The sequence below is a fragment of the Urocitellus parryii genome, chromosome 4 (genome assembly GCF_045843805.1).
Source record: "Urocitellus parryii isolate mUroPar1 chromosome 4, mUroPar1.hap1, whole genome shotgun sequence".
In the NCBI taxonomy this organism is placed as follows: Eukaryota; Metazoa; Chordata; class Mammalia; order Rodentia; family Sciuridae; genus Urocitellus; species Urocitellus parryii.
The window spans coordinates 11702465-11824014 of NC_135534.1; the positions used below are offsets into that span (position 1 = coordinate 11702465).

At 58.3% G+C, this 121550-nt stretch overlaps 2 protein-coding genes and 1 long non-coding RNA gene across 10 annotated transcripts; 1 reads left to right on the plus strand and 2 right to left on the minus strand.

Annotated features, from left to right (window-relative positions):
• Positions 1-2137: 2137 nt before the first annotated feature.
• Myrf (myelin regulatory factor) lies at positions 2138-27845 on the minus strand. 2 transcript variants are annotated; one of them, XM_026407615.2, is made up of 26 exons: positions 27827-27845; positions 20053-20140; positions 19599-19862; positions 17201-17262; positions 16001-16280; positions 14586-14836; positions 14385-14508; positions 12587-12782; positions 11386-11462; positions 11096-11206; positions 10490-10580; positions 9919-10119; positions 9596-9707; positions 8778-8887; positions 8004-8164; positions 7854-7926; positions 7509-7597; positions 7137-7205; positions 6408-6496; positions 6106-6303; positions 5616-5867; positions 4438-4525; positions 4153-4227; positions 3736-3841; positions 2407-2481; positions 2138-2218 (listed from the first exon to the last, which is right to left on the minus strand). In XM_026407615.2, exons 1-26 carry the CDS (start codon positions 27843-27845, stop codon positions 2138-2140), a joined length of 3342 nt encoding a protein of 1113 aa, XP_026263400.2. The 2 variants fall into 2 exon arrangements, with proteins under 2 accessions (XP_026263400.2, XP_077653682.1); XM_077797556.1 differs by lacking the exons at positions 17201-17262; positions 19599-19862; positions 20053-20140; positions 27827-27845 and adding an exon at positions 16933-16951 and having other exon boundaries at positions 4438-4543.
• A 6633-nt stretch (positions 27846-34478) lies between these two features.
• On the minus strand, positions 34479-93950 carry Dagla (diacylglycerol lipase alpha). 7 transcript variants are annotated; one of them, XM_026407515.2, is made up of 20 exons: positions 93811-93950; positions 58521-58658; positions 57886-58097; positions 56511-56612; positions 55971-56109; positions 53109-53196; positions 50929-51063; positions 50336-50413; positions 48366-48490; positions 44838-44991; positions 44210-44293; positions 44041-44118; positions 43598-43678; positions 42732-42874; positions 42354-42422; positions 41938-42010; positions 40499-40695; positions 39708-39837; positions 39008-39144; positions 34479-37782 (listed from the first exon to the last, which is right to left on the minus strand). In XM_026407515.2, the coding sequence occupies exons 2-20, from the start codon at positions 58613-58615 to the stop codon at positions 36825-36827; spliced, it is 3078 nt and encodes a 1025-aa protein (XP_026263300.2). In that variant the 5' UTR covers positions 58616-58658; positions 93811-93950; the 3' UTR covers positions 34479-36824. The 7 variants fall into 7 exon arrangements, with proteins under 7 accessions (XP_026263300.2, XP_026263294.2, XP_026263299.2 ...); XM_026407509.2 differs by having other exon boundaries at positions 39008-39195; XM_026407514.2 differs by lacking the exon at positions 93811-93950 and adding an exon at positions 91873-91960 and having other exon boundaries at positions 39008-39195.
• LOC113195846 (uncharacterized) lies at positions 93393-100585 on the plus strand. The gene is made up of 4 exons (XR_003302475.2): positions 93393-93556; positions 97856-98018; positions 98888-98970; positions 99100-100585. It is a non-coding gene; the product is annotated as an uncharacterized LOC113195846 (long non-coding RNA).
• The last annotated feature ends 20965 nt before the right edge of the window (positions 100586-121550 follow it).

The window sequence follows — 121550 nt, forward strand, 5'->3', positions numbered from 1 at the left end:
CAATGGTGTGGGCAGGGGTTCTGCGCTGGGAGGCCATATGTACAGCTTGAAGCTAGAGGGGAATAGCCCAGTGGCTACAGGAACAAATACCAGAGAGGAGAGAGGAAGGGAGAGATGGCCTGCTGGAGCCTGGGGAGGGCCAGCCAGCCTCTGGCAGGTGGCCCACTCACCTTCCTTGGAGCCCTTTTATACCTTGGGCTTAAGGTAGCTTTGGTCCAAGGTTGACCCCCTCAAGCAGCTTGGAGCCCAAGCCCCCACCCTGGCACTGAGGACTCCTTCCAGGCATGGAAACCGGGCCAGCTGCCAGTAGGACTGGGGGCTATGCTATGTCCGATGGACTCCAGGGGGCAGTGGAGGGTCACTTTCCAGTTAAGGACTGGTGCTGCAGTACAAGAACGACCCCCCCCCCCCCCAAGAAGCCCCAAGGAGTGGGCTTGGCAGTTTTAAGGCACTGTAAGGAGGTATCCCCTGTGGGAAGAGGAACCCAGTAGAACTAAGCAGGGCTCAACCCCTGGCATGGCATGGGGAGTTATATAGCTCCTATGTTGGAATCAGGGAGTAGAGCCAAACTGGGGAGGGAGTTGGAGGCAAGGTATCCTGCAATCCCTGAGTCCCCTAGTGCTTCCCTACCCTGTGGATAAGTGCTTTAGATCCATGGCAAAAGGGGGTCTGCAGTTCATTGGCTTCTAGAACTCGGTTCCCCAACAGAAAGGCTTCCTGTTCAGAGCTGAGAGGTAGGATAGGGGTAAGGCCTGGTTTCCAAAGAAGTGATGGAATTGCACAGGGCAAGGGCGGCAGTTCCCTTTCCTGTTTCTGGACAATGGTAGACATGGCCAAATGACTGCCACATTCCTTTCATGAGCCTGCATGTGGCCCCAGAATGCTGCAGACACCATGAAGAGAAGTTGACATCTTCCTTAACTCAAACCCACTATATCACTCCTGGGAGAGGAAGCTAGAGATGGGGTTTGCTGAGCATGGATACCTCCATCTTGACCAAGCACAACAAGGGCGCCTTTAATATGGGGAGAGAAAGCTACCCACAAACTGGGGGAGAAGCCAAAATTTGGTGGTTGGAAGTGGGGTGGGTGTCTCTGAGCCTCCTGGGAAGGATCAGAATCAGGACCCCTCTTTCTTTGCAAGTGTCACTCCAGGGCTCTGGCCCACTCTGAACTTTCTAGCTCCGTCCTTCCACTCCTTCCTGGCCTGGCTTAAGTGCATTTAGTAATTATTTCATTAATAACAGCCAAAGTTATTTGCATCTGCCCACCAGCCCAATGCTTGCAGGGATTCCTGCTCCTCTGCTGGGGTGTGTGTGTGGGGGGGGAGGATGGAGTCACTGACACCACGGTGTAAGTTCCCGGGATCACAGGGTGTGGGGGTTCACAGGGAACCTCCCCTTCCAGATACTCCAGGTTTATCTGGCCTGCTGGCCCCCAGTGGTTTAGACTGTGGAGGGCTGAGGGTGGCTTCCTCAGGCACTCAGTAGATTTAAGGCACAAAATCAAGTCTCTCCAGCCCATCCAGGGCTGGCCTCAGCTGCCCAGGAAGTTCTCGGCAGCCAAGCTCTCCCAGGAAGAAATACCTCCTGGGCTACACTTAAAGCTTAGAAGTCCAAGTCCAGTGTAACAGTCATACCCCAAAAAGTCCACTACAAAGCTATCCCCCAGGGAGCAGCATCAAGGGGGAGATCCGTCTGTCCTATTGACTCCTGGGGTCCAGTCAGATCTTGAAGGGCTGGATCCAAGCCCCTGGCAGCTGTCTCCAAGAGCAGCAACTCCCTGTCTCAAAAGGGAGGGGCAGGGGAGAGTGGGCTCTGGGCAAGGCAGGGCCCCTGAAACCAGCCTCTGTATCTGAACCACATCTGGACAAATGTGGATCCTGCCACCAGGAGGTGGTAGGCAGGAACGCCCAGGAAGTCTTGTCCCCGGCTCCCTCCATGCCACGTGAGGGTGACCAGTAGGAACAGCAGCTCCAGTGCGAAGACTTCCAGTTTCCCCAGGCTCAGGGAGGCCAGTGAATTGGCAGAGAGCTGGGAGGCAGCAGGCTCCAATGGTGGAACACCATTCGTTGCACCCAGTGTGGAAGGGGTCTAAGGACCCCAAATCCCTGGTGTGGCACTGCCCCAGGAGGCAGCTCAGTCACACAGGCGGTAGAAGTGGAAGTAGTAGTCTGTGGCTGGCTGGATGAGGGCCTCCGAGCTGCAGTTGGCCTGACCCTGGGCAGAAAGGCAATGGGAACAGGTGAGATGACCCTGGGGTGCAGGGCAGGCAGCACTCCCTGCCAACATGCTTGACACTGTGCCCAAGTCCTACCACATGCTCTGCAAAGCTCCCATTCCTCCCTAAGCCCCGCGCTTCATAGAGGTGTCTGGACCTCAAGGGGCAGGCGAGTGCCCATGCTCACCAGCAGTGCCACCCGGAAATGGTAGGTGAATTCACGGAAGGACAGTATGGTTACGGGCCACTGGTGAGAGGTGCCCTGGAGAGAAAGGAGAGGGATCAGGGGATGCCATCCCAACTGGCATCTCTGCACTGTAGCCATGGCAGCCCCAGGATCTGGGCCAAGTTCTATGAAGGAGAAAAGTGGAGAGCTTCAAAGAGGTATGGGAGGGAACAGTCCTGCCTTGGGGAACAGTCGCAGCTACCCTCCACAGACTGCGCCAGGTGTCTCCCTGACCCCTGCTTCCCTACTGTGCTCACTGCGTCCTCCTGGCCAAAATGCAGGGCTGCTGCTATCTCAGCTCACAGATGAGGAAACTGGGTCACTTGCCTACAAGTGGCACAGTGTTGCAGAGCTGGGGTTCAAGTCCAGGTCTGTCTGGCTGACTCTCCCAAGGTGGCATGTGATCAGCCACACGCAGCTTGCCCATCTCCCACCTGAGGCTTTGGCCTGGTCTCTGTGGTGTAGGTTGGGGCCTAAGCCCATGTCTAAAGAATGTCTACCTGGGTGTTCTCTTTTGGGTGTTCTTGCCTCTCCGGGACCTTCATCCACCCCTTCCTCTACCCAGGGTCCTTTCTGCATGTCCTTTCTCTCACTAGATTACATTCTTGGAAGGGGAAGCCCGTCTCCTCCCCTCACTCTCACAGTTGGGGGCACAGGGCTTGAGACATAGGAGGCCCAAACAAGTATTTGCTGAGTAAACACATGAGTAGGCAAGAACTCTCCTAAATCTCTTCCCATGGCCTTGGGTCAAGGATAAACTAGAGTTCCACCAGCTACAGGTTATGCAGAGCTGAGCAGGTTGTACCCGGGTCCTCAGAGCTGGATGGTGACAGGGCCCAGCCATTCAGTTCCCAGACCAGGAAGTAGCCCTGCACCTGGAGCAGAGGGCTCTTCTAACACTGCAGGTCTGCCTGCCACTGCCCCACACTGCTCCTTCCCGCCTCTGCAGGCTCTACTCTGCCTCCCCAGAGACCCTCAGCCCTCCCTGCCATGGGCTCCCGGGACATTAAGGCTCCTGTCTCCATCATTGCATTCATCCCAGGTTAGTCCTTGTAGAACTGTTTTTGTCCCCAGGACTATTGCCACCACAGGAATGGAGCTGCTCAGCAGGGAGTGGATTGAATAAAGACCTGCATGCATGTCCCCCTTCCTGAGGCAGAGGCCCAGGCCCTGAGGTGTCCCTATGTAGACACCTGTACTTTGGCTCCAGCTTCTTCTCCTCAAGTGTTTGGGGACCACTATCCAGAAAACAGGGTACAGCTGGCCCACAGCTTCCCAGCTGCCACCTACCTGGGTGTCCTGATGGGTAGGGAGAATCTGCGGGAGTGACCCCTCCTCACATGGCTTTTCCTTTGTCATCAGGCTGCACAGCACCACCGACACAGGGGAAGAGGAGCTGGGGAAAGGCCCAGTTAGCAGGGAATGGGGTTCCTGAGTCCTCAACTCCAGCGCCCTCCCAACCAGCCCTCCAGCCCAGATCAAGCACTGAACCTCGTGGCCTGGAAACAATACCACCTTAGTGCTGGTACAGACCTTTCCCACCCACCAGCCGCTGAACCACAAAGCCTCCCTCCCCCATGTTTCCTAGGACCACCACCTGGAAAATGTTATGGATGCTGGAGCTGGCCTTGGCTTTGGCCACTCTGAGGTTCTGCTGGTTTCCTCTGGCTCCCCTCCCATCCCTCTGCTCCCTTCTCCAGTACTCACTTCATCTGCAGGGTCAGGCTGAGGTGGAGTGGGGTACTGCTACTGACAGGAATGTGGTAGGTGAAGTTTCCAGGCCTGAAGGGGCAAAGATGGCACCTCAGCCCACGACCATCCTGCCAAAGCCTCTGCCCTCAAACCCCAGACTACCCCAGAACCCTTCAGAAGCCTGGAAAGGGGCTTCCCTGTCTTGTAGGGAGGTTCCTCCCTGAGGGCACAAGAGCTGAGCATCTGTACAGCCTGGGGTCACCTAAGGGCCCCCTGGAGTGAAGGGAGGAGACCACCCACCTGCAGGCACCCTGTGGAGCGCAGTACTGGGAGGTGATGGACATCGAGTTCTCCAGCACCTGGATGGAGGTCAGGGAGGGCACTGGGTCTGCAAGGAGAGGGGCTGCTGGGGCAGGGAGGAAGGTGAGGCGGGATACAAAGCAATCAGGTCTTTCCTTCCCAAACAGTCACCACACCTCAGTCCTTTCCAGACCCCACAATGGCCAGGATTATACCACAGCTCTTTCCCAGCAGCCCTGGGACCAGTTAGTTCCCAGAGTTCTGAAGTCTGCCTCCTCCCAAGAACCAGAACACCCAGAATCAGGGATGGGTCTTGTTCCTGGCATGTTCCTGGCAGGCTGTGTGCAGAAGCCTGTTCACACATCGCTTCCCAATTCTGTTCAGTGGCGACCACTGGTAGCCTGACATCAACCACGGAGGGCGCACTACAGGCGAATCAGGGCTTCCCCTACTCCTGCCCCTGTCCCCTGCCCCAGAGAAATCTACCAGCATGCCACCACTTGTGGCCCTCCACAGCAAACCCACAGACTGGCTAGCCACGAGAGGGTTGGAACTAAAGTGTGACAGAAAAGTGGGCAGCCAAGGCCCTCTTATTCATCTTGTTCACGAACACCTGGGCTCGTTGCTGCCTGACCCTTCCATCCAACAAGGGGGAAGATGAGGCCACTGGCCTCTGGACATTTGCTGGACCCCGTTCATTTTCAGTTCTTTGAGGCACAACCCAAGGATCCAGAATGCCGTGTGGAGCCAAAGAAACTGTTTGAAAACCTCTGCAATAAAAGGTTCTCTGGCTTTGTTAAAAATTAAGGCTTGAGTTTGGAGGAAAGTTAGGTAGATTCCACACAGCACCTTTCTCATCTTTGCATGGTGACAAAGTAGCCAGACTTGAGTTTGGCCAACCAGGAAGCGAATTCTAGGTGGAGCCACTGATCACTGTATGACCCTGGGCAAGTCCTTTTCCTAAGTCTCCATTTCCTCACCTAGACTGTGGGGACAGTTTCTCTCTTGCAGGAGTGTTGTGAGTACTTAAGGCTCCTGACCTGATCCCTGACACTTAGCACATGCTCAGCAAATGCTGTTGATGATAATTCTGCACCCGTGCATCATGTGACAGGGCTGAAATGGGCCCTGGCCAGTAAGCCTTGCCAGGCCGGGCTGGGAAGTTTCAGGGGTGAGACGAGTACCTGGCTGGCTGTGAGTGGGCTGAGCAGGGCCCAGGCTGGTCTGGGGGGCTCCTCTGCGGGCCCGGCCATGGAGTCCAAGACTGGGGCTGTTCTTGGCCTTACTCTGCCCCCCAGGGAAGGGAACTGCAGGGCTGGCCACAGGTTCCATGCCCTTGGAATGTTTGGAGTGGCCAATGCCATTGGCTGAAATACTCCAAGACTTGGCTCTGATGTTGGTGACTGGCAGCTGGGCCATCTGGCTGGGGCCTGTGGATAGAACCAAGGATAGGCTGAGAGGAGGGGAGCTGGCTATCTCCTGTCCAGCTGTCTCTAGGGCCTCGAGGGAACCCCATGTGTCTCTTGGTATCCTTAGGGGAACTCCCCAGTCTTTTCTCCAACCCTCATTCTGGGTGACCTGAGACCCTCCCACCTATTAGTCTTTGGGGCCTTTCTCTGGATTCAGGGAAGCTGGACACCCCCACCACCACCCCTGGGTTAGCTGTACCTGAGTGGTTAGTGCTGGGACTGGGGCTAGGTCTGGGGGTGGGACTATGGCCAGGGTTAAAACTGGAGTCAAGACTAGGGTCCGAGGCAGGGCTGGAGGCGGGTGAAGAGCAGCAGACGACAGGGCAGGGGTGGCTGGAGCACAGGTCCAACGTGCGGATAGCTGGACCTGGGGCCGAGCTGATCAGGCTGGTCGTAACTGAGGAAGACGGCGACAGTGTGAGCTGGAGGAGGGCAGCAGAGCCCCACCCAGAACACAGCCACCTGCCCCTTCCCACCCCTCCACACCTGCCTGATACGCACCCAGCAGCAAAGAGGGCTGTGTGCCTGGCAACCCAGTGGTCACAGGGGACTGTCGGAGCTGAGTGGTTCCAAAACTCTGGCTGGACCTGCTGGGGAAGGGGGGGCTGAGCTCAGAGCGGCTGGAGGAGCCTGGGAGTCCCCAAGAAGCTGGAAGGCTGGGAGGAGGCGGAGAGGGAAGTTGGAAAGGAGGCAGGAAAGGGGCAACAGGAGCCAGAGGAGGGAGGGCACTTGGTCAGACACGTACCATGGGCACATGGCCTCACTCCCCCCAGGGTGCTGGGGCCGGAGCAAGGCCAGGAGACAGGAAGTAGACACGGCAAAAGAGCTAGGGGGCAACACAGAGATCAAGAGGGAGATAGGTGCAGGGGAGGAGAGAAAGAAAAGACATAGTCAGAGGTAGACCCGGGGCTGAGGGTGACAGAGGGCAGACAGAGTCCAATGTCCTGCCCTGACCCTCCGCATCCCCTGTTCCAACCAGGGCCCCTCAGCTGGCTGACCTGGAAGAGCACTAAATTGGCCAGAGAGAAACCTTGGTGTCAGCAGGGACAGGGATCTGTTGCCCACCATCCAGGGAGACCCTCCCTTCCACCCCAGCTACCCCTAGCAGGCTCAGAGCCTAAGGTTGAACCCCTTTAGAGACAGCTTCCATGGATCCTCTGACCCTGGGCTTTCTGCCAAAGCCCCACCTGGCATGGGGACTTAACAGCAGCCTGACCTCCAGGGACATACCCATCAGTATCCACCAGGTCTTCCTCGGTGCGCAGGCTCAGCACATACAGTGTGGACATGGACACCACGCTGGGAGCCACGGAAAAGGGTTACCGTTAGAGCTGGAGGCACGTTAGCACCCTCTCTTTATGGTATTACCTATGATTCTTGGCCCCAGGGACCGGGTTCCCAAGTGATGCCCAAATGGATCTCCCCAACCCTGGAAAGAGGAGACAGAGGAAGCAGCCCACCTGCCCCCAAAGCCTCAGCCACTAGATCTTCCAAGCCACATCTCCCTCTCCTCTCCTCGGGCCTGGGCTAGTGGACAGCTGACCCCACTGAGCAGCTCTGTTCTCTCAGTCAGCCACCCCCACAGCCTGGGCAACAAGTCACCTGAAGGCCATGACCACCACCAGGGCAATGATAGTTCCCTGCAGGAAGCGCTGGCTGATGCAGGCCTGGTCTGGCACCACTGATGACGACTGAGAACCAGGAGGAAAAGGGGAAGCAGCAGAAGAGGGCAGACTTAGGAAGCCTGCAGCCTTACCCTATCCAGGGGTCACCCTTTCCCCCAGGGGCAGAGGGAGTGGAAGAAGAAACGGCTTGGGAGGCTAAGGACTGGGGGGGGGGGGGGGAGAACCAGGAGTCAGTGAGGCTGCAGAGGGGAAGCTGGAAAGGGAGGCCACAGGATGGAAAAGTCCCTGCCCAACCTCTCTGCCACCCAGCACCCACCCTCACCTTGCTGGCCACCTTGGGGGGCCTCTTCTTGTGAGGAACGCTGCCTGCCCGGCTAAACTGGCTCCCTGCGTGGCTGCAGTAAGAGGGCCACAGTCAAAGGTGCCTCTTGGAAGGGGGCCTTGCCCTCCCTGCCCCATGCCGTGCCCCCACCTGAAGGCCCCCGAGCTGCCAGTGGACTTGAGGCTGTCGAGGCGCCGCAGTTTGGCCAGCTTGTGGCTCCAGCGCTCCAGCTCATCGATGCGTGTCTCCAGGTTGTCCGTCAGCTTGCAGAGCTCCTTCACGGCCCCCACGTTCTCCATGAAGATGCGCTCCTGCCAGGGCCAAGGACCAACCTTGAAGGCACAGTCAGCCCCGGGGCCCAGGCTGCAGACCACTGAGGAGCAGAGCAGAGCCCCACTCTGCACTGCCACCTGGAAGCCCCTGAAGCCTCCTACCTGGTGTGGGCCTCCCCTCCCCTGTGCTGGCTCCACACTGCATCCCTGCTGCACCTTGCCTGAACGGCCCTCCTTGCTGTCGGAATCAGAGCTCTAGCCTTCAGAGGCACCCCACAGCCTGGGTCTGCCCTGATGACCAGGTATCTCAGACTTGGGCACTTTCCTACTCAGAAGAGCCTCCTCAGTGCCCAGCCTCATGTCACATTAAGTTAGAAATGTCACATAATAAAGAACACATTCAGGCCTTGATAGCCGTGACAGTGTCTCACTACCCATGTTTAACAAGGGAGGAGATGGCTCTCTGCAAGGTTCTCCTGTCCCAGACCTCATGGCCTCTCCTAGCCAAATCCACCCTCCACCTGGAGAGCTGGCACCCTTCCCTGTGAGGTAGGACGGGGCTCTGGAGGCAACATGAGACTGGGCTGGGCCTGCCTTCTGCCCCCAGTTGGCCTGCCCCTCTCCAGAGCCCTTCAGGTCCCACCTTACTGACCTTGTTCACCACCAGGAAGTTCTCTATGGTTTTCCCGTTGGCAAAGACCACATCCCCCGTGTCCTTCACAGCCTCGGGCAGGATCTCCTTCACCTCCTGAGCGATGACACCTGGGGGGAGACAAGCCAAGAGGATGGGCTGACTGCCTGCAACTCTTCAACTTAGAGGGGGGCGGAGTGATTTTGCTTTTGTTTGGATACTGAGGATTGAACCAGGGGTGCTACACCCCCAGTCCTTTTTACTTTTTGAGACGGGGATCTAATTAAGTTGATGAGGTTGGCCTGGAACTTGCGATCCTACTGCCTCATCTCCTGAGCCGCAGGGATTACAGGCATGGGTCACAACGCCTGGCAAAAGGTGGATTTTGGAAAGAGGGACCAGAGATTTGGGTTCCAAGGAGCCCTGGGCAGTGTCTGCCTCCCACAAAGGTTCACAGGGTCGCAGCTCCAGGGCTCAAGACGTGGAGTTCCAGAGGTGGGGTGGGTTCCTGGAAGTAAGGACCTCAGGGGAAGGAGGATTCCAAGAGGATGAAGGCAGGAATTTACTGGGGGGGGGGGGGGGCCTGGGCCGAGATTTTCCGACTTTGTCAAGGGGTGAAGTTCCAGAACGCCAGGTGGCGCGATTTTCCAGGGATTACAGGGCGGGGCTTCTAAGGACAAGCTTCCTGGGGCGGAGTTCCAGGGGTCAAGGAAGGATTTCTGAAAGCAGAATTTCCAGGGAAGAGGGACAGAAAGAGCCAAGCCGAAGGCAGGGGTGGGGCTGCTGAAGGCTGAGGGGTGTTCCCCAAACCCAGTCTGTGCGGGGGGCGGGGTCCCTACCCGTCTCTGGCGTGGTGGCCTCGATGCCCGCGCTGGCCGCGAACTCGGGCTTGTATCTGTAGTGCACCAGCCGCATGCGCGAGATCCTCTTCAGCTGCTCGGTGGTGTCCACCTGCCAGGGGACCCCGGGCTAAGACTGAACCCTCGGCCCCTGCGACTGGCCAGAGCAGGCCCGGGAGCTCAGAAGGACTGCAGCCCTGAGCATGCAGTGTGGAGAAGCGACCCCGCTACCCGGCTCACAGATGGAGACCCAGGGACAGCCCCGCCCTTCCACCTGGTCCGGCTTCCTCCCTGGGAGCCCCGCCCCAAGGCCCCGCCCCCACCTCCTGCACTTGCTCCTTGGCCCGCAAGTCCGAGGGGTGCATGAGGGAGCCCATGACCTTGACGTTGCCATGCACAACCAGAGCCTCGTCAGGCCTGTCGGTGTTGATGCCCACACGACCATGGTGGAAGACAGTGTCGGGCACCTGCGCCCGCTGCCACAGCACATCACTGTCGCTCTCAAACTGACCTGGGTTGGAGGCCTAGGGCAAGATGGGCTGAATCAGTCCTGGAGGATGGGGGACCTGCCTGACCATGGGAAAGGGGAAACACCACAGCAACCCCTCCTAGTCCAGCCAGGGCTCTCATCCCACCATGCCCAACTGTCCTGCTCATTGTGACAACTTTTAGTCCTATGTGGTATGCCAGAGGCTACCAGGCTACCAGGCTCCATGCTTTACTAGGAAGGAAATAACTTGCTGGGAAAGGGTGAGCATCGTGCCCCGGGAACACAGCCAATACCCAGCAAAATCCACACAGTTCCTAACTCCTCAGTGCCGGGCATCTCTTCTGGGTGCCCTTTCTTCCAGCTCTGGGGAGGACTCTTTTCCCCTGAAGGGAGGTGGCCCTTACCCTCACGATGATGCGCTCTGAGATCTGGGCAGCCAGCGTGTAGTTCTGGTTCTGTGCATGAGCCTGAAGGGCCACCACCAGCATGAAGTACCTGGGACACAAAGGAGGCTCAGAGGTGCTTAGGTTCCTGCCCATCTGTCCCTGGCCACCCCTTCTGGGCCTTGTGTGCAGTGTACATAGCTCCCGGGTCTCAACCCACCCTCAAAAAGTGGCATTAAAGGGGCTGGGGCTGAGCCGTAGAGCACTCGCTTAGCACCTGTGAGGCCCTGGGTTCAATCCTCAGCACCACATATAAATAAATAAAGTAAACATATTGTATCCAACTACAACTAAAAAAGTAAATTTAAAAAAAAAATGGCATTAACAGTACATCGCAAAGGAACCTGAGCCTCCACTAGGGGGCAGAAGTCCCCAGGACCCACAGAGGACTGCGTCTGAATCCAGAAGCCAGGCTTCTGCCCCTCTGATGATCTTAACTCAGTGAAGGGCTCTGAACCTCAAGCCCCTAATCCATGAGATGGCCGGTCTATGACCTCGGCCACTGGCAGGCCCCATGGGTGGTGTCTTCCTGACCCTGCTGCTCAGAGCGGAGCAGCTCCTGCTCACCTCTGGTCAGGGTTGGGCTTGCCCTTCTTGCGCATGTTGTTGGCAGTGGTCTCACTGAAGTGCAGCCGTCCCACAGTCACCTTTGTGACCTGCTCAGGAGGCAGATTGACCCTGCAGAAGAGAAGCAGGGTGCTCAGGGGGGAGGAAGGGAGGCTGTCAAGAACCAGGCCACAGAGGGGTACACAGGCCAGGAGCCTTCGGGAGGTGGACACTCTACCTGGCCCCCTCAGTTCCCAAGCCAGCTCCAGGGGAGGCCCTTCCAGCACCCGCCACCCTTACCAGACACTCACGTGACAGGGTTGAAGGGCCGCTTGCTTCGGTCTGACTGAGACTGTTCAATGTTGATAGACTGGTTCAGGGCTTCCAACTGGGTAGGACAGAGAGCAGCAGAGGCTCAGAGTGGGTCTCCCCACCTGCTCCTGCCCTCCTTCACTCTCTCAGCCTGGGCCTGGCCCAGCAAGAACCGGGGGTGAGGGAATGGAGCAGAGCTCGACCCTCAGCCTCCCTACCCCACAAACTCAGGGGCCGTCTATACAGCAGCACCTGCCACAGCACACCACCCCACAGAAAGTGGGCATGTAGCCACCACGCTCCACCATGCCCCACTGCTGCATGATGGAGCACACATGGTCAGCGTGCATCCTCCCCCTACCCTCACAGCCCCTCCTACACACCCACACCTACATGCTCCCCACCTCCACCCCTCCATGAACACTGGCTGAGCCACTCATGACACTGAGGCAGACAGAGCTGGGGGACCTCCCAGGGCCTCTCAGGCTCCAGATCAACCACAGTCTGGCTGTCCCATAGGGCCCCTAAGGGCAGGCTTCCTGAGCACGCACCAGTGTGGAGTCTGCCAGGAGGAGGAGGATGGGTTGGGAGCCGCCTAGGGGAAGGCAGGGGCTGGGAACGGGCACCAGAGGGCGGGGAGGGAGGGAGGGAAGGGCTGGCTCCGAGGAGATGGTGGGCTCACTGGGAAGCTGAGGCTGTGCTGGGAGGACACTGGGGTTTTGGAAGAGTGGGGCCATTACCACCTGTGTCACAAGTCAGGGCCACTCGGACAAGGAGCAGGGATGATGGGGACAGGGGAGAGGCCAACGGAAGGAGGGGAGGAAGGGGGCCTAGGCGAAAGGGTGCTCCAGGGGAACAGTAGGGCCAGGTGCAAGATGAGGTCAGTGCGACAGGGCCCCCACGTCTATGGCTTGGGTGACCAGGACCCTGGACTCCATTCCCTGAAGGGGAACTCTGGGTGGAAGCAAGGTCGCAGGGACGCAGAGCTGAGGTGGCTCCAGAAGGGCCAGGAGGTGGGTCTTGGTTGGGGACGCAGACTTGAGGTCACAGAGTGGAGAAGGACGAAAGAGCATGAGATGGTCATGGGCAGCCCCCGGGAGAAGAGGCGGAAGCCCCGGCTGCGGGGTGGGCTGGGCCACGGAGTCCCTCCACAACACTCTGGCCCTCCTGCCCGCCCTCCTGGCTGAACCCCAAACCTGCCTTCACTCCATGCAGCTTCAGGTAGAAGCAGTCGAGGGGCTTGAGGCCCTCGGGCGTCTTGACGTACTTGGGCTCCCCCAGCATGCCGATGTACACCGTCACCTGGAAGTGGTTCTTCTTCTGGCACACGAAGGCGTCGTCCCCCACCGAAAAGTTGAAGCCCTTGTCAGCGTCCACACGGTAGGTGAGCATAGGCCTGGGGGACAGGTGAAAGCCAGGCCTGGAATGGCACTGCCTCCCACACACCCTGATCCAAAGCAATTTCCTGTTCTCTACCTCAAGATCCTCAAACCACCAAGGGTGCTGTCCCCACTCCCCAGAAAAGAAAACTGAGTCCCCAGGAGGATTCACATGCCGATGTCAACTCCTCGGCCGATGATCTTTCCTCAACATGCCTGGTGATGAGGGTGCAGGGCAAGTCTCTGAGGCCCACCAAACAGGAAGGGACTCCTGAGGAGGGGGCTGATGGCCCTCACCACATGTGGCTGGTTCCCAGAAGGCTGCCTGAAGCCCCCTCCCTCACGGGAATGGGGTGAGAGGGGCTGCATCTGCAGAGCCTCAAGGCAAGTGACAGCTGGTTGCCATGGAAACCGTGGAACCAGGCGCCAGCTCTGCGGCAGGCAGGTCCAGCCCCTGCCCACCCATGTGTTCAAGTCCCCACACACCCTCCTTCTGATTCCTGGGTCTGCCAGAGCAGGGAGGGGCACTTCTGGACGCCCCCTCAGACTCAGCGGGAGTTTGCCCTTCTTTTGCTGGAGATAGTAGCAATCGGGTCCCTTTGGGGACCTCCAGGTGGCAGTAAAGAAGGCAAGTGTTATCCTATGGCTTTGCCACCATCACCCAGGTCACAGGAGTGCCTGGTGCCTGCCTGGAGGAAGGTGGGTGGGGACAATGCTTCCAGACTCCTGGGAAGAGGCCTCTGGGCCTGGCCTAGGCCTACAGGAAGGCCTGGGCTCCGGGCCTCTCCTCCTGGGGCTCCACCCACCTGCTCAACCCAGCACAGTGTGGAGATAGTGCCTGGGCTACAGGGCACCTCTACTACCAGCTTCCTAACCTAGGGTCCTGGGATGACAGGTTGGCCCAACGTGGATCAAGTGCACCTTGTAAGAGTTGAGGGTTTCCTCCCCGGGCCAGACTGCGCTCCCATAGACACCCCCTCTCACACCAGCTGACTTCATGGGACCCTTGAGCTGCCATAGCAGCTGGACCACTCCCTAGCCCCGGGGTCTGCTGGCTAAGAATCCCACACAGCCTGCGGCGCCCAACCCCAAGAGACTGGTCAGCGCCCCAGCCACCCCGCCAGGCCTGGAAGTGTCCAAAGAGGGTTGAGGGGAGTTGCCCTCTCACCTACACACCAGCCTTTGCGGGGGGGGGGGGGGGGGCAAGGGGAGTGCTCCCCACAGCGCTCCTGGCCTAGAGCCCAGGAAGCTGAATCCACATGACCAGACAGACCCTGACCCGGTCCTGCCCAACCCCCTCCACAGGGAGGGGGCTCTGGAAGGGCCCTGCTTACACTCAGCTTCCGGCTACCTTCCTGGAATGCAGGCGGAGGAGGAGTAGGTGGAGGGGGAGGCGGAGTCTGAAAACACCCACCGCCCACTTCCTCCAGACTGGCCGCCCTGGCACACACCACCTCCTGGGGAGGCCTGGGGCTGGACTGGCTCTTTCTCGAGCCTGTTTACTCTTCTGTAAAATGGGATCATCCTGTACCCTGGGTGCTCCCGGGCCCTGATCCAGGACCTCCATGAGATCCAGAGCTGTCCTAAGATGGGGTGGCCAGGCGACACTGATCACTCACAGCTCCTTGTAGTTGGCATCGTACAGTGTGGCCCACTTGTTCTGCTGATGGGGCTGCCACTTGATGGACTGGTAGTTGGGGTCCAGGTAGGAGCCACTGAGACTATCATTGTCCTGCAGGAGACCTGAAGGAAGGGGACACCCACGTGGGCCCTGGTCTCCAGGCCCCACTCCCAACTCCAAGGGAGGGCCAGCCACGTACCTGGTGAGGGTGCACCTGGAGGGTGCCACGGTGGTGTCTGGACCCGGGCAATGCTGAGCGGCAAGGAGCCGGGGCCCGGTGAGAGTGGGCCCTGGGGAGGCCAGGGTGGGGAAGGGGCTCGCGCAGGGTGTGGGGGCAGCGCTGTCACGGTCCCAGGCTCCTGTTTGATCATCCCATTCAGCATCTGGGCATTGAGGGTGTTGGGGGGCGAATCTGAGTGCTTCCTCTTCTTGGAGGGGTGTGTGGGGAGCCTGGGGAGGCAGAGGTGTGTGCCGTGGGGGCTGGCTCTCTCTGAGCCTCCTGCCTTTGTGCAGTGCCCACTCCTCTCCCCTCTCCCTGCTGTCTTAACAGGCTAGGCACAGCCCAGAGGACACTCCCTCTGGGAAGCCCTGGGACATGGCCTCCTCAGCACTCCCACCACTGGTCAGCACTGTCATTCTCTCTCTGTCCCTCCTCCCCACGGGCTAGACCGTGGCATCCAGGAGGACAGGAGCTACACCTGCCTGGTCTGCGTGTCTCCAGCAGGCTCAGTAAAGGCCCGGCACACATCAGGTGACAGCTTTCTTACAGCATCACTCCTTCCAGTGGGGGCTCTGCAAGCAGCCTCCAGAGTCAGACCACACAGGGCCTGGACCACAGGGCCAGGTGGGGAGTGTCCCGAGGCAGGGGACAGGCGCAGGTTTGGGTGACCTGCACAGCACTCCTTTCCCCATCTGGTTAGAATTTTTTTTTTCTTGGTAGGAATTGAACCCAGGGGTGCTTAACCACTGAGCCACACATCCCCAGCCCTTATTTTACTTAATTTGGAGACAAGGTCTCACTAAAGGGCTTAGGGCCTTGCTAAATTGCTGAGGCTGGCCCTTGAACTTGCAATCTCCTGCCTTAGCCTTCCAAGCCACTGGGATCACAGGTGCCACCACGCCCAGCTACAAAATGTTTTGAAGAAGACTCTTTCCTTGAACTTTATAAATCTTTGATGAAATTTCAATGCGCAACACAGATATAAAGTCATGGAAGATAAAAACAGATAAAAATGACGAGGGCCCAGGTTGGAGTCAGAGCAGGGTGCCTAGGTCCAGGCCAGGAACCTCCTTAGGTTGAGGAGGACTCCATGATCGGCTGGAAACCACCTGTGCCTGGGTAAGGCTCAATTCCTGGCTCTGCCCTCTCCTGGTGGCATGATCTGGAGGAGCCACTTTCCCTTCTCAGAGCCTCCGAGTACCTCAGTGGAAAAGGTAGTCCTGAGCAAGTGGCTGTAGATCCCCAGGGCATTACTGGGCACCTAGGTATAAATAGGGTGCCCCCCCATCTTCCCTGCAGAGCCCCTGCCCCCCACAGTGTGTCCCCACCCCCTCCCCCTCTGGCGGCCTGCACCTGCTCTGCCCCTGGCTCTCCACGGGGGCTCCCAGCCTTACTCAGCTCCGTGCTGCTGCAGCAGGTGCTGCAGCATCTGGGACTGCTGGGTGTGGTGGAGATCCGCAGGCACCAGACCCGGCCCCATGGCAGCATACGGCGGGACTGGGGGCTCGGCCTTCATGTACAGGTCCCGCTGCAGGACAGGGTAGTGAGGTGGGGGCGGCGGGGGCGGCGGGGGGCCTGGCAGGTGGGCTGGAGGTGGGGGCGGGTGCTCCAGGCGGGAAGGCACCCCCACGTGGCACAGCGTCTCAGGGGTTATTGTGCGTAGGAGATGGGGGTCTGTGGGAGAGATGGGGGTTGGGCATCAGAGACCACCCTCACTCTGGTTCCAGACACCCGATCTCCCTAGGCAGGGTCTCCAGCTTCCACCCCCTCCTGAGCCAAGTCCCCAAGCCCAGGGGCCGGGGAGTTAGCTGGTCACTAGAGCCTGGGCAGGGAAGCAAGACCCTGTGCAAGAGGCCAGTGGCCTTTGCCCTGTCCTTGCCGGTTCTTTTAAGATGGGGCAGGCCCAGCTCCCCAAGAAGATCCCCAATCTCAAGGTTCCTCCAGGTCCCCAGCTCCTCTCAGGCCTGACCCTCCTTTGGCCTCAGGAAGGAGAGTCTGGAGACCCCCAGCCCTCCTCCGCCGCAGACGGGCCCTCCTCCTCCCTGCAGCAGCCCCTCTCCTGGGCTCCAGGGGCCAGCCCCCCACTGGCCGGAGGGGGAGGCCAGCTCCCATTGTTCCCTGGGAGGCATTCCAGGGATGTTTTGGGTAAGATAAACAGAACTCTTGACCCCTCTTCAGGCTGTGGGGAGCCAGCTGCCCGTGGTCATTCTGTTCTTGACCACCTGGGGGCCACTGCACCCCTGAGAACCCCCGGAAGGGGAGGTGGGCCCAGCGGTGGTAGGCCTCTGCTCAGACTGCACCTGGGCCTTCCCAGCCGTCCACTTACCGCCGAAGGGCGCGTCCATGATGGCGCAGGCGGCCAGGCGGTGGCATCTCCGGCAGGGACACTTGCTCGGAGGCAGGGCCGGGCTCCCCACCCGCCCATGGGGAACAATAGCCAGCGCCGGGCAGTATTTGACCAGCGATAATCTCGGCCCGTTGGGCAGCCGCTGGCCCCCTCCCTCCCTGGCTCCCTCCCTCTCCTCCGATAAGGCTGCCCCAACCAGCCCCAACCACTGGTGCACACCAGCGGGGAGGCGGTGCCCGCGACTCACCGTTCACCTGCTGCGGGGAGTAGGCCTCGGAGCCCGAGTCTGGGGGCGAGTCCGGCAGGGTGCTGCAAGGACCGGAGGAGGGGGCTGTTGGGCCAGCGGCCAGGTCCCCAGCCCTCAGGCCGGGCAGCCCCTCTGTGAGTTGGGGTCCACAGACACCCCCCCCAGAGGCTGGAGTCATGAGGTCTCCTCACCCTACGCTCTCTCTGCGCCACCTACCTTGGGGTGCCTGGCAGGGTCAGGTGATGAACTGTCTGTGGGGGCCTTGGGGTCTTGCCTAGGATCTAGGATCCCCTGAGACCTAATGGCCCCTGTGGACTGGTAACCAGGTCCCTGATGACGACACAGGGACTCAAGGACCCCCCTCCCTAGGGGGCTAGGCCTGCTCCCCTCTCCCTGTACCCACCAGAGCCGTTCAGCTTCCCGGAGGCACTGGGCCCGGGTACCGGGCCTCAGTAGGTTCAGCGGGTCACTGGGGGCTGCCCTGCCAGGCAGGTGTGGGCTGGGCACGGGGCCAGTTCTGTTGGGCCTGGCTTTTTGTTTCCTTGCAAGTTTTATTTTATCAGTGGTTCAGCAAAAAGAACAAACTCAAGCCCCAGAGGTCAACACGTCCTGTGTGAGCCCTGTGCTTGCCCAGCAAGAGGAGGGCTGTGGCCTCCGAGCAAGGAGGCTATTTGGCCATCCCTGGTCCCCTTATCCAGAGACTCCCCTCCATGGTACCCAGGGAACTGCCAGAAGGGACTCGGAGCCATCATGGACACAGCCTGCGCTCACCCTGGAGTCCCAGGTCATCCCTGGACCAGCCACCTGTCCCTTCGGTCCTTATTTACAGATCTATGAAAACCACCCAAGAATGCAGACCCTAAAACAAGGCTGTGTGAGGTGACACCAAAAAGCAGGTGGGGACTGGCACCACACTCTCCCCACAGCCTCAGGGCCCGTGGGCGGATCCTGGTTTGTCCAGCTCCAAGTCCACCTGCCACCTCTCTCTGCACTTCCTGACAAGGGCCTTGAGTTAGGGTCTTTCCCACCATCCAGTCCCTGCCACCAAACATCCTGGGCCCACTGCACTTTTCATTCTTTCTTCTTAAATTTATAAATTTATCTCGCTTCTCCTTATGCCTGTATTTGGTGGTTGGTTGATTGATTGATTGATTTCTTTCCATCACTGGTCACTGAACCAGGTGACGGAACCCAGGGCCTGCCCGTGCAGGGAGAGTGCCCTACCCCTGAGCCACACCTTCAGCTCTGTGAGGTATTAGTACCTCTCTCCCCATCTCAGCAGCAAACCCACCGAGGCCTGGGTCCCTGTGGCTCTGGTCAAGTCCTCTTCCCTCTCAGAGCCATCAGAATCCTCTAGGAAGAGCTCCTCAGGCCCGCCTCAGGGTCCCCCCAGAGCAGGGTCCCCACATAGACACTGGGGGGCAGTCAGCGGGCACTAGCTGAATCTTGGTTTTCAGGCGTCTGTGGCTCAGGAACAGTGGCATGGCCTCAAACCGTCAGCCTGCCATCTGCTGCAAAGGTTCAGCCCTGGCACCCCAGCCTGGCCACTATCAGCCCGAGACTTGGGAAATCCTGCCGACAGCGTCCCAGGGCCACCGTCCCCCCTGCACACCCCTCTGCTTACTCCCACCTGGCCCTCAGGAGGAAGCCTCTGGGCTCCAGGCTGTAGATCACCAGGGCAGGAGGCCGGCACAGGAGCCACAGCCAGGCGACCTGGCACAGTGTGGTTCCTGCCCTGCACTCCAGCCCTCTCCCACCCAGACACAGGGTCCCTGCCCCTGCCCAGGCTGGGGAATCAGAACTTCTCCCAGCTCGTCTGCAGAGCACAGCACACCCCTGTTCTCTGCCTCTCCCCACGAGCACGTGGGGTCAGGGGTCGCCCTGGAGTCTGGCTAGGCTGGTGGCCACCTGGATCCTTGGTTGAAGCCAGGCCAAGGCTCAGCCAGGGTCAGCCCACTGGTGTGGACTCCTCAGAGAGATGCGGGGAGCGGGGTTGGGCCCTGGAGAGTGAGGCTGTGTTGGGATGAGATGTGGCTCCAGGGACCACATATGAGCCCCAGGCAATTCCCAGGTCCACAGAAAATGTCCACTGCACGCACCTGGGCCTGGACGGGGCTGTGGAGGTGTTTGGGTACCTGGGTTTGTGCCTGTGTGTGCTGGGGTTCCCAGGGATGGAAACAGAGGTGGCCTCCAGCCCCGCCCGCTCCTGTCCACAGTGCTCAGAGATGTTTCTAGCACCTCATCAGCCCTCCTCACAGCCTCGCTCAGACCCCGCCGGCTGCCCACTGGTCCACTGTGGGGCGACCCGTGGCCTGGGCCCTGCCTGCTGCCAGCACCTTCAGGCCTGAGGCCACCAGGCGCAGGTTTCCCCCTCCATCCACTCCCTGCCCTCACTCACCCTGGGGCATAGGGAGCCTTGGGCTCTGCCTTGATGGGGGGCCCCGAGCCCCCCAGGAAAGGCTTCGGGGCGGCGCCCATGCCGTTGTTGTTGTTGCAGTTGAGTGGGGCACTGTAGCTCGGGGGCGGGAGGGGACCATGGCGCACGGGGGAGGGTCCACCCCCAGGGGAGCTCAGGTGGTGGACCCCACTGGAGCCAGGGACTGCAGGCTGCCCGTGGGGGAAGGAGGCCGCGCTGGCTGGAGCGGAGATGTCGGGGAAGCAGCTGCGGAGAAGGGACGAGATCAGCCCAGCCGTGGGCCAGGCCTGGGAAGCGGCCGCCCCTCCCGAGGGAACTGTGCGGGTGGCAGAGGGCGCCATGTTGGGAGAGGGGGAGGAGCAGCTTTCCGAGGTGGGACTGCGGGGTCCTGCACAGGGGGTGAGCCAGCGGCTGGCCCAGGGGCGGGGGGACTCACAGGTCCGAGGCGTCCTCCTTGCCGATGTACTCCTCCAGGATGCTGGTGTCGATGTTGGAGGGCTCCAGGGCGCCATTGATGTCGTGGCCTGCGGGGAGTGGGGAGCTGGGCTAGAGGCCACATCCCTGGCGACCCTAAGCCTCTGAGCACCGTCCTCCCCCAGGCCCAGCCTTGCAGACCTAGGCCCCAAGCTCTTCCCCTCTGTGTGTCCAGGCGGGGGTCCTTCACTGGCCACCCTGACCCCCTTCAGGAGGGACTGATGATTCCTCCCCCCGGCCCACAAGGCCACCTCCAACCTCCCAGGAGGTGAGAGGCCCAGAGTGTAGATCTGGGCACGAGGGGGCCACCCTTGCACCCCCGCACTCCTTTCTGGTTTGGTGACATGAGCCACAAATGTCCCTCTCCTCTGTAGCATGGGGTGCCTGTCCCTATGTCTGTGGGTCTGTGAGAGCAAACAGGTGCTTTAGGGAGCTGAGGCCCACCACCCTCCATGGCTCAGATGCGGCACGGGTCGTCCAACCCTGTCCTCCAGGATCCAGACAGCCCAGCTGTGGGCACGTGAGCAGGACCCCACCTCCTGGGGAGCCCGGGAGTGGGGAGCCACCTGCAGCTGGTTCCACTGCAGTCAGAGGGCTCCTCGGCCCCCACGGTCAGAGGAGGCCGAGGCCCACAGGGAGGAGGGCTTGCCCTGTCCCACAGCAGCATTCCCCGGAGCTCAGGGTTCTGCTCTCCACTGTGGCCCTTTCTGGGCCCTCCCTGCTGGCCCCAGCCCCATGAAGGGGAGGGACGCAGAGAAAAGGCAGTCCAGGCTCCTGGGCATCATGAGGGGAGGAGAGGGGGTTGGCGCTGGCCTTTCCTCTCCCAGGGTCACCTTGCGGGGGGAGCCAGAGGGCGGGGTGATAAGGGGGCTGACGTAGGAGATGCGTCAACCCCGATAATGGAGGGCTGCTCCACCCACCCTGCTGACCTGGGCTGGCCAGTCCCACTGAGGCAGGAAGGCTCCTTCCACAGGCCCCTGGAGCCCCAAGTCTGGGGTCTGCACTTCAGGCCCCCCTCTCTGATGAGCCCTGGGAACAGAACTCAGACAGCACAGGAACAGAACCCAGCTAAGCCACTCCATGCTGTTGACCTTGGGTAGGCCATGCCTTCTCTGAGCCTCAGTCTCCTCATTAGTAAAATGGGACAAGAATAGGGGACAAGAATAGGGAACGCTTCTTAGGATAGCTGTGAGTCTGTGGAGACAGGTCTTCGAGGTGCCCGGCGCTCGGTGAGGGCTCAGCAAACACCACCTTCCCTTCCCAGCCCCCGATCCCTGGGGTCCCTGAGCCCCCAGCCCAGGCCCCTCCCTGGCCCCAGCAGGCATTTCAAGAATGCTGAGCCCCGCTTAGGTGATTAATGAGCGGCTAAGCCCTCCTAGGAGTCACGCGCTGCCTGCACAGGCCAGGGCCCTCCTGCTGACCCCCACCCTGCTCACCCAGCTGGCAACGGAGACACCCACCACGCGCGGCCAATGGCCGTCCACAGAGAAACTGGTTGAGCTAGGAAGGACCATCTGCATGCTGCATTCCCGCCCCTCCTGTCCTTCCCTGGTAACCATACTTGCCAATTTTAAGCACCTACTGTGTGCCAGGCATAGGAATTCACCATGTGCAAGCGTTCTGCCTGTGCTGCGCGTCACTCAATCCCACCATAGTGGTGACAATGAAGATGGCAGCTCCTACTGAGTGCCTACCAGTACTTTGGGATTCATGATCGTGACGAGACAACGATGGTGACAGTAGCGGAAGGCGCTCAGGCTGGCTGAGGCCCTGCACAGTTCTAAGTGCTTCATGCATTTTCCCTCCCAGTCACCCCTGGATCTTGGTGGTGTCACTGCAGGACGGGCTGGAAGGTTCCGGAGGGCGGGTCAAGCCCAGGGAATGGGGAAGAAGGAAGGTTCTGGAGCGTGGCCCCGGTCCTGGCAGCTGAAGAGCAGGTTTGGGAGGCTGAACTTGGAATCCACGTGAACGATGGGCTGCCTCGGTCATGGTGCTGCTATTTATAACAAGCCCAGCCCCTCCTCTGCCTCCTCCCGCCAGGAGCACTCCTAATCGCCCCTAATCCTCCTGCCCACCTCCCCAGGGTGGGGGGCCTCGGGCAGAGGCATCCTGGGAGACCCTAACAAGAACCAGATGTGGCTGGGGGGAGGAGGGACCCTCCCGTGCCAGGGGCCGGGCGGACGGAGGGGGAGGAGGGAGCGACAGGCAGGTTGGGGGTGGGCCCGGGGCGGGGGGAGTTGGCCGGCTGGGGAGCTGGAGGGCCTCCCGAGGAAGGCCGACCCCCGCCCTCTCCCTGGAGGCCCTCGAGGACGGCCTGGTCTTCTCCCCACACTGTCCAGACACAGAGACCAGCCACCAGACAGAGGCCCCAGCATGTCCCATGAGCCACACCGGAGATCAGTACCAACAGGGGCACTTGCTGGACCCCGGAACCCAGAGGCTGGAGCAGAACCCCAGGCGCAGGTAGAGGGTGCCCCTCCCCTGCTGCCTAAAGAGCCCCAGACCGTCACTGGACCCCAACATGAGTACCTGGGTCCTCAAGGCCTCCCTGGAAGGAGGCTCCCCGGACGGGAGCTGCCAGAGGATGCACAAGGCCCCACAACCGAAAAGTGCCACCATGAGGTCACAAACCCGCATCCCTGTCTTGCTCCCCTTGGGATATTGGGATAAGTAGGCCCCCGGCCCTCCAGGTGTCCAAGGCTGGGCACTTTGGCCCCTCACCTGCCCGCCCTAGCCTCCTCCTGCCCCAGAGCGCCCTCCCCCCGTAATGCCCTCTTCCTTTCCATCCGGACACACCCCCATCCCACCCCCACATCAGGCCCTCTGCCAGAGACAGTGGCTCCTCTTCACTCTTCAGGCTTCCGCTGAAATCATCCCCAGACTGTCCCACCGGCCCACTCGACCGTCCCCTCAGCGGGGACTCTCCTGCCCAGCTCAGACCCCGGGGGGAGCCCCGCACCACACCCTTCACTAGGCGCCCACTCAGTTCTCTGACACCCCCTAAGGGCAGGTGCTTTCCATTTTCTCTGTTTTACGGATGAGGAAACTGAGGCTGAGGGTTTCCAGGGATACCCTTCTGGGATACCAGTATCCCAGCACACAGTAGGCAAGCAGTAAAAGTCCAAGGGAGGAATCGGGGAGTGGCAAGCCAGAGTCTGGGACCAGGCCTGCTGGTGTGGGGACCTAGGCCATCCTGTGCTTCTGGTCCAGAGCACAGGCTCCCCGGGGGCTGCCCCGTCCTGTGGGCCGAGTGCCCAGCTGCTTCCTCCTGAGGCCCTTCGTTACCTGCTTTGAACAGGAGCCAGACCCTGGCCTTTCCTGGGTGGACCAGGCGGTGGGAAGGTGGCCCTCTCCCCTCCTCTCTCCACCTCACTTCAAGACCACCCAGCTGGGCAGGAGAGGAACTGAGGGGACCCAGCCAGGTGCAGGACGGAGCAGGCAGGGACCCAGGTGGTCTCTCCACCCTGGGCCCCTCCCTCACACCCCTCCTCGTGCTCATGCCCCCCCCCACCAGCTGTGGCTGCTGGCTGAGTCTCGGCCATTGTCCCCTGGGACGGGGGAGGGTGGGGACCCGGCACAGTGGGAGGCTTGTGCCCTGCCCACCCCCTCCCTTGCCCGTCAATGGGGCACTTGTCAATTCATGCCCCAAACATGGCGGAAATCCCGTCGGCCACGTGGCTGTGGGCAGGATGGGCCAGGGTCTGAGGATGCTGGTCAGACCTGGTTGCTCTGAACTTGGGGTGGACAAGGCACCAGGACCCAAGCCTGTCCCCTGAGTGTCCACCCCAGGTATCTGAATCTGAGGGGTGTCCTACCTCTAGGAAATAGAGAAACTACCCACCTGAGCACCCTCAGGATGCCCTCAGAGGGCCTGTGGCTCCAGAGGCCCAGCTTCCCATGTGAACCCTCACTTCCTTGCAAGTACCTTGACCTCTCTGAGTCCTGGCTTGCTTCTCTATCAAGGAGAGCAGGAACCCCTGCATCCCAGGGTGGTGGGAGCCTTAAGCCAGGTGAGCCCCAGGAGGCCATTCCACTATCTGTTCCCATCTCTGTCTCTGCCGCCCCCCTTCCCGCCCTCACACCTCTCCACTCCACCCCTTCCCCTCCACCTTCCCACCCATCTGCTCCAGGGACCTCTAGAGACTCCAGGGGGCCCCACACCTCATCCTAAGTCCTCTGAGGCATGAACAGTAAGGTGCTGCTCTCCTCGTACGTGGGTGGCACAGTCCAGCCTCTCGGCCTTGGCCGCAGCCCTAAGATGCCCCCAAGTCAGGTCGAGAGTCCTGGGCCAGCCTCTGTGAACAGTCTCAGAGAGCCCACACTGGGTCCTGGGACCCTGTTTCTCTCTGGGGCCCGCAGACTTCACTCCACAGGGAAAAGCTAGTCCCCGCCCAGTGCCTCTGACCCTGTCCTACAGGAACGAGGGCAGGCAGGCCACACAGGCTGTGCAGTTCCCGCGCCCGTCTGGATGAACACGGCAGCGTTCCCCACACACGGCACACTCCAACATGCATGCGCGTACATATGGGCACACCCCAGGGTCAGGTGTCCACCGATGTGCATGCTCCTGCCCCGGCCTGCCCCTGCCCAGCACACACTGACACACACTTGGCTCATTCAGGTAAGCGCTCACCATGTGTCAGGCACAGTGCTAGGCTCCGGGAACACAGTAGCGAACAAGAGGCAAGACCCCTGCCAGGAGCTGACACTGCAAGGGACAGAGTCAGGTGACAGGGTAGGTCAGTGAAGTCCACTGCATTTTAGAATCCAGGCCGTGGGCACAGAGGCCCTGAGGCCAGAGCATGCCTGTGCACACCCACGGCATGTGCACCAGGACACAGGCACAGGACCGAGGCCATCGCCCCTCTCAGGGCACAGCTTCATACACTTGGGTCCCCACCCACCTTCCCTGCCCTCTCCTTCCCTCAATCCCCCTCCCCACCGGAGCCAGACCCGACTGAGTCAGCCCAGGAAGGGCAGCACCCCCCACCCCCGCTTCCAAGCTACCAGGAAAGCTAGCCACAGACCCAACCTGCAGGCAGAGGAAGGACAAACAGCCCAGGACAAGGACAGGATGTCTATCATGGAGGCTACAGAGAGCTCTGGACCAAACTGTCCCCTCCTCGCTCTCTTTGCTCTTCCTCCCCCTCCCACTCCAGGCCTTGGCACTTCTGGGGTCTGCTCACATGGACAACCTTGACCAGAAGAGGGAGGGCGCTGAGGTCTACGGGGCTAAGGGCTGGACGGGACATCACGGAGCCCGGCCTTCAGCAGTGGGTCAGGACCCCCCGTGTGCCCTGAGGGGAGGCCCTTTCCCGTCTGGCCCAGGCTAGCACCCAACTGTGACCAGGATCCCGTCCCACCTCTGCCGTGGCCACCCCGAGGAGCTGGACACAGCACCTTCCTCTCCCCGTCGTCTCCCCGGCTACCTTCCAGGCAGGACTCCAGGAAGACCACAGTGCAGAGCACCCAGCCGTGGCGCTCCAGGCCTTCCCAGACTGGGTCCCTCCCTGTCCCGTGGGAACAAGTCCTGCATCTCCCAGGGGGAGGATGGAACAGGCCGAAACGATGTTGCTGGGGACCAGGACCCAGCATCAGGACCAGGCCAGGCCAGACCTGTCGTGCTGAGGCCTCTGCACACAAGCCACACTCCAGGGCTCACAGTTCCCCTCACCCCTGAAATAAGGACCCAGAGAGGGTGAGGGCCTTTCCCAAAGCATACAGCATCAGCTGCAGGGCCCCTGCCTGAGCTTGGGAGCATCAACCCACCCTGTGGGCCAGTAATCCTCCAGGTGGGGCCCGTCACACTGCCCGGGGCCTGCAGGTGAGGCTGTGCAAGCCCGTGGGACACGCAGTGGACAGACGCTGACATTTAGGGCACAGGACCCAGGCCAGGCCCTAACCCAGCCCTTCCCTGTGCTGTCCTACCAGTCCTCACAGAGGCCCTGGGAACCCGCACTACAACTGCACTACAACTCCACTCCCCTTTACAGATGAGAAGTGAGAGCAAGGAGGGGCAGGGACACACCCATGGGGACTCTGCAGGCAGCTGCCCACCCAGCTCCCACACAGCCCACTACCTCATCCCTCCCCTGCCCCCAGCCACGGGCCACTGCCCCGATGTCAGAGGAGGCCCACCATACCCCATCCCCCAGCTCCCCGGGTCGGAGGGAAACCGAGGCCAGAGAAGGAAAAAGGCGGAAATCAGGGGGCAGGCTGCCCGCGCAGGGCGGGGCCACCCCCAGTTAATGATTCGGTTAATGATTTCTGCTCTGGTCCTTATCGGGGAGGGCAAAGTCCATGGGCAGCAGCCAATCCGCAGCCCTACTGGGCTGTTACCCAGCAGCCTCTGCTGCCAGGGTCCCTCAGTGCAGTCACCTCTTGGCAGCTGGGAAGGGGGTCAGGTTCCCAGGGAGGAGGCCATTCTGCCCAGTGACCTATCTGTCCCCAAACATCTAAGACCCTCAGAAACACTCTGTCTAGTCCCCCAGATTTGGGAGAGACCCCAAGTGCAGGGATGGCTGTGGCTTGCTCCTCACCCCTGGGCTGACCCCAAGCCCTCCCAGAGTCCTGCCCAGGAGGCACCCCCACCCCCACCCCCAAGGCTTCTGTTCACCTATCAGTCGCAGCCTCCGTTGACCAGGAACACTCCCTGTCACCAGCTCTGCCATGTGGCTCTGTACTGGAGGTGGGGACGTGGGGATGAGTCAGACCCCCTGGATCCCTTCCCCTCTGCCTGGCCCCAGGACCTGAGGGGTGGGTCTGGCAATCCACTTGTGGACAGGAGTCCTGGGGGATGGGCCTAGGAGACACCTCATTTCCTTCCCCAGGTGTCAGGGGTCAGGACATTTGGCTACCTCCCCCATCCACTAGTCCCTGGGTGCTCTGCAGGCAGACAGCCCACCGGTCACACTTCCCAGCTCAATCCAGATCCCAGGCAGAGCTCCTCTCCCTGACAGGTAGCCCACCACTCAAGGCCCTGGGGGTGGAGGAGAGAACTGGGGGTGGCTGTCAGCCCTGGCTAACTCTGGCTACCTCCCTCCCCTTGGAGCCTCAGTCTCGGCCCAGGGAAAGGGGGCCCATTCCATCCCCCTCTGCTTTTCCTCCGTGGGAAGGGTGTCCCTCAAACCAGAGTCCTGGGAGAGCCCAGTCCCCCTGGGTCCACTTCGCATGTCTATCTGGAGGCCATGAGTTTGTCTTTGATGGCTAAAAATAATCACGTTTGAAGAACCTGCTAGGGTCCAACTGGCCTACCCACTCTCGCAAGGGACATGGGGCCAGAGAAGAAGTAAACCTGTCCATGCTACATGGGGTTCAAAAGGGAGATCCAGTTCCCCTGCCGGCCTCGGTGGGTCTCTGGAGGCTGGGTGGGGGCCTGGCCTGCACCTGCGGGTCCCAGTTTCCTCATCTCCAGGATCCTCCACACCGACCTGCTTCCTAGCCTTATATCTCCTAGAATAGGAAGCCAGCACCCACCCGCTCTGCGCTCAGCCATTCATACTCCACAGCATCCTCCCTCCCGGGACTTCAGGGCCTCAGGGCGGAAGGCACCATGGAAACCTTCTCCACCACCCGCCCCTGTCTTGCAGGTGAGAAAAAGGGTCCCAGGAAGAGCAAGGCCCTGACAGGATCAGACACCTCTGAGTGGCCCAACCTGTACCAGAAGCTCTAAGGTCCTGGCCAGATCCTCCAGTGCTGCCTGTCCTGGCCCCAACCCGCCACCTCCACCCAGTTACCTGCTGGGAGCCAGTGCATCCTGCCCGCCAGGTCCCCTCTCTACAGGCCCTGTGCCCGCTGATCTGAGCTGCTGTTACCTCTCTCCAGGGGATTAGCCAGGCGGTCACACGGGGGCCCGGCTGTACCAGCCTCGAGGGGGCCGCCCTGTCCCGGCTTCCCACCTGAGGCCCAAAGCGCCTTAGCCCCCAGCCCCACCACGCGCACAGGCAGGACCCGGGACACCCGCCTGTGTGCTAAGGGAGCGCCATGACCCACTCATGTCCCAGGCACCAGGGGCACACATGACTCCCACGAGCTCAGGGGAGACCCGTCCACACGCACCAGCTCTTCCCCCTCCATCACCTGGACTCATACACCCGAGAGCACACCGGGCTCCCAGGCTCCCAGGCTCCCTCAGCCCCCACAGCATCCCCCGTCGTCCCCCCCATTCCCCAGGCCTTCCCCTCCCAAGTAGCCCCAGAGGCCGACCCTCGCAGCCCACCCCCGCCCCATCCCAGCTCTGGAGACTTCCACAGCCCAGCCCTCCCGGGAGGGCGGCCCCACACCCGCCCTGCTCCCCACAGACATTCTTGAGTCTCCTCTTATCTCTCTGGAGGGAGCAGCTTGGCCTCCCTGCCAGGCAGCCGCATGGCTGAGCTGTGGCGTCAGCCCCCCCTCCCCGCCCCCACCCGTGGCCAGGAGAAAAGGTTTGGCCAAGGAGCCCGGAGCCCACGCCAGCAGGTCCACCCCTCTGCCAGGCCCAGGTCCTGGGGAGGAGGCACAGGGCTCTCTCTGGGAATGGAGTGGGCAGGGTTCGTGGGTCATCTGAGTACTTAGGAGGCACAGGGCCACCTGAGCAGTGCCCCCAGGCAAAGACCAGGGTCTCCTTCCCTCTGTCCTGGGAACCTCAAGTCCCGAGAGACCTCTGGAGAGCTCCCGAAGGAGGAACAGTGTCCTGGGAGAAGGGGAGGCCCTGGGGGTGATGAGGGCTGCCTAGAACCCTCAAATGGCCCAGCGGTCCCGGGTCAACCACATAACCTAGTCAAGCTGGCCACTGGGGACTTGGGCCTGCCAGGGTGTCCGGCATCCTAGAGTGGGGCAGCCAGAGGCCTGCGGACGCCCTGGTCTGCGCTACTCAGCTAGCAGGAGTTGAAAAAAGTCCCCACCCCCAGGTCACACAGAGAGAAACTGAGGCAAAAAAGGCCTTCCTCCCTGGCCCAGGGGATTCCCCAGGGAACTGGGACATGGCCTGGAAACCTGGGCCTCGATTCCCATGCTGTGGCCCCACAGTCCCCGTCACAGCATGGCCAGAGGCAGTCTCAGCTTAACGGAAGGTTCTGGATGTACTGACGAGCAGGATGTAGGTTTGGGGGCTCCGGGTGAGCAGGCTAGGCTCCCCAAGATGGTGGAGAGGGACACAAAAGGGGCCATCTGGCTACATGTTCCAAGATGGGTGTGAGAGGCAGGATCGGCTGGGGGATGTCAGCCCGCACCTCCCCCTCCCCTCCCCCTCCCACACGGGCCCTTCCCTCCTGAACTCATCCAGGAGGGGCAGCCCTGGAGGAGGGGCAGGAGTTGTTCAGGGAGGAGGTTAAACATAGAGGCGGACTTCTAAAACCAACGTGGGGGTGGGGGGAAGAAAATACGGTGGGGTCTATACAGATCCCACCCTGAGGAGGGTACTTTCAGGGTCAAGGTGAGGAGGTGAGCTCACTCCTGTGGGAGGAGGAAGCACAGTTCCATGGACAGGCATGGGTGTCCGGTCCCAGGGAGGCTCATGGGGCTGGTGGGATGCCCTCTGTGGGACTGGAAGGGTCCCCAGGAGCGGAGATGGCTGGTGGCAGGGATGCCAGTTTTGAGAAGGTTCCAGCCCTAGGAGAGCATGCTAGAGTGGGGTCCCAGCCCCAGGTGGTGGAAAGGTAGCTGCTTCAAAGGTGATTTCAGCTTTGGAGGAGAAAGCAACACTACCCAAGGCAGGTGACAGTCTCCAAGGAGGTCAGTCCCCAAGGGGGTTCTATTCCCAGGGGAACACAGCCAGGAGGTCCCAGCTTCTGCGAGTCAGACTGAGGGGAGGGGCCAACCTGAAAGGCACACAAGGGGGTCTTGGTCTCTGGGAAACAGGCTGGGCACTAGATTGCCAGCCTTAATAGGTACAGAAGGTCCTAGAAAGTGTGCTGGGTCTGGTCTGGATGGGGTTCCAGGGAAGCACAGCAGAGGGTCCCCGGACTCGGGAAGTGTGCTGGGGAGGGAGTGCCACCAGTTAGGGGGACTGCAAGCCCTGAAGGCTCGAGTCTGAAAGAGGGCACAGCTCTGTCCTGTTGCCGGGCTGGCAGGGGAGCCCAGTCCAGTGGAGGTGGGTAGTAACCTCCGGGAGACTCAGTCCTGGGGCCATGCGCACGGCAGGCGGGTGCCAACCAGGAGGAGGATCCCTGCACTGAGGAGGTGTTCTGGGGGTCCCGGCGTGGCGGGAGCCTAGGGCGGTCCCCGTCCCCCGGGAGAGGGGCTGGGGGATCCCAGCGCAGGAGAGTCGCCGCCCCACAAGCCCACGGTCTCTCACCTTCGAAGAAGCGCTGCAGCGCCTCGGTCTCGTCCACCACCTCCATGTCCGGCCTGCCCGGCGCGCGCTCCGGCCGCGGCCCCGCTACAGCCCGGCCCCGGGGCGCGGCATCGCCGGCGGGGCCCGCGCGACAGTCCCGGCTGGGCTCCGGCTGCGGTCCCGCCCGGCCAGCCGCGCACTCGCCCCCCGCGCGGCCCCGGCCCGGCCCCCGCCCGCCCGCCCCCTGCACCCCGCGCCCCGCCCGCCGCGCACAGCGCCCCCTGCCGGCCAGGCCCGGTCCGGCCCGCGCCGCAGGACGCGGCATCTCCTGCAGGCGGCGCAGGGTGCGGGGTCCTGCCCCAGGTCTGGGGCTCGGGAGGTCTGACCCTATGCGGGACGTGAAAAAGCATACGGGTTGGGCCAGGGTAGCCGTGGTCAGTGACATCTCACCTTTTCTTTGGTCAGGAAAAGTTTCCAGAATTTAGCATCTGGGATTTTCAGAACCAAATTTCCCAACATTTAATGAAAATTTGTTCTGTGCCACTTCTGCATTAAGCGCTCAACAGGTGCTACCTCAGCCCTCGCAGGCACCCTACCAAGGAAGTACTATGACTCCTTGCATTTTGCAGATAAGGAAACTGAGGCTGAATGAGGTGAAGTTCTGTCGGAAGGACCACTGTCCTGCAGAACTTTCTGGATTGGTGGAAAGTTCTCTGTGCTGTCCAACATGGTAGTCACACACTGGTCCTGAAACTGAAGAACTGACTTTCACTTTTATTTGATTTTATTTGGCTTAAAAACAGTCACCTGTGGCAAAGGTATTGGCCAAGGCAAGTCTAAGAGTTTCAAGCCCCATAGGTTCAGAGCCGAATCCTGGCTGATGCAGGAAGCCCTGCTCTCATTCACAGGTTCCCTGTCTAGTCAGGCAATACCTGAAGGCTTTGTCTACAGGTGTATCAGGATGGAGCCATCCCCCTTGCCTTTGACCTGTGCCTCCTGCTCTCTGTCCAGCCTGCCTGACTGTACGATCTCTCTCCTACAGATCCCCTTCTTCAGTCTTCATAAAGCACAATTCAAGTCCCTTCATCCCTTTGCTAAGACCAGTAGTTTCCTCTTGCACTTGAACATCTAAACCTCACGCCCTGGCTTCTGCAGCCTTGGCGGCTGCTCGATCCCTGCCTGAACCACCGACTTCAGCTCCCACTTTTCTGTCACTCACCAAACCATTGCCACTGAGCTCTCCTTCCTATTACCCAAACACGTCAGGCCCACATCTGCCCCAGGGACTTGGCATCCATCAACAATGCTTGTCCCTACATTCTTTCTCAACAGTCAGGTCTCAGCTTACATGTCACCACCCTATCCTACCTGAATCAGATGTCCCAGGCCTAGGCCTTTCTTCTCACCCAGGCCTTTCTCATCACCTAGAATTCTGATATTCCGCTTCTCCTCACTCTAGAATGGAAAGCCTATGAGGGAAAGAGATTTTTCTGTCTCGGGCACTGCTATAACCCAACACCTGGCACAAAGTAGGTGTCTAATAAGCAATTCTTATGCCAGTTGCGGTGGTGCATGCCTGTAATCCCTGTAATTCCAGCAACTAGGGAGGCTGAAGCAGGAGGATTGCAAGTTTGAGGACAGCCTCGCAACTTAGTGAGACCTTGTCTCAAAATAAAAAATAAAAGGGGCTAGGGATGTAGCTCAGTGGTAAAGTGTCCCTGGGTTCAATCCCCAGACTGCAAAAAATAAGTCAGTGTGAATGAATGGACAATGATGTCTTCCAACTACAGACTCCTAGATCTCAAACCTTGGAAGCAGAGACTTCTGGAATCCCAAGACCAACGATCATCCCACTACAGAGTGGCTCAACTCACAGCCACTCAGTACCCTTAGGTACAGCAGGTCGGAGCTGGAAAGACACCTCACCCCACCACTGTTTGACAAAACTGAGGTCTGGACAAAACAGAGGTGGGGGGACTTGTGTGAGGTCCAGATGACCACCTAGCCAGCCTGGAACTCTGAACCCTGCCCGGCAGAGGCGCCCAGAGGAGGGTGGGACCCAAGCCAGGCTGTGTGATAGGGACGGGGTGAAATGCCCATGAGTAGCTCCCACCCCCTCTTTGCCTTCCTCCTCCTTGGTGGCCCGCCATGGGGGAGGGGTGGCCGATGCCTGAGCCCCAGATGTGGCCCAGTCAGCAGGCCTGTAGTGGCCCCACCGAGGAGGGTCAATGCCACGACAGTTCTGGGCTTGGGGGAGGGGGTGCCCAGGCTGGCGGGTGTCTCACAATGAGGTTTTGTCTCTCCGGGGGCCGCTCCCAGAGCTGTTGCTCTTAGGTATATAGAATGGGATTTTGCCGGAGGCCCAGCTGTGTGTGCTGACCCACACTCCCCCTCCGCTTGCAGGCACTGGACTGAGGGGGGAGAGGGGCCGCACTGAGCCACCCATTCTTTTCCAGCTGATGCGCCCAGAGGTTTGTCCTCTCTGCAGACTCCCCAAGACAATTGTTATTCTCCACCCTGGCCCCTCCTCCACCCAGGGCCCGGCCTGCCTGTGGACAGAGTAGACATCCGCCCAGACCATGCGTCTTTTAAAAATAAATTTATCTTCTGAGTTGCCTGGGGTCAGCTAGAAAACCAGCTTCCCTAGAGACTCCACCCACCTCCGGGTCTTTCCTTCACACCCCGTGTGTGCCTAAATGCCCGCCATCTGAGGGCCAGTCAATGGCTTAAACACGGCCTTTGTCCTGGTCATCTGGGATGACACATATTTGTCTTTAACACCCCCTCATCATTAAGGTGATAGGAGCTGGCCTGGCTAGGGGGACTCAGGCCCTGTCATCTCCCTTGATTCCACTTAGGTCACTGAAAAAAGGATCAACGGTCCCCATGGGTCTTCCTGTCTGGGCTGGGGAGAGGGGAAGGGCTCTAGAGGGCTCAGCCACTATGATGAAGCTGGGGTCCAAGCATAACTGGGCCAGGGGCTGGGCAGGGTGGTGGCTGGGGCTAGTGAAGGAGCCCCAAGGAGGGACAGGGTAATTTGCAGACTCATGAGACCACAGAGAGGAGAGAAGCTCTGAAAACCATTAGGTGAGTGTGGGGGCCAAAGTCCCAGGCTGGGAGGACTGGATTCTGCTCGCAGGTTTGTTCCAACCTACAGTGTGACCTGGAGCAGACTGTGAGGACAGGCTCCAAGGCCAAGAGCACTCCTAGCAGCCTTTCCAGCCCCTCACCAAGTGGGGTCACTCTGGATTCCAGGAACCACATAAGTGGGGAAGAAGAAAGTGGGATTCAAACTCGTCTGGGCCACTGTGGACTGGTTGGAGGAACAGCGCCCCCTGCCGTGTGGAAGAGGAAGGCCCTGGGCCTGGGGCTAGCAGGAATTCCAGCTGCCTGTCCACCCTGGGCTCTCCAGCCCCTTCCCAGGTCTCACTGCCTCGAGCCAGGGAGGGTTAGGGCCCCTGGGGTACTCTGGCTTGGCCAGGTGTCCCTAGGGAAACCCTCAGCAAAATCTAGTGGCCCCTGCACTTCATGCTGTGCCACGGGGATCTCCCACTCCTGCTCTAGCTCTCAGCACTCAGGGACGAGGGCGGGCACCATGAGACAGCTCACCTCCTCTGAGCCCCAGGTCCTTCAGCAAGGAAGAAAGGGCTGACCAGGTATGTAAGACCTCCATGTTGTGATGGACACAAACCCCTGGTACGTCTCACACAGGCAGCAGAGGCTCCCTCCTGCAGCGGGGCTCGAGGGGCTTCTGCCCCCTTGCAGGAACACAGTGGGGTCCGGGGCCTAGCACTGGCGGATCTCGAGGCCCATGAGAAATGCAGGCTGTCAGCCCCTCCCTGACCTGCCAAACCCGCACCCGTGTTTTAGTAAGACCCAGGGGAACTGTGCCAGCTCTGGGCCAGCACTCAGCCACAGGCTGAGCTGCACCTAAACCACCCAAACTCCCAGTTATCTTTGGGGTCAGAACAGGTTAGGTTCCCAGGAACCTGACTGTCTCCCTTAGGCTTTGGGTTTGTAAGGGAACAGGTGCAGGGGTCTTTGTCCCCCAACTCTATTGCGCGCTGAGAAGCAAGTCCCCACCCAGTGGCAAGAGAGATCACGCCAGGCGCCCAGTGTGCTTCTACATCCAGTTTATACACAGCTCTATACAATATACAGAAACCTTTATATACAGATATATTTATAGAATAAGCTATATTAATTTGTCTCTCCTTTTTACAGCAATATTAGTGTGGATCTTTCATACATTAAGTACAAAAAAGGTCAGGGGAGAATGGCACGTAGAGTGCGCGAGGGTGTGGGGCCCGGCGGCTCACTGCCCATTGCATACAGAGGTCACCCAGGCCCCTGGGAGGACAGGCCAGCGGGTGGCTGGGGGAGCTTGTGCTGTGGGTCTGGGGGATGGTGTGGGGTCAGTCTGAGCCAAGCTGGGCTGAGGGGGGTGGCTCAGATCCCCCAGATGTGACGTGGGGTTGAGGGAGACGTGCAGCAGACCCATCTTCCAGGGGCGAGGCAGGGAAGGAGCAGGTGAGGGGTGGGCTGACCCTGGGTGTCCAGGGCTGAGTCCAAGTCTGCCCCATCCCCAAGCCTGTACAGGTGTGGCTGCAGCCTTGGGGGTGGGGGAGTCTGTCCCTGATGGCTCAGTCCTGGGCACGGCAGGGGGGACACACCCACCCTAGAGGTCCCCAGACCCACCCAGAAGAGGAGGAATTAAAAAGGCCAGACCCAAGTCTCTCCCTGCTACTGGCCCAGGTACTTGTTGGAACCTTTGTCTAATTTAAGAATTTGTCTAGTTTTTTAAACTCTCGGAGTCAGATTCTGTCCTGCTTCTGGGCTGGGCTGAGGCCGTGCCTCAGTGGGGACAAGGTGCCTGGAATCTGGTAAGGGCAGGGCTGCAGAGCAGGAGGGGAGGCCCAGCTCCCAGTCTCTGTCCCCATCTGTCAGGGTGGGCAAGGGCTCCTAGGGCAGCCATCCAGGCCAGCCCAGCTCGGGGGTGTTGAGGTTCAGGACCAGGTACCAGTGCTCATGAGACAGGGGACTTATGGGAGCTCCAGTGGCCCAAGGAGGCTGGGGTGGGACCAGGGTGGGGGCACCATGCCTCCGAGGAGACGAAGGCACAAGTGGGCCGTCAGTGCGCCTGCCCAGCCAGCCCGGGAGCTTGTCCAGCGACGCCGCCTCACACTGGCTGTTTCCTGGGCAGGGTGGGAGAGGCAGCAGGCAGGCAGGGCAGGCAGGGCGGGCAGCCTCCAGAGCCCTTCCTCAGGAACGGTGCACACTCATGCACATGCACACACTCGTCTGACACTAGCATGCACAATCTCCCCAACACCTGCTTCACAGGGAAGGCTGGGTTCTGCCTCCCCACTGCTTCCCGAACCCAATAGGAAGGAACCCCAATGAGGGCCTTCGGCTAAACTGGGAAAGCCTTGAGCCCCTGGCCCTCCTGGTCCCTCCCCTGGGTGGTGGGTGGAGGGTCTCCAGCCAGGTCCCACAATACCCCACTCTTGGCCCCACTTCCCACCAATAGGACACTGAGGGTGGAGGGCGGTGGGAAGAAAGGCCAGCTCCCAGGAAGGAGCCCAGGCCATCGAGGACGGGGTGAGTGGGGCAGAGGTTTGTTTGGTTTCAGATCCGGCGGCCCGGAGAGGCCTAGGTGTGGTGGGGTCCACATAAAGGAGTTAGGTAGGACCCTCAGAGCAAGGGACTGCCTTCGTTCCTCCCAGGACGCTGACTCTGCAGCCAGGGGTGGTCGCGGCAGTACCCACCACCCTTCGAGTGGCCAGGGTCCCGGGGGTAGAAGGTGGAAGCCAGGAAGTAGCAGGTAGGTGGAGCAGGCCGGGGGCCCAGGAGCCTCGGGCAGGTGGCCAACTGGAGGAGTTCTGGGCAGAGAAAGGGAGGTCCCAACCCCCTCCTCCAGTGCCCTCCGCTCTCGTGGGCCCTCTAGAGGGGCTACTGGACACATTACTGGGTGTGGGGCCTTGCAAGCCCAGCAGCTTCTGTAAACATTTACAACACTGTGGGCCACCTGATGGAGGTCACCCCAGGGGACTGGCCAGCAGGCACCAGATCTGGGGGCGGCCAGGGCACACACTGGCCTGGTGAGAACACGTGCTGAGGGGCTGCTCTCCACCCCCAGAGCCCGTTTACCCACGGCCAACCCTGGAACCGGGGGTGTCAGGATGCCCGTGGGGGCTGAGCTGTGAGGGCTGAGTGTGGCCTGCCCGCCCAGCAGGCTGCGCCTGGCTCCTCCTCCCTGTGCCCTGCCCTCCCCCATCATTCCCCATGGCAGGGCCAGACCCCAGCCGCCTTGGCTCTAGGGAGTCCTAAGCTGAGGTAGGGATGCAGACCCCCAGCTCAGCAGCAATGCCCATGCCTGAGGCTAACTGACCACTGGGGGCCGCTCCTCAAAGCCGCCTGGCCTGGGGGCAGCCACCAGGTGCCCACGGGGCCTCCTGCTCCTGGCAGCAGCTGCTGGGGCACTAACGTGCTGAGATGACCAGGTCATCCTGCTTGGCAGGGCTGGCCCCGCAGCCAGTGGGGGGAGAAGTCCGGATCTTGTCGGTGGCCAGGCACTCCTGGCTGCTGAGGCCTGTGGGAGTCAGGTCCATGAGCTCCCCGGAGGAGCTGAGCGGGAAGGAGGGAGAGAGCGAGATGCCTGAGGAGGGGTCGGCCGAACCAGCAAAGAGCCGTGGGGGTTTGGGCACCAGGTTGGGCTCGAACTGGGCGCGGAGCAGAATTTCTTGCTGGCTGGGGGACTTGGGGCCCTCGGCATAGTCGCTGGTGGGGCTCTCGGGCACCACCATGCAGTAGAGGTCCTGCAAGGAGCTGCTCTTGCTGTCCAGGTTGAAGAGGCTGTCGATGAACTCTGCGAACTCCAGCACCTGGGGGCTGGGCGAGTCCCCCAGGCGCCCGTTGTGCAGCGCCAGCTCCCCGCGGGGCGGCCCCCCGCCGCCCTCTCCTCCGGCCTCTTCCTCCTCCTCGTTGGCCGCACTGGGGGGCCGCTCAGGAGTCACCCCGCCACTGCCCAGGGCTGCCTCCAGGGGCTGTGTGTCCTGTGAGTGCTTGGACAGGCTATCAGCTGCCAGCAGCTCTGTGCGTGAGCTCAGGGAGGGGTTCTCCTCGGGGATGGCCGGGTCGATGTAGAAGAGGTGGCCCTCGTCCCGCTCCAGCACCGCGTGGAGGCTGGGGGAGCCTCGGATGCTGCGGAAGCCCGAGGAGCGGCGCGAGTCGAAGCTGTACAGGGATTCTGTGTCCGAGAGACTCTCCATGGTGGCCAGTGGCGCCCGCCGGGCCTGCAGCTCCGCGGCCAGTCGCTCCTGGGTGGACAGCAGCAGCAGCTCCACGGGGTCCTGGCGGGCTGCTGATGCGGCAGCCACGGGGGACAGCAGCCGCCCCTCCGAAAAGCCCTCCAGACTCATCTCAGACTGGGACTTGCTCCTGCAGAGGAGGCAGGGCGGGGAGAGGGGGCTCAGGAGAGGGAGGAGACAGCCTGGCTGGCAGCGGGGGCAGTTCACTCAGCTGCCCTTGAATGGTGGGGGCAGGGAAGCCTTGTTTTTTAAAAATGAACTTGCAAGAACCCAAGATGGAGACAGGGCTGATGTGGGCTTGGACCCAGCGGGCCCAGGGAACGAAGAACCCGCCTGGAGCATTAGAGCTCGGAGTGCCGCCCGCGGACCCTGCACCATGGCAGTCACTATATTTATGGGAGACACAGTCCTTGAGAGATTGACTGCCCCAGGTCACTCATGAGGTGACAGTGGAATGGGAATACAGGGAGGGACAGGGCGAGAAGGAAGCGGAGAAAGGGGCCTGCCCCCACCTAGGACTGCAGTCACTTCCTCCTCACACTGTGGTGGGTGCCAGCCTCTGCTGGACAGGGAGCCCTGGCACCCCATGCTCTGCACGTGAGCCTGCAGGAGTGGGTGGCTGAGCCGTCATCGCGGCTGAGAGCAGACACGGGCTCCCTCCTCTGGTCATGCTGCTTCCATAGGAAACGCATAAAAAGCTGGGACAGGTGTCCAGGGCTTCCTACAAGGCACTGATCACCCGTCTCAGCAGACTCTCCTGGCCAGATCTGTGACTAAGGGCATAGGGCCAGGGTTCCAGAAAGGCAGGGCCACCCCCCCTTGGAAGCATCACTGCCTAGGAAGTGTGCACGCTGTGTCTATGTGCGTCTGCGCCTGTGTCTGGCTTAGGTACACGTGTGCACTCACACCAGTCTGCCTGTCCAGGTATGGCCCCATGTACATTCTCTGCCTGTCTGTGTGTGTCCTACACATGAGCACGTGTCTGTATGGGGTTCGTGCACATGTGTACCTGTGACTCATGTACACACGTGACCGTGCCTGCACAAGCTCAATGCAACATGGCTTATGCACGTACAGATAAGTGCGTGTCTAGATGCTTGGGTGTCAATGAACGTGTGGCCCGGCACCTGTGGGCTTGTGTGCAGAGACCCTCCCTGTCCCACACAGGAGTCTCTGAGACACAACTCAGTGCTGGCAGGCTGAGGGGCAGGCGGAGCAGAGCGGAAGGGGGCTAGTCTGACCCTCCCATGCACATGTGAGAGTTTTGTGAACATATGTTGGTCCAGGACACACCATGGACTCACACTCCAAAACCACACACGGTCTCTGCACGCATCCCTGGGTACGTGACTCACCTGACGCTGCTGTTGCGGTGGTCTGCAGCTGGCAGCTCCAGGGCCAGGCCAGTAGGCAGGGGTGGCCCTGTAGGCAGCGGCTGCTGCTGGAAGATGAGCTCAGGAGTCAGGTCCACCTCTGTGGGGCTCACCATGACCTTAGCAGCAGAGAGCAGAGCTGTCTTTCCCTTGTTGTAGTTCTCCAGCACCTGGGGACAGCACAGGGAGGCTGGCGGTGGAGGGGCAGCCTGCCCAGCCTGCTTCTCAGACAAAAGCCTCTTAGGTCACTGGGAGCCCATGCTCCTTCTTGCAAGGGCCCTGCTCCTCAAGGAAGGTGTCACTACAGGTGACACCTCGCCAGAGACCCACAGGTTGGAGAGCCTCTTCTCTGTGCTCAGCCCTTCAGTGGCTGGTGTGGCTGGTGGTGGCTGAAGCTGTCCCTGCTTGGCTGTGCATCTGCGAAGTGCCAGGCAGCCCTCAGGGTCTCTCAGCCTGCTCAGGGACAGGTCCTACTGTGGGGTGATGTGGGACTGGCAAGAGCCAAGGGTGTGAGCTGGCCTTTCTGGTCCCCCTAGGGCCACCTAGGGGCCCTGGCTGGCTGCCTAACCTCTCTAAGCCCCCTTACCCCTTGGTAGAAGGGGTACAGTGACCCTGCCTGTAAGGCCCCTGTGTGCTCTGATGAGGTGACTGCATCCTGCTCTCTGTGGGGCCCACAGCTCACCTTGTTGAGCCCCTCCATGACCACATAGGGCAGGTGCTCATGCAGCATGGCCGGCGAGATGATCACCTCGTTGAAGGCCTTATTGTCACCCCAGATAGCGAAGTATGTGGGCTCTTCTTGTTCACAGCAGCTGAGGGGGACAGGGGGACATGGGGCCAGTGAGGGGTTGAGGAGGCTCTGTGCTGTGCCCCTGCTTGGCAAGGCTGGGATGGATTTGGGGGCCTCCTGCCCAGCTGGTCAGCAGGACTGTCCCTAGACCTGGCTCCTGGCTCCTGTTTCACTCTCAGCCTGGGAGAGGCTGACCTAGGGCCCAGCTGCAATGTCTACAGCCTCCTGCCCATTTTTGGTCTGAGCCACACCTGCTCCAGCCTGGGCAGGGCCCAGGTCATCCGCTTACTTGGGTATAAGAGCCCAGGCCCAGGCCTCTGGGGGAAGCAGCGTGAGGCCTGTCTGCTGGCCCACTCATGTCGTGCTCTCACCCTGCCGCCGTACTTGCCCACACTGTCTGCTAACTAATCCCTTGTGAGGCCAGGTAGCACTGAGCTGTAAGCTGGCCAGGGTGGACACTGGGGACAAAGGCCGGGACTGAGAGAGGGAGCCTGGAGTCCTGCCCTGGGCTGGCCTTTTGTTCCATTTCCAGGGCTCGAAGCCGGGAAACCGCCTTTGTGGGGTCAGGGTTCATCACCTTCTAGTCTCTGCCCCTGCCCATGCAGTAGCTAAGCAGAGGCCAGCGAGACCCTGCAGCAGCAGACCCAGACCCAGACCCAGACCCAGACCCCAGCGGCACCTACCAGCACTGCTCCGCAGGGTGGTTGTGCACCACATGGATGATGCGGCCAGGCGGGTACAGCGGGGTGCTGGCCGAAAGGGCGATGGTCAGGTCACTGGGGTGGGTCCAGAGCCGTGTGCTGGCCAGAGTGGTCACCTCCACCTCCTCGGGCAGCTCTGACTTGGGGATGCACTTGGTGGCCCCCACAATGATTCGCCACTGTGTGGGGCAGGGGAGACAGGAACAGAGCTGAGTAGCGCTGGTTGAGTGGACAGGGCCAAGGGCACTCGGAAGGAGGGCTCAACAGGTGAGAGCAGGGAGGGGATGGTGACGGGCAGGGGAAGGGCAGTGGCCGGAGCATTAAAGGTCGGTGCCCACCTGAAGAGGCAGTGGCTGAGGTGTACGGTGGCCAGTTGGCCAATAAGATGCCAAGGACAGATGACATGGAATTGTTGAATTTCAGGGCTGGCAAGGGGCTGCAAGATCAGCCAAGCCCTCATCTAGTGGATGGGGAGACAGGCCAGTGAGGGCAAGGATGGCTCTAGGTCATTCCACAAGTCAAGAGGCAGAACAGGCCTCAGCTGGGGCCAGCTGTACCCACCAGGCCTGGCCAACTCTGGGTTAGGTCCCAGCCACCTGCCTCTGGCCTGATGACGCCCAGGCCTGGGTCTGGCAGGAGCAGGTCCTCCTCCCCAGAACCAGGTGCTCCAGGCAGACACAGGCCCATAAAGCTCTGTTGCCCTGCCCATGGGACCTGGTCCACGGCCCTGCCTGTCCACTTGGTCACAGGCACCAAACCTGGAAATTGGGCAGGTGGGCTGAAATGGCAAATGGGCAAGGGCCTACCTCAGGGAACTAAGGGAGGGGGACCTCACGAGTATCAAAGAGCCCAAGTGTGCCTCCACCTGCGGGGGGCCTGCCCCAGGGTGCCTGGCCACAGAGCACACCCCACCCCACCTTCCTGATGCACTGAAGGCCACTTTGCACAGGAAGAGCCCACCAACATCCTCCGACACCTGAGCATATTAGAAGGGCTGGCCCTCTAGCCCCAGCAGAAGATCAGAACACGCTGAGCCCAGATCCTCCCCAGGGGGCTCCCAGCTTTCCTTGGGCCTGGCCAGCTTCCATGGGCTTTGGAGCAGAACTTTCCTTAATCTGCTCAAAGCACTGAGCCTCAGGGATCACCTCTCCTGATTTCAGGCAGCCCTCGCTTCTAGTTCTGAGATGGTGACCACTGGTTATGTGAGCAAAGGCTGGTCCCTCCCAGGCTGAGTCTGTTTTCCCATCTAGGTGACACGGATGGGCTGAGCTCAAGATGCTGAGGGTCTGATAGCCTGAAGTTCCCATGACACTGGCCAGCAGTAGCTGGGACCTCTTGTGCTTTGTCCCAAGGGACCAGCAGGGGACAAGGGCAGGGACGGACAGGGCTGCCCAGGGCCAGGGTGCCGGGTGGGCACTCACCTTCGGCTTGGTGCTACGCTGCAGGACATCCAGGAGCTGTCTGCGGAAGCCTTCCAGCTGGGAGAGGCCAATCCTGTGGGAGGAGGCAGAATGGCATCAGCCGGGCCTGGTCAGGGGCTAGAGAGGGGCAGGGGAGGGGGCAGGGGAGTAGTCCATGCCTAGCCTCCAGGAACAAGACCAGTCTACCAAGGTCAGGGGTGGCGGGGAGTCTGCAGCTCAGCAGAGCAGAGCAGAGCAGAGAGAGGCCATGCAGGGTGGGGCTAGCACCCGTTCCTTGTCTTCTCACCACCAGGCGAGAAAGGGCAAGGAGGGAGCACGGGATCCCTAGGGAGCTGGGAGGCTGAGTGAGAGACCTGGGGTCTAGGGACTGAGATGAGGCCAGGTGGCAAGGTCACAGCGGGAGGAAAGGAACTTGCCTGGGGACGAGGTCTTTGCCCAGAACCACAGCAGTGACAAACTCCTTGGAGTACTCCATAGCATCCTCACTGCAAGGGAAGCCCAGGTAGGTGCTCAGGCCACGGGGAGGATGTGGTGTCCCTGAGGTGGCGCTCGGCCAGGAGCACACCCCTACTCCTGCACTCCGGGCTCCTAGGGAACTTGCAAGGCTGGGTCAGCCCTCCCGGCCCTGTCTTTCCTGCCTACAAGGCTTTGCCAGGGTAGGACTGGGATCACGTGGCCTTTCACACTGCCCTCACCCGACCGACACTCTCCACTTACTGGCCAGTCCCCAGCTCCCAGCCCGCAGCCCCAGAGCCCAGCCTGCCACAGCCAACTCTGAGACCCCAGCAGCTCACCTCAGCAGGCCCCCCGGGGGCGAGTAGGCAAAGCACTTGAGGGTCGGGTACTGTGGGCGCAGGAGGAAGGAGAGGATGGCCGCCGTGCCTGCACCCAGGGAGTGGCCCACCACAATCAGGCCGTAGTGCTTGGTTCCACGGCCCTGGGGATCAAGATAAGCCTGAGAGCCTGGCCCTGTGCCAGCTCACTGACCTGGCTGATACCAAGGAGGCAGAGGGGTCCCCCCAGAGGCCTGGAATCATATCTGTGCCAGGTGGACGCTGGGGCAGAGGGAGAACCAAGTGAGGTTCCCACAGAGTGACTGCTTAGGGGGTCTGTCCTCACGAGGGCACTCAGTGGGGAAGCCCTCCCTGATCTGACCTTAACACTAGGATGGTTTAGCACTATTACAGCCACCTGGGCACCTGTCTCCATTCCTCCACCCCAACGCCTAGCCTGGGGTCTCTGCGGCCAGGGAAGGGGCAGCAGGCAGCACCAGGGGCCGGCCCAGCCAGGAGGGTGGTGGGCTGGGCTCCAATCACAGTCGAGCAGAGCAGCGCACCTTCCACCTGCTCGGTGGTTATTTTCTTTGCTGTTCTGTTCTTTATTTTGAGCTTCTCCATAAAATGTCCCTTGGACACACGGCTGTGCAGCTGCGAGGCGCAGCAGCCCCAGCGTTGGCCCAGAGCAGGCACTCAGTGACTACGGGGACAAGAGGGCACCTCGGGGGAGCTGGTACCACAGGGGGCCCAAGGGACTGCGCAGGAGCGGCCGGGAGGCAGTAGAGGAGGGGAAGGCCACATTCACCCACGCTCTCCTGGCTCTGCTGTCCTGGAGGAGGACAAGCTGGCTGGAACAGGGCCCAGGGGCACGGAAAGCCACTCACCAGGTCTCGCCCAAAGGCCTGGGACAGGACCATCTCTTGTTCTAGCTTCTTCTTGATGTACTCAGCTGACAGCACCATGCCCTGGACGAGAGGAACACAGCAGGATGCTGAGAGGAGGCCTCCAGGGACCAGCAAAAGCAGTGAGCCACAATACACTGGCCCTGTGCTGCCTATGGCCCACTTAGGTCCTAGTGTCAACCAGACTGTGGGGGCTGGTGGACACTTGGATGAGGAAACAGAGGCCCAGAGCAGGGGTGTCTGGGGCAGGCTCTAGGCTGGGTGCCAGACAGGGCTTCCCGTGTGGGGCCACGACCTTCCAGACTAACCCCACCTCCCCGAGCAGTCTCTCCCATGGCCCAGTGAGCAGGAAGGACCCAACAGCAGGCACCTGTGGGCTGGGGGTAGAGAAGGAGAGGGCCCTTGGGGACACTCGAGGCCAGTACCTTGTGGCCCAGCCAGGTGCCGCGGTGGCCCTCCACAGGGAGGCGCTCAGCATCACCTGTCAGGTCGGTCAGGGCGTCCTAGGGGAGAGAGGAGCAGGTGAGGGGTGTTTGAGGAGGCGAGGAGCAGACAGGCAGGCACCCCAGGGTGGGGGGAGCCACGGTGGCATACCTTAGGGGACAGGGTTCCCCGGATACTGATTACAACCTTCTTCTTGTCGTGGTCCACTGCCACATAGAAGGGGGTTTCATAGACCTAGAAAGCAGCAGCTTGTGAGACTGAGGGGCCCCAGGATGGGATCAGATTTGGGAAAGGGACCTCAGGACCTAAGCCCATATTCCTGGCTCCAATCAGGCTCCGCTGGCCACTGAGCCCTAATCCCTCCCAGGGCCAGGACTCCTGGCAGTGGCTCTGTGCTCTGTCCCGAGCACAGGGGCCTCACTGCCTTCCTGGCCCCTCTCTGACTTGTGCTGCCCAACTGTCCATCGCACTGCTGAGCCCAGATCCACCTCTGCTCCTCCCTGTGCTCCCGCTCCCCCTTCCCTTACAGTGGGGCCAGCACTGGGTGTTGGGAGGGTGTCCACTCTCCTAGCCCCAGAGCTGGTGTGGGCCCAGGGTCTGGAGGAAGAGGGGGCTGCCTCCTCACTGCCCCCTAGGATGGCCTGGAGGCTGCAGGGCCAGTGCTGGCTAAGCCGAGGGTTCCCGCTGACCTGGAAGGGTGGCTTCTGTGTCCCAGTCCCTGAACCGCCTGCCCCGACCCCAGGCCCCAACTTGGCCTGTCCGCTGCCCAGCCCCTCACCGCGTCATGGCAGGAGGTGTAGACGATGTCCACCGCAGTCATGTTCTCATCCAGGAAGTGGCGCCGGATGGCGATGGCATTGCAGCCACAGCAGTTGTCTTCCTCAATGGTGACTCCAGGGGCAAACCGGGGCCGCGCAGGGCACAGACAACACCTGGTCAGGGGTAGGGGGCGGGCAGTTCAGGGCCAGGGAACCGCTGATGGTGCCGCTTTCTCCTCTCAGCCCCTCAAACCTACTCCAGTGGGCATCCCGCTCCACCCACTTTCAACACCCTGGTGACCTCACGTGGCCAAGGCCACTGGCCAGTTCCCAGTGCTCACTCCTTGTTCTCTTGGCAGCACCTGACCCCGTGGGTCCTCCCAGCTTGGCTGGAGGCCCCCCGCCCCAGGAGTGTTCTGTAGGCTGGGCCCCTGGCCCTTGTCCTCTGGCACCGAGGCCCCTTTCCTGCAGCTGCCCTGGCTGCTCTGCGTGCTCACCAGTCCAGAGCTGTACATGTCAGGAAGTGCCCAGGAACCTCCAGACCCACTCTGCCTCCAGGTGCTCCCATCCAACCACCCATGCAGCATCTCCCCTCAGAGGCCTGACGAGGCCAGTCCCAGCTGCCCGCCTGCACCCCGTGGCAGCTGCCCTGTACTCTGCCACACACTCCACTCAAGCACGCAAGTCTGGCTCTGCCTGCGGACTCCAAACCAGACCCTGCCTCCTTCCCTCCCCAGGCTCTCTTCCTGGGGACAGCACAGTGGCCTGCTGACTGGTCCCCCTCCCACACTTTCTCATGTTCTCCACTCAGTGGCAGAATGACCTGCTGAAGATAAGCCAAGCCTGTGACTTTTCCACTTATACCCCACGTGTAGCAACACGCTCCTGCCTACAAAGAACCTGGGTCCTTCCTGCCCGCCGGCCGGGGTCTCTGGCTGTGCCTCCCTCTCCTCTCCTCACTCATGCCCCCCTCCCCAGGCCTGTTCAACATTCTGCCTCAGGGAGGTCTTCCCTGGCCACCCCAGCATTTCACATCCCAATGAGACACTCAGCTGTGCTCCTCCAAAGCACCTCCACACACACGCTCCACATTTCCTTGCCTGCGTACTGTCTCAGCAGTGAGTGCCACTGGGCAGGGTCTGCTCTGTGGGGGTCACAGACATGTCCCCAACACCAACACCTGCCTGGCACAGACGGGGCTCCCCACAGAAGTGGGTGAATGAGTGCTGCATGGAGCACCCATTTGGGGATCACTGCTCCTTGGGCCACCAGAGGGAGCCAGCACCCAACAGATTGGCCTGGAGCCCATGGTGCACATGACAAGGTCTGCCAACTATCTTGAGATGACAGCTGAGATTTTATTAAGAACCCGAGATGTCCCTGATGCTGAGAGGCTTGTCTACTCCCAAAGCTGTACCTGTGGGGTTGCCACTTCCCAAAGGGGACAGGCCTCACTGAGAAACTCAGGGTTGAGGCAAGACCTGGGAGCTACAGGGTCGGTGTGGACACCACTCTGAGACACACTGCATCAGTCACTGGCCAGGAGGGAGCCCCCACTACCAGGTCACCACCCCCAGGCCAGGCCCGAGCTCCTACTCTCGGACAGCTGTCCTCTCCCCCTGGGCTGAGCATGAGGCTGCAACAGTGTGACCTGGAGATCTGGTCTGAATCCTTCGTGTCACTTCTGGATTCTGTGGGCCTGGAGGAGCCTCAGTTTCCTCCCATGGCTGCGCCCTAAGGCTGGTGTGAGGCCAGAGGTCCAAGACTCAGAAAGGGCCTGGTACACCACCGGTCATTAGTACATGTGGACTCCCCCACTCCAGTGAGGGCTGCTTCTAAACAAGGGTCTCTGAAGGCCAGAGGAAGCGACCAAGGGGCAGGGGCAGCAGGCTGGATGTGAGCAGCCCTGCAGTGTCTCTGAGGGTAGCACTGCCACCTTGGGTCTCTGAAGCCTGGGCACCAGCCTCTGTGTCTGTGGGAGAAAGACCTGCCACATATCCAGGGCAGGGTTGGAGCCCCAGCTGGCCAGAGGGGCTGAGCACGGGCAGGCCTGGCTCTCATGTCCTGTTGTGGGGGAACTGCTGCCAAGGGAGAGGCCCAGGCCCAAGGGTGGTGGGCAGTCCCTCTTCCTCCAGCCACCTGGAGCCAGGCCTGGGACGGGCAGGCTGGGAGGCCGAGAAGAGCGCCGCGCCCCCTGGCCTGTCCGAGGGCCTTGGCTGCACACCTGGGCCTGGCATTGCCTCGCCTTCAGCCCACAGCCCTTACTGGGCCCACCCAGGGCCCGAGGACTCCGCATGCTCTCCGTGGGGCATAAAGAATGCACACGCAAATGCACACGACCCTGCTGCAGGCAGAGCGCCAGGGTCCTGCCTGCCAGGGACCCTGGATTCCACAGCAGCCTACGGGCAGGCGCCGCCTGTTTATAAATGAGAAAACCGACTCCAGGAGGTGTCCCCACACTGCCACGAGTGACGAAGCAGGGCCCGCCAGAAGCCAGGCCTCTAGACTGCTGGCCCTGTGCTCCGCCCTGGCTGGGACTCCCACGAGGACAGGGCAGAGGGAAGAAATGTGCAGTGGGCAAAGAGGGAAAAGGCACGTGGTGCCCTGGTTACCTCTGATCAGCTGCCAGGGGCCTGCCAAGAACCAAGTCCCAAGAGCCACCCAGCTTTCTGAAGAAAGAGCGGGCACTGCAGGTGGGTGTGGCTGTGGAGGGCCCCAGGACAGGGGTGCTGAGGACAAGCTCCTGCCTCACAAGCCAGCCTTTCTGGAACAGGAGCCCAGGGAGCTGTCCTCCTTCTACCTGGCATGGGCTGACAGCACAGCCACCAAGGACGGGCGGCTTCTTCCTGGAGCCCTTCTCTGGCCCACTTAGGGCACAGAATACCCCCAGGACTGGGTTAATGGTAGAGGCAAGTCACAGGCTAGATCTGGGGCTGAGGCCCTCTCAGCTCCCTGGGAAGAGGGCTGGAGCCTGTCACTAGAGGGCCTTCCTGGGTTCCAGAGACCTCTGTGGATAGGGCCTCCCTCCCAAGAAAGTCTTTTCGGAAAGGCAGAGCACAGGAGGGAAGCCAAGAGCAGGGGAGACGTGGGCAGGCGGGAATGGTTGAGGGGGCAGAGGAAGAGCTGGAAGGGGAAGGGATCCAGCAGTGTAGACGCTGTATGGAATCTCATTTAGTCCTCTAAAAACATTCCATGACGTATGGATCAACATCCCCATTTTACAGATGCAGAAACTGGCCCAGAGAGGTAGACCAATGTGCTCAAGGCTGCTAGTGACAGTCTGGACAGCCGAGAGCTGTGATTCCCAAGCCCGTAGCTTTGCTGCTGGGGACTGACACAGAGGGGAAGGCTGAGGCCCGGCCAAGCCCAGGAAGATAATCCGCTGGGGGGGGGATGGGGGGAGGTGGAGGCAGGGCAAGGTCTGCTGCCCCCGGGTTAGTTCAGTGGGAGAGCCCACAGGCACTGGTTCATCTTCTTAGCCCCGCCCTGCACACTGATGGGGAGGGAAGGCACTAGGTGGCTGGGGACGGGCGGGGCAGGATACTCACGAGCAGGACCGCGCTAGCTGGCAGAGGCCACAGGCGGGCTTTCGCATCAGGTACATGGGCCAGCCGTAGGCAGCCAGGGCGAAGAGCATGTAGTAGCAGACCTCTTTGTAACGCAGCATCTCGTGCTGGAAGACAGGGTGCAGGGGGGGCTCTGCAGCCTCAGTCCAACAGTCCCAGAGATGGGAGCCTGGCCATCGCTCCCCAACAGGGAGGGGTGCACGGGCGGGGATGGTGTGGGACCCAGGCCTTGGAGGAGGGACCAAGCCTCTAGATGAAAATTATATTTCCCTAATTATCTCCATGTAACCAGGACACGAATCTCTTGGGACCTGTCCTGTCGCTCCAATCTCAGAATTAACGATTTGGGGACAGAAAATCACTCAGAGCACTGGATCGATTTCCTCGCTTGTTTTCCCAAGAAGGAAGAGAGTGAGGGGCCAGGGGCAGCGTGGCAATCACCACCTCAGCAGTCAAGCCCAGCCAAGGGACTTTGTTGCTAGGGAATTTAACCCTGAAAGGCCCTGGGATCTCCAACACCCTCCAGAGTGTCTGGCTATAGGCAGCAGGGTGGGCCACACTGGGCAAGGAGTCAACACATCCTCTGGCCCGCAGGTACCTGGTATGACTGACTCATGGAGTCCCAGGCTCGGGCTGGAGGAGGGCCGTCTGGGGGAGATTAGGATCACTCTAAAGAAAGGCGCCAGTTTAAAACCCCACAGGTCGGAGGCCTGTTGGCTGCTGCGGACGCCATGGTTGTTATCAGCACCGGGATAGAGGGAGGTGGGGAGAAAGGTGTCCCAGCAAAGCCTCCAGCAAGAGGACTGCAGCATTTAGAGGGAATTAGTCCTCTTGTAAAAGGTAAGGAGGGTGATTAGTCATCTTGTGAAGTGGAACAGGTAGTGCCTTAATCAGGGCCCAGAGGGGGAGTGCCCGCATCCTCTGTCTGCTCTCCAGGAATGAGCCAGGGAGCTGGAGAGGCAGTTACTCAACTCCAGAGAACCCTGCCAGCGGGCGGGGTGTTACCAACCTGTGCCACAGGCAGTGGGGACCCAGCCCCTCTGCCTGCCCTGCCCCTCTGCCCAGGGCTGGAAAGTCTGTCTCCCTGGAAAGCAGAATCAGCTGATTCAAGAGGATGTAAATGCTACTTTGGGGGGCAGAGACAGAAAGGGCTGGGGCCTGGGCTTTTTTTGGGGAGTACCAGGGATCGAACTCAGTGCCTTGTGAATGCTAGGCAAGCACTCTACTACCACAGAGCTACCCCCAGCCCAACCTGAGGCTCTCATAAATGATGAGATAGCCAAGGGCTGAGGCCTCTTGGTCACCCATGGCATTGTGCTGGGACTAGACTCAGGACTGCTCCTCTTCCCTTAGCTCGGGAAGGAAAGTGTGCCCAGGGCCATTTTACAGTTGCAGGGACAGGCTCAGAGGGATGAGGGACTTGCGCAAGGTCAGAGTGACCAGCAGTTGAGCAGAGGTGTGCCCAACTCGGCAGGGCTGTGGCTAGGTGTTAGCCGAGGCTGCACAGTGAGCTGGGTCAGGGCTCTGCTGCCACAGGGTGGCACCACCTTCTCCTGTGACACGCTGGATTTCCACTTAGGCACTTAGAAAAGGCTCTGTTACTAAAAGGCTTGGAAACCACAGTGCTACGCCCTGGTGCCTTTATGACAGCAGTGGCAGCAATGATATCCCAGCTCACCCTCGGGAGGTGGTTTGCCATCTCAAGAGGCCAGGGCCAAACGTCTTGGAGCCGGCTAAGGGATTCGGGGTTTTGCTTGTAGAGCAGCATGACATGGGGCTGGTGGGGTGGGACGGTGATCTGGGAGGAGGCTCCCTGGAGGGCTGAGCAGGAGCTGGTGGGCAGTAGTGTGGCCCACGCAGGAGGGCGGCGGGAGGTGTTTGCTCAGGTGATTCCGGCACAGGGAGGAACTGGTGGGGGAGGTGAGACGTACAGGGAGTGACTTCTGACTCACCGAGTTCTTGAGGTCGAGGTACTTGGTGTTTCTGGTCACTGGCATCCCAGACAGGAAGGCCAAGATGTCATTGTTTGCCTGTGAAACAGGCATGTGAAGATGGGCAGTGGCACATCCCCAAGCTCAGTCCCCAGGGCTCTGCCTGTTCCCAAAGGCCTGAGAGGCCCGAAGGAGCAGGTGGCTTCCAGCTCTTCCGAGACCCAGCCAGTGCTCCCAAACCAGAAGTGTCCCCATATTTTTAGTTGCTCCCTTTCTGCCCAAAGTATCAGACCCTGGGGATCTTCCTGACCTGTCCCGGGGGAAGGATTTTGTACAGATGTGAGACCTGACTGTACGCTGGCAGGGACAGGGAATGGGACATGGGGATAAAGCAGGAGGCTGAAGCCCCAGCTGCTGTCACAACTGGGCCGTGGATCGGAAGTCTGGAAGAAGCACATGGCCCAGAAATGGAGGGCCCTGAGCCGCAGCGGTGTGGCGGCTGCTGAAGTTCTGAGCTGGGGAAGGGAAGGCAGCGACCTCCAGGGCCTGTGAGGTGGGCAAGCCACGCAGCCAGAGCAGGGGCAGGGAGGGGGGCTGGCTGCAGAGGGGCTCACCTCGTCCAGCACCGCGTTGCGCTTGGCCCGTTGCCGCTGCCGGAGCAGCACCAGGCCAGCGATGATGTCGGATGGCACGATGTCGAGGTCCCGGAAAAACTCAGCAAAGAGGTAGGCGATTTCTGAGTAGGCATCCTACGAGGTCCGGGAAGGCAGGAGGAGTGGCATGGAGACAGGGGGACGAGAGACCAGGAGTGAGGTTCAGGGCAGTTCTACCCCTGCACCTCTGCAGCACCAGCCAAGCCTGGCCCCAGGTGGCCCTGTGCGGCTGGGACCCTCAGGGCCCTGACAGGACTGGCAGTAGCTATCTGGGACCACACTGACCCTTCCTGCACCTCTTGGGTCGCTCCTCCCATGGGAGGTCCCAAGGCTTGTACCGCCTGCCACACACGGGGGCCACCTGGCCAGTTCCTCCTCTCTTTCCCTAGACGTTAGGAGCCACGGCCTGGACGGTGCTGGCTTCTTTCTCTCTAGACTTTCTCTCAAGCAGAAAAGCCAAATGAAGTTCCTGGCTGCTTCTGACCACTAGCTATGACTCTGGAAGACAAAGGATTCTGTCAACCTCCGAGCCTTGGGCTTCCTCTCCTGCTGCCCAGGGGTCACAGGCCCAGTGGCTCCCCACAATGTGCCCAAGAAGGAGTATGATCATGGGCCAGTGCCCCCAGGCTTCCTCCATGCCCCTGGCCCAAGGACAGCCTGTGTCTGAGCCTCAGGGCAGGAAGCAGGGAGAGCTGCGAGTCCTGTGGGTTGGTGGGCTTGGGTCTCCCTTGCATCTTGCTTTGCTGGAGCGGGCCCATCTTCCCTATCTTGTCAGGAGAAGCCAAGGTGGGAACCCACTCATGACACCAGGTTCTGCCTCCCCCTGGAGTGTCTCGCATTCATAAGAAAGAGCCAAGCGGGGCTGGGGATGTGGCTCAAGCGGTAGTGCGCTCGCCTGGCATGCGAGCGGCCCAGGTTTGATCCTCAGCACCACATACAAAGATGTTGTGTCTGCCGAAAAACTAAAAATAAATAATATTTAAAAAAAAAATAAAGAAAGAGCCAAGCGCTGCAATCTGAAACACCCCAAGGGCCGAACGGCACCAGAGGCTGCTGAGCTCCAGCTGACCAGCCAGGAGAGCCTGAGTCGCCAATCAGGGAGGACGGGAGTTCACATAAACAGCCTTGACTTTCAAACGCTGGTGTCCAATTCAGGTTTTTAAGGAACACCACACAAGCTGATCAAGAAGTGCCTGGACCATCCGTGTCCGGCAGAGCCCATGCTCAGGGCTCCTGGTGAGGTGTGGCCTTTCCACCAGGCTCTGACCACAGAGGGGGGCCGGGCACTCCACATGGTGGCAGGCCCAGCCTTTACCTGCCAGGGGACTGCTCCCTGCCTTCACATGGCCTGCCTGCAGCCCAGACCCTGACCATGACCCCTCGGACCTCCCCGAGAGACCACAGGGTGCTCCCCGCCCACCCGGGAACTCAGGGGCTTTCTTCACTGGATTACTCACTCTACGGGTCACCAGTGCTGCTGGTGAGGACGAGCCACGCGAGGCTTCCCGGTGGCTTCCGAGGAGGGCACTTTGCTGTCTGCCTCGGGAGGAGTGGTCTCCTGACCTCACTGGCTCTGCTACTAACTAGCTGTGGGATGCTGGGCAAGTCACTCCACCTCTCTGGGCCTCAGCTGTCTGATCTGCAAAACGAGGGGTGGTGCTGGATGACCTCTATGGTCCCTCCTGGTGCTGCAGGGCTCTGCCTCCCTCCCCGCCCCAGGGCCGCCCACAGCTGAGCCTGCCCTCTTCCTGCAGTGCTTGGCGCTCTGAGGCCAGCCCCTCTGCTCACTCCTCAAAGCGCTGGTCGGTGAGGGCTGACTGTGCGCCACCCAGCACCATGCTAAGCGTTACATGGCATCGCTGTGCCCTCCAAATCCATGCTGTGGAGGATGTGCTACTTTCCTCCGACTTCAGGTTGTCTGAATTGTGAGCATTTCGTCTCCTAAACTCTGTTCCAAGGCTGCTCTACAGGCTGGGGGGAGTTGGTGGGTGAAGAATAACGGATCGCCATAGAAGCAGGCTGTCACCTGCACCAGAAACCCAGTGCCTCCAACCAGCCCCGCCCACTCGGCTTTGCCAAAGCAGAGAAAGGTGCCTGAATCACAGGATGTGAGTCTGGGGGAAGTGACTCCCGATACTTACTGACTGCGAGTCCTTCGTCCGAGTGCAGCAGAGGAACACTTTGAGCCGACGTGACCAGCTGGTGGCCTGACCTTCCTCCAAGCGGTGCCTGCAGAAGGGAAGAGTTGGTATGTGTGAGGTCAAAGAGCTGGGCCAGAAGAGCTGGGAGCCAGACATTATAGAAACAGAATGGCCTGTTCCCAGGGCCCCACCAAAGGGCTCCCCAGAAGGAGGTCCCGGGGGGAGAACAGGCCCAGGCCTGGCCAAGGCTGGGTGGCCAGTGACCTGGCTGTTGGCCAGGCAGGGCACTCCCTGGGGGACTCCTACTGGCCTAGATGGTGAGCTGATGGTCAGTAGGGCCATCTAGGCTTTTGGAAGACTGGCCTGCAGGCATGCCCTGGGAGCTCAGAGCTGGGAACTAAAGTAGGGGCTACTCTGCAGCAAAGGTGTCCAAAGGCAAAGCAAGAGCCCAGGGAGACGCTGCGCCCCTCTGCCCTCTTGTTCCAAGGGCTGGAAGAGACCTACTTTTCCTGATAAAGGATTCCAAAAACTTGCTCTTCTCTGAGGCCCAGGTCTGCTCCCCACTCCCCAACCCCAGCTCCACAAGGCCACGAGGCACAAGCAAACAGGGTCTTCCAGGAGGTTAGGAAAGGGTGCAAGCCAACTGCCATTCTGGGACCTGCTGCCTCAAGGACCTGGGAAGCCTTGCATCCTGAACCAATGCCCACGCTCCAGGGGCTTGATGACATGACATTTTTAATGGTTTCTAAGCTAATGGGGTTTTTCAAAAATTCAAAGAAAATTTCCTGCTGGGCCTCTCACCAGAAGGAAGTAGCCCCAACACTTTGCTGCAATGCCCTTTATAAACACCAGGGGGCAGGTCACTTTAGGAATGTGAGACTGTGACAGATCCGGTCCAGCGTGTCAGGAAGGCTACAGACCAGGCTAGGGACTTACACACCAAGTCTGGACAGAAAGTTCATAGACCCCAGCAGCCTCTGCCCTGCAGCTCATTAATGTGAAAGGGGGCAGACAGTCCTGCAAAAATCCAAAGTCAAGCCTCCTGGGAATAACCCCCTCTCCCAACCCTGACCAGGTTTCACTGGAAAGAGAAACGACCAAGGACTTCAATATTCCCAAATTCCAAAAACTGAAATCACCTCCTAGCACTGTGAGGCATCAGGAGTATGTGGGTCCCCACACTGGGGAGTTGCTGGCTTGAAAATGTCCTTGCTAGAAAAACGGTTTGTGAGTTTCAGAGCAGGGGCAGGCCAGCCGAGGCCAGTCAGCCATCCCAGAGCCCCACAGGAGCAACGGAGAAACCACCAGAGGCCAGGCCCTGTGAGCTCCAGGGCACCTCATTCACCTTGGCAAGGCCCGGAAACCACAGAAAGCTTTCTAATTAAAACGACTGTAGCCACCAACCTTCACTACAAAGGCACTCGCTCCCCTGGGCCCCCAAGGCAACCACCCGGAGTCAGAAAGGGAAGTCTCCACTAGGCCCAGGAGCCCAGAAACCGTGTTAGGTTGGGGCACGCTCTGGGCAAGGGAAGAGGGAGGGTGGTGGTAGCTAGCCGCCCTCTGGGGAAAATGGACTCTCGGGCCTTGGCTCCAAGGCCTGACATTTTGGGCTGGGAGGCGGCCAGACCCGGCATGGGTGTGGCTCTGGCCGCAGTGATGAGCTGAGGCGCTGACGTGGAAGGGGAACTCTGTAGAAGGTTAGGGTTAGGGTGAGGGTTAGGGGAGGGGTTCTGCTGGGCGTGCAGCCTGGGCAGCCCCCCCCCATGAGGGTCCTGAGCTGCTCTGGGCTGAAGGGCTGCTTCCGTGTCCTACCAACACAACCTGGAACTAGCAACTTAGAGCCCTCACCTGTAGAACGGGTCTCAAAACTTCCCTGGGGTTGCCAGAGGGTTAACTGGACCAAGTGTGTAAAGAGGTCAGCACAGGGCCTCACAGTGGAAGCTTGATGTGTGGGGGGGTACTGTGACCCTCCATGGAAACCCCCTCTCTATTTTTCTGTCAATAAACAGGAATCATATGATCCTGCCTGGGTACCCTCCCTCATTTTCTCTGGCAGGGTATAGCTTCCCCTTTTCTTTAAATAGGCATGTTAAACACCCCCACCAGGAAGCCTTCCTTGATTAACTTCCTCCAACCCCTGAGACCTAGAGGCAGCTTGCCTGGTGGTTTGTGCTAGGCTCTGGCCTCACCATTTGCCAGCTTTCTAACCTCAGCTTTACCACCTCTCTCTGCCTCAGTTTCTCCCTCCTATGATGAGGCAATGTTAATGGCTACACCTGGAGCTGACGCTTCCTCTCTGCAATGCTAGGTTTGATTTATGAGTCTCCTGCTGTTCCTGCCAGTGTTCTCAGTGCTGCTGCTGACCCTGGCAGCAACAGCTACCATCTGCTGACCACTTACCAGTGTGAGCATCAAGTTAACCACTCTGCACACATCCACCACAAGGCTAGAGCTGTCGTTCCCATTTCATTTATTTTTCAGTGCTGGGGACCGGACCTAGGGACACTAAACCTCTGAGGCACATCCCCAGCCTTTTTAATTTTTTATTTTGAGACACCATGTCACTAAGTTGCTTAGGGCCTTTCCAAATTGCTGAGGCTAGCCTTGAACTTGTGATCCTCCTGTCTCAGCTTCATGAGCTGCTGGGATTACATGTGTGCACCACTGCACCTAACCTGTTGTTCCCAGGGGAACAAGGTGACAGGCAGGGAGAAGCTAAGTCCTTCCCTAATGCCCCTGGCTCACACAAGGCTGTCATGCAGTTTGGGAGGCCTGTGGTAGCCCCTTGGAGAACAGAAACCTCACCTCTGCCCTTGGTCAGTAAAGCCCTCTAGGGTACTACCCACCCACAGGCCAACTGACCGCAGGTTGTAGGTCCGCAGGTTGCGCTGCCTCCTCTTGGTGGCTCTCAGTTTGACGAAAGTGCGGCCCGTGGGATCAAAGACGCAGAGGACGGTGATACAGACGCTGAGGATGACCACCCAGTTGCAGACGACCATCCCTGCGGGGCAGCAGTGGGAAGAAAGGTGGACATGCTGGGGACACCTCCCCAGATCTCGGCTCTGAAGCAAGAGGCACCAGACCCTCCCTACTCCCAGCTGCTACCAGGACCCAAGGACAGGACTGAGAAGCCCCTACTCCCCGCCTGCCCGAGGCGAGTCCTGGGCCCAGCCTTGGCAGAGCAGGCAGCCCTGTGGGCTCCCAGGGAGGTGCTGAGGAGCCTCGACTACTTTCACCGGGCCAGACCAGGGTCCTCTAGGGGATGACCAAACGCAGGGTGAAGGAAGCCACCTCCCTGGTCAACATGCTAGTGCTCAATCTCCTTCCGCTCTAAGCCGGTGCTGTCCCCTCCACCCCCAGGGCTGGCTGAGGCTTCCGTGGGCCATTCCAGGCCTGACATACCGAGGGTGACGTTCTTGGCAGTGAGGTCATTGCAGGAGGTGTAGTACTGAGTGAGCCAGACGATGCCCACGATGGCATAGATGAACTCGATCACCAGGATGGCTGCAAGGAGAGCAGGCCCTGGCTGAGAGAGGGCCCGCGTGCCCTCCATGGAAGGCTCAGGAATCTTGGCCCCTCCTCTTGGGGAGCCTCTGGCCAGCTCAGTAGCAGGACTGGTAGGTGGGAGCTGCATCAGACTCCCAGCAGAGGCTGTCCCACCACCAGCAGGTCCCTGTCTGGTCCCCTGTAATTTGTCCTCAGGCCCCTGGTGACTGGAAAGGGGGGTGATGAAGAGGCGCTTCCCTGTTCTTTCAGGATTTCAGAATGATATGCATGAGCTATGGAAATCAGAACCTATCTTAGGTGAGTTACCTAATCTCTCTGAGCCTCCGTTTCATTGTTTGTAAAATGGGAGTGACAATGTCATAGAACCACATGAGGATTAGATGACTGCTCGTTTTTCAGGGAAACTGCTATTTCCCAGCAAGAGGCCTCTGGGACTTGAGTGGGGAGGAGAAAGGAGCCCAGCATCAGGCTTCAGAGCCCACACCCGAGCTGGCCCTCGTGCTCAGCTGTTGGCACACAGATGCCAGGGCCCTCACGGGGCAGGAGGTGGGGAGGGGATCTGAGGGCCTTGCAGAGGGCAGAGTGTGGCCACTAAGAACCCAGAGCCAGAGGGCCTGGATTCAAATCTGACACTTCTGTGACTAGCTGTGTGACCTTGAGGAAGCTCGTGACTTTCCTGAGTCCAGTGTCCTTGTCTATAAAACAAGGTCAACAACAAATAAAAAGCTCCTCTCCAGGCACCAACAGGGGAAAAGGCTGGGCACACGCCAGCAGGAGAGAAGCGGGAGGGCCCAGGAGAAGGGGTGGAACCTGGGCACAGAAGAGGAGGCAGGCTGGTCCCGGGGGCTTTCGAGGGAGGGCTGCATCTGTTTGAGAAGGATCACCAGGCAGATGCGCTTTGCAGAGATGCTCATGGTCTAAAAGGGGGTCAGCACAATCTGTCCGTAAAGGGCCAGAGAGCAAACATTTAGGCTTTAGGCTCCCACAATCTCCGAGGCACTCCTCAGCTCTGCCAGAGCAGACCAATCATGAAAGAATGAGTGTGTTCTAATAAAACTTTATTTATAAGACAGCTCTGAGGCCTCAGCCTGTCCACCCCCACCTAAGACGGAGTCCCAGAAAGTCTCGGTTCACTGCTGTATTTGGTGCTGGTTTACGGCGTGGCTCACAGACGTGCCCAACAAACATTGGCTGAATGAACGAATGAGCACAGGAGGATGCTGGGAGGGTGGTCTGGGGCAGCCCCCAACCCGAGGTGGGCGGCCCTTACCCAGGCGCACGTAGAGCACGTACTGCATGGAGTCGCGGGGCTCTGTGTAGAGGATGCCCCCACGCATGCTCAGCCAGATGATGGCCATCTCGGCGATCATGCAGCTCAGCAGGATACCCAGGTAGCCGCGGCCGTGGTCCACCAGGTTCAGGGAGCAGGCCTCATGTGGGTTGTACACCAGGCCGAAGAGCACCACAGACAGGATCACAAACCTGCAGGTGAGCCAGCAGTGAGGCCGGTGGCCCTTGTGTTTGAGCTGTCCCCGGCAGGCAGCCCCACCCAGCCTGGGCTCAGTGGAAGGAGGTAGGCAGCACACACTTCCCCTACAAGACCACTGTCCACCGGGCACTGGGAGCCTCCAGGGGACAGGAAAGTGAGAGTCCCACTGTCAGCGTGGGGAGACAGCAGTGGCAACAGCACCCCATGCTGGGGTTAGGTATAGCAGCAGTCAGGAGGGGTCCTGGCTCCACGTGGGTGGACCATAAGGGGCTCCACGTTTCAGGTACCCCCTCCTGAGAGCTGGAAGCAGGACAGGGTCAGGAGTGGGCCCAGGCAGGGAGGAACATGAACTGAAAGGCTTCCTTCCAAGCCTTTCCCCCAGCCTCAGGCCTGTAGCCCCAGCCCCCAGGGCTCACCAGGTGGTGTGCAGGAGGAAGAGGAAGATGGCTGGCAGGACGAGGTCATCGCTGCCCACAGACCAGCGCCGCCGGAACACCACGATCCCAGGCATGGCTGGCAGCTCTGGAAGGCTCAGCGGGCCTGGCACTCACCTCCTGAAAGAAAGCAGAGGACCCTGAAGCTGTGTGGGCAGGCTGGAGCACCCAGGGCCACCATTCCTGTGCTACTGGGCCAGTTCCAGGTGTGGCCAGTAGCACAAGCATCTTGGCACTGGCCGCAAGCACCAATCCCTGGACACTGGAGATGCTGACCCATCCTTAGGCTGGACCTGCCTCCTGCCCTATCAACTTCCAGAGCCAACAAAGGACCTGGGCAGTAGGACGATGGCTGCAGCCTGACCCACGGTCTCCTGTCCCCCTAGATGGCACTGCTTGGATTTGCCTCAACAGTCCTCTGTTCTGCTCCATTAAGACCTGGGGATCGATGGGACCCTTGGCCCCAGACTCCTGGTTGCCTTTCCACAAAGATACCTGGCCCAGTGTGTAGGGGGTCAAGGTAGTGGCTTCTGACACCAAAAGCAAGCTGTCCCTTAGCATGAAGGCCAGCAGGGCAGGGGAAGGCTCAAGGCTTTGGGGACTGTGGGCTAGGGCTTGTGAACAGCAGCAGCAGCTGGGACCGATACACGGGGCGAGGCGCCCAGCACACAGCTGGTGCTCCCGAGGCTTTGATGAGTGGGGTCTCTGGCCCCTGGCTTCGCTGGGGCCCTCCAGCGTGGGTGCTCCTGACTTCTACCCATCAAACACCACTCCCAGCCACAGCCACGCCTCCAGGTGGGGAAGGCTATGGCAGAAACATGTGGTCAGGAGTATGACAAGGAAGCCTCCGCCCGGCCACTGGAGGAGCAGCCGCACCTCCGGGCTCCCCCGAGCCACGCAGCCTCCAGCGCCCAGCGCCCAGCTCCACAAAGTGGCTGGATGCACATAAGTCACGAGCAAGCTCAGCAGAGTGCCCAGGACCCTGGGCCGCCCCCTCTTTAGAGTGCAGAAACGAGGGCAGTGACGGGCAGGAGGCTGGTCCAGGCGGACGCCAAAGAGCAGCTCCAGAGCTTCTGCACTGAACTATGCAGAGGGGTGCCTCCTGTGGGGGCTGAGCACCCTGCCGCAGGCAGCTGTCCCCCAGCCCCACAGAGGCTTACATGGCACCTGGTCCGGGTTGGGCAGCAGGTCCTCCTTTCCCCGGTGACGGCTCTGGGGAAAGCGTGTATCGGTGACCAGCATCATTTGGGAAGGAAGTGGACACGTCCTCCCCAGCCAATGGGCACAGCACTCAGGGTGGGCCAGGGGGCGGGGGGCCAGGCGGCCGGCCAGCATGTCCAGCCTGCGGCCTCCTCTCCCTGGCAGCCACTTCCCCAGCAGCTCCAGGGCTGCTCGGGCCAGCGAGTCAGCAGCTGGGCTGGTGGCTGGCGGGCAAGCTTGCCGGGGTCGTGCCTGCTCCTCCCCGCCTCAGGAAGTGACATCATCCCACACTCTGAGGAGGAGTCGAGGAGTGAGGAGTGGAGCGCAGATTCTGGAAGCGGGAGAAGGCTGGGGCAGGCGAGGGACCTGCAGAAGTGGGGTGGCTGGGGCCAAGGTCTGCAGGAGGTTAGGGCTTCAGTGACTGTAACGACAGCTGATAGCCCTGGCTTTGGGTTTGAAGTGATGAGACAGGACAGAGCCGGGGCACCTCGGGTGACAGCCAGGCAGGGGCTGAACAGAGCTGTCGACAGCTGGTGATGCCACCCCTCCCCCGTCTGCAGTTGGCTCCTGGAGGATAAGCTGGGGCTGGGGTCAGGGTTGGGGGCTGCCGTGAAGCACCCAAGAAGTGGGACCAGCGCGGCCCCAACAGGTGCCAAGGCTCCGCGTCCAGCTCCCATCAGCCATGCAGGGAAAAGCAGGGAGAGGGCCCCTCGTCCCGCAGCCCTGAGGGGCTGGTAGACGAGGGTCCTGCCTATCCCAGCCTGTCACCTGTCCTGTCCCTGCCAGCAACCTGGCCCTCAAGTGGACCCCTGGATGGTGTTCTCACACTAGGGCCCTCACTTACCCCGCCCTTCACCTCCCCTTCCTGGCAGAGCCTAGAAGGACTAGCGCTCCTCGGGCTCACACTGCCTTCACCATCACCCGGGGAGTCCACTGAGCTGCCCCTGCTCTGCCTGCCGCGCCTCCCATCCCTCAGTGCCAGGCCCTGAAGAGGTGGCCACAGGACTGTCCAGACACAGCAATAACATGGACAGTGGCTCTCTGTCCCTGCTCAGGGGGTGATCAGCCTGTGGCTAGCAGCTGTGGTCAGTACAAACCCACCCAGCTTGCCCCTGCCCTCCAGCCAGCGCCCAGGACAGCCCACTATTGCAGGACCCTGGCATGGTGCCCAGCCCAGAGCGGTGTCATGGGCTATAGTACCCACCAGCTGGTGACTTTCTAGTTGCGCCTGTTTCCTCACCTGTGAAACGCTGATCATGCCTCCCTCCTAAGCTCGGCACGGAGGACAGGAAGGTGTGGGAGCCGGGCTGGGCTGGGAGAAGGCCGAAGCAGAGGGGGCTGCAGCTGGGTGGGGGAGGTGCGGGTGAACTCCCTGGAGGACCAGCTGCCCCCCCTCAGCTAGGGCCACTGGATTCTGCAGCTGGTCACCAGCAGGTCATGGGCTGGGGTGGGGGCAGCAGGGCTGTGCTGCACGGGGCACTCTCTGTGCAGATTCATAAATCTCAGGACTGCTATTTTTAAGGGCCTGAAAAGCACCCTTTCTCTTAAGACCCCAGCCCATCACAATGGGGGCCTGTTCCCCTGCTGGGATGTGATTTCATCGGGAGGAAATGTCTCAGGAGGGGGAGGGCAGAGGCTACTTCCTGGTCTGGGGCCACCACAAAGCACCTCCTCTGGCTCTCCTTCCCTGGGGCACAGTTGGTGTCCTCAACAACCCCAGTGTGTGGGGACAGGAGACACTGCCTCCCCTTCCTACCCCTAAGCTCTGGGGCTTCTAGGGCAGGCACAGCACCCCTCCAGCAGCGGGGAGCAGGAGCTCTGCAAGGGGCATCCCATGCTGCAGGCTGGGTCTCCAACCCCGGCAGGTGGTAATGGGGTGCCAGGGGCACCAGCTCACAAGGATGGAATGACTTTAGCAGCTCTAAAGGGCCTCTTTCTTCCCCCACCCACGTGGCCCAGTTTCCCTGCATATGATTCAGATTCCTGGGTTAAATATTAACCCTTCTGGGAGTTCCTCTTTCTAAAAATGCAAAATTCTTTTTAAAAAGTGCATGCTGTCCCCTACTTTAAAAACATTCTATGGCTCCCCATGGCCTGCAGGATAAAGTCCAAGCCCCTTAGGTGAAGAGGCTAAGGACCTCAGTATCAGACAGGCTAAGCAACCTTGGGCACAGGCCTCGTCCTTTCTAAATCCAGGGTTTCTGTACCCCAGAGTAGGAAGACTCCCCAGCTGTCGGGGACATAGGTGCAGGCCCAGCACACAGCCTGCCTTCAGGGGCAGAAACCTTCTGGCTAGAAGGCTCTTCCCCCCAGCTCCAGCTCCCGCAGGCCTGCTGCTCTCTAGACACCTCAACGGAAGGGTCCCTGCTTTGGTTGCCCCAATCCTCCCTCCAAGTGGCTGTTCGTCTTTCTGGGCCAGCCCCATATCACCTCCTGTTCGGGGCCCTCCTTGACAGCTCCCTCCCACCCCTCACCCCACCCCAGGCCATCTCTCCAGCCACCGGCCTGCTCTGCAACCCCCTCCCTGTCATGAAAGCCAAGACAGCATCTCCTCCCTCTTGGCTCACAGCCCTCCCTTCTGGGGAAACGTCCCTCCCTTCCTGCTGACCGTGCCCTCCCTGACAGCTCCAAGGAGCCCCCCACCCCCTCACTGGCCATCTTGACTGTTCTTTGGCTTTGGTGGCTTCATCTGTAAAATGGGACAGCATGGCCCTCGCGGGCTGTGTGAGAACCAGTGGTGGCCGGGGACATCCCAAAAGCTCTCACGGGTCCGGCACACTCCAGACCCTTTCCTGATGCTCTGTAATAGAGCACCTAGGAGCTCCTGGGGACTTCTTGCCATGTGATCTGTGACCGGGTGCTGGGGCTGGGGTCTGGGTGGGCGCTTTTGGTGCTATGATAAGACACACCTGACCGGGTACCTGCACTGCTGCGGCCTAGGGTTGCTGCTGCAAGTGGCCCAGGCTGGGCCTCACCCCTTACCCTAAGGCCCCAGGTGGGCTCACGCGGCCCTGGGAACAGCGGGCCCCGGCTAGCAGGGGAGCAGAGGCGCTGCAGGGTCAGCTCTCTCAAGGCCCTGCAGAGTCCCTGCTGGGACTGGTGCCTGAAGTGAGGTCATGGCACCAAAGTGGCCACAGGGGATAGGTGATGTGCCACCTCCAGCCCACGAGCGTCCAGGCATGGGCTGGGGGCTGGAGAAGGCCCAGGGAGTGCCTGATACCAGGTGAGCACCCACGGCCTGTGTCCTGAATCCTGGGCTCACTGCCTTTGGTCTCTGAAGTAGTGATGCAGGGTGACAATGCCACTCTCATGTCTCGGGAGAGTGAGGGGGGATTAAGAATAGAGGTGCTAAAAACCGACTGCTGTCTGAGTCCTGGCTTTGGCACTTACTGGCTGTATAATCTTGGACAAGTTACTTAACCTCTCTGTGTCTCCTTCCCTCCCTTCTAAAACTGGGATCAGAAGAACACCCATTTCAGAGTATCGTGAGTTAAATGAGGCACACTGTGAAACAGCACCTGTCACCTGGGAAGTTTTCAGCAAATGCCACCTCTTCCGTTGTCATTACCATTTGAGAATGGAGACTGAGGCTCAGACGGTGCTCTGGCACCTTCCGAGAAGCGGGGGGCACAGTTCACTCCCATCTCCACCCAGAGCGCACAGCAATACAGGAAGACAGCATTGAAAGGGCTCAGAAAGTCCCTCCAAGCCCCTTCAGGGGTGAGGAAACTGAGGTTCAGAAGGGACACAACCCCTGCGCTTCCTGCATGGGTGCTGCACAGATGGCCCCGGAGTCCCCAAGCTAGCCCACTCCCTTCTCATCCTCACAGCATGCCCAGCTCAAATTCCTGGGTGACCCAACCAAGAGCAGAGTGATAGTCTAGGGAGCTGAAGCTGTGACCCTATCCTTCCTGTTCCTGAAGGTGACATAACTCTTAGGAAGCTGCCAAAGTCCACCTGCGCTCTCACTGAGGACAGACCTGCAGGATGGTGCCAACCTGGCATGGATCAGCAGCAAAGTCCCCTCCCGTCCTTCTGCAGCCAAAAGAGGAGACCCACAGGCCCAAAGCCCATCCGCTGGGCCTCTGTGTCAGCCTGCTGAGGCTGGTGATGGAGCCCAGTGTAGCCACAGCCTGGACTGCCAGTCCTGGACCAAGAGTCTCGGGCCTCCTGGGTGGCGAGAGAGGGAGCAGGTGCACAGGCAGGAGACACCCAGGCCCTCACCGTTGCTATAGGGAAGGCCGCCATTACATGCCAAATCTCCTGGTGGCCAAAGTAAAAGGGGGGACTGTTCACATGGGATTCCATGTGAATGGGCTCTAAAATGGAAGGTGCCCAGACCCTCCAGAGGGCAGGGTGACTGCCCTGCTCTGCCCCCTCCCACCATCTGGTTCTCCGAGCGTCTGTGTTGACGCTAGAGCTTGTCTAGTCAGACGGGGCATGTCAAGAGTGAGGCCAGGCTGCAGGCAGCGTGTAGGCGGGCAGTGGAGAGGCTCCCTCCCTGCTGGGGCAGGCTCCCCCTCAGGCCACCTTCTCACTGACTGGGCCTGCAGGAAGGTCCTGTTAACCCCAGCTCCTCCACGGCCCACTGCTCAGTGGCGGCGGTGCCTAGTTAACCTCTCTGTGCTGGCTCATGAGGCTTCAATGAGGGATTCAACCCCAGGAACTGGAATCACTTTGTCAACTGCAGGGTGGGTCCTGGTGACGGACGAGGGGAGATCTCCGTGAGCCGGGAGGGCTGCTTCACCTCTTTTAACCTTTATGAGTTGCCCACAATGTCTTAGCCCCCTAAATCCAGGGCAGACATAGGCTCACTAACCCTCTTCACAACTCCACGAGGCAGGCACTACGTTTCCCAGGTGAGGTGAAGTGACTTGCTCACGGTCACCGGCCTAGTTCCACAGCCATCTAGCTTCATCTCTACGTGAAGAGAGATGCCTCAGGCCTGTGCCACTGCACCCAGCCCTACGCCTTGCTTCTGAGGGGCAGTGCTCCACTAGCTGCCGGCATCCGAATGCAGGAGCTGGCTTCTGACCTCGCCTTACAGAGTGGGCAGCAGGGCCTCAGGGACCATAAAGAGCAATCTGGGTATTTGTCTGGCACCAGATTCTCAATGACACCACTGCATGAAAGAGTATCAGCCCCATCCTGCAGATGGCGAACACTGAGCCCAGGGAGCTGCACAGAATGTGGTGGAGCCAGGAGAGAGCGTAGCACCAGGACCTGTATGTACCACGGTAGTCCCGAGTCATCAGGCTGTGGGGGTACCACCCCAACTTTGCAGATGAAGAAACCAAGGCTCAGAGAAGTGGAACGATCTGCCCAGAGATCCCTCTGTGAGGATGGGGCGGAGCTGGGGTTCAAGGAGCACCCATCAGTTACTTCAAAGAAAAACCTCTCTGCCTGCCATTCAACTCCTCATTCCAACACACAGACACAGAGGCGCACGGTCCTGAGGCCCGGGGTTGCACGGCCTCCCCTCCTCGTTCCAGGTCTCAGCCTGCAGGGCAGCGAGGGGCTGGCCTCCAGAAGCACAGGAAGGGAGAAGGCGGCACGGAGGCAACGGAGAGAGAGCAGGCGTAGGCCGGGGGCCGCGTGCGCCACCAGCCTGTGCCCGGGTGTGTGCAGCCCAAGTTAGGGGCCTGAAAGCTGTTGCTTTTCACACATCAGCTGTGCCGGAGCAGAAGGCAGAGCGGAGCCTGCCCAGCCCGGGGCAGGATTTCAGCATGAGATGGGTCCTCACATGCCCAGGCCCTGGGGCCAGAACAGTGTGCCTGGTGAAACTGTGGGCAGGGGTAGAGTGCCACTGCCACTGTCCCCTCCTGCCGGCCACCCCAGGTCTCATTCTAACAGGCCTGGTCTCCATCCTCGCACTGGGATGATCCTGAAGGGCCGGTGAGGCGCTTCCTGCACCATTCACCACTTAGGGGTCCGCAGTGCCCCATGGACAGGTCTGGCTGCCCACGTCACAGATGGGGAAACTGAGGTGCTGAGGGAGGGAAGGACCACGTCAGGCTGAGAAACAGGTCCACCCGCTGTGCCCTCTGCAGCACCAACATGTCTGCTGGCCAGAGGAACCCCCACGCCACCCCCCAAGAAAAGAGCAACCTGGCAGCCAGGGACTGTGCAGGGAAGAAGACGAACAGGTACAGCCCCAACTACGAGGGGCCATGCCTGTGGCCACTAGGCTGGACACAGAAATAGTTCCAACAATTGTTCAACTACATGTCTGTTTTTTAAAACTCTATGTAGCGTTTACGCTGTGCTAAATACTATAACAAGCAGTTCACACAGATTTCCTCCTTTAATCCTTCTTAGGCCCCTGCGAAGTACCATTCTTACCCCCATTTTCCGGATGAGGAAACCGAGGCCCTGGGAAGTTAACCAATCTGCCCAAGGTCATGCAGAGCCAGCCGGGAGGCTCCAGAGCCAGTGCTCGGCCCCTCCCCACAAGCCCTGCCAGGCTCCATTTATCACCAAGGCTCCAGCTTCTCGTTCTCACGCTAATTATTTTCCACTCCCCTACAATGAGCAGAATTTGCCATCTGCCACCCGCCCTGCCACTGACACCAGCCAACTCCCTGGGAATCAACTGGGGCCTTTCGTTTCTGCTGGTGGTTCTGGGAGGGCGGCTGGCTGCTGAGGGCCCTTCCCTGGCCCCCAGGCTGGGCCTCCTCCCATTGCTGGCCTTGCCCAGCCCTCCTCCAGGGGTCCCAGGGGAGGGGGACAGCCAGGCTCTCTCAACCCTAGGCCCAAAGGACTTCCAATAGCAGAAGGTCTCCCAGACGCTGGCCAGGCCAGGTTGTTCCTGAGCCCTTCCTTGGAGAACATTTCTTTTCCTGAAACAGGCCCTTGTACTATGCTTATTCCAGTGCCCTGAGCAGAGGTGACCTGGAGCGGCCCAGAGAGGCCAGCCAAGCCAGTTAGCATGGGCACTGCCCGCAGCTTCCCACTGGCACTCTGCCCAGCAGGTGCCACTGGGGAAGGCAGACAGCAGGTGCAACCTTTCTAGATCACCCAAGTCTTCTCAGATCCCCCCAGACCCCTCCCTCTCAAGTGCACAGACCTGGAGGGCCACAGCCACCCACTGAGCAGGCCAGAGGGAAGGCAGCAGCCCACCTGAGTCAGGCAGCCCTAGAGTGGAATCTTGGTTCTGTCACTTCTATTTGTCTGTGACCATCGCTTCTCTGAGCCTCTGTCTCTTCATCTGCAGGTGCGGTGATGAGGTGCAGTTTCACAGGAGTGCCAAGGCGTAGATGCACAGAGAAACTTCTGCTTGCACCAGCGCTGGCCACTCCCACTCTGGTTTATTCGTTAGCTCACCGCAGCTCACACATGGAGCTGGTGCCCCTTGCAGCGTGGCAGGGGCTTGCTAATTCTCCTCCATCCAGGCCTCCTCCTCACGGGACATCACGTCTCATCCCACTGCCTGAGCCAGATGGGCGAAAGGGGCCACAGGAAAAGCGACTAACCTAGAGCAAGGCTCACCCTTCTGACCTCCCAACAGCGAGCCTCACCCTTGCCTCACTTCCCTTCCTGGCGGGGAGCATCTCCCAGGAGCCCCACTGGCCCACACAGAGGCTTCTTAGAACTGTCTTCTTGAACCCACAACAAGCCAGTGAGCCACTGCCCCACGGGACAGTTGGGACCACAGAACTCCAACCTAAGGCCACACGGCTCGACCCATCCCAGAAACTGTTCTGTGTGGCTGAGTTTCAGGATCTCCATGGTAGACCCCCTTTCAGCTCAAACTTAGGGTGCCCTAAGGCCCAGGCCCTCTGCTCAAGCCCCCAAGTCCAGATCCCACCTGCACCCCACCTCAGACCTCCCCTGTGCCATGAGCAGCTTCCCAGATGGCCCCCTGCCAGGACGCTCACCAGCTCCAGCCACACCCCAGTGCTCCCACTTCTCAGGGCTTCCTCCAGAGGAGGCTGCCAGTCCCAGGTGCTGGTGTCACCTCACAGAGGAATTAGCACCTTCATAGGGGCCCCCGAATGAGGCCGTTAATGAGCTGCTAAGTGGGCACACCTAGCCTGACACCTCCCCTGGGGAGCCCCCCAGCCAGCCTACCCTCCGCCACCGCCTGCTGCTGCAGCTCCTCAGGCTGAAGGTCAGCCTTGGGGTCTGGTCTGCTTGCGTGCATGTTGCTTAGAGGCCAGGGAAGCCTCCAGACTTGAGAGGCTGTGTGGGCCAGACCTCTAAGGGGCCACCTCCCTGGACCATCTAGGGCACGGCCATCTAGGGCACAGACCAGCCACTCAGGCTATTGGGTTTCCCATCGACCATTCCCTGGCCATCTCAGAGCAAGCAGGGATCAAGTGACTGGGTAACACAAGCTCCTTCCCAGGGGAGGAGGTCTGCAGCGCTCTGGCGTGTGACAGGAAGGGCCAGCAGCCCCTGCCACCGGGGAGTTGGAGACAGAGGGGGAGTCTCCTGCCATGGCCTGGTCCTCTCCCCTCCATGGCATTCCTTCCCTCTGTACCCAACGAGGGCATCTCTGCTCTTCAAGGTGGGTTTTTGGAGAGTCTGGCATACAGATGCAGGCCATGGCATTCAGAGTAGTGTTCAGCTATCTCGAAGTCACGGTTCCTTGTCACTGTCCATGAATAGTCTCTGCTTCGAGATGTCCGAAAGCCACAGGCAGGGAGCTCTCAGGTGCCTTCTGCCCATGACTTTTAGAGAACTTGGGGCTCCACACAGGTGCCTGGGATCATGGGACCGGCACACATCTGGCTCCTGGCCTTGCCTGAGCCAGAAGAGCAAAATGGGCCCCAGGAACTGACCTGACCTAAGGCCATGGCTCCTTCTGTCCCAACCTTGTGGTCCCCTCCACCATCTATCTCAGCAGGACAAAGCTATGAGCTGCAGGGCCTCCAGGAAGGGCTGGGGCACAGAGGGACCCCACTACTGGCTGGAGGCTGGCGGGACCTGGTGCTGGCCCTGGTGCCTCTCACCTATCCACTGGGCCAGAACTTCAAATTACGATGTGGGGATTAGCCACTCCCAGGACAGATCAGCTACTGTTGCTGTCCGACAGTGACGATGACAGTACCTCCCTCGGGGGCCTCTGTGAGGATGAAGTGAGTTAAAAGCTGGAAAGTGTTGAGCAGGCTCTGCCCAGAGGAGGTGCTTGGCAGCCCGAGCGACGGGGACATGCAGTTTTAATTCTCTTCTGAAAGTGGATTACAGTTCCTAAGTGCCCTTTAAATAAAATTAAACCCCCTGACCATTAGCCATGAAGCTCTGCCCCTGCTTGCCAGGCCCCACCATAGCACCCATACCTCCCTCCAAGTCCCACTCTCCCTGTCAGCTGGGCACGCCCCCTGCTCCTGCTCACGTGTTCCCACGGAGCACACCTGGTCCTCTCCTAGTCCCCCTTGATCAGGCGCTCTTTCTAATGAGGCCTCTGAGACCTGCTCAGGTACTTGTCCCCAGTTGCTCCCAGTCCCAGCCCTGGTGGGTCAGCTTGGGACGGATCAGTTCAGGCCCTGGCCCACTTTCTGCAGGTCTCTGGTGCCTGGCCGGACTTCTCTGTGACATGGTAGGCTCCCTAGGAGGCCTTGGCCACCCCTGCTTCTCTCCTGGCCTGGGAGATGGGCCCCAGGGCTCTGAGCAATGAGAAGGCTGGAAACGGCAGGGAGGAGTTGGGGGGTTACAGCCACATGGGGCCCCTGGGAAGCATCAGCCTCCTGCCTGTCCATACCTGGGAAGGACCACGGCCCACTGTCTTGGGCAGGTACAGAGAACAGGGGCCAGGTCTGCTCAACCTCCAGCTCCAGAGCTCAGCATCGCGGTGCTTCCCAGAGGACTCGCCTTCAGGAACCTGGTCCCCCGTCTTGTCACGTTGCTATCCTATGGCCTCTACTTCGCTGCCTGTTCCTTGGTGTGATGGGAGGTAGAGCTGGGGCCGCCCCTCAGCCTGAGTGGCAGTCTGCTACCACTTAGCAAGGACCCAGCAGGGAGCTAACAGGAGCTTGGCAGTCCTCCTCCTGTCGCCTGGGGCTTGTGCCCTTGGCCCCCTAACTCTCACAGTGGGAAGAGGCAGGCCTCTTCGCTGACCCTGCCAGCCTGAGAGGGGTCAGTGAAGCTGCAGAAACTCCAGGGGACAAGCCTTTCAAGGAAGGAGCTGGCAGCAAGGGGGAGAGCCCAGCAGGGCTGGTGCCCAGTGCTAATGGGATGCCCACCTGGGGCTGGCAAGCCAAGCCAGGTCCTAGAAAGACTGGCGGAGGTGGAGGCGGAGGCTCCTGACAGACCGAAAGTGGCACCTCGTCCCCTCCAGGGCTCAGGATGACAGTGTGCTGAGCCTGCTTCCCAGCAGGCTCGTCCTTCCCTTCGCATCCCAGGAAGGCTCTGGAGGGGGTGGGGGGTCAGCCTGCGTCACGGCTCGTGCTGTCTCCTCCACCCTCGGTGGCCGCTGGCGGCTATAAATACCACTCCTGTCTCTGGATGTTTCAGGAGGTGACCTAGAATCGTGGGCACTGAGGCCTCCTGGGGCCCCTCCCTGCCTGTTTTAGACAGTGCCTGCCTGACCCGAGCATCCATACAGCCTGGGAGCTGGTCCCAAACCCTGAGCGGAGCCTTGGCCAGGAGTGAGGACGCTCCGGCTCCCAGGGACACTGCCCTGGCTTCCAAGCCTTCCAAGTCTTCCTGTGACCAGCGTTTCTATCCTGTTCATGGGCAAGGGCCTAAGAATGCTAGGCCCTGGCCGGCCCAAGAGACACAGTGCCTGAGGCTGCTGGTCCCCTGGGCCCCACTGCCATCTGTACCACCCACAGCAGCCTCAGGCCTGGGGCTCCTGGGTAAAGGCCCAAAGCCACGCATCCAGAGCCCCTCCCTCCCTCTCTGCTCATCCCACAGTTCCTCCAAGATTCTTGGCTCAACCTGGTTTCCAAACTTGCCATCGCCCTAGGAGCCTCCCTGGGACATACTCTACTTTCACAGGGGCCCTGCTGAAGGTTTCATGGTTTCAGACAAGTCCTTTTCTTTATTTGGCAGCCTGCCTCTGAGTGCACCCTTCCTTCCTGAAAGATTCGGACACGCCCAGGCCTCAAGCCCCTGGCTTGGCTGGAGCACTGGCCAGGGGGTAGTCCCTGCACCTAGCAGAGGTGAGGACACCAGCACTCAGGGAGGGGCCAGGCGCCATTCCAGCTCTGGCCTCAGGGAGGCGTCAGCTCTGAGAGGAGAAAAGGCGAGAAATGGCTCCAGGGGTGGCTGAGCCCTGTGAACACAGGTGCTATCTGGCAAAAGTTAAATTCAAACTTGCAACAATCAGAGTGCCTCCTATGTGGGCCTGGGGCTTGGAGAACAGCAATAAAGAAGACCCCTGAGGGCCAGCCCAGGGAACCTGCAGCTCAGGTGAAAGAGAACCTCAGCTGACCTTCACAGGTACGAGGAGGAAGGGGGAGGGGGCGCTTGAGAACCAGGAGCAGAGCGGAGACAGAGGACAGAGACCACCATGGAGGGCAGCAGGGGACAGTATGGAGGACGGTGCTCAACAGAAACCAGGTATAAGGAGGAGGGGGTGGAGCCAGGAGCAGACTGCCCCAGAAGGAGCAGAGGAGGCTGAGGGGGTCCTGGATGTGACCTGTGGGCCAGGTATTGTGCTGGGGAGGGATGTGCGTGGCCCAGACTGAGATCCAGCAAACGAAATGGTGATGGGGGGGGCGGGGGGGGGCATGGCAGCGAAGAGGGTAACCCCAGCTTCCCGGCCTGCACAACGCGTAGGCAGAGGAAGTACCAGACCGTGGAGGAGCGCCGTGAGGACATTGGCCTGAGGATGTCTGTCCTGCTCCCCAAAGCAAGATATTCCCCCCAAAGTGTGAGTGCAGCCAAGTCCTAACCTGGGTGAGCTGTGCCCAGGCACCCATTCAGGGGTGGCCACGTGCTCTGCTTCCACAAGTGAAGATTCCCAACAACATGCCTGGGGTTTGAGGCAACCCCCCAACATCCAGGCCCTCACTCTCCCTGTCACCTGGCCTGCCCACGAATACGACCACACAAGGGTGGCCTAACTGGATGGAAGAGACCCAGAGCCCGTTAAAGCCCACAGCGGGCAGGGAATGAACAGCCCTCTCTGTTGGCCAGGCAACCAGCCAATCACGCACCCATCCTTCACTCCCAGCTCCGCCCCCCACTTGCAGTCATCCCGGTGCCCATCACACCTGGCACCCTCCCTCATGCTGGGCTGCGTGCACACAGGACCTGGGCTGTGCCCACCCTCATCTCCTTCCCCAGCTTGCTGGCCTCTCTCTCCAACAAGCTGAGCATGTCCCGTCTCAAGGCCTTTGCCCTTGCTCTTCCTCTTGACTCGTGCCCAGATCTCTGCCTGGCTGGCTCTCTGCTGTCATTTAGCTCCTTGCTCCACTGCCCCCTCCTCCTGACCCTCCCGCCACAGGCTGTCCCCCCTCCTCGCAGCACTCTGCTGTCAGATGCTTTGCTCAGGGTTACTGTTTGGCTCCCTTCACAGGGTGTGGCTCCCCAGGGCAGGGCCTTGCCTAATTTCTTCTCACTGGGTCCCCAGCACCCAGCAAATGGCCTGGCACATGGAAGAGGCTTCAAAAAGTTCTTCCTGCCTCAAGGAAGAACCATCTTTGAGCACGGCCCCAAAGGACAGAAGTGGCTGGCTATGGGAGCTGGTGCGGAGCTCAGCCAGAACCCGGGCTCCTGCTGGCCTTCCCCGGGCTCTCCTCACATCCTCTCCCGACCGGGGTCCAACGCCCAGCCCTGAACTGCCCCTGCAGCAACAACCACCCAGGGAACCATGCTGGCACCCAAGTTGAACACAGCCGATGAGGCAAAGAAGTGGGGCCTTTTCATTTTACTGGGGAGGCATCTGTGGTGGGAAGGGCATGCTGGGTGAGCTGTCTGCAGTGGCACTGTGGGCAGGACCTGCTGCCCGAGGGCTTCCCAGCAGTGGCAAGCCTGGCTGCCTCCCTCCCAGCTCCACGTTCCTGGGCACGGGCATTAGAGCGTGTGTGGAAGCACACCTGGGGCAGAGCGAGGGGGCACTCCAGGGAAGAGCAGGAGAGCTGTGCTCTCAGGAGGCGGCCAGGGCACAGGAGCCCTCTCCCAGTGACAAAGCCTCAAGGTGGGCTAAGGGTTGGCTCGGCCAGGATGCCATGGCCTGGCTGGAAGCAAGGGGGAGGACCTGGGAAGACTGGGGTCCTCATGCGGAAGGTGTAGGGGTTGGCCAGAGGCCTCCAGGCTCTCTTGGCACATTCAGTTTCCTGAGGTCTCCAGCCTCAGCCTCAGGGATGGAACCCCACGGAGGCGGCGGAGCCCGAGGGTGCTATGGCCTTCCTCATCCACTTTGTTCTGGACCCCGCCCCAGGGAACAGGCAGCCCCCACCTCCATCAGAACTAGCCACTCAAACCTAACCCGTTGGTGACTCCCATGTGACCCTGGGTGAGTCTCGAAGCCTGGGTTCCTCTCCACACAATGGAGACAGAAGCAGCCACCGCCTCCCTGGCTACTGGGGATCAAGTGAGACCCTGGTAACGGGCCTGTCTTCTGGGTCCTCATTCTCCTCCCTCCCTGATGCCCAGCCCTTTCTCAGCACAGCAAGAGCCTCTGCCACGCTCCTAGTCTGGCAGAGCCGCAGGCTGGGTGCCCACGGGCCCACCCCAGGTTCTCCCCTGCGCAAACCCAAGGAGGAAGACAGGAAGGCCTGCCTGTGCCCTGCACCCCACGACCCAAAGTCAGAGGGCCTAGGGAGGGCCAGGCTGGTGGCAGGCTGCACCTGGAACAAGGGAGGCCGGTCTCAAGTCCCTGGGGCCCTTATGGTGCCAGCCCTTCCCCATCCTCTGCACAGGGACTCCTCTCCGCTCCTCTGGGGCCTCAGCAAGATGCATGAGATCACGTCTGAGAAGTGTTCAGAGTGCCTCGGAGAGAAAAAGCCGAAGGGATGGAGGTGGGATCCATTATGTATAAACGCGCTTATTTATTAGCACTTCTGTCGACTGCAAGGGCAGAATGGGACACTAGTGGGATTTGGTGTCAGGAAATCCGGGCTATAAAGGAGCCCAGCCACTTAACAGGTGTAGGCAAGTCGCAGCCTCTTCAAGCCCCAATTCTTGGAAAAGGAGGATACGCAATATGAGTGATGTTGGTAAAGCACTGCATAAGTCGCCTTTCTCTACCTGCACCTGGGGACTGCAGGGGCACCAGTCCCACGGCCTCACCAAGAAGAGCGGCGCAGGTGCCAGACACAGGGTGGGTATGAACAGTACACAGTAGGTATCTGTCCTGCTGCTGGAGGAGAAGGTGTAGGAAGGAAGAGAGGCCTGAGGATGGGGCTCTTTGCAATAACCCCAGGAAGGCCCCCGGGCTTTCCCTGCCCCTCCCTGAAACAGGGAGACGGGCTTTCCCTTCTTCCACGTCTATCCTATCCCCCAGCTAAGAGAGGACCACGGAGGCACCTGGGATCCCCAGGGCCAGGAGCCAGAGACTACCCTCACCAGCCTCCCTGCCCCCAGGCATGGCCAGGCTCACCACAGGCCACCCTGAAGTGACCCGGCCCCCTCCTACAGCTGTGCCCACCTTGTCACCAAGGCTGAGAGAAGAGGCTCTCCTAGCTGCCTCGGTTCACAGGGCTCTCTGTTCATGGAGGGTGCTGCTCAGCCTCTTAGTAACGGCCTGCTTGCCCTTACAGCTTGTAGGACAGGTAATGAGAGGCAGAGAGACCACAGGCCACAGCAGTAGGTTTGCTGAAGGCCACCACACAAAGCAGAGTAGAAACTCAAAGTAGTGCTCGGCGTCCCTCCAACAGGACTGAGGCCATTCCAGGAGGCTGGCCACAGGCAGGACTGCAGGGAGGGGAGCAGATGGCCCTTGCCTGGCCAATGCACGTCCTTGCTCAGACTCCTGGTTATGGGAGAGAAAGGGCTCCCTCTTCCCTGGGATGCCAGGTCCACCTGGCCACTGGCTACATACTCTGTTCTGCTCAGCCCAGAGGAACAGGAACAGGACAGGGGTCTCAAGCAGCCCCTGGGGATGAACTCAGTCGGCCCAAGGAAAGAATGCTGGAAGGCCATGCCCTCAGGAGGGTAGGCCCGTGACTGCAGAAGCTCAAGTTCAGGTTCCTGGAGTGAATCATTTCAAGCAGGTGAAGGGAAGGTCAGGGTTGGGATGGGTCGAATCAGGCAGCTCTCCTGCTTGGAGGAAGGGTGATGGCTGCAGACAGGCTGCTCTGGGAAAGAAAGAAAGGGGACGAGGCTGTGGGGCTCCTGGCTCAGGCCATGTGTTCCTCTTCCCTGGCCAAACAAAAGTCCCATTGATGCTGCCCCTCACCCCCGCGCTCTGGGGCCACTGCCCTAGCCCAGGACTCTGGGGGCCTCTCCTGCTCCTAGCCGACAGTCCAGCTGTTGCTGCTGTTGCTGCCCAAGCACGCCAAGCACGCCAGGCCCGGGCACCACAAGGTCACACGCTCTGTGTGGGCGAGGAGCGGCGAGGCACTGCTGGGACTGTACTGGAGACTGAAGGGGAGTCGTGCTCACGAGCAACGCAGGGCTGCACAGAAGCGGGGCTCCCAGCAGCAGCAGGCCACCGGCTGCCACCCTTGCCCAGCCCCACCCATCTCCCAGGAGAGCAAATCCTTGGGCAAACAATCCGACAGGTGTGAGCATACGGCAAACGCAGAGCTGGGAAAAGCAAACATGGAGGCTGACGGTGGCTGGCCACAGGAGGGTGCTCGGCGGCCCTGCCTGTGCCCCCAGCACTTGGCCCAAAGGAGCAAGTGACTTGACTTCCCTGCACTGCACCCCCAGGGGCCTAACTGTGAGGCGGGAGCAGGGACAGGAGGAAGGGGCAGGGCATGATCCTCAGGGCTGGGCTCCTGAGAGCTAGCTGCCACCCACCGTCCGCGTCACCAGCTCACCCAGCAGGAGACGTGCTGAAGAGGGTCAGGCTGGCTTGGGCTTGGCATCTCTGCTGGGTCACATCCTAGCTGGCAGGTTTTGACCAACTCATAGCACCTTGGGGCCAGTGATGGCCACTGTGCAATGGCCTTGGTGACAGTATGGGTCCCGGCTGCCATCTGGGGTTTCAGCGTCAGCCTGACCCCGACCCTAAAGTAGCAAAAGGAGGCACTGTTATCCCCTGAGGGATAACATGTCCCACCACGGGCCACGGCTGTGCGTTCTGCAGGCAGCACTCCTTGGGCCTCCGTGCCTTTGCACGGGCCATTCTCTGCCCAGATCTTGCTTCCCCCGAGAACTCACCAGTGTCCCCTGGCTTAGCCTGCATACCACCTCCTCTGTGAAGCGGCCAGGACCTGCCACCCCCACAAGGGCAGACCCTATCAGTACCCCTCCATCCAGGCTCCCCCATAGGCTAGGAGCTACCGAAGGGCAGAGCTGCACGCTCTGCATCTCTGTGTCCTTGGCTCCCAGCACCGTGCCTGGTGCCTAGCAGCTGCTCAAGAAATGTCGAACAAGGCCCCCGGCCCGGCTCTCTTGCTCCTCTTAGCATGCTGCCAGCACATTTGGCCAAAGAGATTCAGAGACAGCAAATGTGCAGGAACCAGGGCAAGACTGAGCATCCCAGCAGAGCGCGGGGGCACAAGCTCCTTTGGAAACTGTCCTCCAGGCTCACCAAGCTTCACCCACAACCACAGGAGGCTTTGGGGCTTGCAGGCAGCCTCCCATCTCCAAAAGCAGAAACCAAAGTTAACAGGGGGTGAGCAAGGGAAGGGGAGTGCACCGGAACTGCAGGGAGAAAGGCAGTTGTGGCTGCCATCTGCTGTGAGCAAGATGTTTGGAGAACACGCGCTCCTCGCTCCGCTCCTCGCTCCGAGGCCTCACAGCCAACTAGGGAGGGTGGGGCCGTCCTTCTACAGATGGGAGCGGCAGCTCAGCCAAGCCTGTAGAGGCCACGAGGGGTGCCAGGCCCCCTCCTGCCCACCCAGACCCGGGGCTGCCCCTGCCTGACCGTCTGATTCTTGGGCAGATGGGGGACAGGACATATTACCCTGCCTCTTCCAGGGAGCCTCACGGGCTCTGGGGAGCCAACTCCACGATGATGGCGCTGACAGCTAAACACTAAGGGCAATAATACCCGCTATTATTTACTGAGTGCCCAAGTACCTGCCTGAAGACCCCATCCTAGGAACTTCTAGCCTTTAGCTCACTTCCACCCCATCAGTCCCAGGGGAGGGGGGAATGCAGGATCCGAGAATGGGCCAGGCCCTGCTCCTCACTGCAGAGGCCTATGACTACCCAGGGTCCATCAGAAGAAGGTCCGGGGACCTTCACTGCTCTCTAGAGCTCAGTACGTTCTAAAGGAGAATACACACAATCACTGAGGGAGGAAGGTGAGGGCCAGGGATGCAGAGATCTGTCCCACAGCAGGCAGGGAGCAAAACCCAGAATCCTGCCCCACAGGCCAGGCTTCTGGGGCCTTGGCTCACTCTGCAGGGCTGGCCTCTGTCCTCAGCACCACCTGGCCTACCACAGCGCTGCTGCCCCAAGCAGCTTGACACATTTGCCTTGGAGAGAGCCACGGCAGGGGTCTGAGGCAGTGCAGAGAGACCAGGGCAGCTGGGGCTAGGCGCCGCCCCCACCGCCTGCACATGCTGCCTGTGGAGGTCACCCGCTCAGCCACAGCGTCCAGCTGCCGGGGTGCACCAAACTGAAGTCAAGGAGGTCTCAGAAGCTACACAGGGACTGGGGCTGTGGCTCAGTGGTGGGGCACTTGCTTGGACTATGTGAGGCGCTGGGCTCGATTCTCAGCATCCCATATAAATAAATAAATTAAATAAAGGTTCGTTGACAACTAAATATATTTAAAAAAAAGAAAGGCTACACGGGATTGGCCCATCAGCCACATACCTTCCCTGGCCACCAAACCCTGCCCAAAGGAAATTAGCAAACCAACAGCCGGACATGCTTGCAGGCATTTAGACACCCCACTTGTCAGCGACACTGGAGCTGCCCCTGTTCCCCCGCCAAAGAAACCACTGACTTTCTCACCAGGCCAGAGGGTGGGTAAGGGGCTAAGAAGTTGGTCCGACAAGATCAAACCTTGCCGGGGTCCCAAATGTCACCCTGGCCCCCAGAAGCCGCCTGCCCTGCTGTTCCACCAGGAAGTCGGGGCAACCCACCCTCCCACCGGCCACAGGAAGGCGGGGACTCTGGGGCCAGTCACCCAGAACTGCACATCCCACCCCACCCCCCACTTGCCCCATGCAGCATGCTGTCACCACCCCCACGGCTGCGCACAGTGTACCCCTCAGATCCGTCTGCTTGGTCCCCGCACCCCCACCCGCCAGGACTGCAATAATGACAACTTCCACAACTGGTCCCCCTGACGTCCCACTGACCACACCCTCCTCTGCCTGCTGGAGGGGGGCTGAGAGTGAGCCCCAGGGCCTCTCTGTGCTCCAAGTCCAGAGACCTGTGGGGACCTTCCCAGCGGGGAGAGCCCACAGCTTCCCCCTCACCCCCAGGGGCCCTTGTGCTGACCCCATTTCCTGCCTCTCACAGTCCCCCGCCTGGTCACCCTGTCGGTCAAGTGCCCCTTCCCCAGGAGGGAATCAATGGCTTCCCTATTCTGGGGCCTCTGGACAGGGGCAGGGGAGGAAAGCCACTTCACCCAGGGACCCTCTCTGGGAGCAGCCCCTGCTGGCTGGCATGCTGGGGACCTGAGGCCTGACGGTCCTCTGCTAGGAAGTGGGGGTGGTGTGGAGGGGGGAGGCAGCCCCAGGCGGAGGGGGGGGAGGCTGAGAGCTCCATGAGGGGCCATCAGCAGCCCCTCTACTCCCACTAATCCTGCTCTGGGACTCCCTGTCACCACCCAGACACCTTCACAAATAACTCCCGCCTGGCTGAGGCACAGCCAGGCCGAGGGTGAGTCAGCGAGGGAAATCCCAGCTCAGCGCCCACCGCTGGGGATGGTTCCGCTGCTGACACCTACGAGTGGGGCGTCCGGCCCCTCCCGCAGAGGGCGAGAGGCACACCCGGCTCCCCCACCCCGTCCCTGCCTGAGCGCAGCCTGGCAGGCGGGGGCAGGGAGTCACAGTGCAGAGGCTCCTTACAAGTGAGGCTGTGGGCACGTGGCTGCTTCCTCAGGCCTCTGGCCCCTCATCCCTGGCACACTAGTGGGGAGGAGCCCCTGCAGCTCCTGCCTGGGATCTGGCCCCCTGCCCCCTGGAGATATCCTGCTTTCCAGTGTCTTGGTACCCCAGGGTCTCAGCGGACGGAGGCATGAACACCGGCCTCTTCCTGAGGCATGGGCCCAGGCCCCCATCTGCCTGAGCCCAGCACCCCTACTATATGCTGCCCTGGACCCCAAGGAGGACAGAATGGGGATGGGACCCAAGGCCCTGGCCAGGGGTCAATGCCCTGCCTGGGAGGCAAGAGGACAGCAAGGCCAGCAGAGAGACAGGCACAAAACTTCCTCAGAGCAGGATGTCCTGGCCATCTAGAAACACAAACACGGCCACATGCACAAACCTGACAGACCGGTTGGTGCTAGAGGCCACCTCAGTGCCTGCCTGGTGGCTGCCTGAGGGTGCAGGAGAGATCACAGCCTTTTGCAGCTGGGGCTGGATCTGCCTCAGGGGACATTTTGCCTTCTCCAGCCAACTCCTCATTGCTCCACCCCCTTCCAGCCTGATAAGCGCTACCTTCCACTGCATAGGTAAAGGGTGAAGTTCTGAGCACACCCAGCCCACAGCCTGGTGTGGCTCAAGGGCCGGGTCAGGAGAACGGACCCAGGCCTGGGAGCTCCCAGACCAGGAGGTGCTGGTTACACTCAACGGGACCTCAGAAGGAGGCCAACCTCACAGAGCTCACAGGGCCCAGTGACAAGGCAACAAGGAGAGCTGCCACTGCTCAGTCCCAGGAGAGAGGGCGTCCAGAGGGCTGAGCACTGGGCTTCAGGTGGGACTGGCTCACTCTCCTCTCGCCCTGCCCCTGCCCCTGCACATAGCTGGCCAGGCCAGGAAGCAGCACCCCTGTGCAAGAGGACTCCAGCCAGCAGAGGCCGTCCCCACTGCTGTCCTTGAGGCCTGAGCTCAGCACCAGTTGGTTCCCCATCTCTGGCCCTGGGCTGCTTGCAAAGGTAGCTCCTGCAGGTTCCCTGGCAGACAGGGCCCGTGGGGTGCCTCCCTGGCATCAGGCGCACACACATGCTGGGTGTTGCCTGGGCAGGTATCCAGAGCCCCTCTGCCAGCAGGGAGGAGGAGCAGCGGGAACGGAAGCTGTGTTCGGGTCTCTCCAGCCCCCCACCCCTTTGATCTTCAGCTCTGGCTAGGCTTCCCTTCCCCTGGCTCTCCCAGGCCTCTTGCACTTCCCAGGCAGGGAAGTGGGTGTGGGAGAGATCCAGAAACCCATCAGCTACTTTGAAAGAGACTGAAAACATGTGACCACACAAATCTCATGGGTTTACTTAAATGTCTTTCAAACAAATGGTTTGAATGGATTTCTCCCACCCTCCCTCCCCACTGAGCCACTCAATGGAAAACAGCAGCTCAAAGGGCCAGATTCTCAGGGCTGCTGGTGGCTGATGGAAATGGGGTCTCAGACACAAAGCCCAGCGGGGGGCACTTATCATAAAGGCAGCTTTGGCTAGGAGAGAATGAAAGGCAGACACCTGAGAGGAGCCTGCAGAGGGTTAAGGGAGGTCAGCATCAGCCGGGGAAGGCTCAGGCACCTTGGCCTGCAGTCAGAGGGTAACTCTCAAGTCCAGCAGAACCTGTCTCCATTCCGCCTGCCACAGGCAGGGAGGCCTGGCTGCCAGGAGTCAGGGACACAGCGCTGCCCCTGATCAGGCCCTTGCCTGGAAGACCATGCCCTGAGCAGCCACTTGGGTGCAAGCTCTCACTAGGCAGTTGGGATGGACGGTGAGGTCTCCTTGGGCAGCACAAGTTGCTCAGAAAACCAGGCAGGGGCCAGTTGTGACGACGCACACCTGTAATCCCAGTGACTCAGGAGGCTATGGCAAGAGGATCACAAGTTGAAGGCCAGTCTGGGCAACTTTGTGAGACCCTGTCTCAAAATAAAAAGGGCTGGGGATGTAGCTTGGTGGTAGAGCACCCCTGGATTCAGTCCCTAGTATAAAAAAAAATTAAGAGAAAATTTTAAAAAATCAGATAGGGTAGGAGAGAGAATGGCATGCAACTTCCCAGATGAGAGTTAGAATGGTGCGGGTTGGGGAAATCGCTCAGTTGGCAGAGTGCTTGCCTCACGTGCACAAGGCTTTGGGTTCAATCCCCAGTACCAACAACAACAACAACAAGAGTTAGAAGGGCTCTGGGAAACCAGAGTTCAAGACTCTAATCACCAGAATTTTACAGTGAGGACCCTAAACCCAGAGAGATACTCGACATGCCCAGGTCACACAGCTTTGGGTCTTTGCCCTGTTCTTGGTGTCATTCCAAGCCTTATTCGTCCCACCATTACTTCCCAAGTACATTCCATGTGCCCAGCCTCTGGAATTCAGGTCTGGGGGCCTAGGTGACACCCTGATGAAAGCTGAACTCTGCCCCAGAGCCTTGCTGCTCTCTGTCCCCACCCTTTCCTTTTGTAGATCAGAGGTGGTACCCTTGCCATCACCAGAGACGACCCAGCAGAGAGGAAGTGTGAGAGTGAAGGGTGGGAGCAAGAGGCACAGCTTGCGGTTGAGGGGACAATCACGAAGGTCCTCCAGGCCGAGGAGCAGGGTGCCAGGAATCTGGGCTGCCACTGGCCAGGCAGCCCTTTGGCATCAGGCAGGGCAGGTGGACCCTGGGGAGACTGTGTGCACCTACCCTCTTCTCCTTATCAGATACGTTCTCTACAGAAAATAGAAACCCACCAAGATCACCCAAGAGCCATCTGGGAAAATCGTAACTACTAACATCCTCTTTTTCTCTGGTCCGAATATGGGGCCACTCAGTACCTACCACTTTTTTCCAAGGAATTAGAGAGCGATAAACTTTTCTCTTCATCAAATGCTTTTCGGCCACCATCTTTCCTCCTCAGCACAGAGCAATCCATGTAACTGATGTGCGTGAGTCTCCTCGACCAGCTCCCGCGGGGTTCACGAGACTCTGGCTGTGACAAAACCCCTCTGCAGCTGGATCCGAGGCAGAGCAGCTCTGGGACCCAGGCTTTGGTGGAGCCTGAATGGAGCCTGGTTCTCCCCAGGCAGAGGCAAAGCTTCGTGCACAAGGTGGAGGGTTGGGAGTACTGGCTCTGCCCTCGCGGCAGCTTTCAGGCAGAGAGCAAGTCCCAGTGACGTGCAAACTTAAGTGTTTAAACAGAACCAACTGGTAAATGCAGAGTCCCATGCTCCCACCCAGTAATCCTGAATCAGTGATTCCAAGCAGGGGGCGTGCAGCAGGCCCCATCAGGAGCAGCTGACCACAGGAGAGTTTCAGTGCTGGAGCTAACCAATCTGCACTTGGGAAAAACCTGCTCGGGAGGGTGAGCCCCACATGCTTCCACATGTGTGTGCAAAAGCTGAATGCCTGGCACTGGATGCACAGATTCCTGAGCTCCATCCCAGAGAGGGAGCAGTGGGGTGCTGAGGTTCTTCGTTTCTCCCTGCTCCCAGGCTGGTTCAGGGGCCATACTCTGGCCCAATGTGTGACACCCACGTGTGCACCTGTGTGGGTACTGGTCCGCACAGACGACAGGTACTGTTTGCCTAGCAGAATAATCACAGCAAGCACTTACTAAAGGTCAACTCTATGCCCTCACCACTGGCCACTCAAGGTGTGGCCCATGGATCAGTGGCAGCCAGTTTCTTCTAAGAAATGCAGATCTGGGCCCCACCTGGCCTGAGCTGGAACCTGCATCCCCAAGCTCCTCAGGGGATCTATGAGCCCACTGAAGAAGCGCTATATAGAGTCCTGGATGAGTGACATGTGCCTTACCGTGTCCCCTAATGTTCCTGAGAAGTTCATTATTCCCGATTCTACAGGTGGAAAGCACAGCTGAGGTTCAATTACTTGGTTGAGGATTCATAAGTAGCAATAGCAGGAGCTGGGTCAGGAAGCCAGACCATTTTAACCCAAAATCAAGGCACCCCCGAGGTGTCCTGTTCAGATCCCAATAACCTCTCTCTCTCTCTCTCTCTCTCTCTCTCTCTTTTGTACCAGGGATTAAACCCAGGGGTACTTAGCCACTAAGCAACATCCCCAGCCCTTTTTATTTTTTAATTTTGAGACAGGGTCTCACTAAGCTGCTTAGGGCCTCACTAAATTACTGAGGCTAAACTTTCAATCCTTCTGCCTCAGCCTCCCAAGCGGCTGGGATTACAGGTCTGTACCACAGTGCTCAACACCCAACACCCACTCTTGAGGTGGGCTCACTCTCCAGTTCGAAGATCAAGCTGCAGAGATGCAGGGAAGTCAAAGGAACTGTGAGGCAGCCCTCCCTGGGGACAATGGAGCTGGACTTGACCCCACTGGCCATCTCAGAGCCCCTGATCATTCCCTCACAGCCCATTCTGTCTGCAGCTCTGAGCCGGAGCACAGGGCCAGAGTGGGGGTCCTCCCTCCAAAGCCTGCAGGCTCTGCAGACAGGTCAGGGGCAGGAAGGCAGGAAGCAGGATCTGGGGCGGAGGAACCAGGAGCTCAGTTTGGTCTGGGGACATTCTTTCTTCACAGCCAGACCCAGTTCTGTGTGCCTTTTGAAAGGAAGTAGAGAATAGCTGTGCTCAGCCCAACGAGGCCGGCCTCTTTCAACATTCCAGTTGCTGCCATTTCCAATTACGACTTCAGAGGACTCCTATAATTTATACATCCCAGGATGCACTGCTCCAGCTGCTTTATGAGGGGAGTTCATTACACCATTAAGGTTAAACTTTTATAAAGTACCGGGCAGGTGGTGGGCTGGGCGCCCGGCTTAGTTACCGCTGCCGGAAGTCTGCTGAATAGGGTTCACCTAGGGAAGGGAGGGCACAGCTCTCTAAAGGGACCCCGAAACAGAGAAGGCAGCTCCTGAGGTGCCCAGGCCTCCATTAGCCTGTTTATTAAACTGAGCAGTATAGCAGGCAGGCAGCTAGGCGAACAATCTGGAACAGCTCAGCAGCACTGGCAGGGGGCCTGCGGGGTGAGAGGAGGCCTCTGTGAGTGCCTGAGAGCCACCAGCCAAGGCCAGGGAGGTGTGGGTCTGGGGGGGCAGGCTGGGAGGAGGGCGGCTGCCAGCCCTAGCCTGGCCTGCAGGGAGGAGGCCGGTCTCCTCAGCCAGAAGGCAGCCAAAGGGCCCACCTTTGTCGGGACCTGCTCTTCCCATGACCTGCAGGGTTCCCAGACCTGATGCAGCAAGATGGGGAGAACAAGCAGGAAGATCCTGAAAGCAGGGGCCAGACAGACATCAGAGGCAGACACACGGCCTCTAGAAGATTCCCTCAGTTCTCGGGCTGGGGCTTAGTGGCAGAGCATTTGCCTGGCATGTGTGAGGCCCTGGGCTTGATTCTCAGCACTACATATAAATAAATAAATAAATAAATAAATAAATAAATAAATAAATAAATAAAATGAAAGATCCATTTAGAACTAAAAAATTTAAACAAATAAAATAAAAAGATCCCCTCAGTTCTCCAAGGATGCTGAGACCTTGGTTCTCACCTACACCTCAGCTGGGAAGTAACTGAGCCTCCCTCCTAGGGTCCCCTGGACTGTCTCCAGCACAGGGCCTGGGCTGAGTGTCCCCGGAACAGAAACTGTCATGGTTCTCTGAATTAAACATGTGCGTTCAAGCACCCAGAACTGGGCCTGGTAGGGAGAATGCCCCAGGAAGTGTGTGTTCTTGTGGCTGCTGTCACAGCTGGAATGTTGTTTCTGTGTCAGTCACTATAGTCACTAATGGGAACTCCCAGAGGACTCTTGATGACTTTGCCCTTATTGTTCCCAGCTCCACGCATGAAGCTCAGTATGCAGTAGGCACTTCACAGATGCCCCGGAACCAATGGGTGGATGGGAGATCACAAATGGCAGAACTAATCTCTGCTCCATCTGGCCTCATCCAGAGAAGATGTCGGAGGAAGACCAAGTTCTCTGCAAAGGTATAGAACTAGAACGACCTGACTCGACAAGAGGAAAGCATCCCCACAACTGGTCCAGGGCTCAGAATGCCTGGTCTTCACCACCGCCCCCCCCCCCCCCCCCCCGCTCCAGTGACCATAACGCGAGAAGACCTGCGGGGCCTGGAGCCTCCAGTCTCAGTGGGTGCGTGGTGGCCCCTGAGGCTGGGTCTGCCTCCTCCCCTGGACGCTGGAGGGGCCGGCCAAACGGAAGGCTCCCGGACGCCACGGAGCTCTTGTTTGTCAAGGCTGACTGTGTTTGGGCCATGAGGCCAAGTCGTGACACCCACTCTCTGCATGCAAAGTCTGCCTGACAGGCCATCATCCCACAGTCCAAGGGGCCCAGGGCTTTGTGCAGGGAGGTGCAGAGGGGCTCTGGGGAAGAAACTGGCTTCTCCCAAAGGCCTCAGGAGAGGGAAAGTTAGGCAAAGAAAAGAGCCGGATGGAAGGGGCGCCAAAGGGAAGGAAACCAAATAGGAGAGAAACCAAAAGGCCAGGGGCTGGGAAGCCAGCCTCAGAAAGGGCTGAGTGTGATGAGGGTGAGATGCCAGAGGGACGGCTGGCCTCTGCCAGCTCTGAGAAGGTGCCCAGAGGCTGGAGGGGAAGCCCAGGGAGCTGGCCTGCATCTCAGTAGCAACAGGGGGTCACCTAGCTGCAGAAGAGACAGTGGCAGGAAAGCAAGGGTCCTAAAAGCCTGAGCTCTGGCCTGGACTGACAGAACTGAAAGAAGTGATCAGGACAGTCACGGACAGCATCTGACTCGCACTGAGTGTGCACCGTTCCTGCCCTGGGCAACCCTCCTCTGTGGCCTCATTTGATGCCAGGGTGCTACGTTCTGTTTGAGCTCCTGTTTAGATGAGGAAAATGAGGCTTGGGGAGGTCAGGTGTCCTGTCAAAGTAGCAGTGGACTCAAATGCAGCTGTGTCCTCACGCTGCGCCCATGTCTGAAGGCCTATGCTGTGCTCAGCTTAAGGACAGAGACAGTGAATCAGAAGCAGATAATCAAGGGCCCTGAGGGGTTGCACGTCTTGGAGACAGGCAGTCTTGAGGGGCTGAAGTGGCAGGTGCTCCCCAGGGGACAGGGCATGGGGGGCTATGGGCCCCTGCAGCTGAGACTGAAAGGGCCAGGACAGTTTGCTCAGCTGTGGAGCCCAGGGCTGCCCTGTGGTGATTCCGTGGCCAGCCCAGAAACTGTACCGAGCCAGCTACCCCAGGACAGCGGAGGAGCTGGGATGAAGTGGGAGCTGCTGCAGGGCGTGCCAGGGGAGCCTGATGTAATCCCAGCCTGCAGAGGCGGAAACTTGGGAAATGAAACAAAACGTCACCTAATGGCAGCCCGGCTACAGATTTCCAATGAGCCATGCCAGGCCTGCCGAGCCCCCACCCACGAGCCCCAGGGCTCTGCCCTCCTCTTCAGGGCCCAGGAGGAGCAGGCAACACGGGCGGCCTTCCCCAGCCCCAGCCAGGCTCTGAACTTGCTCTTGCTCTCGGGGACTAGGGCTGGTGAGAAAGCAGAGGACTCTAGCCCACGCCCTGGGAACTCTGACGCCCGGGGAACCCTGCCACCAGGATGGCGGTCTTAGTGCTTACAGGAAAAGGCTCACTCTTCCCCAGGCTTCCACGTGCCTGGAGGGTGGGGGAGGTCAGGCGGCTGCGGGGCAGGCGAGCCATCCTCCTTCCTCACCAGGCAGGCCTGAATCGACCTAGTTAGGCTGAGCGTGGGAGAGGAGAGGGGAGGGAGGGCCCAGGCCCAGGAGGACCCCTGCACTTCATATGACCAGGACCCAGACGGGGAGGGCCTGCTTCAAGGACCTGGGCACTCTTCAGCCAACCAGGATACCAGGCCAGGACCTCCCACTTCTCTCCTGGCCCCACAAGGTCCTCCAGCAAGTTCTTGGCAGCTGGCAAGCCACAGAATTCTCTCACAGCCTGTCCGGGGTGGCCTGGAGAGTGGGGACAGATGTGTCAGCCTGTTATGTACCCAGCCTTAAGCATTCCTGGCCCATATGCCGGCTCTTGAACCTCACGCACACTCAATCCGAACCCTCGGTTAACACAGTGCCTCCCCTGAGTCCCTTCCAGCCAGTAAGGAGAGAGGATAAATACCGTCACTGTTGTCATACCAAGGGGGCAACGGAGGCTCAGAAAGGACCAGTGACTCATCTAAAGTTGCCCAGCAGAGCCAGGAGCAGAATCCAGGCCCAGAATTCCCCACATTCCACACTGTCTCTCTCAAGCCACCCACCCTGTGGGAGGGGACACTCCTGTCCCCACAGCACAGGAGGGAGCCCAGCACAGGCAGGCGGGAGATGACACGGGCTCCTGATAAACACAAACAGGCCCAAGGAGGCAGAGAGAAGGGAATCCCAAGGAAAAATCACACCACGCCCTGAGGATGCAGGCCACCAGCTTCAAGCCACAGAATTCCCGGCAAATGACCCTGGGCACGTTTCTAAGCTTCATCTATAAAATGGGTTCACAGCACCTACCCCTTGGGGTGCTGAGGGGGACGAAATGAGGTGAGGTGTGAGAAGCGCCTAGTGTGGAGCCGGCCCCTGTGTCTGGCACACCGCCCTCTGCCTCTATCCCACCTCTGCAGCAAGGTATGAACTAGGAACACTGGCGCTCCTTAGGTAGACAGCCCTGGGGTCAGTGAAGCAAGGCTTCATGAAGGAGGAGGGCTTCAGCGGGGCCTGGAGGAGAGGAGGGCATGGGTCACTGCATGTCCTTGAGCAGGTAACTCAACCTTTCCTGCCTCCCCCTAAGTTGGGGGAGGGAGGGAGGAGTGACAGGTGTGAGGACTTGAGAGGTCCTCTGCTCTCCATGTTGGATCCAGGCCCTTGGCAGTCACAGGTGGGCACCATTGCTATCACGACTGCTAGTCTGTGACCTCCTACAGACAAGCCTTGTGCCCTCTCTGATCCCCAAACCTGACAGGGTTGACAAAAGCCAAGCATAAGGTCCTGTCCTCAGGAGGACCAAGGTGCAGTTCCAGAGCCCCTGCCACACAGGCGTGCCTGTCCATCAGGGTGCACGTGCTGGAGGTGAAGGGTATATGGTACATGATGAAGGGACATCAATAATAAATTAACCTCAAGGAAGTCTTGGAACATCAATCATAAATTAATTAAATGGCTCCAGGAGAGACAATGACAGGGGCCTACTGGGGATGAATTAGAACAGTGCCTGCGTCAGCTCCCTCGGCCGAGGCCACCTCCCGCCCCCGTGGAAGGCCGCAGACACCTTGCCCAGGAGGCCTCCAGGTGCAGGAATGGCTCTCGGGAGCAGCCCCCAAACCATGCAAAGACAAGCCCCGCTCTCCTCCCACCCGGCCCCCAGCTCGGAGAACTCTCGAACACTGAAAGGGTTTTGATGAAACTTCCCAGAATAGCAACCTCCTGGGCTGAACTCAGGCAGGCGAAATTTCAAGGGGTAATTTGGTGAGAAAATGATCAAACGCCTGGAAACAAGTGCTGGGAACACTGGAACCCCTCAGTGGTCCTCAGGGATGAGAACAGCTTTGCAGGCAGCACAAACAGCCACACAGGGACCCTGGGCGCCTCTGGCTCACCCTCCAGCCCGCACTCCAGGAGTCTCCAGCTGAGAGTCAAGTGGGAAACACATCTCAGGGACACTTGAGGCCCCTGCGCTGGCTCCAGCGTCCCTTCCCCAGGCCCGCCCCCCACTAACTGAGCTGACCAACCTGGCGGCTTCTGCCTCTGGCTGTAACCCCTCCGGCTTTGTCTCTCCCTTTGCTCCCCAGGGTGGAGGGACTCTCCACCTGGGCACTCACAGGTACCTGTCCCTCAGCAGCCCTGGCACCTGCCACCAGACACCTCTTCCTGGGGGCAGCACCAGGCCCACACACTTGCTCAGGACACTTCGGTGGCTGCCATGCTTTCTCTGGTCCTGCAGTCCTGCCCTGCACCCGCTCCGGCTCCTGCTCCCCTCAGCCCCGGCTCCTCGGCTCTTCGGCTCTCACGGCACTGCAAAGGCCCCTCTTCCCACTGTGGCTGCGCTTCCCGAGGGCTACTTTCAGTAGTTCAGCCCTGCTGCTCCTGAGGGCCCCTGACTGCCCGGGTTCAAGTCACTTCCTCCCCTTTGACCTCTATTAGCACCCACTTCTAGAAATTCCAGTGTCTCCTAAAGACAGCCCCAGAGGGCAGACCCAGGCTCTAGGACATCCCACCCCTCTACATGGCCCTCTCCAACCCCAACCCACAGCTGGGGCCCAAGAAATAACTGCACTTCCCAGGCTAACACATTCCTGCATGTGACACATGTGACAGATATGCAGACAGATATGCTGACAGATATGCAGACTTCTGCGCCCCAGGGGCAGGATAGAGCCGCTTCTCCTCACCAAGCCTGGAGCCTAATACACCTTCCTGTGCTAATCTATGCAGATCATGATGTAAGCACTTGCTGCGAGAGATTCTGGCTGCAAGAGCAGAAACATTTACTGAGCGCTCCTTTCATCTGATGGCCCTGCCGCCAGGCAATCCACAGTGGAATTCTCACGATTTTCCTGCGTGGGAAGCGGACTGTCCCCATCTTACAGATAAGGAAACTGAGGTGTGCGGAGGTCGGGCACAGAAGCCACAGCTACAAGGCTGTCCCCTGTCATCCGTGGACTGTCCCCAGCTGACTTCCAGGTGGCTGGAGGAGGGGCTCTGAGGCAGGCAGGCGTATGAGACACCCCCAGGTAGTGCACACACCCCCAGCCAGGGCTTCCTTCTAAGGAATCCTGAGAAAGCAGAAGGGCTCCGCTCAGGAGACCACCACTGAGGGACGAAATCCACCCTCCGGCCTCCCCCAGCCACAGGCTGCCTCCTCCCGCTCCCTCCACTGTTCCCTCCTGCTGCCGCCAGGAGCCCAGCAACGCCCCGCTTCACACACCCACTGACACCAGGCCAGCCAGACACCAGAGCCCACAAATTCCCACGCCACCAGCCGCTCCACGCCCCCTCAGCCCTCACTTCCCACAGACACACTCGCGGGCACACGCGGCTGCACACACGTGCACTTCCTGGGCAGCCTGGAGGGGTGAGCCCAGTCCCTGCTCTCCACCTCGACCTGGTGGAGGCCTGGGTGCTGCTCAAAACACTGCATGAAAACGACACCCTTCCCCTTGGCCACGCTGATCCCCTCCATGTCGCCTCCCTGTGCTCCTTAGCAGCAAAGAAGTCCCCACCAACAGGCAGCCTCCTGGGTCTCCCAGGCCCCACACATGTACGCTTTCCTGTCCGACCCAGAAAGACCAAGCCCAGCTCAAGTCGTTATCAGAAAGGGAAAAAAATAATAATCAAGATAAACAGTTTTCAGCGCTGCCGCGAGAAGGCAACCACATCCTCCAATGTCCTGGGCTCCGCGGTTCCATAAGATCTATCTTCCTCTGACCACACGCTCATTGAGCTCTCCCCCAGCGCCACTTGCCCAGTCCACTGGAGTGTAATGTAGAGCTATTCTGGTGAGAAATTGAACTCATACAGAGTGTTGGGCCAACAGGTGATTAAACGCTGAGGTCCCCCTCTGGCCTGGGAAGAGGGTCAGAGCAGGGAGTGGCTTCCCCTGACAGGCTGTGCCTTCAGCTGTGGCCCTCTGACCCCATGCTCCCAGCACTGGTCAGCATCCTCTAGCCAGAGATGCCTGATTCCCTGGCACCCCTTGAGCAGAGCAGCCGGGCACCATGATTTATGGGGCAGCTGAGAGAGGAAAGGTTGCCAGGAGCTGAGCACAGCAACTTTGGAGAAACATGGATAAAGAAACTGGGAATGGGACCCAGAACGAGAGCTGGAAGCCTCAGCTCCAGACGCAGCTTGCCCTCGTGTCCACTCCTGCGTTACTACCCCTGCCTCAGCTGGAGTCTGTCAAAATCAGCATCTGTGCACAATGACAAGGGCCGGTCACCTGACTGGGCTCCCCACTGCCTCAAGCCCCAGTACTCGGAAGAAAGTTCAGGAAGAAAGCTGGACTCTGCTTTTGGAGAACAGAGGCCAACCCCTCCTCTCAGCGTCTTCTGATCCGCCCCGCCTGCAGCCCAGCTCGGCTGTGCAGAGAGAGTCCCAGCACCCCAAGCAGATGGCAAGGGGTGGCTGAAAAGGGCTCCTGGAGCCCAAAACCATAAGGCGGAGCCACCAATCAGAACAAACAGGCGAGGTGTGCAGGGTGAGCTGAGGGGACATGAGTCCTGGGTATTCACAACAGGGAGGCTAGGCGTCCTCCTTCACGGACTCTGCACTAAAGAGAGCTTTCCAGGCGGAAGCTGAAGTGCCAGCTAACTCCCTCGGGAGGTAGAAAGGCACTGCAGAGTGTTCGGGAGGCCTCCGGCACCCTCAGGCCAACCTGGGAACAACCCAGGAAGCCCTTGCAATGCCAGACCAGTGTCCAAGCGGCAGCCACTGGGACGGGCGAGTCTCACGGCATGGAAAAGTCAGCTCACCCAGCCTGGCCGGCCATGTCCTACACAAGTGGTTCAACCCTGCAGCCTGGTCACAAACCAACAACTCTTCTGTCTTGGGGAGCAAGCTTGGGAAATGGGTTGCTGGCTATGGCAGACATCCACAGGGAATGCTCGAGAACCAGCCTCGGTTCAACAGAAATAGGCTTCCCTGAGCCAGGCCTCCCAGTCCGAAGGTCTGTAATTCAGGTTCTGCAGCCCCTTGTCAGGATCTAGGCTCCTGGTGGCTGAAAGCAAAGCAATTTGCAGCCCGCCTCATCTTCCCCACCTGCGGTGGTCTTTGAGCCAGAAACAGAACCACATCAGGAGAGTTGTCCTTGCAGAATTCACACTACACCTGTGTGCCACTCGTGGAGCACCCTCTAAAGGTGCTCATTGTCCCTTTTCCTTCCCCCATGTGTCTGGGGCATCACCCACTGTCCCCAGTCTCTGCCATTTGGCTTCAACCGCCCTCACAGGATCACCCAGGCCCGGTCCCACTCTGGATGCCCTGACCCACTTTACGTTCTTCAGGCCACAGCCCCCAAATGCTGATGTGACTTCTCCCCACCCCCCACCTCAGAACCCAGAGCCAAGGGGAATTCTCCAGAGAAAACACACTTCCCAATTTTCCCTCCCACACAGGTACCCTAGATCTGTCAGCCGCAGACACCTCCCAGACCTACCCAAACGACGAGAAGTGTCTGCAGCCCAAGCAAAGGGCTTCATCCTGTTTGGGCCACTCCTGCAGGATTCCATAGTTGCTGCGGCCATGCTCAAAACCGTCCTCGGGAGACCTGGGGCCTGGTTTCAGCTCAGTAGCTGACTCACAGTGTCAACAGATCCCACTTTCCCCACCAGCATGTACTCTCAGGGCCTCTAATTCCCCATGACAGGCCTTCAACCTAACGGATCCCTCCCTCCCAAATCACATTCCAGGCCTCCCATTTCCTATGGCCTCGAGCCTCCTGCCCTGGTCTCTTTACCTGAAGAGAATCCCTGACCTTTGTACAGCCTTCTACTGTTTACAGAGGGTTTCCACGGGCACCATCTCCTTTCATTCTCTATGATTACCATCCACCACATAAAGTGGCCCTGAGAGGTAGAGTCACCTGCTCAAGGTCACACAACCAAGATTGGAATTCAAGTTATCTGGCTCCAGATGCACTTCGACAATACTTCACCTTCAGGGAACTCAACAGTCTATCTCCAAACATCCTCCTTAGCATATCAGTGACCACCTGCCACCCTAGTCTCCAATATCCTCAACCTCATCTTTTTGGGCTCCTAAAATGTTTTCCCTGGACCCTCCCAAGCTCACCCCTTTTATTCTCTTGCCCCAGAGGCCACTTCCCCTAAGAAATCCACAAAGACTGGAAGATTTCCCCCACATCCTAAGACTTCTCCAGGGGTCTGGAAACTGCCCCTCTGTGAAGCAGGACACCCTGTGACACTGAGCACAACCCTGACCCAAAGCTTCCCAAAAAGACTGGTGAGGGGAGATGCAATCCTAGCACACTCCCAGTAGCTGCAGAAGCACCTCCCAAGCATCCCATAAATGATCCTCTGGACCCAAAGGTTTCCAAGCATCAAAGAAGAGGAAAAAACTCCCAGATACCCCGGAGTGAACCCACCAACCCCATGAGAAGGAAGAGTCAGGGTACTACAGACAGATGGTGCACCACATAGTCCCCTGACCCACTGACACCTCTCAGCACTTTCACGATTCTCATGACACATTCAGTGACAGGATCTCCACTGAGAACCATCCATCCCTCCTCTCTTCCAGAAGCTGGATGAATACATGCCCCCAGACAACACTATACCTAGGTTAGTCTCTGAGTCACCATCAGGAACCTTGTGGTGGAAGCATCTCCTGGTGTCTCTCTTTCACGTCCATTATAAAGGACACCAAGCTTCTCCAGCTCTCAGTCCACTGTACCCAGCAGGCATTAGAGCTGGGACCTCTCGAACCAAGCAATGCCCCCTCATTATCTCCAGAATGGAAGGGTGGGCATTTACCTTCCCATCCACCCAGAGTCTGAGGGCCACCAATTTCCCCCTCATAGTGCCAGACACTCCTCTGACATTGCACTCAGCCAAGGCCAGTTCTTGAAGGGAGTCATGCCAGGGACTCCTGCCATGCTGAAGACACCGATTCTTCAACCTCCAGTGCCGTCATCCCAGACCATATCAAGTTCAAGGCCAGAACCATCCCAGCACCTAAGCTGTGGCAGCACTTCCTCACGCCCATGCCAGCACCAGCAGTCGACCCACCCTGAACCGTAAGAGGGCTGTGCGCATCACCTACCTGTCCAGAGAGCTGCAACCGCCTCACACCTGGGCGGCTACCACCACGCCAAGGCTGGGGTGAGTCTTCTGACACCCGTGCCCGGAAAACCACACTGCCGGTGCCAGACCCACGTTGCCCACACCCGCGCCATGGGTGTCACCATCCCCACACGGTGCCAGGAGCTCCGCGGACCTCACACCTGCCACTGGCGCGCGTGGCAGCCGCCCGTCGGGCCGGCCACCGCGCGCCCTGGACACTGCCCAGCCCGCCGCGCCGCTTGCACCGCGCCCGCGCCCGGGGCCCAGCCCGCCGCGCCCCAGGCCCCTCTTACCTCCCGCCCGCCGCAGGGCTCGGCCCGCCACCGCCGCGGCCACCGCCACCTCCATCCTGGGCTCCCCAAGGCCCCGATTCACTAACGCCGCTTCCGCAGGGCGCCGGCGCCGGCGCGAAGGCCGCCTCCGCCCCCCGGGGGACGCTGCGTCCTTTACGTAAACCCCACTCCGCCGCCAGCGGTGACCATGGCGACGGCCGTGGTGCGGCAGCGCCCCCTGGCGCCAGGGAGGGGAGCAACGCCGAGGCCCGAGCGATCGGAGCCTTTGGCGGGCGCTGGCCGCGCGTGGGGGCGGTGGGCTGTGGGCTCTGGTCTCCGCCGGGGCTCGAGGGGCAGCCGGGAGGACCAGGCCGGCCGCACTGCAGGTGGAGATGGGAGCTCCCTGGGTCCCCCTCCTTCAGGCCCCGCGTGACCGGGTTTAGCGTGGGAGAGGAAAAAAAAAAGCAAGTAGGATCACTGGAGAACTGGTTCATTGGGAGGGAGGAAAGAGAGATGGGCTCCACCTCCTCGGGGTGACGGAGCAGCTCCTTTAGGAGTCGGAGCACATCACCGCGTGTCCTCCCCTCCACCCCCACACCACCCCTCACAGTGTCCAGCATCGTGCCTGACATCCAAAGAGGCCCTTGGTCAATTCTGAATTTCTGGTAGATGCAGTAAATCGCCCCTCCTGTTCTCCTTCACACACGCCCATTCATTCTGGGCTGTAAGTCGCTTAACACGCCTTCCTGAAAGCTGCTCTTTAGCAGGGGCCCTGCAATGCCCATGCGTAGCGCAGAGCTGAGCGAGTGGGTGGGCACAAACAGAAGCAGAACAGGGGCCCTGCCCTCAAGGAGCTCAGTCTGCTCGGGGAGGCAGACGGATAGGGCTAAGCAGAGCACCGCACGGAGGGCCGACAGAGCCCCTTAGAAAGGACTCTGAAGTGAGACTTGGGGGTGGGTCTGGAAGGTCATGATGATTCAACCAGGTCTCAAAGGTCAAGCAGAAAATCCGTAAGCAGCAAAAAGAGGAGTGCACGCTTCAGGCAGGGGTAGTGCCTCTAACACATTTCCTGAGCCCTATCGTCATCCCAAGGAATCAGGGTGATTGGCTGCGGTTCAGTGTGAGTGGGAGCCACAGGCTGAATATAAAGGGGTGTGTGGAGGTGGAGTCCAGCCTGAAAACTACCTGGACACTTGGCTGAAAGTGAAATTGTGAGCCCAGGACAGTTTCCTGCCGTTGAAGCAGATGCAGCCGCTCCTGGGAGGAGTCTGTGTTATTTATTTATTTTGAAGGCAAACTGTGGCTTAGGTAGAAAAGGAAAATGGGGAGTGGGGACACCTCAAGGAATTCAAGGAGCAGTACAATCCTCCACCACAGTTCAGAAAGGACAGAGATCAGCAGGGCTTTAGGGACTGACTGTAGCAATCACAGTCCAGGGAGCTTTTTACTAGATCATTGCAATTCATCAGAATCAAAAACAGTAGGACTTAATGTCGCCTTATTCAAAGTTCCAAATTTCAGGAAGAAAGAATTATTGGTCCAACGTGGACTGTAATCTATCAGCTATGGCTGGGGCAGAAAGTGTCGTGTAATACAGACCTGTTGGCACATTCTTCCATATTGACAAAAGTCCCCAAAGAAGAAGTCGTGAGTAACCACTCCAAAGATGGTCTCATTCCACCCCTTGGCTGCTCCATGCACAGAAACCCATAGGAGACCATGTTCACGCATGTGCCCACCCCCCATAAATACTCCTCATTCATCCAGACTTCTCCTCACCCAACAAATTCTAATACTCCATGCTCAGCCACTTCCAGAATGATGAGACTACTACTAATTAAGATCTCCCAGTGATGTCTATTCCTCCTCAGGTGCTCAGGTGATCTCATCTGGGAATTCAACAACTGGATTAAAAGGTGCATTTAACAACCACCAGCATATCCTTTGAACTCTTGGAACTCCACATGGTCATTGGCACCACTGGGGAGGTTGTTAGAAATGCAGAATCTCAGGCCCAAGAATCTCAGCCTGTTCACCAGATCCCCGGGTGATTTGTGTGCACATTACAGCTTGAGAAACAAAAAGTTATTATGAATACTGGAGAAAAGGAACAGGAAAGGTAAAAAAGTTTTAAACTGTGATCATTCCAATTCTGAAAAGACAGAGGCTGGAGTTTAGCTCACCCGCACAATGCTTGCTTAGCCAGCCCAAAGCCCTGGATTCCATCCCCAGCATCTGTCCCCTAAGAAAAGACAAAAGAAGTGGTTAATTATTTAGACTCCAGTGACAAACAAGGGCATCCAGGTAGAGGCACATGCTTTATTGTTGTAACTGATGGCAAACTTCTAGAAGGCATTTATGACTTCCTTCCTCTAATTCCTTATTCCTCCGGATTGCCTCCTGCCCCAATCTCATTTGATCAGGGTTCTTTGCCCCCCGTAGACTGACCCAAGTCTTTGTCCTTGAGGGCTGAGCCTTTGGTGATCCCAGCTATAAAGTGTTTCAACAGGCTTCCATTGCATTTACCACCAGTTGCAAGGATGTAGAAGGTACTCCATGAGGACCTTGGGTTCTAGGTTCCACACTTACCCTTAACTATGTGATAGAGATCCCCAAACAGCTGGGCACACTGGCACTCACTACTCAGGATACTGAGACAGGAGGATCACAAGTTCAAGGCCAGCCTGGGCAACTTAATGAGACCTTGACTTAAAGGAAACTAAATAGGGCTGGGGATGTAGCTCGGCGTAGAGCTCCCTGGGTTCTGTCCCCAGTCCTGGGGGCGGGGATCCTCAAGTGGTCAGGTGTTAGTCCCGATTCAGTGGAACCACCACAGTCAAATCCCAGAATTGCCAGCACAGGTAGCAAACCTGTTGATGACGGTGGGGGACACTACCATCACCTCCACCCCTGGTTCTGAGACCCGTTGGAAGAACAGCCTGGTTTTGTAGCTATGAAGCTCCAACGCTGTGGTTTTCTCTTGGAGTCACTTTCAGCCCAGTTCTGACGAAGTTGGGCCAAGGGCCTTTGGAGCTAGTCACCAGGGTCATGGGGAGCCTGGAGCTGGGGAGAAGGACAAGAGTGTGGGCACTGGAAACAATGACAAGCCATAGACTGGTCCTGATCCAGCTGCTGGGCTGCGTTCCCTCTGCTCCGTGCTAAATTCCCACTCTGGCCTCAGTTTCCCTGTGGGTCCCAGTAGGGATAATAACATGGCTCCTCCTCCCAGGGGACTGTGTGGATTAACTAATGAATGAGTGTGACATCGCCTGCTTCCACAAAGGGGCTGATTAAATGCTGAGTGTTGTTATTAGAGGCGATGGAGGGTGTGTGACAGGCAGAGTCGGCTGGAGACGGGAGACAGATAGGCTCCCCTTGCCTCCCCCCACCCCTTCCTTCGCCCGCCAACCCCCCCCCCCCCCCCCCCCGCCACCATGCTCCACTCCGCAAGTCGAACATCTTGCAAGACAAAACCAAGAGGATTTTGGGCACCCCGAAGACAACATATAACTTTTGCGCAATTTCCCCTCTGCTGGAATGTGAGTCACGGTGGAGCTTCATCACGTAATCCATCTCTGACAGCTGGCACAGCTGTACCCGGCTGCAGACCCTCAGCTCCCAGCAGCTGCAGACTGGGATGGTTGGGGCCACTGACTGCTGAGCCCTGTGGCTAGTGTGAGATCATTGCCCAACCCCGGAGGCTGGGGCTTTCACCCCTGAGTGTGGTAGGGTGCTGGCTCCCATCCTGGGTCCTGGCGCCTCTGCTAGGGGTGGGTGGAAGGAATTGCTCAGTGCTGCCACCAGGTAATAAGTCTCCTCTGACAACAGAGGGGAGTGTTGTTTACCCACGGAGCTCCAGCACCGACTCAGCCTGCCTGGGGAGGGGACAGAAAGCTCTAGAGGCTGAGCTGTCAGACTCCCACAGGGAGAGGAACTAGCCGGTTGCAAGGTCTAGGAAATGTGTGGGAATCAGGTCTGGGACACCTGGAGCCATCATCTGGGCACCCCCTGGTAGATTTTCAGACCCCCTTGCCTCTGCAAACAGCTGCTCTCCCTCCGCTGCCAGGCCTCTCCCCTGACTTCCTGGGCTTGCCTACTGCTATGAAGTGACCGGGCTGGATTACTGGGCAAACAGGTTGGACGTGGGGGCTGAACCACATGGCCTTGCTGGCAGTCCAGGGACTGGAAGGTCAGCCACTGCAGATGTACGCCAAGGTCCTGTCCAAGAGGTAAGCCGTTCATTCCCTTCCACCGGAGGGGAGCCTGCAAGCCCGCATCTTTGACCTGAGTTATCACAGTTTGCCGTCCTCTGAGTCTCAACAGATCTACAGGATGGGAACCGGGTGGAGGGTGATGAGGGACACGCTGGAGAAGGTGATAGTGATGGTGGTTTGGTGACAGTGGTGATGACACAGAGGAGAAAGAGGACCCGTGCTTCCAAGGGGACCTTCTGGGAGGTTTTTCCACTTCTGCCTCATCCACCCCGCTGTCCCCCATCACGTGGGTATCTCCAGCACTTTCCCTGCAATGCCCAGAGGGTTGGGAGATCCTCGCCTCTCATTAAACCAGCCTATTTGTAAGTTCTGCTCCCCGGGGGCATCGTAGTAACTAGTTTTTCTCCTTGGGGCACTGGGGAGCTACCAGAGTGTAAACACAGATGTCTCAGGGGAAAGCGTGTGTGCTTACCAACTAGTGTGATTCATCTGCACTAGCTGGACACCAACCACCAGAGTGGAGTCTGTCCTCTGAAAGAAGTCTACCCATCCACCAGGTCACCCACCCACCCACTCATTCTGCCACCCACCTGCTCCTCTACCCACTTGCCCACCCACCCACCCACCCACCCATGCACCTAATCTGTCCCTTCACCCACCCACCCACTCACCCATCCACTTAATCATCTGTCCTTCCATCAGTCCATCTATCTGTCACCCATCCATCTATTCAACTGCCTCCTAAATCATGTCCTATTGATTCTTCCTCCCACATATCTTTGAGCCACCCGCTGCTGTCCATTCCCACCAGGACCCTCCAAGTCCAGGGTGCCTTCAGGGACACTGCAATGGCTCTTTCTTTTCTTCTATTTTCCACTCGGCAGATAGATCAAGCTTTTATAAGTGAACATCAGATGATGTCAAGCCATGGCTTACGACCCTCTTGCAGTTTCCCCTTGCTGGTAGGGTAAGTTCCTTCAGCTGGGGGTATAGCCCAGCACTAGAACATTTTCCCATCCATGGGAGGCCCTGGGTTGGAGCCCCAGCCCCAGAAACAAACACAGACACACATAAGATAGACTCCAATTTTTCTTAGGTACAACATATATGTGGTAAGGCATGCAGCTCGGTGAATTTCTACACACATACATACATGTAACCACGCTGAGATGAAGTTTCAGAACAATTTCCAGGTCTTCATGTCCTTCTACCCCTCAGAAGTGACACTGTTTGAACTTTTGAGCCATGGATTGGTTTTATTTGTTCCTGAACCTCTTGTAAATGAAATCCTGTATTCTGCATCCTTTGTATCTCACTCTCTCTCAACTTCATCTCTGTGAAATCCATCCTGGTTATTGTGGGTAACATTCTTTTTCATGGCAATGCAATATTTTATTGGGTGAAGATACCCTGATTTGCTAGTCTATTCTGCTGTTGACGAATATCAAGTCTTTTTCCAATAAATCTGTGCTATGGTGTGAACGTATGTGTCCTTTCAAAATTCATCTCTTGGAACTTGACCCCCAAGGTGATGGCGCTTGGAGGTAGAGCCCTTGGGAGGTAGTTCTGCCATGAGGGTTCTTCCTTTGTGGGTGGGATTAGCATCCCTCTAAAAGGGTACAAGGGAACTAGCTAGCTCCCTTTGTCCCTTCCGCCACGTAAGGACACGGCAAGAGGCACTGTGTTTGTTTGCTTTTCATTGCTATAACCAAAATACCTGACAGAACAACGTCAGGAAAGGTTTACGTTGGCTCATGGTTCCAAAGGTCTCAGTTCATGGTAGGCCAACTGCATTGCTCTGGGCCGAAGGTGAGGCAAAACATCATGGTGGAAGGGTGTGGGGGAGGGAAGCTGCTCAGCTCATGGCAGCCAGGAAGGAGAGAGAAGAGAGAGAGAGAGAGAAGAAGGGGCCAGGAACAAGATACAGACTCCCCCAAGGCACATTCCCAGGGGCCTGATTTCTCCAACCGTGCCCCACCTGCCGACAGTTTCCACCTCCTCCCAGTAGTTCGAATTGTTAATCCATCAAATGGATTAATCCACTGATGAGGTCAGGGCCTTCGTGATCCAATCACTTCACCTAAGCACCACCTCTGGACATGGCTGCACTGGGGACCAAGTCTTCAACACACCCACTTCGAAGGGACCTTGTGGATTTAAACCCCGGCAGGCACCATCTTAAAGACAGAGAGTCTGAACTTCACCAGACACGCCTCTGCTCGCACCTTGATCTTGGGCTTTCCGACAACTGGAATTTTGAGAAATAAAGTTCCATTGTTGATGAGTTTCTCAGCCTAAGACATTTTGCTGTCCTAGCGGAACCGAGCCTGCTGGAGACACGCTGGTACGAGCCTTTCGGTGGACGTGGCATTGGTTTTCCTTTGATAGCAGGGTAGAGAGAATAATGGTCCTTTGTCCACATCTTAATCCCCGGAACCCATGAATGTATTCGGTTACAAGGAAAAGGATGATCAAGGCTGCGGGTGGAGTTCAGGTTGAAAACCAGCTGACCTTGAGATGGCGACATTATCCTGGATTATTTGGATAGGCCCAGTGTCAACCCAAGAATCCTTATGAATGGAAGAGGGGAAGGAGAGGGACAGAACCAGAGACAGCAGCTTGGGAGAGGCCTGACCAGTCAGGGATGGCTTCAGAAATGAGCCACGGAATAGGGGCTAGAAAAGGCAAGGTGACCGGGCTTCTCCCTTATCCTCCAAAAGGAGCACAGCCAGCTGCCACCCCAATTTTAGCCCAGAGAGACCCGCCTCCGGCTTCTGACCTTCAGGACTGTAAGATAATAGGTTTGTTTGAAGTCACCAAAGTCTTGGCAGTTTGTTGCAGCAGTAACAGGAAACTACTGGAATTGCTGGGTCAGAGACCCAGGGAGAGACTCCACTACCCTGCGTGGCTGGCCGCGCCACCCTGTCCGCCTTCTTCTCCTGCCACTCTCTGCCTGCCCTCCCTCCACAGGGCAGCCCCACCAGGCTTCCGGGACAGCCCTCCTCTGCCCCGCCCTCTAGATAACAGTTCAAAGGACACTTCCAGGAGGGAGCAGGGTCAGGCACACTTCTGGCCCTCCGAAAGCACGCCATCCGGTTTCCCTCAGAGCACTTACCAAGGTTGGCCTCCACCACCTCGTCTTGGTGGTTATTCAACTTTGTCCGCTCAGGCCTCACCCCCAGACTAGAAGCTCTCTGTGGCCAGGAACTGGTCAACATCATATCTTCAGCACTTAGTAGGCTATTTAACCTGGCACATAGTAGGTGCACAACCACTAATGGGTGACATGGAATGAACTCTTTGTGTTTGTTAGGGCTGAGGATGTCAGCAAGAGTGAGATGAGGAGGAGGGAGAAAGAAGGAAGGGGGAGAGAGAGAGAGAGAGAGAGAGAGAGAGAGAGAGAGAGAGAGAGAGAGAGAGAGAGAGAGAGATTGATTTTCATTTTAGCAGCCCCAGGTCAAGAAGGCTTTTGCAAACTGCTGATTTCTTAATGAGAAGACCCTTGTGCCTTTACGGAAAGCTCAGTGTCTTTCCAGGCCTGGCCCCTGAGGCAGGAGGGATATCAACAGTAGGTGCAATGAATCAGGCTTGTAGAGGGGCAGTGCTTTGGCAAGGCCACCAACGTGTTAGAATCTAGCTGGAACCTAAATCCCACACCTTTGTCTCTGGGCTCAGTGTGTGTTGGGGGGGCGGCGGGTAGGGGGTATGCATTGCCAGATTGAACAAATAAAAAAATAAGGCACACAATTAAATTTGAATTTCAGATGAATGATAGCCAATTTTTAAAATATAAATACAACCCAATCACTGTGTGGGCCGTACTCACACGGCGATTTGTTGTCCTTCTGAAGTCCCAGTGTAGCTGGGTCTCCTGTAATTTGTCTGGGGTTGGGCTTTGGAGTGGGGTGGGTTGTCCCCTGCCTCGCTGCCCTTCTGGGGACCCGTCCCCACACTGCCCAGAGCCCAGCTGCTAGCTCCCTGGACAGAGCTGGCTGCCCTCTGACCGGTTTGGCCTCTGTGAAGTGTCTGGCCTTCTGCCGGGTCACGGATTCCCGACTGAATCCATTGGCCTGTCCTGCCCAGGCTGCACCCCAAGGCCAATGAGGGCACATTCTCTGGGGCTGAGACTCCGGCATCTGGAGTTTTTAAAAACTCCGCAAGTGACCCCAGCTCCCGGCTGAGGTGGAGGACCCCTGGGCCAGAGGGACCCGCGTCCCTGCTGCCTGAGCTGCCCCTGCCCTGCTGGAAGAGCTCTGGGCCCTCCAGGCCTCGCCCCGGCCCCCCATCTGCAAGTCCTGCTGCACAGGGCCTCTGCCTTGGCTCTTCTCAGTCCTCTCTGCTTGATTCTGGGGAGCTTTGATTTCTGAGAATGACAGGGTTTTTTGGTCTTTCTTGTGGTGGTCCAGTTGTTACTAGGGATTGAACTAATGGGTGCCATACCACTGAGCTATGTCCCCAGCCCTGTTTATTTTTGTGGCAGGGTCTCACTCAGTTGTTTAGGGCCTCACTAAGTTGCGGAGGCTGGCCTCCAGCCTATGACCCTCCTTCCTTGGACTCCCAAGTTGCTGGAATTATAGGCACATTCCACCCGGCTGGCCAGAAGGCCAGGTGAGGTCTATTTTCAGGCTCGTCAGGAAGACAAGGGTGAGAGTCCCTCGTCTGGGATCTGAAGTCCCTGATGTGCTAATTCCAGGCAGGGACTGGGAGACCTGGAGCTTTTGGAGGGCTTAGGGTTCCAGGTTAGAGCCCAGGGGAGACCAGGGTTGCTCTTCATTCTTACAACCAATCCCCAAATCTGGGCTGAATCTGTTAGCCAAGGGTCCCTGTATCCCTGTAGGCTTCTCCCGCAAAATGCATGGTGCCTTGTAATCATTTCAGTATCCGCCTTTCCCACCAGCCCAGAACTTGGCTGGTAGCTGAAGTAGGACTCAATACTTGTGCAGTCAGTGGATGAGCCTGTAGGAATCATGCATTCCAACCCCCGTGTTGTAGAGATAGGAAAACAAAGGCACAGGGGCTGGGGATCTAGCTCAGTTAATAGAGTGCTTGCCTCATATGCACAAGACCCTGCGTTCAATACACACACACACACACACACAGGCACAGAGAGGGTTAAGGGACTTGCCTCAGGTTGCACAGCATGGTGGAGGCTAAGTCGGGACTGACACCACTCAGTAGGACTAGGAGTGCCCTGCCCTGTTGGGAGCCTCTCCTCCACTCCTGACAGGCTCCTCAGCCCACCCCTCACTGTCTCTTTTCAAAACATGCCTCCAGGTGACTCTGGCCAGGGGGAGGAGAGGGACCCTGTGGGAGGCACGGGAGCCCCTACAGCTAGAACCCTCCTCTGCCAAATGCACATGGGGTGAAGACCCCGGGTCCCGGTGTGCAGGGGCCAGACCCTGTTCTGGCAGGCGTGGAGGCTGTCTGCTCTTCCTCACCTCCTGGTTCCTCTGAGGAAGGGCCGTGCAGCCCCCAGCTCACAGAGCCTGCCCCTCCCCAGGCCAGTCGTGGGCTGCAGGCTCCACCACTGGGCTCCGAAGTCACGTGGAGCCAGCTCTAAACCTGAACCCCCTTTTTTGGTTGTGGGAACTTCCCTGAGGCTTAGTCTCTTAATCAGGAAAATGGGCCGACCGACACCATCCTTGTTGGCTGGTGGTAAGGAATCGGTGCAGAGTCAGCGCTTCCCTGACCCTTTGACCCAGGTTTGGGGACCCTCTAAGGAACATGAGCATTGTTAGCAGAAACCCAGGACCGAGCCCTTAAGGACGGCCCTTCCTTGGGGCCAGAAGGCAGGCTTTTTGGCAAATGCACGACGGCTTCTTAATGGGACCCACAGTGGCTGAAGCAGTTTTTGAAGATGTCCCTTCCTTTTGAGTTGGCATGAAGAGGAGTACCCCAGAGCTCTGGGGACAAGGTGACAACGGGGTCTCAGAACAGCACATGCTGCGGGGCGTGGGGTGAATCCAGGAACCCTCAGGGCAGATCTCAGGATCCTCTCCCTGAGAACCTTTTCCCCCATATCTGAAAGGGATTAGTTCCAGGACCTCCCAAGGATCCGGGAATCCACGGACATTCAAGCCTCATCAATGGCATAACATTCACGTGTGCCCTACGTGACTCCCATACCCTAAACCATCTCTAGGGGACCTGCGGTACCCAATATAACATCAATTCTGTAAATATTTGTTATTTTCTGTTGTTCAGAGAAGGATGACATGTTCTGTAAAGACACATTTTTTTCTGGAAAAAAATTTTTTTTTGGTAGCAGGGATTGATCCCGGGGGGCTCTTAACCACTTAGCTACACCCCCGCCCCCAGCCCTTTTTGAATTATTTTGAAACAAGGTCTCGCTAAGTGGCTGAGGCTGACTTTGAAGTGATGATCTTCCTGCCTCAGCCTCCTGAGCTGCTGGGGATTACAGGTGTGTGCCACCGCACCCTGCTTTTTCTAAATATTTTTAATCCACAATTGGTTGACTCTGTGGATGGTGAACCCATGGATACAGGGGCTAATGATAATTTTGGTGGTTTTTAAAAAAATCTTCCTTTCCATATCTGCGAATCTGACGGTTCTGCATATTCCGATCAGCAGAATCCTACAGGACTGGAGCTTTCGGGTCTGGCCCGGTTCATTTAGCACAAGGTCTTCAGTGTTCATCGGGGTTGTAGCATGTGTCAGGACGGCGTGGTTCCCACCATCTTTCAATCCACCGCTGAAAAACCTCGTTTCGTTTTTCCAAGGATACGTGTGTCGTCTGTACCTCTCGGCTATTTTGAATACGCCTGCAGTGGACACGAGTGTGCAGATATCTGTTTAAATCCCTGCCTGAAGCCGGGCACTGTGGGGCATGCCACTCGTCCCAGCAGCTTGGGAGGCTGAGGCAGGAGGATGGTGAGTTCAAAGCCAGCCTCAGCAATTTAGGGCAGCCCTAGGCAACTTAGCCAGACCCTGTCTCTAAAATAAAATTATAAAAGAGGGCTGGGGATGTGGCTCAGGGGTCAAGCACCCCTGGGTTCAATCCTTGCTGCGGTTCTGGGGGAGGTGTAGCCAGGTATCTCGGTGATTCCTTCTTTAATGACTTGAGGGTCCGCCCCAGTGGGTTCCACAGTCTCTCTGTGCACACCCTCGGTGGACGGTGCGTCCACGTCCTCACCGATGCTGGTTATTTTCTGGTGTAACTTTTGGTTCTGTTTTGTTTTATGATAGCCACTCTAGCAGGAGTAGAGCGGTAATTGTTGTGCTTTTGACTTGCATTTCTCTAATGATTGATGACGTGGAGCGTCTCTTCGCCTGCTTGTGGGCCATTTGGAACAGGAGGGGTTTTTTTGTTTGTTTAATTGAAGTGAGCGATACGTACTCATCATGAGTGTGCAGCCTGCCGACTTTATTTTACATACGCCTGCGACTGGGTGCTCACCACCTGGATCAAGACTTAGAGCATCCCAGCTCCCCAGGAGGGCCCTGGACGCCCCCTCCCTGTCAGGACTCCCCAGGACAATCGCCATTCCGACCTCTCTCGCATGGGTGACGGCACCTGCTCTAGAACGTCACATCGGGGGAATCATAAAGAATAATTGTTTCTGTGGTTGATCTTTCACTGTGTCGTGCCAGCGAGACTCACCCTTAGCCCTGCATCCAGCAAGAGCTCGTTCGTTTTCATTGCTTATAGTATTTCATCTGATGAATAAACTATGTGTTGGGTTGAATCCTGTGAAATCGCTATTTTTTACCTAATTTATGTACCAGAAAGGCTATTTCACAAGGTTCAACCTCACACATCTCCAAATTATAGTCACTGGATACTTGGTGCTATGAGTGTGTGTGTGTGTGTGTGTGTAAATCTTGTTGAGAATATGTTCTCACTTCCGTTGAGTATATGTTGAGTGTATTCCCAGGAATAGAGATTCTGTGTGTAGATGAGATTGGGTCAGTTTTTCCAGTTTTCCAAAGTGGTTTTCCCATTTTTTCTCACCAGCCACGTGGCCAGTTTCAGTTGGTCAGATCCTTGAGGACAGTCCTTTCAATTGAAGCCAGTTTTCCAGTCACTTGGAGGAAGGTGGCCCCAACCTGCTCCTTTTCCGTCCATTGCCATGGCTCCCCGGGGCACAGTGGATCACGCCGGGCTGGTCTCCCATCTGAAGGCACCTCCTTGGCACCGGACAAGTCACGTAACTAAACTCCCAGGGAGTTAGATTCTCTTCAGTTCGTGGCGCTAGGAATGCCTGTCCTTATCTGTTTTCTGTTGCTATTAACACAACAGAGCAGACTGGGGGAGTTCTAAAGAAAGGAGGTTTATTTTGGCTCATGGTTCTGGAAGACCATCCAAGGTCAAGGAGGTCATCTGGTGGCAGAGTTCCCTGGCAGCGCAGGGCATCACACGGGAAGAGACAGGGAGGGAGGGAGAATGAGTGTGTGTGTGTGTGTGTGTTCTGATCTCTCTCCCTTTTCTTATAAAACCACCAGGATTTCATAGTGAAGGCCCCCACTCACCTGCCAAAGGCTCTACCTCTAGACACCATAATCAGATCACATTTCCACCCTCTTGATGCCTCACAATTGGGAATAAATTTCAATACGTGACACCTTAGGGCACACATTCAAACCATATCCAAATCATACCTCTGTCCATCAGGACCTGTATACCTGCAGGGTGTAGGTGACGTGGACCAGGATGGCCGTGGGGACCTCAGCCCCTCCACTGGAGCTCTGGGGCCTGGGGGCTGTGGGCCTGGTGCAATAATCACTCCTCCTGTGCCTTTTCCTGGTCCCACCTCTGCGTCCTCCCCTGCATTGTCTGCAGGTGCCCCAAGCAGGAGCTGGGAAGCGTTTGGCTTCCACGGATCCCATGTTTTTCCCCACGTATGCGGGTGCCATTGTGATTAATGACATTCAAATTCACTGAAAGCTCTGCTGAATTCGCAGCAGTCTTTTATGCTGTCTTTTCTCAGCCAACAGATAACTAAAAATGCAGCTATTAACAAATGGAGGAGAAATAGGTGAGCTGTGGAAATCTGAAGTTCAGAAGACAAGAGCTGATAAGCCAAAGTGGCCATTTGGGGGAGGGGGTTCTCTGCAAGACAGAACAGCACAAGTCTTCCACCTCCCTGGGGTCCTTCTCCCCGTCAGATCCAGTTCTACGTCCCCAGGAAACCTAGCATCCTTCTCAGCGTTTCTGAGACTCTCCCATGCACACTTCTGACCCTCTGTCATCTCTTTGTTAGGGTTTAAAAATGAGGTGTCCCCCAAAAGCTCATGTGAGATAATGCAAGAACATTCAGAGGTGAACTGATCCGATTCTGAGTTGTAACCTAATTAGTGAATTAATCCATTGATGGGGATCAGCTGGGTGGTCACCGCAGGCGGGTGGAGTGTGGCTGGAGGAGATAGGTCACTGGGGATGTGCTTTTTGGTTTAGATTTCAATCCTGCTGAGCAGAGCTCTCTCTGCTTCTCGGTCGCCCTGTCCTAAACCGCTCTCCTGCACCATGCCCTTCCGTCATGATGTCGTGCCCAGAGCAGTGGAGTCTGTCATCTACAGACGGAGACCTCTGAAGCCCAGATATAGGCACAGGCCTGGCCCCTGCTGGCAGGATGAGCAAGTGTGGGTCACAGGGGCCAGGGCTCAAAGCCTCCCTCTGCTGCCCATGGACTGGTTGGCTGACCTTGGGCAAGGCAATCTGACTTCCTGGGCTTTAGTTTTCCCCGTTGTAAACGTCAGCTGTCGCCTCCTGCCTCTTAGGACTGGATGAGGGTAAAGCACGCCCAGCATCTGGCAGTGAAGAGGTCTTCATCTCCGACCAAGCATTGCTGTGTGCCGCTGGCTTTTATGGACAGTTTGGGAACAGAGGAGAGGGATTGCAGCCCAGCATCTCGACAATCACAGCTGACCTGTGGTCTTGATCCTCTGGGGCATCTTTTGTTCAAACCATCACAGGAAATGTCTCAGCAGCCAGATGTCTCTTCTGGGCCCTGGTTGGATGCCGTTTCTTGGGGCCTGCTCACCGCCCCTCTCTCTGGACCCTCCTTCCAACCCTCCTCCTACCCGACTCGGCGACCAGGACAAAGGTGCAAAATCGACTTGGCAGATGCCTACATTTTGGTCTCAACTGCTGTCATTACAGATGTGGCTCGAAGACAATGACGCTCGATGAGGCCGAGACTGCCCCTCCTCTCGGAGGAGTCTGGGCAACTTTCACTGTCACAATGGGTGTGTGTGTGTGTGTGTGTGTGTGTGTGTGTGTGTATTGTGTGTGTGTGTGATCTGTTTATATATAAACACAAAGTCATTTTTGCATGCTTCTAATATACACAGAATTTCCTGGGAATGAGACTATTGTGTACACGGAGAGAAGATTGTCCCCTGTTGTATTCGGCATTTTGCCAGGATTCGGTGCCCAATTCGTGTCACCACCGCAGCGCCACTGGTGCTTGTCTGAGTCAACCTCAGAGCCACCTGTGTCCGGCTGCTCTGCGGCAGCCACGGCCCCTGTGAGTGGGGGCCACACAGAGCACGTGTGGGGCCACGTCATCCCGTCCCCTCCTGTCCTTGGCTTGTGCTGTTGCTTCCAGAAATTTGTATTATTTTATTATAAATTACTTTCCTTTTATTGCTTCTTCAGATTTTAGTTAGGATATCATATTGATTTTTTTTTTTTAAATAGCACATGTGAGGGTAGATTCGATTATTCATGAATTTCATTTCGGCTCTGTGAAGGGGGCATTGGAAGACGTTTGCCATCCGAGCGGGGGCTGGGCCTGCTCAAGGGCCCACCTTTGCATAATTCAGGAAACCCATTTCTGAGCTCTTGTCAACCGGGAGTGATTTGTTTCTGAAATGAAGCACTAAGCCCCCCGCCTGGGGGAGGTGCAGCTGCCGCTGCTGCTGATCCTTTTAAATAACCCATTTCCCCCGTCGGTAAGTGTTCCGAGTTACCAACTCTGGGATGGTGTCCTTGCTCCCCTCGATCCATCCTCCACAGAGCGGCCCCAGAAAACATGCCCAACGTGCAAACACTACCCACCTCAAAACCCCGTGTGGCCCCACATCCCCCACGGTTTCAGAGGGTGTCCCAGATCCACGGCCAAGTGGGCTTCCTGCGATCAACACCCTTGATGTCAAGTTGAACTTGACATTCGTCAGTGAAACTGCCCAGAGCCTGGCCCAGCAAGGATGTCAGAGGCTGCTGACCGCCCGCCCTGGATGGGAAAAAAAAAACCAAAGACTTCCAAAAGAGATGGGCTGGGCCAGGAATGCCCCGGGGCTCCTCCCAGACTTGGCCTTCAGCTCAGTCACTTCTTCTCTGAGGGGAAGGGGAAGGAATAGCACAGACAGTGAGGCTGGCATCACTGATATCCAGTGCACGCTCCTCCCCCAAAAAAGTACCCAAAATCCCTCCAACCATCAGCGGGAGGCAGGGGAGAAAGGGTGGTCTTTGGAGGTGAGGGAGGCTACGGCCTGAGATACCAGTGCCCGGGTCAGTACTGATGGTGGGTTCCAGATGGGAGAATGAGGCTGAGGCCGAAGGAGGCTGTCGGGGTTAGTACTGGGCAGAGAACCTCCCTGATTTAAAATAACCATTTGGTTTGGTTGGGTTGTTTGCGGTGCTGGGCTTGAGCCTGTGGCCTCCTACATGCTAGACAAGTGCTCTACCACTGAGCCACACCCCAGCCCATTTTATTTTGAGACAGGATCCTGCTTAAGTTGCTCCTGAATTGCGATCCTCCTGCCTCAGCCTCCCGAGTAGCTGTAATTATAGGTGTGTGCCATCAGGCCCAGCTAAAATAACTTTTTCAGGGCCGGGGGTACAGTTCAGGGGTAGAGCACTTGCCTAGCATGTTCAAGGTCCCGGATTCAATCGCCAGCACCCTAAGTAAATAAGTAATTAGAATAAACTCCTGGCTGGTTAGGGTGGTGCAGGCCTGTAGTCCCAGCTACTCAGGAGGCTGTGGCGGGATAATCTCTTGAGCCGAGGTGCACTCTACCAGACGGGTCAAGGTAGTGAGACCACATCTCAAAATCATCATCATAATAATGAAATCACCTCTCAGTATCACCAAAGTTGTATGTGAACGTTGTAAGAACACACAGCTGAGCAAATATAAGAGACAAAACAGCTCAACTCTCACCACCTGGGCAGTGCCCCTCTAAACAAGGTATCGTCTATCCTTTCTGCATATAATTTTGTTTAACTGGAGCAGACCTGACTGTCTCTTCAGTTAAAAACGACAGCTTCTTCCGGTCCGTACGTCTTCATTGCACGAACAGTCTATATTCAAGTTCCCTCGGTGCCCCTCAAATGTCCTTTATGCCGATTCCTGCAAACCTGGTGCAGTCGAGGGCACTGCAGAGCCTCTGGCTGGGAGCCCTGAGCCTCTTTCAGGCCAGTGAGTCCCTTGTTTTATGACGGGGACTGGGTAAGACTGGACCAGTTGTTTTGCAAAGTACCCAGCCTTGCTGATCTGCCTCTATGGGGTCCCTCTTGTTTCATTAAGTTTGCTCCTTTGTGTCCTGTGTTTTCGGTCAACTGGAAATTGCTGGACTCAAGCCAGTAGGCATCCCAGGGGACGCTGGCACCTCCCGCCGCGTCACACTGGAAGCATCCTGATGCTCACGAGTGGGCCTGAGTGAGAGGGATGACTTCTTCCAGGACTGGGTTGGGGGGTGTCCCGGCTGGAAGTCCTCCTAGAGTCCTTGCTCGGTTTTGCAGACCTAGAAACTGAGGCCGAGAGCAGCCTCTAGACCTGGGTCCCTGCGGTCTACAGAGGATCCCCTCCGTCCTCCAGGGACCCTCTCTGGAGCATCTGCACAGGCCCAAGATGCGCGAGTTCCGGTTCCCTCTTCGGGGTAACAGAGTCTGAGGGGCCGCAGGGCCACAGCGGGGCACTCTGTCTCCCTGCTGGGCCAGGCCGCAGGAGCTGCCCACCTTCCCACCAGCAGAGGCTTCAGTGCATTTGCCCCGGGCACACGGCTGCCCTGAGGAGCCCTGCACCCGTCCTTGCCCTCTGGAGGGACAAGCCCTTGCTCTGGGAGGGGGGTGGGGGACACAGCTGTCTGGACCCCAGAATCTGCCAGCTCAGCAGGGCTCAGGTTTCCCTCTGGGAAAGAGGGAGGAGGCAATCCACGGGCAGCAGGGCCCAGGCGGGGAGCTCTGAAGGTGGCCCCCGCTTTGGCCGCCCTCACTCCCTGGCCCTGCCTCCTGTGCCCTCCTCCAGCGACATTCCTCCTTGCCCGGGGTGTGTTCCAAGCTCCCAAGAAGAGAAAGAGAATCCCTCCCTTCCTTCGCCTTTCCCTGCAGAGGACCAGAGAGAAGAGATGGTTTGGGGGCTGGAGCTGGACCTCCAGGGTCCAGTGTTGGCCTGGCGGGTGTGAGGCCCCGTGTTGCATCTGGACACCGCACACGCGCGCTCACACACACCTATGCACACACAAGCTTTGGAATCAGGTGGTTGCGTTGGTTCCGTTGGTTCCGTGACTCCTGTGCTGTGTGACCTCAGACAAGTCATCTGACCTCTCTTAACCTCAGTTCTGTGAGCTAAGAACAGTGATAAGATCCTGATCAGTTGGTCCAGTGATTGAAATGCAGATGGGATCTCCGGCTTGCACATGTTTCCTGTGGGCCAGGCCCTGACCTGCCTGCTTTATACCAAGAGGTAATCTGCATGAAAAGGCGTTACCGTTACTTCCAACCTCCACTTCCAGATGAGGCCACTGAGGCCCAGAGATGGGAAAGTGGCCTTTCCAAGGTCACACAGCATACAAGTTGTGGAGCTGGGTTTCAAACCCAGGAATCAGGCTAATGGCAAAAAAAAAAAAAAAAAAAAAAAAAAAAAAAAAATTGATGCTTGCAATTACTATGCTTAAACTTAGTCCTGGTCATAACCATCATCAATGTGAGATGCTGCTATTTGGGTCCCAAAAGGGATGTAGTGCTATTCAGCCACTCTCTGCTATTGGGCTAGGCCCCTAAAGTCCTCTGGGATAAAAAGTATTGGGGTCGGTTTGTCTGTTCACAGCACAGTAGAAGAAGTTACGCCAGGTAATTACTGTTGCATTCATGCTGTGTAACAAATACCCCTAAACTCAGTGGTTTCAAATAGCAATCATATTTTTTGTTTTGTTTGTTTTGATTTGGTTTGGTTTGGTGGAAATGGGGGTTGAACACTCTTCCACTGAGCTATATCTTCACTCCTGTTTATTTATTTATTATTATTATTTTTTTAATTTTTGAGACAGGGGTCTTATCTTGCTAAATTGCCCATGTTGGCCTTGAACTTAAGATCCTCCTGCCTCAGCCCCCAGAGTTGCTGGGCTTACGGATGTGCACAGTCATACATTCTCACCCTCGTAGGCAATGTGTCTCGGTAGGACTTGGCCACGTGGCTCTGCTCCAGGAAGCAGGTCCAGCTCAGTTGAGCTGCTTATGTCACCCAGAGGTCGCTGCACACCAGTCAGGGTCACCTCGAAAAACAGAATCAATAGAGCACACATAATAAGGGCCGGGAACAGGGCTCAGAGGTAGAGCACTTGCCTGGCATGTGTGAGGCACTGGGGTTGATCCCCAGCACCGCTAAAATATCAAGAAAAAATAAACATCATATGTGAGATTCATTATGGAAACTGGCTCACGTGGCTACGGAGGCCAAGAATTCCCACAGTATCTGCCCTCTCCAAGGTGGGGAACCTGGGGAGCCAGCGGAGTGTGCTAATCTGAGTTCAAAGACGCGAGATCTAGAGACACAACTGTCCAAGGGCAGGGAGATGGGGTGGATGTGTCCACTCCAGAAGAGACTCCCTCCCTCCCTTCACCTTTCCCTTCCGGCCAGGCCCTTCATGGGGTGTTTGAGCTCTAGCCCCACTGGGAAAGGTGATCCCCAAGAGATGGACATGCTAGGCTCTTCCAGAACCGTCCTTATACACACACCACCAAGAAGACCCAGTCCAGCGGACACATACAATCAGCCACCCCAGGCCCGGGCTGATCTTGGATGTGTTCTTCCAGTGGGACAGAGAAGTGCTAGGGACCAGCCCATCCGTGAAAGGACACCTCTGTCCATGCTGGTCCCACCGGTGGATGCAAACACGTCACATGCTCAAGCTCTGAGTCGAAGAGCAGAGGGTCCATGTCTCCCCACAAGGCCCTGGTGAAGGGGCAATCGCCCATTACCTCTCCAGGGCAATTGGGATGAAAGCTGCAAGCTTTTGCAGAAGGGCAGGGCTGGGGCTGTGGCCCAGGGCTCTTCATCCTGTGCCGGGACATCAGGTTTGGGATCTCTAGGATCCGAGAGAGGCCCAGGCCCCTTCCAATTCTGGAAGCTCCTCCCAGGATATTAAGAAATCAAGACATGCTTTACGGGCTTACAATAATTGCGGCATATTTCAGATGTTTACATTAACAAATTAATGCTTTTAGCACACACACAAATTGCCAAGCAATGTAATTATGCTATTCACAAGAAAATTACAGGATTTATTAAGATTATTAATTGCCAGCACACCCAGGGCCACGAGGTCTATCGACGGACCACGGGCGTGCAGTTTTTGGACGCGTGTCTTTGTGTAGCCAGGCCAGGCTCCCGGTCACTGGGAAGAGAAACTTCTTTGGAGATAATGCCCAGGGTTCAACCCTGAGACCCATTGTGCAAATGCTAATGGCTGAGTGTCACCCACAAAGTTTCTGGTTTAATAGGACTGGAGTGGTCCTTGAGCACATTTTTTTTTCCCCAAAAATCCCCAGGGTGAGTCTGATGTGCAGTCAGAGTTGAGACCCACTGGATTGTGGGATGAGCAATTCTAAGCCAATTTGGGTTAATGGGATGTGAGATGAGACTTATTTGTGACTTTTGGGAAAGAATCGTCCTCATTGTTGAAAGAAAACCCTGGAAATCGGAGTCTTTCTTTTGCTGGACAGGACCAACAAAGCCTTTCTGTCAAAGCCAAGAGGGAAGCTAGTGTGACACAAATGGAATCCAGAAGGGGGCAGAGAAGCAGCCAGAACCTTGATCCCACCATACCTGAAGTCTGCTAACCTGTCGTGTGAGCCAATAAAAATCTCTTCTTGCTGTAAGTCAGGGTGAGTCTCATTTCTTGCACCTGCACCCAGTAGCCCTGGATGACCATGAGGATTAAGTGAACCGGTTCATAGACGGGACTCAGCATAGCACCGTATCCATGTCCATGTGCCATATGGGTTAGCTGTGACCAGTCACCCCTGCAGGATGGCGGGGGGGGGGGGTGGACAGAAGTCCCAGCACCTGCTTTAGGCAGAGCCTGGGCCTACCCCACCTGCACACAGCAGGTACCTGACAGTTATCCGCCCCAGGGCTTGGATGCCTTAGGTCTTCACTTCCCTTGGCTGAAGGCACTGATCCCTGCCAGATGTAAGGGAGGGAGTAATCTGATTATCTGATTAAAGTAATATGGCCCTCGTACCAGCAACTCCACGGCTTAACACCAGGGCAGATTTGTGTGGGTAAGAGGCTTACCACCCGAAGGGTGAAGCAGCTGGGCAGGTGGGGCAGCCATTAAACAAAAGCACGCTAAGGGCCTACTATGTGCCCATGCCTGGACCGGGCCAAGGATGTCGAGGAAACCACGGCATCTTGGCCCCCAAAGGAAAGCTTGTGGGATCTCTGAAGAGGGGAGAAGCAGCCTGGTCCCTTACCCATGTCTCTGCATACCTGAGCCAGTGTAAGGGGGGTTAAGACCCCGGAAGAGCTCCAAGGCTTCCCTCCTGAGCTGGAGCTGCAAACACACCCAACGACAGGTGCCACCCCAAAGTGGTGTCGCATCCTCAGGGCTCACCCTAGTCCTCCAAGCCCTCTCCTCTTCCAAGCCTCCCCACACCTCCATGATGGGGGAGTTGAAGTTGTGGGTTTTTATTTTTATTTTATCTTTATATTATTGGTGCTAGGGGTTGAGCCCGGAGGTGCTTCATCACTGAGCCCTATCCCCAGGCCTTTTTATTTTTTTTATTTTGAGACAGAGTTTTGCTAAATGGCTTAGGGCTCACTAAGATGCGGAGGCTGGCTTTGAACTCATGATCCTCCTGCCTCAGCCTCCTAAACTGCTGGGATTATAGGTATGCCCCACAGTGGCAGGGTGCTTTTTTTAAAAAATGTTGATTATTTTGGAAACAGACCCTACTGCCCCCTGGCCTAAACATCAAAACAGCATTATAAAGGCTGGGGTTGAGAAGCCTCATTAGCACCCCCTGCTGGCCCCATTTTCCCATTTCTGTGGGTGAGCCCTTCCTTTGTCAGTGGCCCTCACACGCCAGCTGCGGTCTTCTCTGGACGGCTGGTCAAGTATGTTGACAATGACCCTGATAAGCAACACCGGGGACCTGTCTGCCCCTCCGGCAACAAGCAGGATGTTTGCATTCCCCGAATGCAAACGTCAAATCCTCCACCAACGAAAGGTGAGTAGGGGGCGGGGCCTGGGGAGGTGATGAGGCCAGGAGGGTGGAGCCTCACAAACGGTATTAGTGCCCTTGTAAAAGGAACCCGGGGAGAGCTCTCCAGCCTTCTTGGCCCTGTGTGAGCGAGCATACCTTGCGAGATTGGCAGTTTGACTCCGAAGAGTCCCCTCCCTAGAGCCTGACCATGCTGGCACCCGATCCAGGACTTCCAACTTCCAGAACTGTGAGAGATAAATTTGTTCTTTCTAAGCCACCCAATTGGTATTCTGTTACAGCCTCTGGAACTAAGACACCTCCATCTTTCCTACACATTATAAGCACACTGCTCTATATCTTGCCTTTAAAAAAAAAAAAAAATTGAAACCCCAGTGCTCTTTCTTCATCAGTACAGAAAGCTTCCTTGTTCTTTTTTACAACTGTGTAGTACTCCTCAGTTTATTTAATCCAACCCCTGTAAATTCCATGCTTAGGTTGCTTCCAATCTTTTGATCTTGTCACCTCATCCAGGTACGTACAGCTCTACCCGTGAGAATAAAATCTGGACTCAGTACTGCTGAGTCAAAGGGTCAATGTATTTGCAACGTTGATAAATAACAACAAAATTGCCCTCCACATTGAATACCTCCCCCAGCCACATAGGAAAGTTGTTTGTTTTTTTTTTTTTCAAGGAAGCCAAATGAAATGCCTTTCTTTTTTTCCCCCAGGAAAACAAGTCATATTCCTCATAGAATATTGGGAAAATACAATCACAAAGCAGAAAGTAGAAATTACTCATAATCCGAATGTGCAGAGATGGGCCTCCATTTGCAATCTGGCGTGTTTCCTCCAAGACTTGATTCATGCTCTGCACACTGTTCCGTAACCTGATTTATTCACTCAACCAATATTTTGTGAACAATTTCTCGCGTCAGTAAATATTTTTTCCTACCCCGGGACAGGAGGTATGGCGGAGAGACTGAGCAAGGGACCCCGCTGTACATCTCGGCTCCGAGGCTTTCTTCCTTGGAGATGTAGGGCCGTTCCTGAGCGGCTCCCCGCTTCTGTCTCCACCTTGCACAGAGGGGACCATAAAAGCACCTTCCTGCAGGGTGTTGTGCAGGAAGGTGAGTCAGCACTTGGGAAAATGCACGAACAGGGCTTGGCCAGGAAGCACCGTGGGCCGTTGGTGACTCCGCGGGCTCCTCTGGAGCGCCACGCCGTGGCTCCTTACATCACTGCACGTTATTCCGTCCGCACCGTTGCACCTTTAGGTAATCTCTGGGTGTTGGCTGTTTGGGCAATGCCATCGTGACTCAGCTCCGTGCCTACGGCTATGTTCATACCGGTTCCTTGGTGATTCCTTCCTGCATCGTCTTCCTGAGGATTCCTTCCCGGTGCCTCTCTCTGTCCACCTCTTCGGTCAGTCCCATCGCCTCTCTCGACCCAGAGACTCAGGGCCTTAAAACCATCTGCCATGGCTGGGCGTGGTGGCACACACCATAATCCCAGCCACTCAGGAGGCTGAGACGGGAGGATCACAAGATCAAAGCCAGCCTGAGCAACATAGTGAGACCTTATCTCAAAAACCAACAAATAAACAAAAAACCCTCATCTGCCAACTGGTGGTGAGTGCATTTTTTAAATGTGCTGAAGTCATGCATAAATAGGAATGATGCACTCACTGTACATGCTGCAGGGTGGATGGAGTTTGAAAACGTGCCAAATAAAAGAAGCTGGACCCAGAAGGCCACAGAGCATACGATTCTGTTCGTATGAATGCCTGCAACAGGCAGATCCCTAACACATAGTGCAGATTAGGGAACTGGGATGGGAGGGACTGCTAAGGATACAGGGTTTCTTTTGGGGGTGATGAAATGGTTTTGCAATCTGATGATGATCATTGTCCAGCCTTGCGAATGTGCTAAGCTCCACTGAATTGTATCCTTCAAAGAGGTGGATTTCATCTAACAAAAAATAATAAAAGACAATTGAGAAGACCGGGTAGAGGGGGGCCTCCACAGGTTTAGAACCTCCCAGAATAAAGTAGAATCCCTGACGATAGCCTGCAAGGTCCTTCTCAACCCCATTTATTCATTGGAACCACCCCTGGGAGGCTTTAGAAATCCCAATGCCCAGGATGTACCCAGACCAGGTGAATCCAGGGAGTCCAAAGTACAGCCGAGGCGGGGACCCAGTGCCCACATGGCTTCAATAGCAACAGCAAACAAACAAATCAAAACATCTAGCTTGACCAAGAAGGACGCTGAGGCCCAGAGAGATAAGTTGCTTGGTGAGTTGTGAGCCAGGGTCCTGGTTTCAAATCCTGATGACCGATATGGCCATGTTACCCAAGCCTCCCGAGCTTCAGCCCTCACCCAGGCTCACAGCACTGTCCTTCAAGGACTGGATGAGATGTTTTCTGCCAAGGGCTTCTCCCAGTACCTGCACATCATGAGAACCGACATTAAGCACGCATCTGGCCATTTCCCACATGCTCAGAGACGAGCTAGAGAATGAGATCTACGGGCCATCTGTCTGCCTGCCATGCGTTTAATAATCACACGAATATCTGAACTCTTGCTCACTGCAGGCACGCTGCAGGGTCTCACTCTCACAGGCCCTACATGCAGAGTGAGACAGGGGATGTCCCCGACTGAACCTTGAACTCTTTTCTATAAGAATGCATGTAGGAATGCGAAGAAGGAATGGGTGGCCCAGCCTCTGCAGCTTTCCTGCTGGTGGTCTTCTGAGGACTGAAAACCACCTCCTCTCTATGTTCACAAGACAAAGCCTAAGCCCAGGCACTCTCAAGAAGTGTTTGCAGAGCTTGGGAAGGAAGGGTCTCTGGAAGGTTTGGAACAAAAGGTGCAGTCCCCAGTATGGCCACTAGGGGTCTCCATGCTCCGCCGAATGGCTTCTCCAAAGCCCCGCCGAGGGCTCCGCGGGCAGCAGCTCACCCGCAGCCTGGCCAGCAGGTGACTGGTGGATACAGGGTGCAAGGCCCTGGCCTCCATGGATGCTATTGGTCATCCCTGCCATCTCTTGGGGTCAGGTTACAGATCAAGTCCATTCTGCATGTGGGAGAGAAGCGTTCTGCACTGGCTGAGCACCTACTATGTGCTTGCTGGTGCTTCCTGCCAGCTCCTGTCCTTGAATCCTTGCAGCTACAACCCTGTGAACCAGACATCGTTTTCTCCACTTTATAAATGGAGGAACCGCTGCTTGGGGAAGATGAAGTGACAGGGGTGTGGTGGCTGGGACTCCAACCCAGTTCTGCCTGGTTCCAAAGCCCTTGTGTTTTCTGGGCCACTCCACAGCCATGAGCATCCCTGTGGGAGTCTTGGTCCAGCTTCTGGGGGGACCAGCTGTTGTCTTCCCACCTCACATTCTCAGTCACTCACACACACACACACACCCTGCATCCCCACCTGGACGCTGACAGCCCAGGGGGCACTTGATCCTCTGAGTCCTTCCAGCCAGCTCTCGTGGAGGGGGGGAGTGGTGAGAGAGTACAAGATCAATTGCTCTAATCTCACCATCTCTGTGTTTTTTTAAAAATTTTCTTCCTTGAATATACCCTGCATCAGGGGCTCATCGTCGTTCCTATGAGAACGCTGTGCTTTTTCTTAAATAGAGGCTCATTTATAGTTTTTTTTTTTCTTTCTGCTATTACAAAAGCAATTTCTGCCACTGCAGAAAACACAGAGAAGCCAAGAGAACAGAAACGTCCCTGTCCCCACCCGAGGGACAGCCCAGGCCAACACACGCCTTCCCCACCTTCCCCTCTGCACACCTTCCTGCCCCCGAGCTCTGGGCCTCAGAGGCTGCACCTTCATCCTGCCCCCCTGCTGGGGCCTGTGTGTCCTTGGCCAGCGCCTGGCTCTCTTGGGGTGGACCTGGGGTGATTTCAAAGAGCCATTCACCCCAACACTCAGGGAATCTGTTCTCTCGTGCTGGACAAATGAATGTACTAATGAGAAGCGGCTGTCAGGAGCTCCTAGGAGACAAGGTTTCTGCCGGAATGATCTGGACACGAGGGGGATGGGGAAGCTCCACCCAGCGCCAGTGTAGGGCGAACAGGCGCCGGTCCCCAGGACAGGCTGCTGAGCCTGATATTGGACCTGGGTGTCCCATCTCCTAATGGAACCTCGTGGGCAGCAACCTGTGCGGCCTCAGAGCCACCCTTGCTCAGAAGGGCCCGCTCTGGGTTGCATGCTCTCCTCCCTCCATCTTGAAGTTCTTCCAAGATGGGCTTTAGAAATCCCAGGGCCCAGGATGTACCCAGACCAGGTGAGTCCAGGGAGTCCAAAGTGCAGCCCGGGACTGCACTGGCCCCACGTTTTCATTCAACAACATGCTCTGCACACTCCAGAGTTGCCCCGGTTCCTAATAATAATCCTATTACTGACAGCGAGCTTGCTGCACACTGAGCACCACGGGTGTGTGTGTGTGTGTGTGTGTGTGTGTGTGTGTGTGTGTGTGTGTAATTCACCTGTGCCTCACGGGAGCCATGTGTAAATTGCTCTCTTAGATTCATGCAACCCACACAGTGACGCCCACTGGGCCCTGGGCAGCTGGGGGTCTGCTAATGCCCTGGGGCTCTCGGGATTGCTAAAGGTACTGTCACCATCCCCGGGAAAGGCAAGGAACGGAAGGAAGCCCGGGGTGCAGCAATCACTCACAGTCGCAGAGCCAGCCGGAAAGGGGTGGAGCTGCCCGTGTGGGAGCCAGTTGGAAGGTGCTGCCCTCCTTTTGCCACTGACCATCCTCTGTAGCCTCCTCCCCTGCCCTGGCCCAGCCTCCCTCCCAGGTGTGATGGACACCCAGTGGTGCCTGGGGATGGGGGGTAAGCAGCTGATCCACACCGTCGTTTCCATTGCCACTACCTCCTGATCCGCCAACAGCTGCTGCCCTTGGCCACCTCCCGTGCCCAGGTGTGCCATCTGCTACCCCGACGGGCTCCGAGAGTTTCGGGACCTGGAGGTGCCAGATTCCATTTCTCCCCGCGGTGCTGAGCTCCCTGAGCATTCTGGGCTGCAGCTGTGGCTCCCAGGACCCTGGCTCATCAGCGCTGGGTGGAGTCGAGATGACGAGTGGAGAGGGCTGGACAGGTGGACAGGTCAGCCCTGGGAGGGTCTCAGACTCAGGCTGACTTGCTCAGCACCCACATCTGTCATATGGGTTTAAAAAAAAATCCCAGGTTGAGCAGCTTAAGGATTTGGGGTGTGGAGGTGCCAGTCCTGAGCTCACAGCTGAGTCTAGCACCATTCAGCCACGTGACCGGGGGGCTCATTGGGAAGCTGAACTCCAGGGTCCTCCTCGGTGACCATCAGCAAGGACAGAGGCACTCTGTAAGAACTCAGACCCAGGAGACACCTGGAATCCCAAGCCCAGCCTGGCGCTTCCTGCTGAAGGGAGCTTGGACCAGTTACTTACCTTTCTGGGCCTTGTGCTCCCTATCAAATGGGGATGATCCCTGTGGCCTCCTCCTGAGGTCCTGTGAGGACGGAGTGACCTGGAGCCGGCTGGCACTTCCTAAGTGCTCAAGTACAACCAGATGGGATTGGTGGCACCTCCTGAGACCCCGTGCCCTGCTGGAGGGGTCTGTGACCAAGCAGGCAAAGGCAGGGCCATGTTCCCACAGCAAGGCCGCCCTGGAGATTGGTACCTGAGGCCTGGAGGGCCAACCACAGGCAGGTGATGGAGGTCCAGGGGTGTGGGGCCAGCTGTACTCTAAGGCAGTGGGCCCGGAGAGGCGGAAGCGGCCTGCTTCCGCACCACCTCCCACCCTCTCAGCTATCCCTGCTGGAGGCCCGGCCTCCCCTCTCCCAGGGCCCCACCCTGTTAACCTAAAGCTGTGCTCCCAGCATGGCCACGCCCACCTGCCAGTCCCGGAGGCATCGCTACGTGCTGATCCTGGTTCCACAGTGAGGGCTGGGACCTCGGAGGGCTCCTCTAATGGGCTCTGGGGGATGCAGGCCCACGCCCGGAGGCAGCCTGGAACACACTCTGCAAATGCAGGTCATCAGATTAACCACGATTTGGGATGTGGGGCTCCAACCTGGTCTGACTCAGTGGGCGCTGGGCCCGTGTGGGAGAAGAGTCACCCCAGAGGTGGAAGAGAACCCCCGCTCCAGGTTCAGGGGACTGGG

Bases quoted from the DNA above. Each gene is read 5' to 3' on its own strand.
- Myrf (XM_026407615.2), bottom strand. The intron at 7,927-8,003 runs GTGGGGGCACGG...CTCTTACTGCAG, and splicing joins GGCAGCTCGGGGGCCTTCAG to CCACGCAGGGAGCCAGTTTA. The intron at 2,482-3,735 runs GTAGGTGGCAGC...CTTTCTCTCCAG, and splicing joins CTACCCATCAGGACACCCAG to GGCACCTCTCACCAGTGGCC.
- Dagla (XM_026407509.2), bottom strand. From the start codon at position 58,615: ATGCCTGGGATCGTGGTGTTCCGGCGGCGCTGGTCTGTGGGCAGCGAT. The intron at 44,294-44,837 runs GTGAGGGGCTGG...GCTGCTTTCTAG, and splicing joins ACACCTCCTGCCATGACGCG to GTCTATGAAACCCCCTTCTA. The intron at 43,679-44,040 runs GTACTGGCCTCG...CCTCTCGTCCAG, and splicing joins GCACCTGGCTGGGCCACAAG to GGCATGGTGCTGTCAGCTGA.